General features: G+C 43.9%; 1 protein-coding gene across 1 annotated transcript; it reads left to right on the top strand.

The window, feature by feature from the left end:
* The first annotated feature begins 30841 nt into the window (after window positions 1–30841).
* UBE2E3 (ubiquitin conjugating enzyme E2 E3) lies at window positions 30842–102436 on the top strand. The gene is made up of 6 exons (XM_040440529.1): window positions 30842–31038; window positions 32339–32564; window positions 37858–37908; window positions 93167–93299; window positions 97890–98037; window positions 101819–102436. The coding sequence occupies exons 2-6, from the start codon at window positions 32371–32373 to the stop codon at window positions 101914–101916; spliced, it is 624 nt and encodes a 207-aa protein (XP_040296463.1). The 5' UTR covers window positions 30842–31038; window positions 32339–32370; the 3' UTR covers window positions 101917–102436.
* Window positions 102437–144179: the final 41743 nt, after the last annotated feature.

Genomic DNA, 144179 nt, shown 5'->3' with positions numbered 1-144179 from the left:
GCCAACCATAGTAAACCAGGTCTAAGTTGAAATCGCAATGCGATGACTTCAAGTTATATTAATTGCATTTCGATTTCAACTTAGAGCTGGGTTTCTAATGGGTCAGCTTGCTAGAATTAACAAAGTTAATGAATATGGAATATAGCAGTGCTAAGTTGAAATCGCAATTCGATTAATATAACTTGAAGTAATCGCATTGCGATTTAAACTTAGACCTGGTTTACTATGGTTGGCTTGGTAGAATTAGCGAAGATGATGAATGTATTCGTCATATTCCTCAAAACGAAGATAACGAAGTATTCTCCATCTTCGTTTTTGCTCCATATTCGTCAACTTCGATAATTCTAGCAATCAAATAGGAAAGTTGACTATAGAGACAGCTGTGTTTAATTCGCTATGCGATTATATTACTTTGCTTTTTTTTTAAAATAAATAGAATAATTATAATACTTGATAATCATTATAATTATTCTATTTATAAAAAAAAGCAAAGTAATATAATCGCATAGCGAATTAAACACAGCTGTCTCTATAGTCAACTTTCCTATTTGATTGCTAGAATTAGCGAAGTTGACGAATAGGTAGCTAAAACGAAGATGGAGAATACTTCGTTATCTTCGTTTTGAGGAATATGATTCTACCAAGCCAACCATAGTAAACCAGGTCTAAGTTGATATCGCAATGCGATTAATTCAAGTTATAATAATCGCAATGCGATTTCAACGTAATTCTCAAATCCGACAGTACATTCTAGTATGGAGACGTTCCCATGGTGATGGGGACGCTCCATGAGCACGGAAGTCAGCAGAAGCGGCAATGGGCACTGACTGGAGCAGCCAGGAAGCCAGGAATCCTAAGGACAGGTAAGAACTACTTTTGGGAAGTGGGAAAGAAAATAATATAACAATAAAAAATAAATAAAAAAAAGAATATTCGAAATAGCGAATTTATAGCACTATAGTCTAAATATTCGCGAATTAGCGAAGTGCCGATATTCGCAAAAAAAAATTGATATTCGAATATTCGCGCTCAACACTAGTGATTCTAAGAGCAACGCCTGTAATCTGCATGTCATACTGACTTACAGTATTATTTCACTACCACAGCAGACTCCCTATGCATGTTACTGCAAGGCACAGTGTTCTACACCACTATAAAGGCTCTCTGCAGCCAGGAAATAGCCGTTTTTTAAAGTGCGAATAAATTTGGATCAAACTTTTTTATTCGGCACACCGGCCGAATTTTTTAAAAATTCGCTCATCTCTAATAAATATTTCTCAAAACGTGGACCTCACTTGTGCAGCCTTCAGTCCACCTAAGTGATCCCTATACGTCATTATAGTGGTTGGGACTGTTCACAAACACCAAAGGTGAGAGCGTTACCTATAGCTCAGCCAAAACCTATTCTTCCTTGTTTTTACTGTACTACACTACGTAGCGATTGGTGCAGTTTTTATACCTCTATTTCTACTTTCACGGCCAATCAATGATTACAGTCAGTGACATTTCTTTTACTCTATAAGTAGGAGCTCATGCACACGAACGCATGGGTTTAGTTTCCGTATTGCGGACCGCATATGCGGATCCGCAATGAACGGACACCATTCCGTGTGCATTCCGCATCATGGATGTGGACCCATTCACTTGAATGGAACTGCAAATCCGGAGATGCGGGGTGGTGTGGAACGGAAGCACGGAACGGAACCCCGTACTTCCGTTCCGCAAAAATATAGAACATGTCCTATCTTTTTGCAGAACGGAGGGATGTGGACCCATTCAAGCTGAATGGGTCTGGATCCGTCTCGGAGCCTGCAAGAATGTTCTCCGTGCATTGGGGACCGAAAATTGCGGTGCCCAATGCACGGAACGGAATCCATACGTTCATGTGCATGAGCCCTAACTGAGTGGAAGACTTGGGGAGGAGGCGGTACGGAGACATCTGACTTTTCAGTTTTTGGCTGGAGACTGACTATAAATGGCTTCTGTCTATGCTCAATATTCCATGTATTTATTTGAAAGTATTTTTAATATAAAATTGTGCTCCTTGTTTACTGCTTGGGTCACATAAGGTGAAGATGTTACAAGCATTTTATTTGCAGTAGATTTATAACAGCAGTGTTTTACAGTATTTTGTGCATGCCCTCAGTTCCTTACAAGTCCTTCTTTAGAACACCACTTGTCATTAATTTTCAGTCAATGTTTGTTTCCACGACGAGCAGCACTGTCTAATACATCAGCATTAAAATAAAAATATGCCTTTGTGGAAGCAGATTACTCATATTAGGAGGCTGGATTCACTTCCTTGGCTTCCCCGACTCTTTCTGCCATTCGTCTGCTCTTGTGAGACTCACACGTCGGCTCCCACATTGATCTGTTTCAGTCTTATTTCACAGTCTGTCTGGTTTTCATCATAGCAGCACTCCCAGGCTAATGCTGTGCCCTATGGATAAATGTTAATACTTTTTCATAAATGTGCCATTATCAGGGCCAAGGTATTTAAATCATGTAACATCCCTGCTATTATTACAATACAGTAAGGAGAACATTTGTGAAAACTGACCTCATTATAAAAAAGGGTTTTATATTTTTTTTGTATTTGAATTGGAAATGTATGCAAATATGTAAAAAGAAACAAGATAAATGTTCAATTATTTTGCATAATTTCAAGTAGCACCCCTTATGATATCAATATAATCATGATTTTTTTTTCCTTTTTTTAATACTGTCAACCCAAGTTGGTATGATAATAAATATTGTATTGAAAAAATATTCAAAAAGTATTCCAATGTGTGGGTAGAAATTGGGGAAGTGAAGATGAAGGCAAATATGGGAAGATTCTAAAGACCGAGAGCTGCGAGCAAAGAGTGCTAACTACTATTCCTCTTTTAGAAGTCACAATTTTTGTAGATTTGTTCCAATGAATGGTATCTGATCTTTCTCCAACAAAATGTATTTATACAGAAATTACATTAATCCAGGATAAAAATATCAATCTGGAAAGGGTTACGCAGCCATTTCTAAGGCTCTTTGACTAAATTGAGGCACACAAAAAGCAATTACCTACAAATGGAGAAGACTTAAAAAAGTGGTAAATCTTCCACAGAATACACAGTCTGCCAAAATTACTCCAAGGGCACTGCAACAGCTAATCCAAGAGTACCGACAAAGAACTGCAAGCCACTCCAGCCCCAACTTGGTATTCACAGGAAAGTAGCAAGTAGGAAGCCACCGGGATAATACCTACGCCTTTATGGATATTTGAACAGATTAGTGAGGAGTACAGGTTATACTATCTTTGGTGAAAAGAAAATACAGCATTTCACTGTAAGGGCTCATGCACATGGCCATAGTTTTGGTCCGCATCCATTTCAATGGGGCCGCATAAGATGTGCTGTCCGCATCCATAAGTCCATTTCCCGGCCCGGCAAAAAAAATAGAACATGTCCTATTCTTGTCTGTTTTGCGCACAAGGATTGGACATTTTTACAGGAGAAAAAAAAAATGGCGGCAGGCTCTCGGATCTGCGGTTTGCAAAAGAGGATCGTGTGCAGGAGCTCTAAGACTATCACACCAACAGTTAAAATGTAACTGTACTTTAAATATTTTTTTATAATAGTAACTTATCAAAGGTTTTGATCTGTGAGGGTCCAAGTGCTGCATGGACCCTAGTGACAAGGTGCATTGGGTACATGTCACCACTGGGGCCAGTCATTGGCCACATGACCTGCATCAAACCAGATGTTGATGTGGGAGACCAGAAAGCTGCAGCAGGGAGAAAAAAGGCCGGAACTAAGCAGCAGGCAGATTCCGTCAGCAGGATCCAGCCACATTGGAGGTTCTGCCAGAAAGGCCCCGGGGAGGGAAGAACTCTTTTAAGACTCAACTGGGTTACAAATCCAAACATCTGAATGGCCACAAACATATCCATATGAGGATGTGTTTTTTGCAGGACAAGTTGTAAGTTTTATTGACACTTTTCAATGTTCCATAATACAGTATATTGAAAAAACAACACAATTCCACAATTGCAGCGCAAGGTCTGTTTGTTTACTGCTGGTGACGTAGCGGGCAACACATCACGATGCTAGGCAGAGACAGATGAGCGGTCTATAGCGCTACCCTAAGCTGTTTTGGAGGTGGGTACTATTCAAAGTAGCATAGTACCCGCCTCCAAAACAGCCTAGGGCACCGCTATCAATTTTCTGGAATCTTGTCCCATAAAATTATATCAATCTGCTCGTCTCCTTCTGTTCAATAACATGCTGCCTCCAGATTGCATTTTCATGGTTCCGTTTAAACCCCATTTCTTTCAATGGGCATGAGTTATGCTCACTTTGCATCAATTTGTCTGTTGTACTTTTTCTCCTGTCAAAAATAACTGAAACCTGACGGAACTGACACAAACTAATGCAAACTGAGCACAGCTGAAGCTCAAAATAAAGAGGATCAGTTTTTTTCCCCTCATTTTTCTTCTTCTCATGATCAGTAAGCATGTGTGAACACAGCCTGAAAAGCACATAGATATTCAGCGATACATATGTGTCCAAACATGGTTCTGTCATTTACATACTGTATGTGTATCCATTGTGCACATATGTATGTAGCTAAGAAAACATGAAGATTTATCAAAACTAGTGGAAAGGAAACTGGCTTTGTTGCCCATTGCAACCAATCAGATTTCACCTTTTTATTTTCCAAAGGCGTTCTGCAAAATGAAAGGTGGAATCTGATTGGTTGCTATAGACAACAAAGTCAGTTTTCCTTTTCACCAGTTTTGATAAATCCCCCCTTCCATATGTTTAATAATCTAGCTCTGCTGCATTCAGTCAATTGAGTGTTTGACTAATGAGGATTTAACAGAGTGGACATAATAGATCTTAGATCGACTGAGAATGTGAAATCTACACACTTTCTCATTTTCCTTTCGCCTAATGATGGACAATAGAAACAGTTAATGGACCATTTGTTGGGGGGGGGGGGGAGATAGATGTATTGATTTAGCTTGGTCTATCATTCACACTTTGGTAGTAATTTATTATAAATGCTTCATGTGGATGACTGTATGGAGAATATACAGATATAAACTGGCAATTCCAGGAGGGTTTTGCTCCAAAGGGTGGATATACTTGCTACCCTTTAGTTACATAGTTGATACGGTTGAAAATAGACATAAGTCCATCAAGTTCAACCAAGGGATAGGTGGGGACGCGAATCCTACCAAGGGATAGGTGGGGACACGTTTTCATATGCATTAATGTTTTTTACTTTTAAGAATTCATCTAAACCCTTTTTAAAACTGTCCACTGTTCCTGCTGACCACGTCCTGAGGAAGTCTATTCCACAGATTCACAGTTCTTACAGTAAAGAAGCTTTGACGCTTCTGGAGTCTGAACTTTTTCTTCTCCAGTCGTAGGCAGTGCCCTCTTGTCTTTTGAGCGCATTTTACATGGAACAGTTTTTCACCGTATTTTTTGTATGGCCCATTTTTAGGTTAATCATGTCCCCCCTTAGACGTCTCTTCTCAAGACCCTCCATTCCCCTTATCAGTTTAGTCGCTCTCCTCTGTAGTTTTTCCAGCTGCAGTGCGTCCTTTCTATAGACTGGTGCCCGGAACTGGACTGCGTATTCCAGATGAGGCCGCACCAAAGCTTTGTAAAGTGGTAATATTACATCCCTGTCCCGCGAGTCCATGCCTCTTTTAATGCATGACAATATCCTGGTGGCCTTAGAAGCAGATAATTGACATTGTATGCTGTTATTTAATCTACCATCTACAAGGACACCCAAATCCTTCTCTATAAGTGACTCCCAGTGTTACATCCCCTAGGACATATGAAGCACAGAGATTATTACTACCAAGATGCATAACTTTACATTTATCCACATTGAACTTCATTTGCCAAGGTGATGCCCAATTACTTAGAGTATCCAAGTCAGCTTGTAGTTTATGGACATCTTCCATAGACTGCACAGTTCTACACAGCTTAGTGTCATCTGCAAAAATAGAAATGTTGCTATTAATCCCATCCTCGATATCATTAATAAATAAATTAAATAATAGAGGACCCAGGAACCTCTGGGTACACCACTTATAACCCGGGACCATTCTGAATAGGAATCATTGACCACAACTCTCAGGACACGGTCCTTCAGACAGTTTTCAATCCAATTACAAACTATACTTTCCAAGCTTATAGGTCTATAATTACCTGTGGAGGACCTAGATCCTTTTTTGAATATGGGCACCACATTTGCCTTGCGCCAATTACTTGCCACTGTACCAGTGCTTAGAGAATCTTTAAAAATGAAAAACAGGAGCACAGCAATGACTGAACTGAGCTCTTTAAGCACTCTTGGGTGTAATCCATCTGGACCCGGAGCCTTGTTCACATTTACCTTATTTAACTTCTCTTGGACCATATCTACAGTTAGCCAATTGAGTATATTACTGGATGTGCTAACAGCCCCAGCGCCACAGATATCAGCTCCTTTCTCTTCTTTTGTATATACAGAGCTAAAAAAAAAAACATTTAGTAACTCTGCCTTTTCATCTTTAGTGACTACCCCCCCCCTTTACCATTATTTAGGGGACCTACTTGCTCAGACCTTGGATTTTTAGCATTTATATATTTAAATAATTTTTGGGGATTTGTTTTGCTCTCTTTTGCCACCTGCTGTTCGTTTTGTATTTTTGCTAATTTTATCTCCTTTTTACAGATTTTATTAAGCCCTTTGTAATCCTCAAACGCTACAGCTGACCCCTCAGATTAGTATTTTTTTAAATGCCCTTTTTTGTCTTTTATTGCCCTTTTTACAGTAGCTGTAAGCCATGGGGGGGTTTAATTTTAGCAGTTTATACTTGTTACCTAAAGGAATACATTTTTCCGTGCAATTACTCAATGTGGATTTGAAGCTCTCCCAATTATCCTCAGTACTATTATGTGACAGTAGCTGCTCCCAGTCTATGCCCTGAAATGCTGCCCTCAACCCAGGGAAATTAGCCTTTTTAAAATTCAGTGTCTTTGCTCTACCTGACAGAGTTTGCTTCTTATAGTTTAGGGGGAATATAATTATATTGTGGTCACTATTACCTAGTGTTTCTCGAACAGTAACATTACCAACAAGCTCTGCATCGTTAGAAATTACCAGATCCAACAGAGCATTGCCCCTAGTGGGAGCTTCTACAAACTGGCCCATAAAGTGGTCCTGCAGCAAGTTGAGGAATTTTCTCCCCTTTGCGGTTGAGGCAGAACCATGACCCCAGTCAATGTCTGGGAAGTTAAAATCTCCCATTATGACCACTGTACCAGCCTGTGCCGCCTGCTCTATTTGGTTATACAGTTGTGTTTCTATCTCCTCTGTGATGTTAGGGGGTCTATAGATTACACCAAGTATTATTTTTTCAGTGTTTATATCCCTTTGAACTTCCACCCATAGGGTTTCCTGATCCTCCCCCACAATTGCCTCTTTCACACTTGTCTTCAGATCACTCCTCACATACAGGCACACACCACCTCCTTTTCTATTGACCCTGTCTTTCCTAAATAGTGTAAAGCCCTCAATATTTACAGCCCAGTCATGTGAAGAGTCCAACCATGTCTCATCCACACCAACTACATCTATGTGTTCTTCTAGTACCAGAGTCTCCAGCTCCCCCATTTTGCTAGCTAGACTTCTGGCATTTGTGAAAATACATTTTAAATTACTTTTACCTGTAAAGTAAACATCTGGGATTTTTGGGTTACCTTGGTTGATGTTTGTATGTAACAGGATCTTGTTACCTGCAGTTCTATTTTTCATCAGTGTATAGTTCTGCCCAGTCTTCTCCCTACTTCCCTCACTAACCCCAGCCCCCACTAAATCCCCACTGTCCCCTCCTATATCCCACTCTCTATCTACACTATCTACCCCCTTATTAGTATCACCCCTCATCCTCCCCCAGATCCTAGTTTAAAAGCTCCTCCAGCCATCTAACCATTTTTTTCCCCAGGGCAGTTGCACCCTTCACATTAAGGTGCAGCCCGTCCCTACTGCAGAGCTTGTCTCATAGGTTACACACTGAACAAGACTGAGCAGCCTGCAATGTATGAGACGCTATGCAGGCTGCAGAAGACAGACGGAACACTTTCAAATTTTAATTTTTTTTTTTCCCATTACACATTCAATGCGATTTAAATAACAAATGAACCCAACGGTGACCATAGCTTTTAAATCAGCATTGGAACCCAGAGTACTGAGTAACTTATGATTTTGTGGCTGTAAGCCAGTCTGTTGTGCTGTCTAGTTTAAGCAAGTCTACAATTTTTAGAGCATTTTAATTAGATAGCCAGGCACTCAGAAGCACAGAAGAACACTAATAATACTCCTGCTTCTGAGTGTTAAAACATTACCTGATTTTCCAACGTCTAATAAATTAATGACATGTGATTGCTTTGCAATCCCACAGAATCTACAATTATAATTAGGCTTGGTCTTCTTATTTTTTTTCTTATGACTCACAGAGCTGTACACTCCATAAGTTATTAAAGAGCACCACAACATTATGGAGTAAAATAAGAATCTCTGCCCCGTAGGTGGTAAAGCCGTGAGCTCATCAGATAATCTGTGTGCAGTCATGGAGAATCAGTAAAATGCTTCTCGTTGATCTCCATTCTACTGTTCTTCTTTCCCCACAAGGTAATGCTAATAAAGTGGTTTTCCAGAATTATGGCCATTTTTAGCCAGCGCCTAACCATGTGATGCCTGTTGAAAAACTCATACCGACCAGCTGTCTGTCACTACGTTACAGCACCCTGGCTTCGTTCATCTTCTGGACCCCGGTCTGTTTGCTTCTAACCGGGGTATGGATAGCATCATGTGCACCACTGCAGCCAATGAATGGCCTCAGAGGTGATGTATGCCCAAGTATCACTGCTGGGTCATGTGTTGCTTGGTGACACATGAGCACTGGGGACAGTCACTGACTGCACGTGACCCTGTCCATACCCTGGCCAGAAATAAACAGACCAGTGACCAGAAGATGGCTGAATGGAGCCAGGGTCCTGGAACAGAGCAATGGGGGGCAGTTCAGGATGAATTTTACAAACACTATGGGAGTTGGCTAAAAACACAACATAATCTTGGAAAACCCCTTTAAAGGGGTTGTCTCACTTCAGTAAGTGGCATTTATTATGTAGAGGAAGTTAATACAAGCCACTTACTAGTGTATTGTGATTGTCCATATTGCTTCCTTTGCAGGCTGGATTCATTTTTCCATCACATTATACACTGCTCGTTTCCATGGTTACAGACCACCCTGCAATCAATCAGTGGTGGTCGTGCTTGCACAATATAGGAAAAAGCATCAGCCTCTCTGGTGGCCGGGACCATGGGAGCGCACATAGACTAGTGCTTTAATTTACAGGTATTTTACAACCACCACTGATGGATTGCCGGGTGGCCTGTAACCATGGAAACGAGCAGTGTATAATGTGATGGAAAAATGAATCCAGCCAGCGAAGGAAGCAAAATGGATAATAACAGTATATTAGTAACTGCCTTGTAGTCACTTTCTCTACATGATAAATGCCACTTACTGAAGTGGCAAATATGGCGAAAAAAGATGGGAAGGCGCTCATAGGGTAGTAAGTTTGATAAAAAATGTATGGAAGTTAGACATCAATGGTTGTGCTCACCTTATGGTGTTGTGCGTACGTAAACACAACACTCGTGAGGACAGGGGGTCGGTGCAGGCGGTATCTCTCAGACCTCGTAGGTGGAGTAGCCAATTCTCCAGAGGAATGATAAGGAACACAATGGGGAGAGTTCTGTGTACTGTATAGCAGTACACCAAATGATACCTTCTGGCGCAAGGACACGACCTCAGTAGGTAGCTATAGGATCTTTTATTAATGAGTGACAATTACTAGTTTGTATAAGGATCAGTCCGTTCAAATCACTTACAATATATATATATTTTTATATTTTTTCACATATATGTTTCCCAATCGTACAATTACTTATTTTACTTGTTCACCATCTTATGTACACCATGAGAATCATGTGCAATATATATATATATATATATATATATATATATGTGTGTCTGTCCTTTATTTATAAATTTGTGAGAATCCAGATATATTTATTCAATTATTCATTTATATTTTTATCCATTTATGTTTGTATATTAAGCCAATGAGAATCCCCATTAATTACAGTTCATCTCGTTAGCCGTCCTGTGCCCCCTCCTAACATCATGTAGTGGATGTGGACTTGTGGATGGATTATGCCATTTTACACTACTATTGACCATCCTGTGGCTTTTTATCTGATAGTATCTAATGTGGATCTGTGAATGTATAACATTATTATTATTATATATTTTTTATCATATTTGACCACATCATAGTATTTTATTTTACTGATAGCAATTTTTACTATATGTGTGTATACGTTTATATGTACATATATATATATACACTTTTTATCATTATTTAATTTCCCCTTTCATATTACGATGTATGTATGTATCTATATATATACGTGTACATTTTTAACCTCTTCTAACCACGTATTTATATAATTATATGTGTATACATATAACTTATTTTTGCACAACTTTCTTTCATTTTATTAACCTTGTGATTTTTTAGACTTGAAAAAGGAGTACATTGACTCCGAAACGCGTTGTCACTCATTAATAAAAGATCCTATAGCTATCTACTGAGGTCGTGTCCTTGCGCCAGAAGGTATCATTTGGTGTACTGCTATACAGTACACAAAACTCTCCCCACTGACCTACTGAAGTGAGACACCCCCTTTAAGGAATAACATTTTATAAAGAGGTCTGTCTTGATTTTTTTAAGATGGACTGCAAATTTTTATTTTGCCATTCACGTGCTCACACTTGCTGACTTTATTGAAAGTGATCTTATAACCCCTATGCAGCTTGGAACTATACTCCGTAATAAATACCATGTAATTGGAGCTCACAAGTATTTTATCCATAGCAGCCCCAACAAGGCTGCATTATTGCTCCGTATAACCTCCATCACATGCTACATTACAGAGCTAGACACTATTCACTGTACGGCAGAGTGGCACACTGCCAAAGTAAAGCCTCATAGTGCCGCCATACAATCACCTGCACGCAGCAGAGCCTAAAGGTGGCCATATACATTAATCTGGTCTGTTACCATCCATACATTTAAAGCTCCCCTGATAGCAGAGGCTGAGGGCTGCTGAATTATCCAGTTTTGTTCTCAGGGGAAATAGGCTGCCGCCAGATGCGTCTGGCAGTGGCTTACCCCCCTGTCCCAATTCAGAACAGATGCACACTGGATATGAGTGTGCACGTGTATGGGTGGGGGAGTAGGAGGATGGCTGTCGGCCAAATGACTTCTGCTGACAGCTACAGTATCTGAAGTCAATTGACATCCTGAGACTGGGTTAATACACTACGATTTTGAGTGCAGTGCAGTGAATTCTTACCAAATAATCTCAGTAATCAAAATAATATACAGTAGGAAATAATTGTAGTCATCATGTTAAAATTTATGTTATCAGGAAGCCTACATTGTGGTGGCTGTCACTGTAACAGGAGGGTTCCATTCTTTTATTAGGAGCAAGTGGCCTCCCAATTTCAGACTCAGTGTCATAAAGGCATTTTAGGAACAGATGTAGTAATAGTGTCGCACTTTACACTGTCTAAGAATACAAATCACAGTCTAAATATTACACAAATTTACTATTCTGATGCATGGACCTTTGTAAATTTGGAGCATAGTAAATCCTGTGCCAGATTTAGACTAGTGTTGAGTGAACTTGTGTTTTAAGTTCAGTGTCTAAAGTTCGGGTTTGAGTTATCGAAGAATCGCGTTATGGATTCCTTTATGGTCCATGGTAGCTGAATCCATAACGCAATTCTTTGATAGCCCAAACCCGAACTTTAGACACAAGTTCGCTCAACACTAATTTAGACCACACCTCATGCCCCACTAAGCCACATCTCTTGCTCACAAAGCCATGCCCATTGCCAGGCAAGACATAAAAAACTTAGAAAAGTGTGTAAAACAGTTGGTAAATGTGGTGCAAAGCATGCACACCCGTTTTTTGGTGCAAAATATGCCAAAACGATGGCACACTTCCAATAGTAAATCTATAGTAAGTCTTAATAGTAGAAACATTTATTCTGGCACGTGGACCTTTATAAAGTTCAAGTATTGTAAATCCTGCACCAGATTTTCGCTAGAATTTCGTCTGTGCGTGAAAAATGTTGCCCTTGCACAAAAAAGCTGTCTAGTCGAATTTTACATAATCTATAAGCTAGTGTAGTTTAACTCCAAAAATGCTGCAAAATTTTGGAGCACAGCCATGCCGCCTTCCCTGCAAAGTCACCCCCTTTTCTCTGCAAAGTCATGCCCCCGTGTTCAAAAAAATGCATAAAGTAGTTAGTAAATATGGAAAACTAAACGAAAACAGCCGTAAAGTAAAAAATCATGTGTGGGAACATAACTACAAAAACCACACATGTAATACAAAAATCGTCTTATTCTGTCATGTCCGAAAAGACATACAATACATAAATATTGAGAATAATGAAAAGCCGTGCAGATCAATGCTGTGAGAATGCTAGCCCCACCGAGCTCAAGGTCCGCATGTATTATATTAGTCCATCTCACTTAAAAATGTATAGTTAGTAATATTGAAAATTCAACCAATAATGTAGAGATGTAAACTAAATCACTCACTAACACTAGTGCCATATTAACTAAGAAGTAGTATTAAAATCCAATCCCCAACACTTTAGCATATTATCATAAACATTAGTGTTGAGCAAGCATGCTCCGCCGAACAGCAGTTCAGCTCGAGCATCGCTATGCTCGGCACATCGCGGTGTCCGGGCGAATACTGTGTATGGTCGAGCACAATTGAACACAATGAAAATCAATGGGAGACCCGAGCATTAAACCAGGCACCCCCTGCGCTCAAGAAGAGAGGGTGTCTAGTTCACCGAAATGGTTTGGAAGCAGCATGGGGAGGATGTCTGGATGCATCTTGGACTCCCATTACCTATGACATACAATAGACAACCACACAAAGGCTATATGCCAAAAGCCAGGTATGTGCAAGCCAACAATCTATCCATGAGACAGATAACAGCCAGCATACCTTACAATGGCAGCCTTGTGCACTATGAGACATTCAAAACCAGCTCTCATCTGACTGAGAACCAGTAAGCCTCAAAGTTGCTTCATAACTGTTGGATGGCTTGGGTGGACCTGCGCACCTAGATCATTATTATTAGGGTGACAAAAAGTTTTCTGATTGTCCTAACATAATATTCAATAACCTTTCTAAACAGTTTTGTCATATAAACTCACCAGAAAGACAATGGAAGCTTAGGGAGTTAAATAAGTGGCTCAGAAGCTGGTGCAGGAAGGAAGGGTTTGGGTTCATGGAGAACTGGGCCGACTTCTCAGTCACTTACAGGCTCTGCAGCCCCTCTCTTTGTTCTCCTGAATGCTCATAAACCTGACAACCTTTTTGATTAAAGTTTTTTTTTTATTTGGTTGTAAAGATGTCAGCTTGCTTTTCTGATATTCAGAAGTTGTTAGAAAGCCTGTCTGACGGATTTCACACTGAACGGGATTGAGCAGCCTGCAATATATAAGAATTCATGCAGGTAGTGGTGATCCCATAGAAATCAATAGGATTGCAGCGCTGCAATCGCAGTAATTTCTATGGTATCACCGCTACTCTGTTGTCCCGGCCATAACCATTGTCACTGGGTAGCCCTTGACTAATGGCACTTTCAGACTCCCATTGTGCAGAGAACTGCAGCACGGCCCCATTCACTTTATTTGCAGGGGTGTCAGAAGTCGACCCCCCAGGAAAGAATATTCTTGTGATATGCCATAATAAATAATCAATGGCTGTTAAAGGATACAGTTAGGTCCATATATAGTTGGACACAGACAACATTTTTCTCATTTCTGTTCTGTACATTACCACAATGGATTTTGAACAAAACAATTCAGATGCAGTTGAAGTTCAGACTTTCAGCTTTAATTCCGTGGGTTGAACAAAATGATTGCATAAAAATGTGAGGAACTAAAGCATTTTTTAAACTCAATCCCTTCATTTCAGGGGCCCAAAAGTAATTAGACAAATGAAATAATTGCAAATAAAATGTTAATTTCTAATACTTGGTTGAAAACCCTTTGTTGGCAGTGACTGCCTGAAGTTTTGAACTCATGGACATCATCAGACGCTGTGTTTCCTCCCTTTTAATCCTCTGCCAGGCCTTTACTGCAGCGGTTTTCAGCTGCTGTTTGTTTGTGGGCCTTTCTGTCGGTTCAGATCCGGTGACTGACTCGGCCATTCAAGCATATTCCACTTCTTTGCTTTAATATACTCCTGGGTTGCTTTGGCTTTATGTTTTGGGTCATTGTCCATCTGTATTATGAAACGTCGACCAATCAGTTTGGCTGCATTTGCCTGGATTTGAGCACACACCATGCCTTCACCATAATTTTTTCTTTCCATCATTCTGGTAGAGGTTGATCTTGGTTTCATCTGTCCAAAGAATGTTCTTCCAGAAGTGTTCTGGTTTTTTAAGATGTTTTTTAGGAAAGTCCAATCTAGCCTTCTTATTCTTGAGGCTTATGAGTGGCTTGCACCGTGCAGTGAAGCCTCTGTATTTACTTCCATGCAGTCTTCTCTTTATGGTAGATTTGGATATTGATACGCCTATATCCTGGAGAGTGTTGTCCACTTGGTCGGCTGTTGTGAAGGGGTTTCTCTTCACCATGGTAATTATACTGCGATCATCCACCACTGTTGTCTTCCGTGGGCGTCCAGGTCGTTTTGCAGTGTTGAGGTCACCAGTGCTTTCTTTCTTTCTCAGGATGTACCAAACTGTAGATTTTGCCGCTCCTAATAGTGTAGCAATTTCTCAGATGGGTTTTTTCTGTTTTCGCATATGAAGGATGGCTTGTTTCACCTGCATGGAGAGCTCCTTTGAGCATGTGTTTACTTCTCAGCAAAATCTTCAAAATGCAAGCACCACACCTCAAATAGACTCCAGGCCTTTTTATGTGCTTAATTGAGAATTAAATAATGAAGTAATTGCCCACACCTGCCCATAAAACAGCCTTTGAGTCAATTGTCCAATTACTTTTGGTGCCGCATGTAAAGGAGCTGAAACTCCTAAACCCTTCATCTAATTTTAATGTAGATGCCCTCACATGAAAGTTAAAAGTCTGGACTTTATGTCCATGTCCATTATATAACTATAACTTGAATATGTTTTAGTAAACAGGTAATAAAAACAAATATATATGGACCTAACTGTACTGAACAGCTGGTTTCCCATTACAAGCTGCAGTCAGCTTACTGTGAATACCAAGAGATCTAAAAGTTTATACAAAGGATAACATCTCATGCAGAAAGGATGTAAAGTGGATTTTAGGCTGGAGTAGACATTTTACACACAAATATCTTTTTTAGAAAAAAAAAAGGTTCTTTGTTTTTGTTTTTTGCAATAGCCTAAAAATTTAAGTACCGTAAGTTTTGCTCAGAGGCACTGAACGTGGCACGTCGTGGGCTGATTCATACGTGTGTGTGTGATGGCGGAGGAGGGGCTGGCTGGCCAGAGATGTGGGTGTCATGGGTGGTTATGCAGCAGGGGGGTATCAGGCCATGTCAGCTGAATACACAGTGTTTTCTGAACTGATCAGCCTACAATTACACAGACCCTGCTGTGACTGTATCCTCAGGGTCCCAAGGTCCAGTCCCTCCAGTTGGCCGGTTTTCTTTGTGACCCCTGTCACATACAATTAAAATGAGAACAGAACACTTTGAAATAAATTAGTTATGGGTTAAAAGGCTTGTCCAGGCAATCTCTGCCATCCCCTATAATAACCATGAGGACTACAATGTACCAGCGCTGGTGCCGTTATTGCCTCCAGATGTGGATTGTAGAAATACTGCAGAATGTTATGTCTAATAATCATTATTTCTTTTTTATTTCCTGGTTGAACAGACTATTCTATTGCTTTATGTGTTGCGGTGTTTACACTGGGCATTGCCTTCTTTGTGTATTACAGGTAAGTTCATGTATTAGGGTACTTTCACACTTGCGTTGCTGGATTCCGGCAGGCAGTTCCATCTTAAATCTGTATGCAAACGGACAGCATTTGTAGACGGATCTGGTTGCGGATCCGTCTCACAAATGTATTGCAATACCGGATCCGTTTCTACGGTTGTCATCCGGAAAAACAGATCCGGTATTTAACTTTTTCACATTTTTAAAAGTCTGCGCATGCGCAGACCACAAAACCGGATCCGTTTTTCCTAAACACTTGGGTCCGGATCCGGCATTCTGGGAAGTGTTCTGGAATTTTGGACGGAGAAAATATCGCAGCATGCTGCGATATTTTCTCCGGCCAAAAACCGTACAGTGACTGAACTGAAGACATCCTGAACAGATTACTCTCCATTCAGAATGCATTAGGATAAAACTGATCAGTTTTTTCCAATATAGAGCCCCTAGGACGGAACTCAATAGCAGAAAAGAAAAACGCTAGTGTGAAAGTACCCTTACTACACTCGGTCCATCTGGTCATGTACACAGAAGCCATACTGATGTAAATGGGGTGCAATTACACCAGTCCCCACAGCAATGTCAGACTGGGGTTCCTTGAGCCCACCAGAGGGAAATTATTCTCGAGGCCTAATCAATAAAGATTAATAGGTTTTGAATGAAAGAAATAAACCCTAGTGGCAAGTAATTAGCTCTAAAGGCAGCCAAATAGTTTTTTTTCCCTGGATCGTTGGGGCCCATTATGGTACTAGAGCCTAGACCCACCAGAGGATCCTCTAGTACTCTGGTTGGCCAGTCCAACTCTGCCCAAAGGCAACCATTATAATTCTGCATTCCTCTACATGACCCCAGCGTCCATCACACCAGGAGTCAAACCAAGTGCTTCTCAGAGAAGAACCAGCTATATGATGAGCAATATGAAGGTGGTTTTCATTGTCGTCCTCCTGCTCTGATGTAAATCAGTTTTGGCAATTTATCCAGGGGGTCATGCTTTCACAGGTAAAGGTTACCTTTACCTGTTTTTTGTGAAAACTGTCCATAATTATGCGTTAAGGGGAGTGAAACTGCCAATATCAATACCCCCAGTGTAAATCTGAATGGGGAATAGGTTTGACCGTTGCCCTCTGCAGCACCTATGATCACTCAGGTCTTTTCCCAGCCATGCAGTGATACCTTTGCAGTATACCTCCATGAGTACAGGACATGTGCATGATGAACGTAAGGGCTCCGTGCCCGTGCTGCAGTCCGCAATGCACGGGCACCAACCGTGGGGCAGCCACATGTGGATCGCAGACTCATTCACTTGAATGGGGTCCGCGATCCGTCTGTTCCGCAAAAAGATAGAACAAGTTATATCTTTTTGCAGAACGGAACACCACACAAGCACTCCGTAGTGTTTCCGAGGGGTTCCGTGCTTCGCACCGCATTTCCGGATTTGCGGACCCATTCAAGTGAATGGGTCAGCATCCGTGATGTGGAATGCACATAAGCTGGTGACTCGTGTATTGCGGAACCGCCCTATGCGATCCGCAGCACGGGCACGGAACCCTTAGGTTCGTCTGCAAGAGGCTGTTAGAGTGGAGTAGTACATTGTATTGTTGGGTTGAATATGTGCAGGTTTATCGATTCTCACGGTTTGACTTTCTATTTTAGAAAGAGGAAGAATTGCCAATTCCTGGAACCTGAAGGACAAATCACGTAATGGTAACTATTAACCAGTCATCAGGATTCAGATTTTTTCACGGTGTAGAATAGAGCAGCAGAGTCATGTTCCTCTTCTGATATTGATGACCTATCCTGAAAATAGGTCATCAATATAAAAAAAAAAAACTGAATACCCCTTTAAAGGGGTTCTCCTGGAATTAATAAAATAAAATTACTGAAAATAATTAAATATTACTTTATTATACAAATATTCCCAAATACTTTCATTAGTTATAATGGCTCATTTTGTCTAGGGAGAAATCGTTAGTAGTGATGAGCAGCATAGGCAATATTTATTTTCGGGATATTTCGCAAACTTTTGGCCGAATATTCGCCATAATTTTTCAAATTCTAGAATTTGTGATCCCCAGTCATTATTTTCTTGATTGCGAAAATTGGCAATGTAATTTGCACGTATTGCGCGCATAATACAGGCGTGGCTCACTTTTGCTACATTTTTAAAGCTGCTAGAAGTTTCCTGAGACTGGGGGAAATGGTTGGCAGCAACTTTCGTGACTGTGAGGAAGAACTCCTGATCACTGTAAGTAATTTAACATTACAGCACTGTTTTTGATTACATTTCGCATGCATGGCAGAACAATAGCTTTATATGCAGATAGAGCGCTCCAATATATTCGCAATTGTGCAAATCGGCACTAATGATGCACATATTTTTGGCGCAATACATGCAACTTCTCATTTTATCAGGTCTGAGTAGATATTACTGATTGGTGCACTAAGTATTGTTGTGACATCACAGCACTGTGTCTGTAGCAGGTATGTATGGACAGCAGAGAAATATCTCTCACATGCACATTGCACATCCATTTTACTGCCACACACTATATACCACACACAGCAATGTCCCTGCTCTCTCTCTCAGAACTGCAAAAAAAAAAAAAGAAAATGGCTGATGGGGAGTTTCCTATATAGTAAGGGGTAGGCAACTTTCCTATTGGATGTTGCTAAGCTCAGACAAAGATATTGCCGCCTTCTTATTGGCCCACAAGCAAGAAGCAGTGAAGGTACTGATGAAAAAAAATGTCGAATATTCCCGATTACGAAGATATAGCACTATATTCTAGATCTTCCCGAATTCTCGAAGTGCCGATATTTGCGATAAAAATTCGCGATTAGAATATTCGCGATCAACACCAATCGTTAGGAGAAATAAAATGGCTGCCGTCCTATTACTACACACAAAACCTGTCCTAATCACAAAGTAGGACAAGTTACTTGAGAGCACTGAGCTAAAGAGCTGCCTCATCCTCCTCTTTGTTCTGCTTGTCAGGGATTCTGATCCTGAGAACAGTTTAATATAATCTTCAGCTGAATCTCTGTAGGAATGGAGTTCATGAGGAGACATGAAGTACAGAGAGGAGATGGGGATGTGGATAATGAGCAGCAGCACTTGTATGCAGTCTTCATTACCACAGTCTGTCCTGTTCGTCTTCTCTGTACTTTATGTGTACGGTGACACAAAAACGTGACAAAACGTTAAAAAAAAAATATATAAAATTGGTATCTCTGTAATTGTACTGACCAGCAGAATAAAGCTAACATGTCATTTTTCCCGCACAGTGTTCGCCGCAATAACAAAACCCAAAAAGCAACGGCAGTGTTGCCACCTTTTCTTTATCCTGCTTCCCAAAAAGCTAAATAAAAAGTGATCAAAAAGTTGTATATGCTCCAAAATAGAACCAATGATAAAGTTCCGTTGAGTGAAAAATAAAATGTAAGGTCGTCAGAAGATCGCTGTACAGGTCTCCAGAGGCTGACCAATACCAACATGGCGCCTGTAAACCATTCCACCAAAATCTGCCCTTCAATAAACATATGGCGCTCCTCTTCTGATCTCTGCCGTGTGCCTAAACTGTGTGCTATGCAGTTTTGAGCCCCCTTAGGCCCCTTTCACACGAGCGAGTTTTCCGCACGGGTGCAATGCGTGACGTGAACGCATTGCACCCGCACTGAATCCGGACCCATTAATTTCTATGGGGCTGTGCACACGAGTGGTGATTTTCACGCATCACATGGTAAAAGATCATGTGATGGACCATGTGATGAGTGCAGTGAAGTCATCAAAGGTCCTATTCCTGTGCACAGCAAAAAAGAAGACAGAAGAGAAGCCGGGCTGCGCGATCGAGTGGATTAAGGTGAGTTACATTATTTATTTATTTTTTTAACCCCTCCAGCCCTATTGTACTATGCATTCTGTATTAAGAATGCTATTATTTTCCCTTATAACCATGTTCTTCTGTGAAGAAGTCCGGGTTCGGGTCTGGGTACCAAACATGCCGATTTTTCTCACGCGCGTGCAAAACAATGTTTTGCACCCGCGTGGAAAAAATGCAAACATGGAACGCAATCGCAGTGAAAACTGACTTGTTTTAGTGTCAAAATCGCACCATTTTCCCTGAACGCATCCGGCCCCAATCCGCAACGCCCGTGTGAAAGGGGCCCTAGTATCATATTATCACCCAGAGCAGACCTGATTTTTATGGTGTTAATTGGGAAAAAATATTTGCACAGAAAGTAAACACATGTTAGGCTGCCCCAGGCACTGGGCTAATGTGTCTGAGTATGACGAGGCGGGGGAGGATGATACAGATGCATCTCTGAACATGGGGAAAAAGTAGGTTTTACACATTGCTAATAGAAATATTATTAGGCTATTGGCAATTAGGAGGATATTAATACCATTGTGGCTTGGATATCCACAGGACTAAGGGCTCATGCACACGAACGTATTTTATTTCCGTGTCCGTTCTTTTTTTTTTTCCGGAGCGTATGCGGAACCATTCATTTCAATAGGTCCGCAAAAAAAACGGAAGGTACTCCATGTGCATTCCGGTTTCGTATGTCCGTATTTTCGTTCCGCAAAAAAATAGAACATGTCCTATTATTGTCCGCATTACGGACAAGGATAGTAATGTTCTATTAGGGGCCAGCTGTTCTGTTCTGCAAAATCCGTAATGCACACGGACGTCATCTGTATTTTTTGCCGATCCGTTTTTTGCTACTTTCACATCACATGTGTTTTTGCTGTCCGGTTCTGAGATCTGGCATGAGATCTCAGAACCACAGCAAAGCGCATCTGTACACATCCGTTCAGAACGGATCTGGCTGTATTATATTGAAAATGAAGAAACCGGATCTAGCACTAAAACTACTGTAAGTCAATGGGCGCCAAATCCATTTTTTTTTTGCGAATCCGGCACCATTGACTTACATCGTTTTTTGGTGGCGGAACCAGCTTCTTCAGTTTCCCATGCCGCATACAAAAAAAACGTTGCTTGCAGCAATTTTGTGTCCGGCATGGGAAAGCAACAAACCAGAACAGAATGTAATCTGGCGCACTCTGTTCCGTTTTGTTCCCATTGACAATGAATGGGGACAAAACTGAAGCGTTGTGCTGCGGTTTTGAGACCCTGTGCCGGATCTTAAAACCAGACAGCACAACGCAGATGTGAAAGTAACCTAAGCTATTGACTGTCAGGTATATAGAGAATTCCGGCTTCACAATATTGATGGTCTATCCTTAGAAGTCATCAATAACAGATCATTGGGGGTCCGACACATGGCACCCCCGCTGATCCGCTGCTTGGAGAGGTTGTGGAGCTTGTGCAAGAACTGCAGCACCTTCAGTGTTCACCTGCACAGAGTCTACAAAGGAAGCATGGAAACTAGAGGTGAGCGAATTTCATATTTTGAAATTCGTTCACGCTTCGTTTACTGGTAAAAGGTGGATTGCGTTATGAATTCCGTTACCACAGAATTCTATGACGGAATGCCTTTAGAGGCATTCCGTTATTCATTCCGTCATAATAGAAGTCTATGGGCTGCAAAACGGATCAGTCCCGTTTCTGTTATGCAGGAGAGTCCTCTCCCGCATAACAGAAACGGGACGGATCCGTTTTGCAACCCATAGACTTCTATTATGACGGAATGAATAACTGAATGCCTCTAAAAGCATTCCGTCATAGAATTCTGTGGTAACGGAATTCATAACGCAATCCACCTTTTACCAGTAAACGAAGCGTGAACGAATTTCATAACATGAAATTCGCTCATCTCTGATGAAAACTACTGCTTTGTCCATTCAAATGAAAAGGATGAAGCTATAAAATTACCTTGCACTGTGGCTACACCAGTAGTGTACGATCACACCGTTTTTTGGATGAGGTTTTGAGGCAGATCTGTCTGCAGGATTTTCAGCCAAAGCCATAAGTGGATCCAGCAGAAAGGAGAAGTATAAATCCTTCCTTTATATTTCTAATTCCTTTTGAATCCACTTCTGACTTTGGCAAAAAATCCTGCAGGCAAATGTGCCTCAAAACCTCATCCGTAAACTTTAATGAAGAGGTAGGCCACATCTCCACTAAACTGTATGGAGAGAGCTGCAGAAGCAAATTGGTGATCACAGGTCACTAAACTCCATTTCTCTTGTTAGGTCGGCAACTGCCCCTATGTACAAAGAAAATGATTCATATAATACTGCCCAATATATACAAGAATATAACTACTATAATACTGCCCTCTATATACAAGAATATAACTACTATAATACTGCCCTCTATATACAAGTATATAACTACTATAATACTGCCTCCTATGTACAAGAATATAACTACTATAATACTCCCCAATATATACAAGAATATAACTACTATAATTCTGCCCCCTACATGCAAGAATATAACTACTATAATACTGCCCTATGTACAAGTATATAACTACTATAATACTGCCATCTATATACAAGAATATAACTACTATAATACTGCCCTATGTACAAGTATATAACTACTATAATACTGCCATCTATATACAAGAATATAACTACTATAATACTGCCCTATGTACAAGTATATAACTACTATAATACTGCCCTATGTACAAGTATATAACTACTATAATACTGCCCTATGTACAAGTATATAACTACTATAATACTGCCCTCTATATACAAGAATATAACTACTATAATACTGCCCCCTACATGCAAGAATATAACTACTATAATACTGCCCTATGTACAAGAATATAACTACTATAATACTGCCCTATGTACAAGAATATAACTACTATAATACTGCCATATGTACAAGAATATAACTACTATAATACTCCCCTATGTACAAGAATATAACTACTATAATACTGCTTGCTATGTACAGGGTAAATCATAAATGTCCAATAGCATGAACCTTCTCTCCCCCAACTTCTACCATCGGTGCAGAGTTGGGAGGCCCCCATACACATCAGATGGCAGGCCAGTTGTGCCAAAATCAGCAGGTTCAGGTGACATATATCCGATCCGTATGAGAAGTTTAAAGGGGTATTCCCATCTGGACATGGATGGCATATCCACACGATATACCGTGAATGTCTGCTAGGAGCAGGTTCAACATCTTGGACCCGCTTCTATCTCAAGAATGTGGCCCCATTAGGCATCGCCAGGAATGGTGAGGATGCAGTGCATGTGTGACCCTCTCCATTCACTGCTATAGGACGTCCAAAAATATTTTTAGTATTATTTATGTTCAGATTTCCCAAAGCAGTGAATAAAGAAAGCCCACGTGCCTGGCCTCCTCTCCATTCAGAACTTTATGTATATCCTGTGGATAAGCCAGACATTTCCAGATGGGAATACCCTTTTAAGGGTATTTTTACATATTCAGCAGTGGATTTTGCGGGATCCAGCTGTGAATCGGCCGCTTTCCGTCATAAATGCCAGGTTGCAGCTGTACAAAAACCGTTGCATTTGTGCCAGATCAGGCATGCAGCAGATGTGAACGTAACAAAAAAAATTCTATAGGTTAATCTGTCGTCCAACTGAAGAACACAGATGGTGCCTTTTGATCGCAATATTGGAACCCTGGAAGCTGAGGTCCATTGGAACCTGGCCAGGAGCTCCCCAACAGATAACAGCAGCAAGAGCTGACACTCACATTGCAGGGATAGTAAACTCAGCCTTCATAGATACTTCTCATGGATTAAGGCAAAACAATTAAGGGTGGGTTCACACAAGCGTTAGGGATTCCGTTATGGCTTTCCGTTATAACTTGGTTATAACGGAAAATAACAGAATCCATAAGACGGAAGGACGGATCCGTTCTTCTGCCCATGGACTTGTATTATGACGGAATTCAAAACGGAAGCCTTTAAAAGGCATTCTGTTTGCTCTCCGTCCTAATAGAAGTCTATGGGAATCAAAACAGATCCGTTTGGGTCCCGTTATGTAAGACGGAAAACAAGTCGACAGGACTTTGTTTTCCGTCTTGCATAACGGGACCCAGACGGATCCGTTTATGCTTTCCTATAGACTTCTATTAGGATGGAAAGCAAACAGAATGCCTTTTAGGGCTTCCGTTTTGCATTCTGTCTGAGCATTGCGTTATTTTCCGTTATAACCATGTTATAACGGAAAGCCATAACGGAATCTCTAACGCTAGTGTGAACCCACCCTAACTAATTTTAGCTAAGATGTAAAATGACCAAATGATGTACCCTCTCCTACACCAAGCGTCATTAAAACCTAAATTGACATAGGGGTTTCCCAGGAGTGAAATCCTTTTTTAGGGGCTTCTCCAAGATAGGGCTCATGCACACGCAATTTGCACATTTTCTGCACAAGCCACATATGCACAGATATTTGCAGCTTTTTGCTGTCTTGCACTTTCTCTTTGCGGGTAGAACTTAGCAGGAGGGGCATGGCGTCTTGGGCCTTACACATTTATCATAATTTATGCCAGAAATTGGCTCAAATGATGGTACAAATCTACGTCTGCTTATAGATGACATAGATTTGCTTTTCTGATGTGGCCATGCACCTCTTAATAAATTTGGAGCATCTTACTTCAGCATACTTCATTTTAAAGAGAATCTCATCAGAACTCTACTTATTGTATCTATACAATTATATATTGTGCCTGTGAATAAAGCACAGAGAAGATCTCAGTGTGGTGAAGCTATAGTACATAGTGTATACAATACAGGATGCACATGCTAGGGCACAGCTCTGCCCTCACCATGCTGATGTTTAGCCCTTTCAATCAAGGGGAGGGGGAAGTGTGACAAAGCGGTGCTCAAAGTGTTCAGCCCTGCCTCCTGGTGCTCCAACTTCTTATTTGCATATGAATAAAAATGCAGATATCACTGCAGCTGTTTAGCATACAGACAAAACAAACATATCGTTTTAATCAGGCAGTGTGTTTAATAGGGTTGATTATGGTGACAGAGCTGCTTTAAATAAGTGTTTCTGACCTATTAGCAATTTAGAGATAAGGGTTATTAGATGACCTGGCACAAAGTAAAAGTATGATTCTCACAGTAAGGGCTCATGCACACGGCTGTTGCTGTTTTAGCGGTCCGCAAATTGATGATATGTAAAACACGGATACCAGCCATGTGTTCCGCATTTTGAAGAACGGAAAGTCCTGCTCTCTATAGAACTGTCCTATCCTTGTCCGTAAAACAGACAAGAATAGGACATGTTCTTGTCACACACACAGGGGGTGCGGTAGTGACCACTGAACTCCACCCGCACCCCTGTCCCTGCCTACTTGCCTCGCAAGTCCTAGCGACAAGGGACAACTGGTCGACAAACCCTTAGCTAGGATAGTGCAGGGAAGACAAACAACACATGTAACAGGAAAGTCAAACAAGCCGCATCAAAAACCAAGAGAGCAAAAAGGTACCGGAGGAGCAGGCAGAGAATCGTCAGGACAAGCCAAAGTCAAAACCAGGAGGGAACGGCAAGACCAGAGGATGAGATGGACGGGAAATCAGAAGTCAAGCAAGAACAATAAACCACGTGAGTATCTCGCAGAAAGGACCTCATTAACAGGCAATCTGTGGCCAGCAGATTGCCTGTTTAAGTAGGGCGCTGGTGGAGTCATGTGACGTGACCAGCGTCACATGACTCCTGAGTTCTAATGCGTGAGCTGCCCGGCGCTCAGCCCTATTGTGGTTAGCATGGGAGCGGGCTGATGACGCGAGCGCGCCCCGGACATCCCCGCTTCCACACAAAGCGTATCGTGACAGTTCTATTTTTTGCAGGGCCGTCCAGCAGACATACAGGTGTACTGTCTACATCTTTTGTGGCACCATTGAAGTGAAAGGGTCCGCATCCGACCCGCAAAAGATTTGGATCGGATGCGGACCAAAAATATGCTTGTGTGCAAAATACGCTCAGGCAGAAGTTAACTCTTTATGACAAAGCTGCTGAACATTTTTAATAAAAACCAATTGAAAAACGATTTTGAGCCCAAAAAATATTGTCCCCGAAGGTGTACGTAGCCCCTTAGGACCGATGTACAAAGTATAATGTAGAGCGCAGGGTGCAGTCACATGATGTCATTTATACGTCCATGAGTTCTAATTTGAAAAATTACAGCAACATACATTTTGGGCTAGGTTCACATCGGCAGCGGAGGTTACTGTGAAACGAAATTATGTCTGGCAGAATTCATGCTGGAAGACCAATAGACACCATTATAGTAAGGCCTCATTCACATGATCATTGATCATACTTTCGCTCCGATTTTGCAGATTGTACATTGACCCAGACATTTCCATGGAGCAGCAAAAGATGCGGACAGCAGGTGGATGTCATGTGCGCTGTCTGCGTCCGTATGTCCTTTCTGCAAAAAGGATAGACGTTCTATTCTTGTCTGATTTGCGGACAAGAAGAGACATCTTGACAAAGGGGCCTGCGAATAGTAAGGGATGCACACAGACGGTATCCGTATTTTGCAGCCCACAAAATACAAACGGTCATGTGCATGGGAATCATCAGGCGTCAGCAGTGTCCGGCATATGCTGGATCCGGTGACTCCAGACAGAATGCTGAATTCTGGGAGCATATGTGACTGCAGCCTCAGCAGACAGCGACTAGAAAAGGGTAATTACAGACAGGCGCAATCCCGCTGACTGATCTGATATTTATTCAGGGCCGATACATTTCTTTTAGCTTACATTCATACTAATGACATTTCATTCAGACTGGGGAAGATTTTGCTGTGGAATTTTTGATAAAGTGCAAGATCCGTCTCGCTGAAATGTGCCGCACCAGTTACTTCATAGCAACAGACTACAAACTATCCCATTCACTGGTCTTTAGAAGCTTTTATTCAGTTACTAAGGAGGATCGGGAGGAGCAAGTGACTGAATCTTCTTGTGTTAGGGTCCATTCACACGTCCGTGTTTTACGGACCCGCAAAACATTGACACCGGCCATGTGCACGTGGCCGGCACTATAATGGAAAATGCCTATTGCGGACAAGAATAGGACATGTTCTATTTTTTTGGCGGAGCTGCGGAACGGAAGTGCGGATGTGGGCAGCACACTGTGTGCTGTCCGCATCTTTTCCGGCCCCATTGAAAATGAATGGGTCGGCAACCGTTCCGCATAATTGCAGAACGGATCTGAACCATTCACACAGACGTCTGAATGGAGCCTTATGCTGAATCCGAGTGAGAATGAACCTACGGCAAAGACGCTCATAGGATCATACAATGAGAACAAGCAACTAAAAAAAGATCTAAAGGGCATCACAAAGCTGACTACGCAGGAGATAAAAGTTGGCTGGTATGGGCGACTGACTGGCATTTGAAAAGCTAGCGCATACAATTGTTCACGATGGCTGGCGGCAGAAAATGTGAGCGGTAACTGCATGTTGATGGCACGATCATCTGCCATTGTGCTCAAGGACCACGGAATCCGTTTTTTTTTTGCACGCTGCAATGTGGTCAACCGTTGCTTCAAGTGTACTGCCATAGACATGAGATATTTATCTGCAGATCACTGGCAGATCAGCTACCTTTGATGAGAACGGCAGATAATCTAACGTCTGGGAAGGTAATAGACATCAGACATAGATGTCGCTAAGGCTACTTTTACATCTGGTAGAGGATTTCAAAACCGGAGCAAAACGCTTCCGTTTTGTCCCCATTCATTTGTGACCGGACACAAAACTGCCGCTGCGGTTTTGTGTCTGGACTGTGAAACGGAACAAACTGGATCTGGCACTAAAAACAATGTAAGTCAATGGTGCCAGATCCGTTTTTTGTTTTTTTTAGGATCCGAAAACATTGTTTTTAGTGGTGGATCTGGTTTGTTCAGTTTCGATTTCATACAACCGCATCCGAATGGATGTATCTTGATGTATTAAATCCTCTGCCGGAACTCAATACCGCAATACAAAGCGCAGATGTGAAAGTAGCCTCAAACCTAGGCCATCTGCCAGTGAAAGAGGTGGATCCTACATCGGGCAGATTATCGCTCATTCCTGACAATCTGCCCGTCTAGCAGTGCCACGAAACGTTCGTTCATCAGGTGATCCTGTCGTTCGTACAAGCGCCACCAATTATCAGTTCTGGGCAGCAGAACGTGCCGTCTAAACAGCGATCTGATGCCCAGAAACAATGCAGCGGTATGAGGACGAGTGATCGCAATAGGGACCCCTCATCCTCATACTGTGGAGGAGATCGGTGCATGTAAATGCAGTGGTCTCCTTCACCGAACGAGCAGCCGACTGTCGAGAAGGAACGCTGACATCCGTGTGCATTCCGTATTTTGCGGAACGGAGCAGCTGGCCCTTCATAGAACAGTCCTATCCTTGTCCGTAATGCGGGCAATAATAGGACATGTTCTATTTTTTTGTGGAACGGAAACGAAATGCACACGGAGTAACTTCCGTTTTTTTTTTGGGCGAACCCATTGAAGTGAATGGTTCCGCATACAGTCCGCAAAATAAAACGGAACGGACACGTTAAGAAAATACGTTTGTGTGCAGCACGAGCCCTAACTCTATGGGACCGCTGGAGACAAGAGCTCTGCTATCTCAGGCCGTCCATGGAGCGGCAGCACGCCTGCAATCAAAAAGGGATGCACCAGCCTCCGCCCTCGTGATGGACTGCAGCCCCAGTGGTCAGACCCCTGCCAATCAGACACTTAAAGGGTTGGTCAGACCCCTGCCAATCAGACACTTAAAGGGGTTGTCTCACTTCAGCAAAACACAAAAAAACACTGTATGGGGGGGGGGGAAACACCTAAAACAGGCTGCGGAAAACTCTGAGGAAGTCAGGTGTTTTTTAAGCAAATATAAGAAAACTACCTGTGATGGCGCCATATGAGGCTGCTCTCACACATAGGTTTTTAGTGGTGCTTTCTTGCACATTCAAATTAAAAAAATATATAAGTTTGTGCGGTAAAAACGCCAGCTCCAGATGTTAGCTGAAGGTCTATGGCAGGGGTCAGCAACCACCATCACTCCAGCTGTCGTGAAACTACAACTCCCAGCATGCTCAATTCACTTCTATGGGAGTTCTGTGAACAGCCAGGTAAGCTTGCATGCTGGGAGTCGTAGTATTACCACAGCTGGAGTGCCGGAGGTTGCTGATCCCTGGTCTATGGGAAATATGAAGCGCAGGACACAGCATTCAGGACTACTGACATTTTTGTTCATTGGGGGGTATTTTTTGTTTTTCTGCCTTCTTTTTAAAAACAGAGCACGCTGGAGCTTTTGTAGTTTTTTTTCCCCCCAAGCGTTTTCTCACCACCTTCTATAAAAATATAGTGGTCAGACACAATGTGCAAAAAAACGCCAGAAAAAAAAATGTCACAAAGTACAACAAAAACCACAGATGGCAAAGAAAAATCGCTTGGGCTTATTCTGGTGTTTTTTAATGGGACTAAAACGCCAGAGGGCAGCCTCAGCGGCCGTTCACACTGCGTTTTTAAGGCGGAACTTTGCAAAATTCGGCCGATGGCTGCATTTTTTTCTTTCTTCTATTTTTTTCAATGGGAGGCAGCACTGAAGATCTTGGTGCGGTCGCAGCTTTAAACCGCAGCTCCGGAAAAAAAATGGGAGGCAGAAACGACACTGTCCGTCCCAAAATTCTACTGGAAAAGAAACGTTGTGTAAACAGCCCCTTAGGCCTCTGGCACGTGACGGTATGGCTTTTTCTGTATTTTGTGGTCCGTTTTTCACAGACCTGTTTTTTGTTTCAGTAGTGTTTCTGCTTCCGTTCCGTATCTGTTTTTTGCGAATCGCAAACGGAAGCATACAATAATGTTTAAACAGTAAGTACATAAAAAAATTGGGCTGGGCATAAAATTTTCAATAGATGTTCTGTAAAAACGGAACGGATACGTTAGACATACGGATGCATTCCGGTTTTTTTGAGGAACCATTGACTTGAATGGAGCCACGGAACGTGATTTGCGGGCAATAATAGGACAAGTTCTTTCAGCGGGAAGGGAAACGGAATGTAGAGTACATTCCGTTATTTTTTTTGCGGAACCATTGAAATGAATGGTTCCGCATACAGAATCTGCAAAAACTGAAAAAAAAGTTTTTTTTTTAAATCAGAATTTTTTATTCTTATGCATTTGAGACCCTGTCCTTTCCGATGGGACCGCGTTGTGCGGAGTCCACGTCTAGAACAGACATTTTGTCACTTTTTATTCTCACCGCGTTTTTTTTTAAACAACAAAAGTGCGCCCTGTAAATTAACTGGTGTTTTTCCCATTGAAATCAATGGAGATGATCTGTAAGCATTTTCAGCAGTTTTTTGGGGTGCTGAAGTAAAGGGCGCAGAATCCGCAGAGCCTCCGTGTGTGAACTGGCCCTGACGCCCTTCTCTCCAGCAGCATGGGGTGGGCTTTGTGTCTGCGGCACCTTGAGGCGTAAACTGGGAGCTAAGCTAGGAACGGGTGAGCTGCGGTTCATGGACGGTCCTGCTGCGGTCGGTGGAGACGGAAACCGTCCTGGTACGGCACACAATCCGTCTGCAGGTGCTGCTGAGAGCCGCGTCGTGCACGCGCCGCCACTCGCTGACTTCACCGTTCTGCGGCGGGGCAGAGCTTTTAGTCACCGGGAGAAAGCAGGAGGGGGCGGTGACTGAGGGGAACGAGTGTGGGCGTGGCTTATGCCTCCGGAAACCCCGCGCTCTCTTCATTGCAGTCGCAGCCTCTCTACCCGCCCCCCTCTCCTCTCGTTTCCCCGCCCACCCCGGGCTCGCCAGCGCCACCAGCAGACCTCAGAGGCGTACTACAGCCAGCTCCCCATTCCCTCCTCCCCCTCCTCCTCCTTCTTCTTTCTTCCGACTCTCAATGTTCGGCAGCCGGCCGGAGCCTGCTCGTTTTCCCCCCCCGGGCTCGGTGTCTCCAGGATCCCCCCTTCCCAGCACGGCATCCAGCGGGCGTGAGAGCAGCAGTGAAGGGCAGAGCTGCTGAGGTAAACGAGAAGCGGGGGATGGATCCGGGGCAGAGCCGGAGCTTTGTTCTTGTTTTCAGCCCCGGAGAAAGAGGGGAGGGGGGTGTTTACAGGGGGGAACTGACTTCACGCATCACTTGGTACATACACCGTGGAGTGCCTCCTCTCATAACACACCGGCTATACCTGCTGAACCCCCCCGCCAGTAATAATGGTTTCCCCAAGCCTGTCCTCATAGCGCCCCCCCTCCTCCAGTGGGCTCCCCCACCGTCCTCCTCACACAAGGGAATCCCTGGTGGTCACAATGTCGATGTGTAGGGCAGCCTTGTGGCTCAGCCCCCACCAGATGCCTGGTTTTTGGTTATTAAGCCTGTGCCAAGTATGTCTATCACCCTGATTCCCCCTTTCTCCAGGGTGCTGTGCCATGAAGGGGTTAAACCGTAATACATTCCAATGATCGCAGACAAGGGGCAGAGCGCACCCCCGGAGTGTAAATATTTACCAAGCGCCGGCCACTTGTCAAAACTTCTTCATTGTGGTCCGGAGTGCCCCCATATATTTACATAGCCACTGCTTATTTTTCTCCAGCACACGTGACTGTGTTTTGGTAGTGTTTTTTTTATTTTATTTATTTTTTTTATCATTTTTTTTGTTTTCCAGGATCTGAGGTCTTGTTTGATTCAGAGCCTAAAAACGGTTGGCTCCGTGATCGGGCCGTGCACCATATCCCTCAGTATACGCCATACGGCGTCTGACGCTTTGTAGCCCGCGCCGTTTCTTTGTCACAGGGTCTTCACTTTGATGCGCTCTATAGGTGACTGTGCGGCCCCTTCCCCTATGGGTAAACTTGGCACACCACCCTCGATACGCGTGCTCAGGGGGAAGGGGGTCAACGACCTGCTGTGAAACTACAACTCCCAGCGTGACAGTTTGTTCAGCTGTTCTTGCAGCTCCCATAGAAGTGAAAGGAGGATCCTGGGAGTTGTAGTTACCGTACAGCTGGAGGTTTCTGGTCACTGGCCCAGAGCCGTGACACCGGGGGGGGGGGGGGGGTCTGACGAGCACAATCTTGAGAAAAGTACAAAAGTTACATGCGGAGTTTCCTTTTTGTTTGCTTTTCGGATTAAGATTGCCTTCACACACGCCGGATTTGCTCGCAGAAAATTTTTGCAACTGAAAATCAGTTCAGTTCATTTGCACGTGGATTTCTGCAAGGTGAATGGAACGGATTTTCCGAAATTTTCGGCAACAAAATCCGCCGCGTGTGTTTCATTGCCTTTTATCTGTTGTCTGAAACGAATCCCGCTTTTATGTCCTAAAGGCTATCGCTAAGGAATAAATAAATCTGCCAAGATGTCCAGTGATCGGCAAAGGTCAGATGATGAGAGTCCTAGTACCAGCAGTGGAAGTTCAGATGCTGATCAAAGGGATCCAGCGGCCCCTGAACCCGAGGAGCAGGAGGAAAGGAAACCGTCAGCAGTCCAACAGAAGAAGAATACCAAAATATCCAGTAAAACCACTGCAAAGCTATCTACTAGTGCTAAAAGGTGAGCCGGGGAAATGGGGGGCGGCTCTCGAGGACGGGGCAGATGCAGTTTTATGTTTATGCTCCTGACCAATACCGGAATTTCTCAGTTTCTTGTGTCACGGGGGGGCAGCAGATTTGTATTAAAGGGGTTGTGGCCAACTTTCCTAAACGGCTTAGTCTCTCTGCAGGGTAAGTGATAGATGACAACCCTCAATAGCAATGTAATGGTGGATGTTTTGGTTGTCGCCCAGTTTTCCCTGGAACAGATTTAACCAAGTGATGTCTGAATTGAATAATTGGACAGAAAAGGACATCACGTTGAAGGGTTTGTCATGTCAGAGAGGACCCCCTTTCATATTGCGGGCACTCGGTCTTGGCTGGCGCTCCCAGCAACCAGTTGGTTTTGCCAGGGGATGCCATCCAGGTGTTTCTCCAGCAGTGGCAGCCATTCAGATGAATGACCATCCATGTAGTCCAAGGACTGCGTCAGTGCCCTAGGAGGCGCCCCCAGAGAGCAGCTCATTATAAAGGGGGAGACCCCCTCCCCCCCATGATGTCCCTATGCCCTAGCTTTCTCTACTTTTGTTCCCCAAAATTGTTAAAAATTAGGGACGTATATTGAGCTGAGTTTCTCTAAGCCTAGAGGAGCCCTGACCCGATCACACATTGGACCTCAATTCTGTCTTACAGTTAGGCCCAATTCACACGACAAAAAAAATGCAGATCAGATGCGGACCCGTTCATTTCTATGGGTCTGCCCCCCAAAAAACCGACAGCGCTCCATGTGCTGTCTGCATCCGTATATCCCGCAACAAACACAGAGCATGGCCTATTCTTGTCCATTTTGCGGAAAGGAATAGGCTTTTTTTTTTTAAACGGATGCCACACGGCCGTCATCCATATTTTTGGCACCCTAAGATTGTCTGTTGTTGCCCATATGGACCAATCAGAGCACAGCTTCCTTTTCTTAAACTGTGCTGAAGAAATGAAAGCTGAGCTGTGATTGGTTGGTATGGGAGACGAGGACAGTCTTATATTCAGCCTGTTATGTGTGGCCTCAGGACAGCCGGGGCCTTCTGGGTTTAGATGGGTGATTAAAGGGATTGTTTAGGGTTATAAAAAAGGATTTATTTATTTTTCCCCTCCAGAAACAGCGGTACTCTCGTCCATTGGGCATCCGTGATATTGCAGCTCATCCCCATTCAACAAATGGAAATGAGCAGCAATACCCGCAGTCAGGAGGGGCGCTGCTGCTGGGCTTAAAAAGACACTGTTTTTGTAATCTCGGCCAACCCCCTTTCACTTTCCTCCCACACAATAATTGTGGTTGGATCATACATGAGGTCAGTCATGATTCAGTAGCTGCTCCTCGATTTATTGCTGGAAAACAGGTTCCTATGGCTTTACCCTATTATACCTCGGAGGGTTTCAATTTCTCCACCCACAGAAAGTCTATTTAAAAGCTAATCCATGTCAGATTTAGAGAGCCTTCCTTTTTCCTATTGACCGGCCTAAGGTTATTGATTGCGATAAGTAAGCGATACTTCGCTGGGGGGCTCGTGTTTGCACACTGTCAGTTGCCTAATTGACGGGCTGGGAGGCAGAGGGCCCCTGGGAAAGAGGGGGGTCTTTTCCTCCTTTCCTTATGCAGGGCTACAGTCTACTTCTGGGTCCTGGGTGATCTGCTGTTTATAAGATTATTTTACTTTCCAGCCCTAATAGTAATTCTGGTCGGTTAGAAGCCCCTTTTAGGCCTCGGTAGGAGATAGATGCCACCAATGATGATTAGAGACCTGAGAATTATCCACTGAACTGACATAATGGGGGGGGGGGGGGGGGGGGGGATGCAACATTATGGCAGCAAAACCCACCTGATTGACATGTTTTATACTACATGTGCATCTCGGACAGGGGGGGGGGGAGGGGGGGCAATTTTAGAACTACTGTCATCATTTCTTTGTAATTGTAGGGCTACCACTTTTTTAATACTGCAAGTTGCTTTCTGTTTGAACGAACATGACGCGATTAACGTTTCGAAAATGATCATTCAATTCAATATTTCCAGTCTATAGGGTTATACAATGTAAGGATATCACCATGTGTGGACATGGACAAGGTTTTTAGTAATTAAAAATGGCTGCTTTCTTCCTAAAACGACACCACACCTGTCCACACAAAGTATCTTCATTACCAGGCACAACCCACGGACCCGCGTGGCATTGTTTTTTTTTTTTTGTTTTTTTTGAACGACGGCCTAATCTGGAAACCCCCTTTAATATCTAAAGAAGGACATTTGATTTCAATATGACTTGTTACCTTTCATGCCGGATAATATTTCCTTAGAACTTTACAACGTGCCGTTCCTTGTGAAATTACGTTAGCAAAAGGCCATGATTTGCTCCAATTTCTTTCCCATTTGAGACGTGTAAAAGGCTTGAGATGCGTTCTCCACAGTCTTCTAGCTCGGTCAGGAAGATGTCATTTGAGGTTAGGAGGCCTGGCTTCAGTGAAGCTCGTACATCTTGATGTTTTTGAGATTCATTAGGGTCGGCACATTCGTGTGAACGAGGGACATATAAAAAGTTTTGTGGTTGACTATGCTCCCCCCTGCATTTTCCTGCTTTGACTGGAGGTTAAAGGGTTTGTCTCACTTCAGCAAATGGCATTTTTGTAGAGAAAGTTAATACAAGTACAAGGCACTTACTAACTAATGTATTGTGATTGTCCATATTGCCTCCTTTGCTGGCTTTTTTTCCCCCATCACATTATACACTGCTTGTTTCCTTGGTTACAACCACCCTGCAATCCATCAGTGGTGGTCGTGCTTGCACACTATAGGAAAAGGCGCTGGCCTATGCGCACTCCTGTAGTCCCGGCCACCAGAGAGGCCAGTGCCTTTTCCTATAGTGTGCAAGCACGACCACCTCTGGTGGATTACAGGGTGGTCATAATAACCATGGAAACAAGCAGTGTATAATGTGATGGAAAAAGGAGTCTAGCCAGCAAAGGAGGCAATATGGACAATCACAATACATTAGTAAGTGCCTTGTGTTAACTTTCTCTACATGATCAATGCCATTTGCTGAAGTGAGAGAACCCCTTTAATTTGCAATGATTCACTCACTGGGCTCTATGGACTTATGGGTAAATGTTTGTCAGACCCTACAAAGGCATTATAGGGGTATACAGTATATTAATACTAGTGCAATGGAAAACTAAATGAGTTGCCCATTGGCTTCTTGCTTTCATTTTTCAGAGGCTTTTATATAAAATAAAAGCCACAACCTGATAGGTGGTTATAGGAAATCACTCCACTTTTCCAGTGCACCGGTCTCAATAAATTTCCCCAATGTTTTTAGGGCTTGTGCACCCCTCCATAAATGTTTTGCGGTCTGCAAATCGCTGGTCCCGGCCAAGTTCATTTATTTTCTAACTTCTGTAGAAATGTCCTATCCTATTAGTTTTTTGTGGGCCTGCGGAATGGACGTGTGGATGCGGACAGCACACAGTGTGCTATCCTCCTCTTTTGTGGCCCCTTGTAAATAAATGGGTCCACATCCGATCCGCATAAAATGCGAATTGGATGTGGACAGAAACTACGGCCGTGTGAACAAGCTTTTATGTTTTTGTTTTTTTTCCTGTGTCCTTTCCATTTTTTTATTTTTTTATTTACCGGTAATTTTGTTGTGTGACCTATATGCGGCACCATTCACTTCAATGGGTCTGCAAAAAACGGAAATGACTGTTTCCATACGTCCACAAGTGCGTTCTGCAAAAAGATAGAACATGTCCTATTCTTGTCCGTTTTGCGGACAAAGATAGTCATTGTTACAATGGATCCCCCAAAAAACGGATGTTATCTGTATTCTTTGCAGATCACAAAATACCTGCAGTCGTACGCATGAGCCATTAGTCTGGAGGGAAAAAAACCTGTTCAGTGTGAGAACCCTGCCAAACAACTCCCCATGTCCTCCGGGTGAAGAAGATTCTAGGACATGTTTGTTTTTAGTTGGCATTAAATGGGCTTTATAACTTTGTACTTTTTATACATCAGGTACTTGTAGTTCCCTGTGTTATATATCGCTCTGATAGTGTATGGACAGGGGTTTATGTCTCTATCGGGTCTGTATAAACTGTACATATAGATGTTAGTCTATAGGAAAACTGCCTCGACCATGTTGCTCAGCTGTTTAATTTTGTTTAGAAAGTTATAACATCCCATTAGTTAGGCTACTTTCACATTAGCGTTTTCATTTCTGCCATTGAGATCCGTCATAGGAACTCAATAGCGGAAGAAAACGCTTCCGTTTTGTCCCCATTCATTGTCAATGGGGACAAAACTGAACGAAACGGAATTCACCAAAATGCATTTCGTTCCATTTGGTTGCGCTCCCATCGCGGACAGAATAACTCTGCAAGCAGCGCTTTTCTGTCCACGATGTTGTGGTGCGGAGCAAGACCGATCCGTCCTGGCACACAATGTAAGTCAATGGGGACGGATCCGTTTTCTCTGACGCAATAGAAAACGGATCCGTCCCCCGTTGACTTTCAGTGGTGTTCAGGACGGATCCGTCATGGCTATAGAAGACATGATACAACCGGATCCGTTCATGACGGATGCATGCGGTTGTATTATTGTAACGGGAGCGTTTTTGCAGATCAATGACGGATCCGCAAAAAAAAGCTAGTGTGAAAGTAACCTTACCCAACATGAAATTAAAAATTTCGAGCGATGCATTATTATTGCTAGTTTGCAGGAATGTTGGAGTCTCTTTAAATAGTTGTGGAGCTTCTGATTGGATCTGTAAGTGTCCATATTAGCAGAATGCTGCAGAACCCTCGGTGCTGGAAGTTTGCTTGTTCCCCATGGCGGAGTGCTGTGTACAATAATGGTTTGTCGTGTTAGTGTTAATCGAGGCTCGCTCAGAGCACTGGTTTAAAGTCATTGTCAAAATGCTGGAGTCCCCCCCCCCCCCTCCCTTCCCTTTCAACCTCATTTGCATATTAGCTAGAAAAGGAATTCTCCCCAGTAAAAAGTGTTTGGCCCGAAAACATTTTCACTTTTCCAAGGACGCGGTGACATCTCCTTGCCCCCTCCAGGGTCTGCATCCTGCATTTCTGCTCGGATGCCCCTGGAACGGAGCTGCCGAGTTAGGATTTGGGTTATGCCTCTGAGAACAAAGAGGAAGCAGCCATGTTAGCGTTACTGAAGGCAAAGCCAATGTTGCATTTAACAACATGATGGTAGAGGGCAGTGTAATTCCCGGATTCATTCTGCAGAGTGTCTGAAACGCTTCTCATTTCACTTACAGGATTCAGAAGGAGTTAGCCGAAATAACCCTCGATCCTCCTCCAAACTGCAGGTATGTAACCATTCACGTTTTGGTAATTGCTTTGTTTCCACAAGAAATTAGCAATCTAATGGGCTCTTAGCTGAGCAGTAAAGAAGATGTTTGGGCTTTAAAACCACTTTGATGTGCAGGGGAAACATTTAAGGAAAATAAAAAAAAGGTACAGCGATGAATCGCGCTGTGCACGCTGTGTCTTCTGACTCCGTCAAGTTGATATTTTTTTTATTTATTTTTGTGAATTTGGAGGTGATGAGATCATTTTAATTTTACTGAGTGCCATTAATTTTGTACAGAACGCTTGCCCCCTGGACTCGTGTTAAAAAGGAAGCTCTATGCTGTGTATGTGTTTAGCAAGGTCGAGTTCAGCTCCCTGCAAAGAGGGTTTTGTTTTGTTTTGTTTTTTATGCAATGAAAAAAGTTCTCTGATAATGGACGAAGCTATGGGGATGTCTATTAGTAATAGTTTTGTTTCCTGTTTATGCTGATATTTAGTGATAATGTACACCATACGCGTCCGTCATATTTATATATCGGGACAGAAGGAGCTGGGGAGAGACTGCATTTCACCGGCCCATGGGTGCGTCCGTTTTAATTCCCTTCAATTTACAAGAGTCGATTTTGCCTCCTGCGTCCTAATCGCCTGCAAATTCAAAACGTAAAAATCGGGCAAAGGCATTGCTCATTTTTAACATCAGCCCAAAAAAGTAAGCAGCAGTTGCAAACTCATCAACGTGTTGGATAACAAGCTTCTTGGATTTGATGTGTGTGTGTGTGTGTGTGTGTGGTACCTAGTGGCAGCATGGTGGCTCAGTGGTTAGCACGGTGCCTTGCTGCACTGGGGTCCTGGGTTCAGATCGGAGTTTGTATGTTCTCCCCAGGGTTTCCTCCGCTGCTCTGATTTCTTCCCACGCTCCAAAGTCATCCTAATGGGGAATTTAGGTTGTGAGCTCCATTGGGGACGGCGAGAAATGATGATGTCTGTAAAGTGCTTCAGAATCTGTCAGCGATTTATATAAGCGAGTAAAATAGAATGGAAAAAGTCAGATTTCTTTTGGATTGGCTCCTCTATATGTGTGTATATGTATAATATATATATATATATATATATATATATATATATATATATATTTATTTAGTGGAGTTATTTTCTACAGAGGGAGTCCACATCCTTCAGCAGTTCAGTTGTTGTGCAACTACAGCTCCCAGCATTCTCCTCTCATTTTGGTAGGAGTCCAAAGAACAGTTCAGCAGATGAGCATACTGGGAGTTGTAGTTTCACAGCAGCTGGAGTCCTACAGAATGCAGTCAGTCATCTGCAACCTGTGACTCTTCAGCTGTTGTGATACTAAAACTCCCAGCATGCTCTGAAAGCTGCTGGCTCTCGAGGCATACTGAGACTTGTCGTTGTAAATGATTACAGACCGCTACCATTAGGCTACCTACAACCTTTGCGGGTTATGTGCGGTTTTTCTGCACGGATTCTCTAGCGGATAAACCGCAGCGTAACACAGTTGCCAGCAAAGTGGATGAGATTAGACAAATCTGATTTACGCTTTGCATCATCCACGTGGAAATCGGCCTGCTGTGTTGATTTTGAAATTCTCAGCCTATCAATTGTTTGTGCCGGTTTTTTTTTTGGTGCAGAATTAACCCTTAGATCTGAGGTAAGATTGCATCAAATCTGCAAGTAACTCATGTAGATTTGGTTTGGAAACGGACAGAAATAAGTGCAGAATTTCTGCAGGTCTCCCCCGCCACCCGTGTGTAGGTAGCATTGGAGAACCTCTGATCAGCTTGTCTGGATTTTTTATTTTAATTTTTTTTAATTTAACTTTTATCGCAGCGAAGTTGAAAGTGAATTGTTTTATTTGTAGTCTTTAAAGGTAATTGAATTCTCACTACCGGTTGTTAATCTTTAATAGGACATTATTGTCTGTATTGCGTTTCAGCAGTGCTTGATTTGTGCATATGTCGTGCTGCTCCAACCGTTAATTTATTACACAGTAGCGTAATGTGAATGATTGACTTAAGATGTAAGCTAGAGCCGGGTAAAGTTGCGGTATGTTAAACTTTACTGTAATTTTCAGGGTTTTTTTTTCACTTTGTCTATTATCTGCTTTATGTGTTTTATTCCACTCCATGAAATCCCACCTTTTTAAATACGGCACATTGGAATAAAATGTAACATGAATTTATACTGTACAACGCTGAGCTTGTGCTCTTTATTAAGTGAGGTCGTATATTGTTAGCTGCCTGCTCCCGCTCCTCCTCCAGGCCTGCGATGCTCCCTTGCTGTAAACATGCAGTTTGACATTTCCGCAGCCAATCGCCGCGCTCCAGTCCCCCACCCTTTACGCCATGACAAATAGTCACATAATGCAAGAAGATCCGATCACCGCCGCGGCTAACGCTTGGCTGCAGCCATGTCCAACTGGATGTTTCCAACGAGGGAGCCCAGCGGAGCATTGCGAGCTGGGAGGAGGAGGAGCTGGACAGCCAGCGCCGGGAAGTGGGTGAGTAACTGTCCCACTCACCCATTTTTGCACAACCCCTTTAGGTTGTAGTTTCTGCTTCTAATGCCTCATTGACACAACTGTATGTATTTTGCAGTCTGCAAATCGCGGATCTGCAAACTACAAAATATCTAAGTATTCAGACTTTTTTTCCCTCACTCCTAACCCTGGCCCCGTTTCAGAGATCCGGCCCTGTTAGTCATGGGGCTATATATATGCCAACCAAATGGGGTTTGTCGAGATGGTGTCTTCTGCATCGCTCTGACACTGTCCTGCATGGGGATTCCGGATGACACCGATCAGTCGGTGAAATATGTCAGGTTGGACAGCAGCGTGCGAGTACTTTGCATTTTAATCCCCGTGTGTTTAGGGACATCTTGGCATTAAACCTGATAAGTCTGCTGTGGATTTTTCAAAATATCCCTGGCAGAACTCCAAGGTTGAAAGTTGGATTTCTACCACCGATGTGCCAGCAGATGCTCTGCATGCATTTTTAGCTCCATTGTGGTTGAGTAGTGCTAACCCATAGCTTTCCTGTGTGAAATCTGGGGCAATGATGACCGTACTATGGTTTTTAAAATCCGCAGCGCATTTATTATTCTGCGAGTTCATGGAGCATGCGAATTAGGTATTTTATTCATGTGCGTTACCAGCCGCATCCACGCCTTATGCTTCAACTACCGTATTTTTATTTATTTTTTGCTACCCGCCCCCCAAATCAGGGCAGACAGCCCCCCCCTACCCCCCTCTCCACCACCACTATCAGATGCTTGGGTCAGCCTCCCCCCATTAGATCCTCTTGATGAGAACAACATAGTCCTACCACTTTACAAATCACTAGTCAGACCACACATGGAGTACTGTGTACAGTCCTGGGCTCCTGTGAACAAGGCAGACATAGCGGAGCTGGAGAGGGTCCAGAGGAGGGCAACTAAAGTAATAACTGGAATGGGGCAACTACAGTACCCTAAAAGATTATCAAAATTAGGGTTATTCACGTTACAAAAAAGACGACTGAGGGGAGATCTAATTACTATGTATAAATATATCAGGGGTCAGTACAGAGATCTCTCCCGTCATCTATTTATCCCCAGGACTGTGACTGTGACGAGGGAACATCCTCTGCGTCTGGAGGAAAGAAGGTTTGTACACAAACATAGAAAAGGGTTCTTTATGGTAAGAGCAGTGAGACTATGGAGCTCTCTGCCTGAGGAGGTGGTGATAGTGAGTACAATAAAGGAATTCAAGAGGGGCCTGGATGTATTTCTGGAGCGTAATAATATTACAGGCTATAGCTACTAGAGAGGGGTCGTTGATCCAGGGAGTTATTCTGATTGGAGTCTGGAAGGAATTTTTCCCCATCGCCTATGACGGCACCCATGGAGAGACCGCCGCATCCTCCTCAGGACAGGGAGCGGGAGCCAGAAACCGCTTTAAAAGAGGGACAACCCTCTCCACCCCAGTTCTGTTTCCTGTCCCTAAGGGGACAGGAGGAACTCGGAAACCATCAATAGTTGGAGCTGCGGGCGCCCTGACTGTTTGAAAGTGTGTAGGAGGGCTTACCTGTGCGGTGTAAGTCTCCTTTAGGATCTAAGTTTGGGCCTCTTTCTCCCTCCTCCCCGCTCTGCTCCTTCTCGGCCCGGGGGGGGGGGTTTACCTTCCGGACGCTGCGGACCTCTGCGGCCGTGTCGCATGTCCGGCTGTCAGCACCGCGAGTGGCGTGCACACGGACGCCACGGCCTGGACGGTGACGTACTTTCGGTGCGACAGTGGAGGGAAGCTATCCCTGTAAGCCGGAAGTGGAGGGGGAGCCGGTGTGCGCGCCCGGGTGAGAAAAGCCCAGCCAGCTCACTGCCCTGCTGGCTGAAGAAGCGTGCAGTTCCTCCATTTGGAAGATCCAGTGTCTGAACATGGAGCAGTCTTGACGCGCAGAAGCCACTGAAACTACCAATGATACGCCAGTACCGCGGTGGGGTAAGAGGGGTGATCCTCCTATGTGCATGTGGTTGTTTACTCATGAGGGTTATCTTCTGTGTCTAGGTGTCTAAGGAGTCTAGGAAGGTCTCCAGATCTCAGTACAAGGGGTGTGCTATATGTAAAAAGAAACTACCTTCTGCCTGGGCGAAGTCCCTTGGCCAGACTTGTGTGAGCAAGTTAATGGAGGAGGAAACGCCGTCTCTGATGTGCAGCATCAAGCAGATGATCCAGGAGGAGGTTAAGGAGTCGGTTAGCGGTCTGCTAAAAAGCCGCCCTAGTACCTCTACAGCTGCATCAAATCCCCTCTCCAGTGACAGTGATGTACTTTCTGGATTGGAGGAAGAAGGAGAATGCTTTTCACCAAATGACTCCTGATGAGGAAGCCGCGTTTTCATACAGAGAACATTAATTTCCTAGTAAAGGTTGTGCGAGCTACTATGGGATTAGATGACCAAAAGCTGACGCAGTATTAAAAGGTAGTTGTAGAGCAGCACATAATGGATCTCTTGACCTTTCCGGAATGCATCAGCCGTGGTGGAATCGCCAATCCAACGCCATCCCATAAGTACAGGTAGATAAAAAAAGAGTTTCACAGCAGCATGTCCGGTGTGACTTTTTTTATTTGGGGACCAAAAGTGCACACACCAAAATACATGACGTTTCGGCTACGCAGTAGCTTTTCTCAAAAGCGGACGCAGTCTGTTCAGGACTCTGTGGGTCTGGGCCCTAAAAGAAAAAAAAGTCTTTGATGTACATAAAAATATTCAGGCTGTTATTGCTAAAGAATGGAAAAAGCCTGATGGGAAGTTTTTTTTATTCCCTCCTCTGTGAAACGTAAATACCCCTTTGAAGAGGAGGTGACTGCCTCTTGGGATAGAGCCCCTAAGCTAGATTCCCCTGTGGCAAAAATAGCTAAAAAAAAACTGTGCTTCCATTTGAGGATATGGGTTCTCTAAAGGACCCAATGGATAGAAGGGCAGACATCTAGTTAAAGAACAATTGGGAAGCCTCGGCGGCGGCCTTTTAAACCAGCTATTGCCGCTACTTCGGTAGCTAGATCCCTTAGGGAACCTGTCCACCAGGATTTTGTGCATAGAGCTGAGGACATGGGTTGCTAGATGGCCGCTAGCACATCTGCAATACCCAGTCCCCATAGCTCTGTGTGCTTTTATTGTGTTAAAAAACCGTTTTGATCCATATGCAAATGAACCTTATATGAGTCCTGTGTCCGGAGATGAGTCCAATTTTTCTTTTCGTACCGTAATAAACTTAAAATGTCTGAACCGTTTTTTGGTGTACGAAAAATTTCGGATGGAATCAATCAGGTCAGCAGTGAACTACATCTTCCCAGATTGTTACATGGCCACAGTGGATCTCAGGGATGCTTATTATCATGTTCCTATCCATCCCCACCACCAAAGGTTTTTGAGAGTAGAGTTCTCTAAGGGTCCATTCACACGTCCGCAATTTCGTTCCACATTTTTCAGAACGGAATTGCGGACCCATTCATTTCTACGGGGCAGTACGATGTGCTGCCCGGATACAGAATTGCGGACCCGCACTTCCGGGTCCGCAATTCCGTTCCTAAAAAAATAGAACCTGTCATATTCTTCCCTATCTAGACGATTTTCTGCTCCTCGCCCAGTCAGATAACATCTTGGAAGTACAGATTACCTGGTTGAGAGAGGTTCTGGACAAACTAGGATGGGCGATAAACTTAGAAAAGTCCAGTTTGCAATCGAGTCAAAAGTGCACTCTTTTGGGGAGGATCTTAGATTCAAAGTCCCAGAGGTGTCTTTTGCCCTTACACAAAGCTCTACTGATCTCATCAAGGATTCAGAACCTTCTTTCTCGGCAGGTAGTTTCCCGAAGAGAAGCCATGTCTGTGCTGGGGCTGATGACTTCTGCGATTCCGGGAGTGGAATGGGCCCAGTACCACTCAAGGCCCCTTCAGATTCTGGAGGTTTGGGACACCGTACTCTCTCTCTGGATCGGGAGTTTCAGCTATCATCCTAGACATTGCTTTCTCTGGAGTGGTGGATGAATCTTCACAATCTACAAAAGGGTGTTCCCTGGCACATAGATGCAGTTCTCGATGACCACGGATGCCAGCCCCTTCGGTTGGGGAGCCCATATAGAGTCTCTGCTACTGCACTTCGGTTCCTGTACCCAGTATCAAAATTTCAGAGAACTGAATGCTATCAGGGGCAGAAATGTCAGGATCTACTCCGACAATATGACAGCAGTTGCCCAACCAGCAGGGTGGTACCAGAGCTCAAAGTCTGATGACCCTAAGCCACCAGATTTTCATGCTAGCGGAGGATTTTCTCTTATTTCTTTCTGCAGTGCATCTAAAAGGAGTAGACAACGTAGAAGCAGATTTCCTCAGCCATCATCATCTATGTCAGAGCGAGTGGTCCCTAAATCAGGGGTTTTCAACAAATTCTCGGCCTTATGGGGCGTCCCGGAAATAGACCTTTTTGCCACCAGGTCAATCAGAAAGGTGGAGGGGTTCTTTTCTGTCACCAAGGGATCAACCGAAGGCTGTAGATGCGTTGGCTCAGTCCTGAAGAAGGGGTCTTCTTTGTGCCTTACCCCCTCTAAAGCTGTTGCTAAGAATACTCAAAAAGATCAGGGAAGGTTGTGCTACAGTTATAGTGATAGCCCCCTTTTGGCCAAGGAGAGTGTGGTTTTCAGAGCTCTGCAGAATGTCAGTCGCCACCCCCTGGATTCTTCCAGTTTTCTGGGCTCTTCTAGCTCAGGGACCAATCCTTCACCCAGAAGTGGACAGTCTTCATCTGACTGCATGGATTTTGAGAGGAAAATTTTAAAAAGAAGGTGTCTCTCTGATGAGGTCATCACTATGTTGGCTAGTCGTAAGAAGGTCACTTCTGACATTTATTTGAGGATTTGGAGGGCTTTCTGCAGATTTGCCGATAAACCAGTGGATGTTCTGGAGGCTCCAGATATTCCTCTTGTCTTAAATTTCTTACAGGAAGGTTGGAGAAAAAAACTTAGACCTAGCACTTTTAAAGGTGCAGATCTCAGCCTTAAGCGCCCTATTTGAATTTAAATTAGCGTGTCATCCCTGGGTAAAAAGATTCATCACTGCAGTTTCAAAATTTATCCCCAGTTTGCAAAAAAAATAGGGTTCCTCCTTGCGATCTAAACTTAGTTCTTTCAGCCCTGACGTCAGATCCTTTTGAGCCGATAACCAGCATTTCCACTAAGATGATCTCCCTAAAGCTGGCCTTTCTCCTAGCTATTAACTCTGGTAGAAGGGTTAGTGAGATGGCTGCTCTTTCTATTGACCAGCCTTACTTAAGGATCGGGTGGTTATATCTCCTTCCTTTTTGCCAAAAGTGTCTTCCCGTACCCAAGAGAGAGTTCTTCTCTCCTTCTGTGCTTCTCCAAAAAATGAGAAGGAATCTGAGTTTCATTGTTTAGACGTGAGGAGATGTTTACTTCAATATCTGCAGGTCACGCAGCCATGGAGGTCTTCCTCCCGTCTGTTGCTTTGCTTCCAGGGTAGTAAGAGGGGCTCCGCGACATCTTCCCAGACTATCGCTAGATGGATCAGGAAGACTATTTACTTAGCATACTCTTCCAAGGGAGCTGTTCCACCATCTGGGTTTGGGGCTCACTGTCCTAGATCAGTCTCTACTACTTGGGCAGAGAGGACTTCCGCTTCCATAGAGCAGATTTGCAGGGCTGCCACATGGAGTTCCCTGCATACTTTTTTCCAAACATTATAAACTTCAGCCAACTGTTACTATGTTACTAGTATTCACTTTAAAAGACGCACTGCCATTTTCCACTCACTTTTGGGGGGGGGGAAAGTGTGTCTTATAAAGCAAAAAATACGGTAAATATCTGTGTGGAGGGATATAGGGCATTTTGAGCTTTGTAACAAAAAAATAAAAAAAAAGCTCTCAAATCCATAAAAAAAAAAAAATTCTGAAAATATTAAGCAGAGAATTTTGTACATATTTAGCAAACAATAAATAAAAATCCTCTGTAATCCTTATCATAGATTTATTCCCGTGCTTTCTTATCAGTAGAACGTTTCTGATAAGCAGTGGATTTTCTTCATCTTCCCTCCTTCCGGCACAAGTTGTGGTAGTGAACACACACTTTGCCTGTTTACACACGGTGCAAATACTTGCACAGTGTGTTTGGGAATGTATCACCTGCCTGAACCTGGAGAGGAGAGAAGATTGTGTTAACCATTCAGGTATGGTCTCCTCCTCTCCGGTGCTCTAGGTACACAGTATTCTAGTCATTTCCTCATGTTATTATCATTATCCGTCTCGAGTCTATGGTGCACCGAATGTTGTGCCAAGTTTCTTTATAGCACTAAATATTATTTTTTTTTTTTTTTTTTTTTGTGTGGGTCTTTAAAACAAGTGGTATCTGGTTTCATCAAAGACATGTAGGGGCTCGCACACAGCTCCTTTAGTACAGAACTGTACGGGCCTCGATGTCCAGAGATCTTTTCTCTGCTAGAAGCATTATTGAAATACCGGATCTGTCTCTCTGGTGTTATCCAGAAAAACGGATCCGGTATTTATTTATTTCGCTGATTTAAAGGTCTGCGCATGCGCGGACCCGGAAGAACGGATCCGTCAATGCGTCAATTTTAATGCCGGATCCTGCACTAATACATTTCAATAGAAATTAATGCCGGATCCGGCATTCCGGCAAGTGTTCAGGATTTTTGGCCGGAGAGAAAACTGCAGCACACTGCGGTATTTTCTCCGGCCAAATACTGTAAGAGGGACTGAACTGATGCATCCTGAACGAAATGCTCTCCATTCAGAATGCATTAGGATAAAACTGATCAGTTTTTTTCCGGTATTGAGCCCCTAGGATGGAACTCGATACCAGAAAAAAAAAAAATGCTAGTGTGAAAGTACCCTTACAGTCTTGTGCATGAGCCCTTTAAAGGGATTCTGTCGGCTCCAAAACACCCCCCAAACTAGAGTAAGCAGCGTACAGTGTAAGTGACGCTGAGTCCGATTTATGTAATTTTTATCTTCATACTCACTTACATTACGACACTGTGCTCCAACAAACCAGCAGTAAAATGCAGAGAGGGCTCCTCTTTGAGTCCTCTCCATTATGGGAGTCCTCTCAGTGCATCTTACTACTGGTTTGTCCGAACACCGCATCAGGATACAAGTATGAAGATAATATTTAATTTACATAATCAGACTTGGTGTCACTTACAATATACACTTCTTAGGGCTCATTCAGACGGCCGTATGCTCTCCGCAAAAATGCGGATCCGTTTTTTTGTGGATTAGATGCTATCCCATTCACTTCTATGGGGCCCTTTTCTTCCATTGCACAGCTCAGCAAAAAAATGAAACATGTCCTATACTTGTCAGTGAAAATCAGGACATGGCCCTATTGAAGTCTATTGATCAGCTAAAAAACGGAATGCAATCCTTTTTTTGCGGACATGCTGAACTGTCCGCAAAAAACGGAATCTGCATTTTTGCGGACAGCAAACCGCCGTCTGAATGAGCCCTTACTCTAATTTGGGAGATGGTTTAGAGCTAACAGAATCCCTTTAAGCCAGCAGAGAAGAGAAGCGCCTGCTGCTCCATTTTGGTTCCTGGGCTGTCTGCAGTGGACTGGTCCTCATCTATAAACACCTGCACGGACGGGGTCACGTGTGCCGCTGCAGCCACAGACTTGGCTTAGCAATGGCTTGTCCCCAAGCAACACATCCCTGCTGGATCATGCCACATTGGGGATATTTCACCTCTGAGGCCTTTCATTGGCTGCAGGGGCACACGTGACCCCATTTGTGCAGATGTTAATAAATGGGGACTAGAAGTGCAGAGCAGAACCCCAGGGAGCTGGGACTTACAGCTGGAGCAGATAAGTAGGTTTCTCTTTACCTGTCCTGCTGGCCGGGGAAGAGGAGGGGAGTTAAAAAAAAAACAAAACTGACTAACGGACGAATGGGTCCGCGTGCAATCCGCAAAAATGCCAATCGGATTCCGACCCAAAATACAGTCGTGTGCATGATGCACATCACACCAAAGCCAGTGGTGTTTTTTTTTTTCTGGGGTTTTTAGAAATAAATAAAATACGCCATACTAAAATGTTGCAGAGAAAAAAACCTGTGTTTTTTGTGGTGTATTTTAGCCCTAGAGAAGTGTTTGAAGAAGGCCTTAAAAGAGAAAAAAAAAGTATACTTTCTATGTTTCCTGTAATAAAAGCACTCGACTTTAATTTTATAAACGCAGTAATAACGATTAGGAGTAGGGCGGCTCTAGCTCTGACTGCAGGTTCAGTTACCAGAATTGAACGCGTTTGCCTGTACGCGGATGGATGAATGGCGCTCTTTAACACATTTTCTTAGATCTGCAGGTAAACAGACGTTTCATTGCTGTTAATGACTTTTATTCCGCCTTTGTTGATCACTTGTGTAGGACTGCGCTTTGTATTCAGAAGCACGAGAATCCCTTGTGCCTGTGTATCCCCCAACTAATTGGGATTTGGCAGGTGTAGGTTTAGACGAGATCGTTCACACACTCCTGACTCTTTTGTGTCTTATTTGGGTTCTCATAAAACAAGTCATTAAGCGTCAGACACCATTTAATGGCGATAGAGGTTAATATCCTAAAGCCCATCAGTTTTCACCCCCCCCCCCCCCCAACCTAGACGTCTCTGCTTGGCTTTTTATGTGCGGCATTGTGGAAATCTCCGTCCATAGTGAGATATTGCAGTTTTCTGTGACTGTACTGACCCTCAGCGACATGTTGGATATCTGACCTTTCTTAGTATCTTTACCACGTGTCCCCTGACGTGATAATCAGTTACCACGTTCTTCATCACCATGTGGCCTCTGCCATGCACAGAATATCATGTGTAGTAAAAGTCATTGCCCGCAGAGCGAAGGAGACATTGGAGCCTGCAAAAGAGGGGGAAGTAAGTGCAAAATGCAGTTGCATGTATTTTTTATTTTAATATTTTGGGGATCCCATAGAAATGAATAGGAAGAGCGCCCGACTCACAAAAAATGCGTATCAGAAGCGGATCCCGAATGCAGTCATGTGCATGAGGCCTTATAGGATACTTTAAAATAGAATCTGACATCACTGCGATCGGTCCTTGTAAATGGGGGTCTTTACCGAAAGCTGCATTAACATCGTGTGATGCTAGTGCAGGGATCGTCAGTCTTCGGGCACTCCGGCTGCTGTGAAACTACATCTCCCAGCACGCACACTTACATGGCTTCTCCATTAGAAGTGAAAGAAGGATTTTGGGAGTTGTAGTTTTAGAAAAACTGGCATGCCGGAGGTTAATGGTCCCTGTGCTAGTTCGTTTGGCGTATGCATCGGGAAAGCTCCCAACGCATAGGATGAATGTAGCAGTTGTCCCTCATTCACCCGAAGGAGGACAGTAGTGTCCTTTTAGCCTCCCTTGGGGTGGTATGTAGCAGCACTTGGCCTCCCCACTTTCCACGCATATACACTGCTGGAAAATGAAGAACACACCTGGAAAACATAATGTAATGGAGCTGCGTTTGACAAAGTATAAACCTCCTAGTGGTGCTTGGTCAATGATGACCCAACCAAGGTGGTGCACCTTTTATTTGGGGTTCTGTAGCAGGGTATATGTTGGGGCAGGGTCACATTAATGCTGGGTGGCATTTCCCCTTGCTGTGATACAGGCTGCTAGTTTGGCATGGTAATAATCATACAGATGCTGGATGTCCTCCTGTGGTGCATCATTTCAAGCTCTTTACCGCGGACCCATAGTTCAGCCAAGGTGGTCGTTGGCAGCTGTGCATGGGAGATCCGCCGCCCCATCCAGTCCCACACGTTTTCGATGGGGAGAGATCTGGTGGATACCCTGAAGAGCACAGTGTGTAACATGGGCTTGGCTATTACCATGACAAAGGCAAGGCCGCTTTTAGCCAAAATGTGGCCCTGGGCGAAATTAAAAGCAGGGCCCAAATTCTGAAGTACTGGATCAACAGTCACATTTATTCACTTGACGCAAGGGGAGAAGTCACCGCCGTGGCCCACGATTTGTTGCAGGCAGCGTCAAAATGGATGATGACATCCAGGGACCTGAGCAGAGGTCGGAGAGCCAGTGTCCGGAAGCAGGTAAAGCCCAGTTCACACTTCAGTTATTTGGTCAGTTATTTCCATCAGTTATCAGGAGCCCAAACCAGTAGTGAAGGATACTCTGAGATAAGGTATAATGGAAAGGTTTCCTCCTGTTCTGTGTTTTTGACCTGCATCTGGTTTTGGCTCACAATAATTGATGGAAATAACTGAAGTGTGAACTCGGCCGTTGCTCGTCTGCAATATATGGGCACCGACCGTGTGCTCACCACATCATGGATGCGGACTCATTGAATGGGTCCGCAATCCAGAAGGAGCAGTGTGGAACAGAGGCACAGAACCCCATAGTAGCACTACTGAGTACTTCCGTGGGGTTTCTCTCCATGCTTCTGGGTCTGGATCAGTCAGCGGCAACCGCACGGACGTTGCCCGTGCATTGGGGACCGCAAATTGCAACCCCCAACGCACGGAAAGGCCGGAACACATTTGTGTGTATGAGCATTAAGTGTACTTCCCTTAGCAAATTTGCCCAGACCTGCTTAACTCTATTAAATAATCAGAAAACACCTGAAAATAGTCACTGTTACCAGTGCTCTGTATATAGAGACAGCAGGGACATGGCGATAATTAGTTTTCTGCATTCAAAGTAAAAAAGTAAATAACGAATACAAAGAAATATGAAAAAATAAATAAAAAATGCAAGTAAAAATGAAAAAATGGCGTTGAGTGAATAAAGGAATCCACTTGTTTCACTTAAAGGGATTATCTGATTTCAGAAACATCCCCTCCATGTACCATTCCCCCCACAGGTAATATACTTACCCCGCTCCCCGCGCCGCTCCTGGTCCCCGCACCGCCGCTGCTGCTACCTGCACATGGATGAAAACATCCGGTGGGGGGGGGGGGATGTTCCTGAAATCGGATAACCGCTTTAGATAGATACTGTATATAGATAGATATGAGAGAGAGGCAGCAAATAGTAAAAAAAAACAGCTACAGTTGGGGGGGGGGGGAGTGGCGGTGCAGAGAACAGGTCCTGTATATTCTCTGCAGGCTGCCTCCCCTCCTGCACCTATCAGGTTATGTCTGCCAACAAGCAGCACAGAGAGAGGAGAGAGGGGGCTGGAAACAAATATGTCAGGTCATTAGAGGGGGACATTCTGAACTCACCAGTAAACCAGGGGAGCAGAGGAGGCCATTACATTCCCAGTGCAGGGCCTCCGGTGAGAGAGAGAGAGAGAGGAAGGGGCGGGGCTAAGGTCTGCCTGACTGCAGTGGAGCCGGAGCTATGGATGCAGCACCAGGACCCTGCGGGCTACAGTGGGCGGGAGACCAGGGACCAGCGCTCCTTGCTGTGCGGTCTGTGCTCTTCTCAGTCATCTGTCTGGGCAGCTCAGCAGGGGGCCCCATTTAGGGATTGGGTTCCTGGGCAATTTCACTGTTTTGCTTCCCCCCCCCCCTCCTAACGCCAGCCCTGTGTAAGAGGAGATGCCACCCAATCTTAATGTGACCCTGCCTCAACATGCTGCAGAACCCATAATACCATCTGTCCATCGGTGGCTCTGTAGCGGGCTTCTCCAGCTCAAACTCTCCAGTCAGCATGTCCGCTTGTACGTACGCCGCATACACGCTTTTCCCATCATTTCACAATACACTAGTTGGTTTATAAACCTTGGCCTGGCTCCTAACTTCTGGAGACATTTGTCTAGGACGGATGATTGGGTAAAATGAAATTTCTTCTGCTAATAGATGGAGCAGACAATACGCTTCCTGCTTAGCTAGAAGTTAAAGGGGTTCTCTGGGAATTAAGAAAATGAAAGTACTTAAATATTACTTCATTATAAATCTATTCCCAAATACCTTACATTAGTAATAATGGCTCGTTTTGTCTGGGAAGGGTAATGACAGGCCAGCAATAACGGAGGCCATTGTGCGTTCACCTCGGCGAATGCTCTCACCTAGTCCTTTCATCCTTTTGTCATTGTCACCGATAATGGATATTACTGAGCTGGCTTCTCGCTAACAATGACGGACTGCTGGTTAACGCGAAATAAATCACTGAATTGGTGTAAAATGTGCATTAATCTCAATTGTAAACCAATCCAAATATATTTCACCCATTTTATATTTTATATTTTATTCATTTAGAATTCCAGTTCTTAAATTTTATTTGTGGCTCTTATAAGAAAGCCAGAGATTAGGCAAACCCATGCTTTTATGTGTTCACCCCGCTTGATTTAATAGTATAGTCAATATTTATAAAAATGTTGTCAATGCAGCCGTCACAACTAGTTGATGCAGTCTTGTTTATATATAATTTTTATATTCTTAATATTATTTTCATAGTGTGGATTTAAGGGTCAGAAAGGAACCATAATAACCCAAAATAACTGGTCAGACACATTTACTTACAGCAATAAGTTAGGTTTATTGCTGTATTTTCCCCCTTTTTATATGAAATAAAGCCAATCAACAAAGTAAGACCAATACCGACCTGTTGAAATGTAGCCTATGCACTGTCATTCTTTTAAAGGGGTTGTCACCTCACACATTGGTGGCATATCGCTAGGATATGCCACCAATGTCAGATAGTTGTGGGTCCCACACCTATCTCCAGAAAGGAGCCCCCGAAGTGAACGACAGCCCACTGTGCATGCGCAGCCCCCCTCTATTCATTTCTGTGGGACTTGCTTGGCTGTTTTCGGAACTCCCATTGAAGTGAATGGTCAGCTCTCGCTCACTTTGGGGGTTCTGTTCTAAGAGATGGGTGGGACCTGCACCTATCTGACATTGGTGGCCTGTCGCTAGGATATACCACCAATGTGTGAGGTGACACAACCCCTTTCAAAAAATGTTTCTCTTGATAGTAAATAGGCTTGATTTTAAAAGGTCAGTATGTTGCCTTACTTTGTGGACTGGCTGTATTTCATAGAAAAAAGGGGAAAATACAGCAATAAATCTACAGTAACTTACAAAAGTAAAGCCCTTACTAAGTGACTGCTATGTAAATCCGGTGCTTGTCAGAGATCCTATCCCGCTCCCCATGGGCTGGAAGCGGTGTAGTTCCTCAGCCTCGCCACGCTCTGCTCATGTAGGCCTTTCCAGCAAAGCGGCGTGTGTGGTGTAAAAGGGCACACATTTGTATGTGATAGGTGCAATATGGGGCTTGCACAAACTTTGCAGTCCACAAAAAATACAGATGACGCCCGTGTGCATTCCGTATTTTGCGGAACAGAACAGCTGGCCCCTAATAGAACCGTCCTATCCTTGTCCATAACGCGGGCAATAATAGAACATGTTCTATTTAATTTTTTTGCGGACCCGTTGAATAGTTCCGCGTACGGTCTGCAAAAAAAAAAAAAACTAAGCTGACGCCGAAAGAAAATGAGTTTGTGTGCATGAGCCCTTATTGAGACATCTGTCATTTTTCCAGTAGCTGGAAAGTATCTTTCAGCCAAGTTATGTCTGTTTATCCTCGCCGCTTGCATGTAGTGTAGTCTGGTTGTATGTGTGTGTACCGCATGTGTGATTTGTATGTACACACAGATCTATAAAATGAATGAGTCTTCTCCAGATTCCTAGACGTCGAGTACAGACCACCATCCTTGTAGCTTACCTTTCCCAAACCTTGCACAAGTTGCAGTTTATTTGTATGAATGAGTAATAACGGCCTAATGGGTTGTGTGAAGGCGTTACGTGGAAAGCGCACTGTTGTGCTGGAGCGGCTCGCGCTGCTTGCAGACTGAATTCCATTAGGAATTGCATCATTTGCTCCACGTGTAAACAGCACTAATTCCATTTATAGTCTGGACATCTCCGAGAACACATTTTCGGCCGTGCTTCCCTTCATACTTTATAGATCTCCTGTGCATACAGAGCTGGTTTTAATTTTTCTGTGATGTGGAAAAATAAATCAACATCTGGAATAAATGTGAATTTTGCTCTGTGACAAAACTGAACGTTTTTTGACTTGTTCTGCGGAGGAGAAACAGATTGCCAGGGACGGGAGGCGTGCACGGTGCTCACCTGATGATTTGTTCTCTCGCTAGCGTTATAGGTCATGATATTTCTGGTCTTTACCTTGAAATCGGCAATCTGCGCAAAGACTTTAGAGCGAGCAGGTACACGCCAGCAAATCTGAGTAGGCAGAGCTGCAGTGTAAAGTAAAAAGAACAGCTTCCTAAAGGGAGGAGGGTTTCAAGGGATTGTCTGAGAGATTTTGATATTGATGGCCTATCTTCAGGATGGGTCATCAACATCAGTTCGGCGATGGTCCGACACCCGGCACCCCTGCTGATCACCTGTTTGAAGGGGTTGTGGTGCTCCGGTGAGTGCTGCGGCATCTTACTAGGCCAGTGACGTTACACTTGTTGGTCACATGGTCTAGGTACAGCTCAATGAGTGGGACTGAGCTGCAATATAAAGCACAGCCACTTTCCAATGGATGGCGCTGTGCAGAGCCCACAGCGCTCACCGGAGCGCTGAGGCCTCCTCAAATAGCAGATGGGTTTGGGTGCCGTATGTCGGACCCCTGCCGATCTGATGTTGATGACCTACCATCCATTATTAAACACCTGGAAAACCCCTTTAAGAAAATAACAGGCAATACACATCCAATTTAAAGGGGTTATGCCACAATGTAAGGGGATGATATAAAAAAAGAAAATCGGACCTATAGTAGATGACCATCTCTTTCTAACAAAGCTAGAACAGCCCTGTACTTCACATGGATCCAGGGATTTTCCCATCCCCCATTCATTGCTCCAATTGCTTTGGGAGATTTATTTCAGGCTGGCAGCTCTGGGGACGTGCCCTTTCTGCTGTAGCTCTTTCCCTGTAACTGCCACAGCTTCTAACAGTGGATATAGCTGGTGACCGTTGAAGATTTAAACTGAGCATGTGCGACCACCTCAGTGAGGTGGACGAAGATATAAGGAAAAAGAACAAACAGCAGGTGGCGCTATACGGATACATTTTATCAAATAACTCAGTGGCTATACAATTTATATATTTTTATTAAATTACAAAAGTATTCAGATCCAGGAGCTGGTTTAAAGGGGATCTTTCACTTTTATTTTTTCTTCAAACACCCCTCGGCTGCCCCGCTGTACCCCCTTTCTGTTTTTGCGCTCTGTATGCTAATGGATAGCATCGGAACAGGGAGTAGGAGACGCCAGCGCTTCTAAGTGAGCGTCTCCTTCTCCCTGATTGTGGTGCGGACCACGTCCCAGCCAGGGAGAAAATACAGCTCACCTTCTCCCCCGCTGCGATTGGACCACGCCACAGCCATGGAGAAGGAGACTCCTACTGCGAAGCGCTGGCGTCTCCTCCTCCGCGTACCGATGCTATGCATTAGCATACAGGGCGCGAAAAAAGGGGCGTTTGAAAAAAAGAAAAATTAGAGCAGCATCAGCGGAGCGTACCCTGCTTGTAAAGGTACTTTAGGTGAGGTCCATTTTAGCAATTGCTAGTACTCGTTTCACCCCCACTGTTTTTGTGATTTAATATGTCCTGATTGGAAACAAATAATATATGGTGAAAAAAGGGCTAATACTTTGTGCTTTTTGCAAGCTGAGAAGATTTATTACAACCTGTCATATTCCTGTGTCCTGGGCTCATAAAGCTACTGTTTACTGGATCTTTTATGATAGTAATATAGGGAATGTGTCATAAGAAAATGATCTGTTATTTAAATCATGCGTTTATGTTAAAGAAAGTTTTTAGAATTTTTGGTGATTTATTTTTATGTGTTCCATGTCACTATCTGTATCTAAAAAGCAAATCCTAAGTGAGAGCCGCTTTCACGCTGTCGTCAAGACTCCCTGTTCTGTACAGATCAGGTTTCAGCAGCTTGTTCATCATCCCAGGCAGGACGATGACAGGAAACGCAGGATCCCCCATTCACAATGGGTGATATCGCAGCTTATCTGCTCCCTCCTGACCTCTGCACAGGTCACAGAACATACCTAGAAAATTGGTCACTGGTCCCCCTCCAGGCCATATTTTAGGCTTAGTAGTCAGTGCAAACATTGCGTGATTTTAGGATTTTTCAAATATAGAAAAGAAAATTGAAAATTTTAAATAAAATAACCAAAATCTCTTTAAAAAAATGTTTAATTTAAAATCTGGACTTAAACAATAAGTTGTTCTCTGATAACACATTCCCATTAAATGGGTTGTATCCCGATTCAATGTTAGGTTAATACTAGCAGGATGACCCGGCTTCGCACAGGTATATTTCGACTATTTAATTTAATGTTTTTGTGTGTGGTTAAAAGATATCCACTGTGACCTCCATAGTGTCCCGTCCTCCTAAAATATGACCTCCACAGCACCCTGCCACCCTGCACAGTGTCCCAATTCCTTAAGTGACCCCTCTCAGCACCCTGCCCCCTTAACGGTGACCTCCACAGCACCACGTCTCCCTAACGGTAATCTACAACAGTGAAGAAAAATGGCTTTGTTATGGAAACCTGGTGTAAAACTGTATGTATGACGAGACTAAAAGACCTGTGAGCTTCTATTGGCTAATAAGGGTCATGTGACTGTGTAAATGGCAGTTAGGATATTGAAGCTGCAAGCTCTTATTGGCTAATACACTTATTTTATTTTTTGGGGAATATCTCAGGAACAGTACGTTCTAGACAGCTGAGACCTTTACGAAAAAATTCCCACAATCGATATACCTATGTGCCAAAATTGGTGCAGATCGGTCCAAAAATTCATTTGTACATATAGGAGATGATTTAGCGTGAACCTTTGTAATCTATGTTCTGTTACTCCAATTGTGAGAGATCATCTTTACTTCATTTATAATGGGCCCCCCTGGGGCTTAATCTGTATAGTAATTTGCATGTCCACCTATTGAGGTGGTCGCACATGGTCAGTTTTATCCTTCAACTGCCATCAGCCGTATCTACTGTTAGAATCTGGGAAAGTTACAGGGGGGGAGCTGTAGTGGAAAGCCCCCTGGGCTGTGATACAGAGAAAACTTCTGCAGAAAGGACACGCACCCTGAGCTGCCATCTTAAAATAAATCTAGAAGAGCAATTGGAACAATGAATGAGGAGATCTCTGGACCCCTGTGAGGTACAGGGCTGGTTCTAGCTTTGTTAGAAAGAGATTGTCATGAGACCTCATTTGGAGTATTGTGCGCAGTACTGGAGACCATATCTCCAGAAGGATATTGATACTTTGGAGAGAGTTCAGAGAAGAGCTACTAAACTACCGTAATTTTCGCCCTGTAAGATGCACCGGCCCATAAGACGCACCTAGGTTTTTGAGGAGGAAAATAAGAAAAAATATGTGCATGACACTATTATGGGGGATCTGTGGATGATGCACTGTTATGGGGTGCGGGAGCTGTGGATGGCACTGTTATGTGGGGGAGCTGTGGATGGCATTATGATGGGGTGGGGGAGCTGTGGATGGCATTATGATGGGGGGGGGGGGGATCTGTGGATGGCACTGCTATGTGTCATCCACAGATCCCTCCCCCCCTTCCCATAACAGTCTCATCCACAGATCCCCCCCCCCCCATCATAATGCCATCCATAGACACCCCCCCCATCATCCAATCATTATCCCATTCACAGATTCCTAGGGAGGGACTGTAGGCGGCGGGGCAGTGCAGGCACTGTACTCTGGCCCCGCAGCTCAGTATGTACTGTATTATATGTAGTGTTAATCATCAGATCTAAACTGAATAATGATGCGCTCCCCATGTGTATCGTACTTACCGGTACATGTCACGCTCCTGTAGTAAGCACTGGCAGCTAGCAGGCAGGCCGGGCAGCCGTAACTCACTGAGGTCACGTGCCTGCTCCGCCTACTTTATGAATGAAGTAGGCGGAGCAGGCACGTGACCTCAGTGAGTTACGGCTGCCCGGCCTGCCTGCTAGCTGCAAGTGCTTACTACAGGAGTGTGACATGTACCGGTAAGTACGGTACGCAGGGGGAGCGCATCATTATTCAGTTTAGATCTGATGATTAATACTACGTATAATACAGTACATACTGAGCTGCGGGGCCAGAGTACAGTGCCTGCACGGCCCCGCCGTGGATCTCACACTGTCCCTGCTGCTCTGTGCTCGGTGCACACAACAGCATGGAGCTTACCATGGCAGCCAGGGCTTCAATAGCGACCTGGCTGCCATGGTAACTGATCGGAGCCCCAGGCTTACACTGCTGGGGCTCCGATCGGAGGAGGAGGGGAGAGGGGACCCTGTGGCCACTGCCAACAATGATTAAAACTGGGGGGGCTTGGGTGGGGGGTGCACTGCGCCACCGATGATTAATACTGGGGGGCCACACTGCGCCACCAATGAACATAAATCTGTAATTTATTCATATACAGGAGGCGGGAGCTGGCTGCAGAATCACATAGCCGCCTCCCGACCTCTATGAGCGGTAGCTGCGATCCGTGGCACCTAAGGGGTTAACTACCGCAGATCGCAACTACCGCTCATAGAGGTCGGGAGCCAGCTATGTGATTCTGCAGCCAGAGCCAGCTCCCGCCTCCTGTTCAATTTGAATGAATGAGTAAGTCAACATCATTGGTGGCGCAGCGGCCACAGCCCCTCCCCTCCTCTTGTCTTCTCTCCTCTCATTGGCGGCAGCGCCAGCAGCAGCACAGGGGGAGAGAGACACTGCTTTCTTCTCCCCTGTGCTGCTGAGGGAACACGGAGAGCGCGATCTATGTTCCCCATACGTTATTGGAATATCGGCAAAATAGATGCCGATAACTGTCAAAATCCTGAATATCGGCCGATAATATTGGTAAAACCGATAATCGGTCGATCCCTAGCATGTAATTAAACATTTTGCATAGCTACTGAGTTATTCAATAAAATGTATCTGTATAGCGCCAGCTGCTGTTGTTTTTTTTTTTTTTTTTCTTATTTCTTTGACCTGCTCACTGAGAAGGCCGCACATGCTCAGTTTCATCCTTTAACTGCCTCCTGAGCTGTGATAGGTAGAGCTGAGACACGCCCCCTGAGCTGCAGCAGAAAAGACACTCCCCCTGAGCTTCCAGTTTGATATAAACCTAGCAGAGCAATGAATGGGGAGATCTCTGGATCCATGTGAGGTACAGGGCTGGTTCTAGCTTTGTTAGAAAGAGATTGTCATGTACTATATAATGTATGATTCACATTAGTCATGGGAGAACCCCTTTAACTAATGCTCAATGCTGTCAGTGATAGAACTCATAGGTAGAGTTGAGCGAACACCTGGATGTTCGGGTTCGAGAAGTTCGGCCGAACTTCCCGGAAATGTTCGGGTTCGGGATCCGAACCCGAACCGAACTTCGTCCCGAACCCGAACCCCATTGAAGTCAATGGGGACCCGAACTTTTGGGCACTAAAAAGGCTGTAAAACAGCCCAGGAAAGAGCTAGAGGGCTGCAAAAGGCAGCAACATGTAGGTAAATCCCCCCTGCAAACAAATGTGGATAGGGAAATGAATTAAAATAAAAAAAATAAAAATGACCCAATATCAATTGGACAGAGGTCCCATAGCAAAGAATCTGGCTTCATGTCAGCAGAGAATCAGTCTCTTCATGCCATAGCAGAGAATCTGGCTTCATGTCACCCACCACTGGAAGAGGCCACTGTCACATATTTAGGCCCCGGCACCCAGACAGAGGAGAGCGGTCCCGTAACAGAGAATCTGGCCTTATGTCAGCGCAGAATCTGTCTTCATGTCATAGCAGAGAATCAGGCTTCACGTCACCCACCACTGGAACAGGCCACTGTCACACATTTAGACCCAGGCAGAGGAGAGAGGTCCCGTAACAGAGAATCTGGCCTTATGTCAGCACAGAATCAGTCTTCATGTCATAGCAGAGAATCAGGCTTCACGTCACCCACCACTGGAACAGGCCACTGTCACACATTTAGGCCCCGGCACACAGACAGAGGAGAGGTTCATTCAACTTTGGGTTGCCCCGCAATATAATGGTAAAATGAAATTAAAAATAGTATTGAATGAGGGAAGTGCCCTGGAGTAGAATAATATATTGTTAAGGGGAGGTAGTTAATATCTAATCTGCACAAGGGATGGACAGGTCCTGTGGGATCCATGCCTGGTTCATTTTTATGAATGTCAGCTTGTCCACATTGGCTGTAGACAGGCGGCTGCGTTTGTCTGTAATGACGCCCCCTGCCGTGCTGAATACACGTTCAGACAAAACGCTGGCCGCCGGGCAGGCCAGCACCTCCAAGGCATAAAAGGCTAGCTCTGGCCACGTGGACAATTTGGAGACCCAGAAGTTGAATGGGGCCGAACCATCAGTCAGTACGTGGAGGGGTGTGCACAGGTACTGTTCCACCATGTTAGTGAAATGTTGCCTCCTGCCAACACGTTCCGTATCAGGTGGTGGTGCAGTTAGCTGTGGCGTGTTGACAAAACTTTTCCACATCTCTGCCATGCTAACCCTGCCCTCAGAGGAGCTGGCCGTGACACAGCTGCGTTGGCGACCTCTTGCTCCTCCTCTGCCTTCGCCTTGGGCTTCGACTGGTTCCCCTGTGACATTTGGGAATGCTCTCAGTAGCGCGTCTACCAACGTGCGCTTGTACTCGCGCATCTTCCTATCACGCTCCAGTGTAGGAAGTAAGGTGGGCACATTGTCTTTGTACCGGGGATCCAGCAGGGTGGCAACCCAGTAGTCCGCACACGTTAAAATGTGGGCAACTCTGCTGTCGTTGCGCAGGCACTGCAGCATGTTGTCGCTCATGTGTGCCAGGCTGCCCAGAGGTAAGGACAAGCTGTCCTCTGTGGGAGGCGTATCGTCATCGTCCTGTGTTTCCCCCCAGCCACGCACCAGTGATGGGCCCGAGCTGCTTTGGGTGCCACCCCGCTGTGAACATGCTTCATCCTGATCCTCCTCCTCCTCCTCATCCTCGTCCTCCAGTAGTGGGCCCTGTCTGGCCACATTTGTACCTGGCCTCTGGTGTTGCAAAAAACCTCCCTCTGAGTCACTTCGAAGAGACTTGCCTGAAAGTGCTAAAAATGACCCCTCTTCCTCCTCTTCCTCCTGGGCCACCTCCTCTTCCATCATCGCCCTAAGTGTTTTCTCAAGGAGACATAGAAGTGGTATTGTAACGCTGATAACGGCGTCATCGCCACTGGCCATGTTGGTGGAGTACTCGAAACAACGCAACAGGGCACACAGGTCTCGCATGGAGGCCCAGTCATTGGTGGTGAAGTGTGTCTGATCCGCAGTGCGACTGACCCGTGCGTGCTGCAGCTGAAACTCCACTATGGCCTGCTGCTGCTCGCACAGTCTGTCCAGCATATGCAAGGTGGAGTTCCGCCTGGTGGGTACGTCGCATATGAGGCGGTGAGCGGGAAGGCCGAAGTTACGCTGTAGCGCAGACAGGCGAGCAGCGGCAGGGTGTGAACGCCGGAAGCGCGAACAGACGGCCCGCACTTTATGCAGCAGCTCTGACATGTCGGGGTAGTTGCGAATGAACTTCTGCACCACCAAATTCAGCACATGCCCCAGGCAAGGAATGTGCGTCAAACCGGCTAGTCCCAGAGCTGCAACGAGATTTCGCCCATTATCGCACACCACCAGGCCGGGCTTAAGGCTCACCGGCAGCAACCACTCGTCGGTCTGTTGTTCTATACCCCGCCACAACTCCTGTGCGGTGTGGGGCCTGTCCCCCAAACATATGAGTTTCAGAACGGCCTGCTGACGTTTACCCCGGGCTGTGCTGAAGTTGGTGGTGAAGGTGTGTGGCTGACTGGATGAGCAGGTGGAAGAAGAGGAGGAGGAAGCTGAGTAGGAGGAGGAGGAGGAGACAGGAGGCAAAGAATGTTGCCCTGCGATCCTTGGCGGCGGAAGGACGTGCGCCAAACGGCTCTCCGCCTGGGGCCCAGCCGCCACTACATTTACCCAGTGTGCAGTTAGGGAGATATAGCGTCCCTGGCCGTGCTTACTGGTCCACATATCTGTGGTTAGGTGGACCTTGCCACAGATGGCGTTGCGCAGTGCACACTTGATTTTATCGGACACTTGTTTGTGCAGGGAAGGCACGGCTCTCTTGGAGAAGTAGTGGCGGCTGGGAACAACATACTGTGGGACAGCAAGTGACATGAGCTGTTTGAAGCTGTGTGTGTCCACCAGCCTAAATGACAGCATTTCATAGGCCAGTAGTTTAGAAATGCTGGCATTCAGGGCCAGGGATCGAGGGTTGCTAGGTGGGAATTTACGCTTTCTCTTAAAGGTTTGTGAGATGGAGAGCTGAACGCTGCCTTGTGACATGGTTGAGATGCTTGGTGACGCAGGTGGTGGTGTTGGTGGTACATCCCATGTTTGCTGGGCGGCAGGTGCCAACGTTCCTCCAGAGGCGGAGGAAGAGGCCGAGGCGGCAGCAGCAGAAGAGGCCGAGGCGGCAGCAGCAGAAGAGGTAGCAGGGGGAGCCTGAGTGACTTCCTTGTTTTTAAGGTGTTTACTCCACTGCAGTTCATGCTTTGCATGCAGGTGCCTGGTCATGCAGGTTGTGCTAAGGTTCAGAACGTTAATGCCTCGCTTCAGGCTCTGATGGCACAGCGTGCAAACCACTCAGGTCTTGTCGTCAGCACATTGTTTGAAGAAGTGCCATGCCAGGGAACTCCTTGAAGCTGCCTTTGGGGTGCTCGGTCCCAGATGGCGGCGGTCAGTAGCAGGCGGAGTCTCTTGGCGGCGGGTGTTCTGATTTTGCCCACTGCTCCCTCTTTTGCTACGCTGTTGGCTCGGTCTCACCACTGCCTCTTCCTCCGAACTGTGAAAGTCAGTGGCACGACCTTCATTCCATGTGGGGTCTAGGACCTCATCGTCCCCTGCATCGTCTTCCACCCAGTCTTGATCCCTGACCTCCTGTTCAGTCTGCACACTGCAGAAAGACGCAGCAGTTGGCACCTGTGTTTCGTCATCTTCAGAGATGTGCTGAGGTGGTATTCCCATGTCCTCATCATCAGGAAACATAAGTGGTTGTGCGTTAGTGCATTCTATCTGCCCTTGGGAAACCCTGGCAGCAGAGTCTTCAAACAGCATAAGAGACTGCTGCATAACTTGAGGCTCAGACAGTTTCCCTGATATGCATGGGGGTGATGTGACAGACCGATGGGCTTGGTTTTCATGCGCCATCTGTGCGCTTTCTGCAGAAGACTGGGTGGGAGATAATGTGAACGTGCTGGATCCACTGTCGGCCACCCAATTGACTTATGCCTGTACCTGCTCAGGCCTTACCATCCTTAGAACGGCATTGGGCCCCACCAAATATCGCTGTAAATTCTACTGGGACCTGAGGTAGTTGGTTCACTAGGACGTGTGGCTGTGGCAGAACGGCCACGTCCTCTCCCAGCACCAGAGGGTCCACTAACACCACCACGACCATGTCCACGTACGCGTCCCTTATTAGATGTTTTCCTCATTGTTCCCGTTCACCACAATTATGAGAATGGCAAATTTGGGAATGCTTTTTCAACCCAGAACAAAAAGTCTGCTTTTACGGTCACTACAAATAACTTGACCAGCTAAAACACTGCAGATTTGGTTGAATAGAGATGTGAGACCTGTTTTTTTTTTTGCGCTGTGTGACAGTTAGAGGTTTAATCTCAGAATCAGACTTCTATCAGCACGCTAGCGTGTGTCTTAGGTTTTTCTGAATGACACTATCAATACCTTCAATGTAAGATTTTCTTTTTGGGATAGATTTCAAGTAGGCCTCAAATACCAGAAACTAGTTATTTTGAGAATGGCAAATTTGGGAATGCTTTTTCAACCCAGAAAAAAAAGTCTGCTTTTACGGTCAATACAAATAACTTGACCAGCTAAAACAGTACAGATTTGGTTGAATAGAAATGTCAGGTCTATTTTTTAGGCGCTGGGTGACACAGGCTCAACTTGCCCCTGATGTAGTATATGGCCAAAAAATAATCAGACTGTTGATGGTTAAATGCACTTCGGTGACACAGGCTCAGCCTGCAGCATATGTAGGATATAGCACAAAATAACCACACTATCGATGGTTAAATACACTTGGCGATAGCTCGTGCTGGCGCACCACAAGTCACAAAATGGCCGCCGATCACCCCAGAAAAAAAGTGATCTAAAAACGCTCTGGGCAGCCTCAAAAAAGTGAGCAAGTCAATAATAGCACTTCAATGATCCACAGCTGCAGATCGATCACAGAATGAAGTCTTTTGGAGGAGTTAATCTGCCTAATCTCGCCCTAACGTCGCAGCTGCAACCTCTCCCTATACTGATCATAGCAGAGTGACGTGCGGCGCTACGTGACCCAAGCTTATATAGAGGCTGGGTCACATGCTGCACTGGCCAATCACAGCCATGCCAATAGTAGGCATGGCTGTGATGGCCCTTTGGGCCAAGTAGTATGACGCTTGTTGATTGGCTGCTTTGCAGCCTTTCAAAAAGCACCGAACACCGAACCCGAACCCGGACTTTTACGAAAATGTTCATGTTCGGGTCCGTGTCACGGACACCCCAAAATTCGGTACGAACCCGAACTATACAGTTCGGGTTCGCTCATCCCTACTCATAGGCTATTAGATATTGCAAGCATCTGCTGCTTAAACATGGAGATTTTATTTTACTTGTCTGTAATTGGCAAACCTAGATGGCACTATTACAAAACGTGCCAAGAAATGGGGTGCTGTGCCTTTTAGCTTCCCATGTGAATACTGACACCCCTATGATCACCTATGGCAGTAATCTGCGTGATTATAGGTGCAAACCAATAGCCCACAATTCGGTGTTGGATGTGTTATGGGGGTTACGGCATCCCTGTAGGGCGCTTGGTGCGAGGTTGATATAGTTGTGACTATGGAACGTCACAATTTCTTAAAATCTTTTCGGACTCCAGTGCCAGGTGTAATTCGGTTCCAGCCTGTGTATTTGTGTTGGATCTATCATTTGGGCATCTAATTAAAATAGAATTCACACCAAATATTCTTCAGCTTAACACAAGACATTTCTTTTTCCGAGAACTGAGAAAAGTGATTTTATTACGCAGCAGTTGCAGCAGCAGCAGCAGGGCCAGACGCCGACTCTTCCATTTTTCATGGTAAGCCTCTTATGGTCAGGGCTGCGTTGGTTATTTCTTGCTCGCATTACTCCCCTCGGGCAGGTACTGCACACTCAGCATCATCCTTCATTCATCGTTCGCCCTCTGCTAATATTTTAGAGGCCATATCCACTGACATGTGCAGGTTATGTATGTTTTTTTAGATTTTTATTTTTATTTTTTCAGCGCTGCTAATTCAGTTTTTTTTTTCCTTAAGAGAATATTTTCTCCTAAGTGTTTCACGCAGGTTTTAATTATTTTTATCTATCTGATTATTATGAGGCAGTTATGTGTGAGGACTAAAGTGGATCTGTTGGCGAGGAATTTATGACCATCTTTAGCCATTGCTAGGGGTTTCTGCATCTGGACCCCCGGCTTGCCTTAGAGAAATGGTATAGCAATTCTTGAGGCCTTTTCTTACAGCTTTACATTGTGCTGTTCTTCTGTTATTCCCACTAGAAATGTTTATATAAATTGATAACTGGGTGTTGACAGTTGGGGGATGTGTCCCTACACACTCTCTAGCACTGTCCATGAATTACCAATTCTTAACTTCTTTTTGTAGGATACTTTCACTCTAGCGTTATTCTTTTCCGGTATTGACTTCCGTCCTAAGGGCTCAATACCAGAAAAAAAACTGATCAGTTTTATCCCCATGCATTCTGAATGGAGAGCAATCCGTTCAGGATGCATCAGGATGTCTTCAGTTCAGTCACTCTTCTGGTATTTGGCCGGAGAAAATACTGCAGCATGCTGCGGTATTTTCTCTATCCAAAATTCTGGAACACTTGCCGGCATTATTTTCCTTTGAAATGCATTAATGCCGGATCCGATACCAAGTGTTCTGGAAAAACTGATCCATTTGCCCAGTCTGCGCATGCGCAGACCTTTAAAAATGTGAAAAAAATAAATACCGATTCCGGTATTGCAATGTATTTGTGAGACTGATCCGGATCCATCTACAAATTTTATCCGTTTGCATACGGATTTCCGGATCCGGCAGGCAGTTCCGTCCCACAACTCAAATGTGAAAGTACCCTTAGGCTACTTTCACATCAGTGTTTTTCCTTTCTGGTCTTGAGATCTGGCAGAGGATCTCAATACCGGAGATAAACTCTTCAGTTTTGTCCTCATTCATTGTCAATGGCGACAAAACTGAACGGAATGGAGTGCAGCAGAATGCGATCTGTTCCATTTGGTTGCGTTCTCCTGCCGGACATGGGATGCGGAGCAAGACAGATCCAGCATGAAACACAGTGTAAGTCGATGGTGCCTGCACATGACCATATCCGTTTTGTGGTCTGCTAGTCCTGGATTTGCAAAATGCTGTCCGTGTGCTGTATGTATATTTTATTTGTGTGCCCAATGGGTCCATGGTCTGCATTTTGCAAACATAGTCAGTTTTCCGCATCTGTATGTCCCTTCCACAAAGGGGTAGAACATGTCCTATACTTGTCCACGGACCCATTGAAGTTAATGGGTTCCCAAAAAAATTCCGGTGCAACATGGACCACATCCGCATTTTGTGGATCTGTGATTTTCAGATTTGCTAAATGGATATAGTCGTGTTTAGGAGGCCCATATACATTAAAAGTATAAAGCCAGAAAGACTGAACTGCCCTCTTTTCATAATCGCTGTAGTGTCAAATCTGAGGCATTTACAGTATTCGTGAGATTTTCTCAGATCTCATCCACCGGCTGCGGAGAGTGTTCACACCAGAATCCGCACTTTACTCGAAATGCAGTGCAGCCCGTGACTTTGTGTTATGGATATCTGCTGGGGATATCGCCATTCCCAATGTAGAGGGTGAAATCTGTGGCAAACCATCAGCAGGAACTGCAACAGGAGTTGGTGTCTCCCCCTTGTATTCTATTGGACACTCTGAAGCCTGTATAACGAGTTTTCTGTCCAGATGCGATGCGAGTTGTAAACGGACTGCATACGAACTGTATCCTGACCCATTCATTTCAGCGAGTCTGTATAGATGAGCGTCGTTTATCACCTGTGTTCAGGAAATATCACAGTATCCGGATGCTGCGATACATCCGATCACTGAGGGTTACTAGATGTTGAGTGTTCTTCAGTTTTTCTTCATGCGCGTGAAAAACACATCAAAAACTGATTGCATCCGAGCAGAAAAAAATAGCAACGCTGAAGACGTAGACGAAACAGATTAAATTTACGTGCAAAACCATCAGTTTGTCCCTGAACAGATTCTGACTCAATCCATATCGCTTCTGTGAGATGAGCGTCACAGGAATGATCCCCATTAACCCATGGAGAGGAAGTGTCACCAAAGCCTGGTTCAGACTACTACTGTGCGGTGCACTGAATATCTACAGGTATAAGGCAAGAAACAAATATGAGACTGACCAATGGGTTTTCTTTAAGTCTATGGACACCTTTGGGGCAATTATTTTTAGGATTGCGTTTTACTCATTTTGGGCTAAAAATTATTTTTTTGAATTGGTCTTTGTTAAAAAAAAATTCTGCTGTGTGTTGTTTTTTTTTTTTTTATGCAGGGGTTAAAAATCTGTCACTTCAGTCCCATCAGCTGATGTCTCATGTGAAGCCTTTGACCTCATAAACTCTTATTAAACTGATAAGAATATAGCTTAAAGAGGACCTTTCATCAGCATCAAGTATGTAAACTGAATATACATACATGGAGAGCGGCGCCCAGGGACCCCCCTGCACTTACTATTATCCCCGGGCGCCGCTCCGTTCTCCGGTTACAGGCTCCGGTAAAGTCATAGTTAGGCTCCACCCATTTGAGCCTGCCGGCGTCTCTTTCTCCTATGTTGTAGCGCTGGCCAATCGCAGCGCTCAGCTCATAGCATGGCTAAGAGCTGAGCGCTGCGATTGGCCAGCGCTACAGTATAGGAGAAGGAGACCGCGGCAGGCTCAAATGGGTGAAGCCTAACTATGACTTTACCGGAGCCTGTAACCGGAGAACGGAGCGGCGCCCGGGGATAATAGTAAGTGCAGGGGGATCCCTGGGCGCCGCTCTCCATGTATGTATATTCAGTTTACATACTTGATGCTGATGAAAGGTCCTCTTTAAATGAGAGTTTAGCTATAATGGGTGTTTGAGGTCAGGAGATCAGGCTTCACATGAGCTGTCAGCTGATGGGACTGAGAAGTGATACTCTCCAAATGGACTGATTTTTAACCCCTGCGTCGAAAAAAATACTGTTCATTTTTTTTAAAATAAAGACCATATTTAAAATATAAATATTTTTAGCCCACAATGAGTAACATGCAATCATTAAAAGAAAATTGTCCCAAAGGTGTCCTTTTAGCCTTTATGGTTACCTATCATTTTAACAAACTTCTGACATGTCATACATTTCGGCCATAGGGTCGAAGTCCTGAGACCCCCACTGATTACTAAATTGAGGTGGAAGAAACGCTTAGCTGAGTGCTGTGCCTCTTCATTTCTGTTCGGCTGAGGTGAGTTATATGCGAATTTGTAGACTTTCTATGAACCTGTACACCCGAGGAGAGCTCAACAGACGTAAAGGGGCCCCGTTAAAATAATAGGTGCCCTTGAATACAGCTTGTGGCAAACTTGTAAACGTTCATATGGCACGGTGGTCCAGCGGTGTTTGGCCATGGCAGCGTTGGGGCCACGGAGGTTAGTCTGACAGGGGTAGCATTTTCAAATTTTTTCAGTGATTGTTCAGTCTTCCTTGCAGACTCCCAAAACGCGCTAGCATAGCTGACCAGCGTGTCTCTGATACAGGCGTCAAAATAGAGAGCAGTCGGCACTCGACATAAAACTTAGTCCGCACGAGGAGGAAAAGCTTCCAGAACGTTGTATAATCTCAGCGGACGTTATCTCTTTTATCAATATGCTTGCTTTTATTCCACGGATTCCCGGATGATAGTATAAGGACGCGTTGCGGCCCGTTCATCTGATACAGGGGTGTCCGGCTACCCCTGGGAATAGTCTTATGTGCCTATTGTTATATGATTGCTCTGTACATGCTAGATAATGATTTACCGCTCGCCTTGGATGGTCCCTACAGTCTTTAGCTTTGGAATACAGTAAAACGGTGTCATCGGCGCCCATTCCTCTACACATATGTGGCGATAACCTTGTGTTCTGCTCGTCTGACTGATGGTGACAAAGCTGAGAAGACGTCTGCGTAATGTGTCTTGATAAGTAACTCGTCAATATAATTTGACAGCTTTTAATCTTTGCCTTTTGTATGTTAAATGCTATAGCTTATTAGATTGAGGACCAGATTTTTACGTATGCCAGGTTCTCCGTGTGATTAACATCGCTCTGTTATCAGGCTCAGCCGCGGCTGCCAAAATAGCTGTCTATAGTGTCTAACAGCGTGACATGGAAGGCCGTCTCTCCCCTGGCACTTCACCAGCTCTCTAATTGAAGTGCTGTTTTCTGCTCGTCACTCAGGCACGGGAAAGGGTTTTAACGGTTTTACAGAATTGAATAAAAATATGTAGATTTTTTTTTTTTTTTATAAGGGTTGATGGGAATAATTAAAACACTACAGTATTAGTAGTCCCTGAAAATGACAGCGATCCTAATGAATATGTATCCTAAAGGCGACTGTGCTGCTCAGTGCAGGAGGAATCCCACCAAAGTGCAAGCCCATTGGTGACATGTGCATCTGTATGGCATATAGTTACATACATGTCTGAAGCCTTTTTTAACATGTCCACCAAACATGGGTCCTATTAAAGGTGCCAGACATCGGAGCAGCAGGCATTGCCCAGCACAAGGAGTATTATCAAATTCTTCATTAAACAATTGCATTAAGGCTCATGCTCACATCCATATAATTTTTTTGCCATCCATTTATTTCTTTGGGGCCGTGCCCACATCCGTAATGTTTTTCAGATCTGTGTCGCAGGTCTGCAGATTATAGAGCAGGTCCCATTCTTGTCTGTATTGTGGACGAGAGTGGTCCTTTCTGTTGGGAGTGAGACAAATACAGAATGCACATGGAAGGTTTGCAGGACTTTTTCTCTTGTGTAAAATAACAGATTTTTTTTACGGAACTGACAAAGCAGATGCAAAATGACCACAACAGATGCTTAAAATAAAGGATCAGGTTTTTTTAGTTTTTTTTCTTTTTTTCTAATGGATCAGAAGAGCGGAAAGCGATGATGCGAACCGCTCAATCTCGGCAGCATCTGGAGCAGGAAAGTATTTTTGTCTGCTCTGAGCTCTGATTTTAACATGGGGGTTTGATCTGAGGTCTCAATCGGGGGGGGCTTATTCATATTGGGGGTCTGATCTGAGGTCTAATTAGGGGTCTTATGAGCATTGAGTGTCTGATTAAGATTGGAGGTCTTGTTGGTGGTCTGATCTGCAGTCTAATAAAAAATATTTTTTCTTATTTCCCTCCTCTAAAACCTAGTTGCGTCTTATTCTCAGGTGCAAAAAATACGGTAAATGCTGACTGTCTTCGTTTTGTAATCGTAAAAGTTCCCAAGAGATTTTTTATTTTTTCCCTGTGAAGTCTCAGGTGTAGATTTAATGCCTGCACACATGGAAATAACCCAAAGCAACGCTCAGAAGAGCATTTATCCTAGTTACATAACGAGTCCTGTTAAGCCAGTCTTAATAATGTGGGCCTTTGCATGTAGTGTATGCATAAAAAGTTAATGAAAAAGCTCTGAAAAACGCAGGGAAAAGCTGTGTGAATTGAGCCTAAGGTGTCGTGCATACCACCATATCTGTGTTTCGTGCTGCAAACAACGGACCCACAAAATACTAATGCCTCCCATGCACTTTTTTTTCTCACTCCCATCAATAGAAAGGGCTATTCTTGTCCATAGGGCATGTTCTATAATTTGTAGAACGGAAAAACTGATCCGCAGAAAACACGGACTTGTCAGTGGCCCCATAAAAATCAATGAGTCTTTGTGCAGTCCCCACAAAATAAAGATGGCACATGGCTGGGAAATATGGTCATAATACTGCTCTTTTCCTCCTCTCTGATCTCGAGTCCATATTAGCAGTAAGGACTCATTCAGACGGCCGTATGTTGCTTTCCGCATCTGATCCGCAATTTTGCGGATTAGATGTCAACCCATTCACTTCTGTGTGGCCCTAAAATATGTGGACAGCACACAGTGTCAGGGAGTGGCCCCATTGAAGTATGTGGGTCCTCAAAAATGCGGAATGCAATCCACAAAAAAAAGACAGCAAAAAACATACGCCCCTTCATAAGTGACCTAAAATTTTCGTTTAGGGCTCATTCAAAGTCTGTGTATGATTTGCCAATGACTTTTTCACTAAAAAGGGTGGCGAGAGCGTACTGAAACACAAGCCTATGAGGAGGCCATTCCACCTCTTCTGTGTGAAGTCAGCGGGAGGAACGACCTTGTGTTCCCCCTCAGAGGTATAACGGTAAACTGATTTGTTTTTTGACCATTACCTATATTCTGCATATTTTCTGGCAGGTTTGTGGCCTGTTGTACCCCATTAATTGGTGATTTAAAAAAATTATATATTTACTAGAGCTGAGCGGACCATTTGATATTCGGTTAGTTTCAGGTTCTCCATTTCGGTTCGGACCCGAATTGATTCTAGAGAGAGTTTAAAACCAATCACAAAAAAATCCGGTTGGTCGGAATCCAATGTTTTTGGGAAATTCGGTATGAATTTCGGTTAAAGGCTTTATCATGGCGGCTTTCTGTGATGGGTACGTTACATCTAAAGTTCAGACCCTTCAAAGCAACTGCCTGGTTAATTTTAATTAGAGGATTTCTCGAGATAGAAGCTTTGTCATAATAATGGGGATTAACTTTTGAGTGTTTCCGATATGACGGCTATAAAAGTGAATAGCGAGGGAATGATTGATATGCTTTATTTGGGGGAAATTGCTTCACGTAGGCAGCGAAGCATTAACATGGCTAATCCTTTGTGATTTTGAGCGTAATAGAAACACATAGCTTCGTCTTGCTTTTAATAACTCAAAAGGGAAACTTGTTTTATCTGGAACGGTTTGTGGATTATTCTGTCGTAGGAATGAGCCCATATTTTACATGGTAATAGGCAGCTCGGTAATATCCGTAATGTCTGTATCATTCATCTTAATGAGTTACTTAATCACTTCACAGAAGCGCAATGTCAAGGTCATTAGGAATCACTTTTTCTCAGTGGTGGTATTATCTCCGATTATTTTTAAACCTAACACTAATAGTAAAATGTAAATGCGCTGCAGAAATTGATGACTTTTTTTTGTATTATAATTTTTTATTTTTTTTATACTAACTGTACACTTTTAATCCTCGGAGTGGTTTGATGCCCCAAGAGTCTTTTATTATTTTCAAGAGTCCTGCTGTGATATGGCAACTTTCCCTGTATTTGGAAAATCAAATAATAGAGAACATAATCTAGCCTAATTAGAGGGAAGCGGCGCTTTGGAACGAAAGGCAAATAGACAATTCAATGAGCACAGTTTTAATGGCGTGAGTACATTTTTTAAGTGCAGCGTTACAGGAGTCAGGTTACTTTTTTCTAATTTTAACATGTTAATATATAATAATTCCTTTGAGACTTATAAATGCTGTGCTATTCATATATTAATTAATGGGCATCTGTCAGCAGATTTGTACCTATGACACTGGCTGACCTGTTACATGTGCACTTGGCAGCTGAAGACATCTGTGTTGGTCCCATGTCATATGTGCCCGCATTGCTGGAAAAAAATAATATTTGAATATATGCAAATGAGCATCTAGGACCAACGGGGGTGTTGCCGTTACACCTAGAGGCTCTGCTCTCTCTGCACTTGCAGCGTCCTCTCCAGTGTAACAGTCATCACTCCTGGTCCTGTCAATCAAAGTGCAGACGGCGTGACAATTGCAGAGAGAGCAGAGCCTCTAGGTGTAACGACAACACCCCTGTTGCTCCTAGGGGCTCATTTGCATATATTAAGACATTAATTTTTCTCAGTGATGCGGACACATATGAACATGGGACCAACACAGATGTCCTCAGCTGCCAAGTGCTCATGTAACAGGTCAGCCAGTGTCATAGGTACAAATCTGCTGACAGATGTCCTAATGCTTGACCCCTATTAGTTTTGTATCCATAGTTGGCCATGGAAATGTTGCACTGCAGGCCAGTTTGATCACTAAGGCTGCGTTCACATCTGCATTGTGGTTACCGCTATGAACAGAAACCATCAGGCAGTAGCGGTTCTGTTACACTGTGAACACCACTGATTTATAATGGGGTTGAGATTCTGTCGTACTGCCCAGCATTTTAATGGTAAGTATAGCGTGGGTTGCTCTATTCCTCCTATCAAATATGGTGGAATCTGCTCTTGGCGGAGACCCTGCCCCAGTTGTGAACAGAGTCCACCGTTACGGGTAAATGTCAGTTTTTAATCCCCCTATTTGTCAACCAAATGATTTGTTGAAAAAAATCCAACATAGTAGATCATCATTTCAACAGATTACCTGAAATAGCATAACCACTTAAAGGGGTTGTCCAGGCCTATCCTTTCTGCCCTATATGACGTTGAGTGCGGAGAGAAGGACCTACACATTGGGTGGTACAGGGATGGCGCACTGGTCCTGTTGTAAACAATGGCACCCATGCCCGATACTCGCTGGGAGTCAGATGTTTGCCTCGGCAACTCTCTGACCCAGCGGGAAGTTGCGTCTTTCCATGTACAATGTCCTATTATCCCCAGCTAATTAAATCTGAGACGTTGCTCATATGCTCCACTATCTCAGTGGATACATTATGATAAGTAGGTGGCCATGGTGTCCCTTGATGGGTGATCCAGGCAGCTGTTTGCAATCTTCTGAACAGTAGTTAATTGATGACCTACAGGTTGCCCCTAGGAGGCTGGATATTGGAACACAAAGCACGTTTCTTAACCAGTGTGACCTTCAGCTTCCTTCTCTGTATGATGCACATATATAATGTGATCATCTAGCACTGGGTCACCATGAAAGGTGACACAGAAGTCATGCCTTGTGGCACATAGACTCCTTTTCTCACCCCTTTTCCCCCGTTGGATGTATATCCAGGGTCTGACAGATCCGGGTTTCCTCACCTAGCTTTAGTCACGTCCGTCTACAGTTTCTATGTACCTTGCTGAATGATTTAAATGGATTGGATAACATGGGACATGTAAGACTACTTTCACACTTGCGTTGTTGTTTTCTGGTATTGAGATCCAGCAGTGGATTTCAGTACGGGAAATAATAATATAAACGTGTCCGTTTAGTCCTCATGCATTCTGAACGGAAAGAGATCCGTTCAGGATGTCTTCCGTTCCGGCAGCATTCCGTTTTGTGACCAGACACAAAGTCGCTGCAAGCTGCTGTTTTGTGTCCGGTCATAAAAAAAGAAAAAAATGGATGTAAGGGCTCGTTCACATGACCGGTCCGCAAATTGCGGATCCACAAAAAATGGATGCCGCCCGCATGCCTTCCGCAATTTGCGGAACGGAACTGGAGGCCCATTATAGAAATGCCTATTCTTGTCCGCAAAAAGGACAAGAATAGGACATGACTCATAATTTTTGCGGGGCCACGGAACTGAGCAACGGATGTGGACAGCACACAGTACTGTCCGCATCTTTTGCGGACCCATTGAAATGAATGGTTCCGTATGCGGAACAGAAAACGGCCCGTATACGGAACGCAAAATACATTCGTGTGAACGAGCCCTTAGTCAATGGTAACTGATCTGAATTTTTTTTAAGAGCCTAAAAAAATGGATCTGTCACCCATTGACTTTCAATGTAATTAGTGACATCCGTTTTTTCCCGTTTTGATTTCACAGAACCGCATCCTAACGGAACGGATGGATCCTGATGTGCAAAATCAAAACTGATCCGTTTAATTCCGGTATTGAGATCCTCTGTCGGATCTCAATACAGGAGTTAACAACGCAAGTGTGAAAGTAGGCGAAGTATAGCACCTAATTTGTCAGCTCCATAGTGGAACGGAGTCCTGTCGCCTCCAGCATAAGCATACTGCCGTCTACAGTTGTCACGATACCAGAATTTTGATTCCCAAGAAAACCATTGTGATACTAATTCAATACCATGTTAAAAAAAAATACAGCAAACACGCATTAACCCCATTATGTAAGGAGGTACTTGATGGGGTCACTTACTAACAGTGATGGCCAGTTCGCAGTGTTCGCCAGCGAACACATGCGAGCTGCCATCTTAACACACAAGTCCGGCGAGGCACAGGTAAGTCCTTACCTTTGCCTGTGCCGGGAGCCGGTCTGAAACAAATGCAGTCACCGGGAGCAGGCAGTTCCGGGAACAGCCATATGCAGGCCCCCGGCGGCTGTTCTCGGAACTGCCTGCTCCCGGTGACCGCATTTGTTTCAGACCAGCTCGCGCACAGGTAAGGACTTACCTGTGCATCGCCGGACTTGTGAGTTAAGATGGCAGCTCGCATGTGTTTGATGGCGAACACTGCGAACTGGCCATTACTGCTTACTAATAATTTGAGACACATAGAAGTCTAAATTGATAAAAATGCATCCTCTACGGCCATGATTCATCTGGTAATCTTGACTGATGCGGTCAATGGGCTATAACGGGTTAAATGTCGTTAAGAACAGGTCATAGTGGGGTAGATCCATGTGTTACAAGCTGTAATATACCTCCTCACCTGCACCGTCGGGTTGCAACCTCCAGTTGCCTTGAAGCTGTCTCATGTGGTTTCTCTTGCGTTGTGGTGAGCTGGGAAGAAACACTAAACCGCATTTAACCTTTAAACAAATTTGTAGTGGAAACTGGTGTCATTTTAACTGCTAAATTGTAACCTCGCACCCACCATTGGAAAATGTCACTTTGCGGATGGAATGATTTTGTATTATATTGTGGTCATAAACTGATAGCCCCCTTGCAGACGAGCATGTACGTATTGGGTCCAGATGCGTTTAGTGAAAAATGCACGATTTCGCAAAGAAAGTCATTCAGTTTTGTCTGCGATCGCGTTCAGTTTTTATCTCGCGGGTGCAATGCGATTTAATGCGTTTGCACACGCTCGATAAAAAACTGAAGATATACAAACAACATCTCTTAGCAACCATCAGTGAAAAATGCATCGCATCCGCACTTGTTTGCGGATGCGATTTTCACGCAGCTCTGTTGACTTCTATGGGGCCAGCGTTGCGTGAAAATCGCAGAATATAGAACATGCTGCGATTTTCACGCAACGCACAAGTGATGCGTGAAAACCAACGCACATGTACACAGCCCCATTGAAATGAATGGGTCCGGATGCCGTGCGGGCACACATTGCACCCGCGCAGAATACTCGCTCGTTTGAAAGGGACCATATGGTCTGTGAACGTGAATTTAGTTTTCGATTATTACCACATTTAGTATCGTTGAGTTTGCTAGAGCATGTTACTTGCTGGAAAGCGGTTTTACTACATACTTAGGCCTCATGCACATGGCCGTTGTTTGGGTCTGCATCTGAGCCGCCGTTTTGGCGGCTCTGATGCGGACCCATTCACTTCAATGGGGCCGCAAAAGATGCGGACAGCACTCCGGGTGCTGTCCGCATCCATTGCTCCGTTCCGCGGCCCCGCAAAAAAAATATAACATGTCCTATTCTTGTCCGCAAAACAGACAAGAATAGGCAGTTATATCAATGGCCGCCCGTTCCGTTCCGCAAATTGCGGAAGGCACACGGGCGGCTTCCATTTTTTGCGGATCTGCGGTTTGCGGACCGCAAAAAAACGGCACGGCCGTGTGCATGTAGCCTCACTAGCACAATAAAATACCATAAGTATAATGAGGATTTGTAGTTTGTGGGAAAATAAGTCCCCTGCCCAAATGTCTTACAAACTGTACGCTAAGTACTTCATACCCTGTTAGTTAGAAGGTAAGTACAATATACACCGACCAAAAATATAAAATAAATATAAACGCAACACTTTCGGTTTTGCTCCCATTTTGCATGAGCTGAACTGAAAGATCTGAAACATTTTCTACAAACACAAAAGACCCATTACTCTCAAATATTGTTCACAAATCTGTCTAAATCTGTGTTAGTGAGCACTTCTCCTTTGCCGAGATAATCCATCCCACCTCACAGGTGTGGCATATCAAGGTGCTGATTAGACAGTGTGAATATTAGACTATCTCGCGACACTTCGCGAAGCAGTAACTCCGGCTCATCTGAGCCAATACATTCTAATACTGTAGGGAGCTCCTGCTCCGTACAGTATTAGAACGAAGTCTTATGCGAATTCGCTCATCCCTAGTTACAAGCCGTCATCTCGACCATTATACATAGTGATCAAGCTGGTTTTATGCCTGATAAATCTACCTCGATTAACCTTAGACTGTGTTATTTTCTTAATATTCAGAGGCGGTCGGAATCGGAGGGGGTCGGGCCATACTGTCCCTGGATTCCGCCAAAGCCTTTGATTAGTGTTGAGTTGCAGTATCTATGGGAGGTGCTGCGAGTCATGGGATTTGGGAACACCTTTATTTCTTGGGTCCAACTATTATATTGCGGCCGTAAAGCTAGGATCAGAGCTAATGGTGGTACATCAGAAGGGTTTGAGTTGGGAAGAGGTACACGTCAGGGTTGCCCGCTGTCCCCTCTTCTATTCGCCATTGCAATTGAGTCACTTGCATGCTTACTTCGATCTTCAGATAGAATTGTGGGATTCCCCATGGGAGCAAGGGAGGAATGTGTGTCCCTGTATGCAGACGACGTGCTCATATACAGTACAGACCAAAAGTTTGGACACACCTTCTCATTCAAAGAGTTTTCTTTATTTTCATGACTATGAAGGCATCAAAACTATGAATTAACACATGTGGAATTATATTCATAACAAACAAGTGTGAAACAACTTAAAATATGTCATATTCTAGGTTCTTCAAAGTAGCCAAGTTTTGCTTTGATTACTGCTTTGCACACTCTTGGCATTCTCTTGATGAGCTTCAAGAGGTAGTCCCCTGAAATGGTTTTCACTTCACAGGTGTGCCCTGTCAGGTTTAATAAGTGGGATTTCTTGCCTTATAAATGGGGTTGGGACCATCAGTTTCGTTGAGGAGAAGTCAGGTGGATACACAGCTGATAGTCCTATTCAGACTGTTAGAATTTGTATTATGGCAAGAAAAAAGCAGCTAAGTAAAGAAAAACGAGTGGCCATCATTACTTTAAGAAATGAAGGTCAGTCAGTCAGCCGAAAAATTGGGAAAACTTTGAAAGTAAGGGCTATTTGACCATGAAGGAGAGTGATGGGGTGCTGCGCCAGATGACTTGGCCTCCAGAAGTCACCGGACCTGAACCCAATTGAGATGGTTTGGGGTGAGCTGGACCGCAGAGTGAAGGCAAAAGGGCCAACAAGTGCTAAGCATCTCTGGGAACTCCTTTAAGACTGTTGGAAGACCATTTCAGGGGACTACCTCTTGAAGCTCATCAAGAGAATGCCAAGAGTGTGCAAAGCAGTAATCAAAGCAAAAGGTGGCTACTTTGAAGAACCTAGAATATGACATATTGTTAATTCATTGTTTTGATGCCTTCATAGTCATGAAAATAAAGAAAACTCTTTGAATGAGAAGGTGTGTCCAAACTTTTGGTCTGTACTGTACGTGGGAGATGTGGAAGGATCGTTGGTCCCCATAATGTTGGAGACAGGTCTGGTCTTCGTATAAATTGGGACAAGTCCGTTGTGTTTCTGTTACGCCCGGCCCCTGCTGGCTTCTCTCTCCCATCTACTTAGCTACAAGTCGCCCACAACTTCAAGTATTTGGGAATCGTGGTTTCATCAAACATTGGGCATTACGTGAAAAACAGTATAGAGCCACCCCTGAACAACATGTCCGAAAAACTCAATGCGTGGTGTAAACTACCAATGTCTGAAATAGGTAGAAGCAATCTCCTTAAAATTATACTTATGCCGAAACTTATGTATGTCCTGTATAACTCCCTTGTGTGGATTCCACAACGGATCTTTTTTAGAATACAAAGGTTGTTTAGGAGCTTGATTTGGCGCAGAAAAAACGGGCCAGGAGCCGGCTGTATATTTTACAGAGAGGGAAAGATGCAGGGGTCTCTCTATTCCTAATTCATGGCTTTATTTTATGGCCTCACAGATGCAGCAGTTGAGCGTTTTGGGGAGGGCTCCTGGGGACAACGCATCTGCCACATTACAGAAGATGAGTCTTCTGTAGCCCTATTGGAGCACAGTGGTTCTATCTGGCAAGTTGGTGGACATCCTACACTTAATTTGATATATAAGGTTTGGCATAAGTGCCGTGACTTGCTGTCTATACGGGGCTTTACTCGGGTCACTCGTCTGTGGAGAAACCCTCAGTTGTCTGAAATATTTCGCCTGGAAGGATTCTCTCCATGGGAACGGAAGGGTGTGATGTTTTTGTATCAGCTGCAAAGAGATGGTGTGTTTAAATCATTTGAGCAATTCAGGAATGAGTTTGCTCTTCCCCATGCAGCATTTTATAAATTTTTGTAGTTACGACACGCATCCCAGGCTCAGGCAAAGTCTATGTCTTACATGTACAACAGATTCTTCGAGTGGACTAATATCATCCATATATAGGAATTTTTTGGGTGAAATCTGTGCAGCATGATCCCATGGTGGCCAAACAAAAATGGGAGGGAGAGGTTGGTTCTATTTCAGAGGATCAATGGAAAGCGGTACTGGCACTGACATCACTGTGCGAGGGCCAGCGCATGTCCAAATTATTTCTTATTCACCGGGCATATCGGACTCCATCCCTTCTGTTCAAGATCGGGGTTAGGAACGATGCTGGGGAGAGTCCTGCATCCCTGATGCACATGTTCTGGTAATGTACAGAGCTTAGGAATTTTTGGACAGGTGTGTTAACCTGTATTAAAGAGGATCTTTCACCGATTATTACACTATGAACTAACTATACAGACATGTAGAGCGGCGCCCTGTGATCTCACTGCACTTACTATAATCCCTGGGCGCCGCTCCGTTCTCCTGCTATGTCCTCCGGTATCTCCGTTCCCTAGGTTATGGTAGGCGGAGTCTGGCCTTGTTCTTCTGTAGCGCTGGCCAATCGCATTGCAGAGCTCACAGCCTGGGAGAAAATAACCTCCCAGGCTCTGAGCTCTGCGCTGCGATTGGCCAGCGCTAGAGCAGAACAAGGGCAGACTCCGCCTACCATAACTTAGTGACTGGAATCTCCGCCTACTATAACTTAGTGAGCGGAGATACCGGAGGGCATAGCGGGAGAACGGAGCGGCGCCCAGGGATAATAGTAAGTGCAGTGAGATCCCCAGGCGCCGCGTTACATGTCTGTATAGTTAGTTCATAGGGTAATAATCGGTGAAAGGTCCTCTTTAAAGAAGCATATCAAATTGTGGACCCGCCTGGTCCGAGGACGTGTGTGCTGGGAGTATTGGACATTAAAAACCGAAAATCACGCTTGGGAGTGCAGTGTCTGCTCTTCCAGGCCAGGAAATTAATTGCTAAATACTGGCCTGTCTGGGGCTGAAATTTTTAACAGAATGGCTGAGATCCTCTGCCTGGAAAAAGGTGTATATATTAAAAGGCAATGCTTGGCCAAGTTTACCAAAATATGGGACAAATGGTTAGCATATAGGACCGCTGCAACATAGCTTGGTTTATGGTTCTCTTGGCCGCGTTGGGAGGAGTGGTCTCAGAGATGCATGCGCCTTTGGAACATGCATACGCGTGGCCGGAACTGCGAAGGGAAATTCTAGTAGGTGACTTGGAGTGGAGGTGCTTACTGGACGGGATGGAGGCTGAGCTCATACTTAGAGGGTCGGCAATATCTTCCTCAGTGCTCTGATACGCTATACCTATATTAGTGGTGTGGTGCCTGTCTTATCACTGGATGGGAGATAGGTGGGAGGGATAGGCCGGTTTATTTTATACTAATATGTAATACAGTTTCCAGGGTTGTGTTTCTCTATCATTTGATTGTATTATCGAAAGTTGGACGTGATTTATGAAAATGTCTCTAACACTCTGTCCAATGGGATTGTATGTACCGACGTCTTTATCCTCTGATGGGGTCTTTTTTTATGTCTGTATATTGAAAAATTGTTAATAAAAACTATCTGATTTAAAAAAAAAATTACATTTACTTGGTGCCTCTAAAATCGGACAATGTCACTAGTCTATGAATTGAAGCTATTTTAAAAATCCCACGCTGGATGTATGTTACTGTCATCTGGTGTCTGTTATCCTCTGTGCGGTTTGCCCCAGGGAGTATATGAACGCTGAGGTAATGATAGTATTTGTTTTTTCTTCTAATCTCTTAATTATACTGTGGCAAGTCGTCGCCTCTGGTTTCATGCAGGCAGCAGTCGCATAACCTCAAGTTTTACTGCAAAGACCTTTTAATGGCCATGCTTTGTTCACGACAGGTTTGTCACCTTCCTGCTCAGCGGCATTTAAAGGAGATATCATTAGAGATGTTCACATCCTCTGACAAGGCAGTCGATTTTGTTACTGTTTTTTCTTGATGCCCCTCACAGCAGCTCCACCAGGACCAGAGGGCTGGAGTCCTGGACTTCATGAGCGGCTGCTCCCCTTGCCCTCACGCGCTTTATTGATGGCTTTTTATTTCATATATTGTGTATAAGAAGAAAGCTGGGACTGCCGGGAGCTCATGAATACGAGGACTCCACAGAGCACGTACAGCATTGACCCTAAAGCGTATTTACGCTGCACAATTATCTGGCGGATTACTACAAACACATGTTCATTATACATAGGCCTGTGTAAATTTGTTGATGATCACCTGATGTTCGTTCATCGGGTGAAATGATCTTTCATGCAGCACATCAAATCATCGTCCCTGGGCAGCAGATCGTGCGGTGTAAACGGCAATCCACGGCCCAGAAACCATGAATGTGTATGAGCACGAGTAATGGCACAGTGGAGCTGCGTCGTTTTACATGCAGCTCTTTACCTCCCCAGGCAATTTTTGGGAAGAAATGATCCCTTCCCAACAGAGCAGGCAGTTATTGGGCGGTGTAAATCTGCCTTTACTCCAGTGCTTGGGATCCACTGGATCTGCTCAACTCTGAGTCCCTTCAATTTCATTTAATAGAGAATGGTATAAATGCGCACATTTCCTAATCATTTCATTTAAAACCTACTCCTGCATCCAGCTGAAGAAAGCGGTTAACTCATAGCCACAAAGTCTCACTTCCACCTTATGTGCAGTCCAGAAGACAGAAGAGTGGATCTGCAGAACGCGAATTCTGGCTGGGTGCATTCCGCATTTTACAGAATGGAATTTCCTGCCCTCTATAGAACAGACATACTGATGCAGACCGTACACGGTGTGCTGGCTGCGTCTTTTGCAGCCCCATTGAAGTGAATGCGTCCTCATCTGATCCAGAAAAAATATACGGTTGTGTGCATGAGCCCTAAGTGTCATTTCCCCTTCTTATCAGTACTGAGAGCTCCAGAGCTGAAAACAAACATAGTGGGAAGTAAGGGAAAGGACGTCACAGCAGTACAGTGCTCCCAGATTCCACAGAAGGGAGACACCCCTGCTTGTGAGAGAAATGCATATAACTATGCAGCTGAAGAGGGGAATAACTGATCTGAAAAAGACATTGGGGAAGGCCAAAATGGACCTATTCCTTCAGTTCGGTTTGCTCAAAGAAGCATAGCCATTATGCAGTTTTTTGAAAAGTTATGTATGCTTTAAACAAAAAGGGGAAAAAAGTGCCCCTGAATCAAGGTCTCTGTTACCAGTTCCTGCTGCTCTCAGACACAGCAGTATAGACCTGTTGACTGATTCCTATTAAAGGGATGCATCACCAGGAGATCACTGTTAAACCAGGCACAATGTCTTGTGGGGTAGCTCAGCTAAATGTAATAACACCTTTCACTTAGCAATCAGTTGCTATATTCTCAGAAAAATTTGGTACTATTTTAATCGATGGGCAAATGAGTAGGTACGGTAAGTGCACCAAGTGCAGGTCCTAGCCACTCCGCATCCTTGCTTCGTTTGCTTCCTCTGCCAGCCCCTTCCTATCCTTCTTGATAGATGGGGCCAGATGAGATAGCTATGCAGGAATGTGAACCTGTCAATCAAAGAGAGGAAGGGGCTGGCAAAGAAAGTGGGAGGAGCAAGAATGCACAGAGTAGCTTGGCCCACCCTCAGTGCACTTTACTGATCATTTGCTTGTAGATTAAAAGTACTTATCGATAATCGATCACTAAGGGCTCATGCACACGACCGTATGCCCTCCGAGACATACGGTCCGTGAGCGGGCCATATGTCTCGGAGCGGCATAAATCATGCGCACAGCATCATAAGTTACTGGGAGCGCACAGCATCATAAGTTACTATGATGGAGTGCGCATCAGGCCGCCCGCGGGACTATTGTCCCTCAGTCATATGATATTATGAGTGCGGGACAATAGCCCCCCCGCAGGCGGCCCGATGCGCACAGCATCATAGTAACCTAGGATTCCGTGCGCTCCCGTACACTCGATGTATCCCGCTCCGGGACATATGGCCCGCTCACGGACCGTATGTCTCGGAGGGCATACGGTCGTGTGCAAGGGCCCTAAGTGACAGGTATCATTACCTTCAGTTGATCTAGTCCTACACAGTTGTGCCTGGTTTAATGGGGAATTTCCTGGTGGCGGTTTCCCTTTAACACCAAACCATGAAATGTAGGAGACGGTTATTTATGGGAGTCTCTTATCAGATCTGAAGGTGTACAGCCATTTTCCAAGACCACGTATATAATTGAAACCAACTAGAAACCACATTTATATTTACTCGTCCCTGTCAATCAACATGCGGAGGGGGCGTCATTACTATTGGAGGATGCGGCTGCTACCAGCAAGTAGCCGCCCTACTTGCTGGTAGCAAGGTAATTTACATATTATAAAAATAGGGTTTTAGCAAATTCTACTGAACCAAAATTATTATTTTACTTATGTATGGATAAATCGCAGTGTAGGGGTTATTATTAAGCAAAAAAAAAAAAAAAAAAACGGTTTAGTGGGCTGACAGAAGCCCTTTAATTTTCTGCTGATTTCTTTCCCTCTGTGGAAAAAAGGCAGCCTCTAGATTGTTACATGAAAATGAACAAGTGAAAAAGAAAGCAGCCCCCGCTAGCATTAGATCTGTGTTTATATGGCTGATGTCAGGGGGAGATGAGGATCGGGCATGTTGGATTTCAGCTATCTGATCCTTTTGCTTTTGGAAGGTGCCTGGCAGCAGCTTTCCCCCCTCTCCCATTTCACTACACGCTGAGCACGGATACACACGGGGGGATCGGGAGGGATGGCATGTGTAGGACCAGCTTTATTTTAGCAGCACAGACCTTGTCAGCAGATGGCACTAAATTTAGCTGGATCACTTGTTAAATCTCTCAGGTCAGATTTATTCTGGTTTGATCACATTTTCTAGGGTTTGCCGTGTGGTTTTGTTTTTCCGTTCGGTGTAGTAAGCCCTGCTGTCTGGTCTGTTGTTTTTTTATACTGTTTCTATTTGATTGCTTACAGTGGAGATAACCTCCGCTATCTCGTGTGACTCCAATTCCTAGAATTACATAAATGTTTACTGCTGCAGTGAAAATAAGCCTAAACGACTGATACTGAATCCATGCGGCTACATTTCCTGAGATAGACCTTGAAAGGGGATGTCAAATACCCCGGATACAGATATATACCAAAGTAGGGACTTCAATCTGCTTCATTCCATAAACTATCTATTGCTCAGATTATATTGTTGTGTGACGTCATTATCTGGTCACTCCAGAGCTGGAATCTAAGTAAATTGTTTATTTGTATTGACTGTACCACATTGTGTTGTTATAGCTTCATCTGCTTAGTTCCTGGTTTTTACGTGGTGTTTACATTGGTTTGCTCAATATCGTCCGGGTCCGGGTCTCTGTATATCCATGCCTATGTATTCTCTCTTGTTGCATATCCATCCTGGGTAAAGGAGATACCGAAATTGCAACACAAAGGAAATTCAAGTTTAGTAGGTCGTATTAAAGAAGGTCTGGCAGCAGTTTTGACCATGCTTAAAGGGGTTATTTTGGAAAAGATAATGATGACTTGTCCCCAGGATAGGTCCTCATTATCACATCAGCAGGGGTCCAAGTCCTAGTATCCCCGCCGAGCATTGGTTTAGGGAGCCGCTGCGCTCGCCTAAGCTCTGGTGAGCGAGGCAGGCTTCCGACAGCTTTCCAAGGACAGCGCCATACATCGTATAGTGGCAGTGCTTGGTATTGCAGCTCAGCCCCATTGACTGGAATGTGCCTGAGCTGCCTAAAACTAGGCCTTGTCACCAATGTACAGCGATGTCTCCGGCCTAGGAAGAGGCTGCAGCGCTCAAGGCCTCGTCTAACAGCTGATCGCAAAGTTGCGCGAGACTTTGGTGAATTACTACGGTATTCCTATTTGCGTATTTAAAAACATTTTAAAATAGGAATCCAAAGTGGGCTTCGGTACCAAGGTACAAGCCAGTACCAAAGCCCATTTCAGGTTCCTATTTTAAAATGCTTTTAAATACGCAGATTGGAATGCCGTAGTAATTCACCAAAGTCTCGCACAACTTCGGGTGAGACTCGGTTTGCCTACACAGAGCCAATACATTTTAATGCTGTACGGAAACGGCATTAACAACGACGTTTTTGAACAAATCTACTTCGGATGTATGATCTGAAGCTGGATTCGCTCAAGCCTACTCCTAATAATTAAAGCTCCACAAAATGTATGTTTATACTGCTTTTCCCAGCCTCTTCCTAGTGCCCTCAGCAGTTTAGCTTGGTCAAAACTGCTGACAGATTCCCTTAAAAATGCTTATACATATAGACTTCGTCTTCACTGGCAGGTTGGGTTGTGCAGTTGTGTCCTTTTCGTTTGGACAGCAGATCTGTTTGACAGGTAATTTCTGTCGCCAGTCTATGGTAATTACCGCAGCACATCCTAAATGTAGCGGTGATAACGGCGTTACAAGTGACTTCCAATCTGAGCGCTATATAAATGGCTCACACGTGACAATAATCTATCTGTAAGCTCGGGTAAATGTCACCGGTGCCACGTGCACTAGACGCCATTACTGTGATTTATTAGACATAATGTACCTCCCTCCAGCCGTAAAAATAAACACATTACAGGAAATAATATCTCTCATATGATGTGTGGTTTTCAGAGCTGATCTTCTTAAATGGAGGGAGACTGTAAGTAAATAACATTCCATCAATGACCAGGGCGATAATCCATCCCATCATTTTATGTATGGAGTCATTATCACGTTGTTATAGTAACATAGTAACATAGTACATAAGGCCGAAAAAATACATCTGTCCATCCAGTTCGGCCTGTTATCCTGCAAGTTGATCCAGTGAAAGGCAAAAAAAAAACCTGTGAGGTAGAAGCTAATTTTCCCCACTTAAGCGGAAAAAAATTCCTTCCCGACTCCAATCAGGCAATCAGAATAACTCCCTGGATCAACGACCCCTCTCTAGTAGCCATAGCCTGTAATATTATTACACTCCAGAAATACATCCAGGCCCCTCTTGAATTCCTTTATTGTTCTCACCATCACCACCTCCTCAGGCAGAGAGCTCCATAGTCTCACTGCTCTTACCATAAATAATCCTCTTCTATCTTTGTGTACAAACCTTCTTTCCTCCAGACGCAGAGGATGTCCCCTCGTCACAGTCCTGGGGATAAATAGATGATGGGATAGATCTCTGTACTGACCCCTGATATATTTATACATAGTAATTAGATCTCCCCTCAGTCGTCTTTTTTCTAAAGTGAATAACCCTAATGCTGATAGTCTTTCAGGGTACTGTAGTTGCCCCATTCCAGTTATTACTTTAGTTGCCCTCCTGCTGATTTTTTATTTAATTTTTTTCCTCAATAGTTCATTCATTCTTTTGCTTTACTTCTTGTTGCTTTGGTTTTCTTTCTGTACTGCTGTGGTGTTTTATAGCTAGGCCTGCTTCTGCCATATTACTTAAAGGGGTTGTTTCACTTCAGCAAATGACGTTTATCATGTCAGCAAAGTTAACACAAGGCACTTACTAATGTATTGTGATCGTCCATATTGCCTCCTTTGCTGGCTTGATTAATTTTTTCCATCGCACTATACACTGCTTGTATCCTGGTATTACGGGCAGCGCTGCAGCGCAGATACCATTCCCAAAAAAATGAATCCAGCCAGCAAAGGAGGCAATATGGACAATCGCAATACATTATCTTTCTCTACATGATAAATGTAATTTACTGAGACAACCTCTTTAAGATGCAGGGTTATTAGTTTAATACAGTGGTCCCTCAAGATACAATGTCCTCGGGATACAATTTTTTCAATTTACAGTGGTCTTTCCTGGACCATCATATCATGAAACTAGACTCAACATGGTGATAGCAGTTCTTCTTTACAGTACAGTGCGGTACTACATGACCAGGATGATCGGCTCCTTTTTGGATGTCGGGTGAAGACGGCTCCTTTTTATTTTCCTGGTACACTGTTTGCTATGCAAGACCCTGAAGAAACTCCAGGCCTCCTCCTAGAAAGTGATTTTACAGCTTCCAGCATCTACTCCTGACTATAATTTGGAAGGATTTTATTTCTCTCTTAGTTATCTGCTATCGACTCAAGTTAAAATGTTTTAACATATAATGGTTGTCCTGGAACCAATTACTGTATTTTTGGACTAGAGGATGCATTTTTTTAGCAAGAAAAATCTTTCTAAAAAAGTTCCCTGAGTCTTATAGTGTGCAGTCAGGGTGGTCCAGCAGTGCCAGACCTCCCTGACAGCTCCGTAATGATCCAGCACAATGCTCATACAGCGCCGCGCCCGATCAGTGAGGAAGGTGTGCACGCTTCTCTCTCTCCTTGCCCGACACCAGTCTGTGATCAGTGCAGGCAGGAGAGGAGGCTGAATGTTCAGCGGAGAGGACACAGCCGCCTCCACACTGCACAGAGGAGATGAAAACTCCTATTAAGTGCAGCTGAAGGACCTTTGATGATGAGTGGGAAGGGCCAAACCAGGAAGACTATACGGTCGGCACTAGTGTACAGAAATGTCAGCTTTTATTAAAGGTTTGTATATACCGGTACATGCATATGCAGCAGAGCTGTGTGTGTGCAGCAAAACTGTGTGTTTAACAGAGCTGTGTGCACATATGTATGCAACAGAGATCCGTGTCTGTATAATATGCTTACTGCAGAGTTGTGTGTATAATGTGCGTACTTCAGAGCTGTGTGTGTATTATGTGTGCGCCTGAGAGCTGTGTGTGACCAAAACTATTAACCCCCTCTACGTTAGACCCCAAAGTTAGGGACCTTGACCCCTCAACTTCATTAAAGGGATTCTGTCACCAGGATTATGCCTATAGAGGCGTTTATACGCTCTGATAGTTCTCCCAGAGCAATGCGCCTTTGTTTTTATCATAATTGATTTTGTTGATTCAGAAAAACTATTTTATACAGTGTATCGGTATGTATTTTTCGCCCTATAAGACGCACCGGCCCATAAGACGCACCTAGGTTTTTGAGGAGGAAAATAAGAAAAAAAATTTTTTTTACCAAAAGGTGTGCTTTTGGTGGGTTTGAACTAATGGCAGTCTGTGCATGACACTATTATGGGGGATTTGTGGATGGCACTGTTATGGGGGGAGCTGTGGATGGCATTATGATGGTGGGGGGGATCTGTGGATGGCACTGTTATGGGGTAGTGGATCTGTGGATGACACTTCTATATGTGTCATCCACAGATCCCCCCCCCCCCCCATCATAATGCCATCCACAGACCCCACCCATCATAATGCCATCCAAAGACCCCCCCACCATCATAATGCCATCCACAGATCCCCCCCCCCCCCCCCCCATCATTATCCCATCCATAGATCCCTAAGGAGGGGCTGTAGGCGGCAGGGCAGTGCAGGCACTGTACTCTGGCCCCACCGCTCAGTATGTACTGTATTATACCTAGTGTTAATCATAATATCTAAACTGCGCTCCCCCTGCTCCCCATCTGTACCGTACTTACCGTACATGTCACACTCCGTCTCCTGTAGTAAGCGCTAGCAGGCAGGCCGGGCTGCAGGCAGCCGTAACTCACTGAGGTCACGTGCCTGCTCCGCCTACTTTATGAATGAAGCAGGCACGTGACCTCAGTGAGTTACGGCTGCCTGCAGCCTGGCCTGCCTGCTAGCGCTTACTACAGGAGACGAAGTGTGACATGTACCGGTAAGTACGGTACAGATGGGGAGCAGGGGGAGCGCAGTTTAGATATTATGATTAACACTAGGTATAATACAGTACATACTGAGCGGTGGGGCCGGAGTACAGTACCTGCACTGCCCGCCGCTCTCCCCGCCTACTACAGCCCCTCCTCCCTCCTCACGAATACGTCGCAGTCTGCGATGCAAATTGCCAGCATTCGTCCCATAAGACGCAGGGGCACTTTTCCCCCACTTTTGGGGGGGGGGGGGGGGGAAGTGCGTCTTATGGGGCGAAAAATACGTGACCAGGATGATCGGCTCCAGGATGAACGTATGCAGATTACCTCCAAAAAGAGCCCAAGGGGCTGTCCTCTCCGTCTTTGGAGCCAAGCCATGCCCATTCCTATGTAGCCCAGCACCGCCTCGCGTCCCAAACTGCCATCCTTGCAGCCCCAACGTTACTGAAAAGAAGCGTGGTAATCTCAGCGCAGTCCATTCCCTGAGGTCTGTGGTAACTTATGATCCGTGGTCTTAGATGACCCGAACCTTGTACGCCGAACTTGAAAACACAAGTTCGCTCATCCCTAAACATGTTTTATTTTTTTTAGCGGTGCGGACTGAATCTTGCGGATCACGGACCCACTCGAGTGAATGAGTCCGCAAACTGTGGCCACACGGCTGGTGCCCACGCGTTGCGGCCTGCTATTTGTGGGCACAGGGCGCACACGTTCATGTGCATGAGTCCTTCTTATGGTCACTGCAAAAACCTGTAAAAGCAGCAGATGGTGTACATTAAACCACGTGTATTTCTAGCAGGGAAATGGTTAATACAGAATAACTGTAGTGTACGCTGGAGGGAGATGTGGATATTCTTTGATTTCCTGGAACACTTGTCTGAAACATTACATCTACTTTTGACCATCAGAAGATAATGATTTCTGTGGTTGCACTGTACAGGTACTTGAAGAGATATTTCTTACGTTCTTTAGCAGCAGAAGGACTTGGGAGTCATTAATGCAGGCGGTTGTCCTGCCTGTACTGTCCTATTACAGGGTAGACCGTGCGGTTACAGCTCTCGTTATCTTATTATCTTATCCAATTTATGTGACGGATTTAGGTTTATAAAACTTGGGCGTATTGTCTTTTTATTTTTTTATTTTATTTTATTGAGCATAATATTTTTATTGTTTGCTTCTTTTATTGAATAGGTGGAAAAAAAAACGGCTGGTTAGTACAGCAGCAGTACCACGTAACGTGGTCGATCTCCAGCCTCACTTCTTTTTCTCTGCACGCCCACACAATGGCGGTATAGCTATGAGCTATTGTTGTCCGGACATGTATCCCCATCAGTCACAGTGTTAGTCTTTTCTAATAGGTTTGTCAGACAGTGCACCCCTAAAACTAAAAAATGGTAACATGGTGTCTGGTCATTAAAACCAAAAACACCTGCACAGGAGCCGTAACTTAGCTTAGGCTCTGTTTACATCTGTGACGGTGGCTCCATCAGAAACCTCCATTGCAGAATACAAACAACACACAACGACGCCCACTGGACCGCGTTAATTTATGGGGTCTGCCGGATTCCGTTAGGCGCCATTGTGTGATGGATCCAGGTGTCCATCATTTTCTGTTTTCTCCTCCGACGATGGAACAGAGCGCCATAAATGACAACACAGGTGGGAACATAACCTTAAACTGACCCTCAAGTCCAAACCTAAAACTGTCCAAACCTAAGATTTTATAGTCAGTATACCTGGTGCACTCAGGGGGAGATCTATCTAGATTGGTGTTTTCTACACCTGTGCACTGGAATGGGAAGCACCTAATTTATTAAGAGGCGTGCCGTAGATTTCAGCTATGATTTATGCCTGTTTCTGACGTAAATTATGGAAAATCCAACCGTGGAGGCTTCGTCCCCTTTTTGCGCCACATAGAAAAGTGCTTTCATATACCATAAAAGTGGCATCAAAGCCCAAATAAATCCCCCCCCCCCCCATGCAGAGTGCTATAGGAAGTCGAAGACACTCCTTTCCCCCTTCCTCTGCTCTTGGACAAACCAGCTGTGATGATCTAGGTGCTGAATCCAACAGGGCAATAGACCTGGGAAATAAAGGAAATCGGGGATGTTGCCCATACTTGATTCGGGTATAGCCAAATTATAGATTTTGACTGAAGGGTCGCTTTAACAGTATGTGATTCATGTGTCCTCTACCATTCATAATGTTCTAGACTGACTTCATCAGTAAGTTTTGCAGCTACTGTTCATCAGTACAAGACACTTGGACTCGTTTCTAGCTCTACATAGTTGATTAAATTAACCCAAGCTCCACTGACTCTATATTATACATTTCTTTTGGTTTTTATTGTGTTTTTAGTAGGCAGAGGGACACAGAAAGTGATGTATATTACAAAGGGGCTCTAAACTTTTAGCATAAAACTAGAAACCTCTCAAGGCTCATTCACACGAGTGTAGGTTGTCCGCCATATACGAACATCGGCCGTGTGAATCACAGATGTGAACAATCGGCAAGATGCGGTGCGGAGCAGAGGCATGGTTTAGAAGCACTACAAAGAGCTTCTGTGGGCTCGTGAGTCCGTGCTTCTGCACCACAAAAGGTAGCAAATGTCCTATCTTTTGGCATATATTGCGGATCGCGGACCCATTCAAGTGTGCTCCACAATACGGGGTTCACACACCTGGTGCCCATGCAACACGGGGCACACACAGTCATGTAGATGAGCTCTTATGATTCTGAGAACTGGTGTTCTTTATAGTCTCAAGAAGCCCGTTTCATGGGGATGAGCGTTATGTTTTGCCTCTAATCAGTTTTTTCATTATTTTAACAAACGAGAACATGTCATCAGATAATGACGGGAATAGAGGGGCAGTGTGCATGTCTGACCTCCCGCTCCATCAGGACCCCCGTTCTCATGATTGGTGGAGTTCCCAGCAGTTGGACCCCTAGCGATCAGCTAGTTATCCCCCTAGTTTTTGTGATTTTTTTTATTTTTTTTTGCATGTGAATTGCGCGTGACTTATGACGTCAACGGAGTGAATGTCCAGCATGTCTGGATTTTTTGTGACCGTCACGTCGCAGATTATTGCTTTGCGACCCCTTAGCCTTGCATTACATAAAATTTTGCGGTGTAGCCCTAGCCTTATCCTAAAGTTATGTTCACACTTTGCTGTCATGTTGCAGTTTATGTAGCTGTTTTTCTAAAATTATGGGATAACTGTAGCATCTTGCCGTGATTTGAGAAAAATAGTGCCAAAAATTAGCCTCTGAATAAGCCTTCACAAAAGTTTGGAAAGTGACTAGTTTTAATTTACCGTTCTAGCTTAATTATATTTAGTCATAGTCATTTAATAATTTTTGTGGTTAACCATTGCTTTTTGTGTTGGGTACAACTGAATAACTTTTTATTTTTCCTTTCTTATAGTGCTGGCCCAAAGGGAGACAACATATATGAATGGAGGTCGACTATTCTGGGACCACCAGGATCTGTATACGAAGGAGGAGTATTTTTTTTGGACATCACCTTTTCATCAGATTATCCTTTCAAGCCACCAAAGGTGAGTAAAGACGTTAAATTGTTTATGCCAAGAATAAAAGATATCCCCAATCCTAAGTGTCTGAGTGGTGGGGGGGGGGTCGACCTCTGTAAGCCCCACCAGTCACAAGAACATGGGTCCTGTGTCCCTCTGTATGAATGGAGGGGCTGTGTAGCATGCATGCTGCCCCTCCATTCAGCTCTATGGGACGGTAGAAGATAACTGAGCGCTGTTCTATTCTGTGTCTGGAAGTCCCATAGAGCTTGGCCATTTCTCAATTCATGTGGGGTACACAGCACCCCCCTGAGCTTATGGTCGGTGGGGGTACCAGTGGTCACACCCCCTCCAGTCAGATATTTATGCCCTATCCTGTCAATAGGGGATAATGTTTAATCTTAACGCAAAAGGGTCTATAGGTCATCAGTTCAATAGGTCATCAGTATCTGATCTGTGGGAGTCTGACACCCGGGGCCCCTGCCGATCAGCAGTTTGAGAAGGCACCGGCACTAGCAGTAGCAAAGCGTCATCTATTTGATAGCTTGGTATCGCAACTCAGCCCCGTTCAGTGGAGTAAGCTGCACCTAGGGCTGTGATGGTCAACCTCCGGCACTCCAGCTGTGGTAAAATTACGACTCCCAACGTTTACATTTGCTTGGCTGTTCTCAGAACTCCATGGAAATGAATGGAGCATGCTGGGAGTGGTAGTTTCACCACGGCTGGAGTGCCGGAGGTTAGCCATCACTGACCTAGGGCATGTGACCAGTAAACCTGATGCCACATGTCCTTGAGAATGCACCGCTGCTTGCAGCTTTCCCTATCAGTTGATCAGCTGGGGTATGGGGTGTCGAACCCCCAAAGATCAGATGCTGATGACCTATCCAAGCATTTGAGTAGAGCCTCATTCACACGTCCGTGTTTGTGCTCAAATCCGTTAGCAGGTGGTCAGTGATGCATCCGTGAGGCTGTCCGTGTGTCCGTTTTTTGCTGTCCGTGTTGCATCCGTGTTTCACTGACACTGAACAGCTTAAAAATTAAATTTTCAAAGCATCTCTTCTTAATCATCTGTGAAACACGGATGGCATCTGTGGTTTTCACGGACCCATAGACTATAGTGGACGTGATGGATCCGTGAACACGGACAAAATAGAGCATGCATCCGTGCTAAAAACACTGACCCAAGGACCGTGCTAAAACACTGATGTGTGAATACACACCTTAAAATGAATGGGGACGTGTGCTGTCCGTGGAGAACACGTACAGCACATGTCCGTGAAACACTTGACGTGTGAGTGAGGCTTAAATCTGACCCAGTTTACGTAGAATTGAGCAGATCTGGTATGGCGGTGGGTTTCAGCTTCTCTAGAACTGTTATCTCTTGGAGCTTCTGCTGTGACACAGCTTTGGAGACCGCGTCCTTTAATTGTCCTGTTTGATGCATGAGGCTTTGGTTTGAGAAGCTAACTTGGCTGTCGCCTGTGAGAACTGGCCAGAAGTCGGAGTAGTGCAGATCAGTAACCTGGAAGCATGAGAATGTAATAGGACTATTGACAGCAATAGTAAATCTGACTCCGAGAAGACAAATATAAAATAGCAAGACAAGTGCAGCCGTTTCAAATCCAGCACGGCCAGAAATAAAATGGCGTTTACTCTAGCTCTCTGTTAAAGAAGAAATGTATTACTACTGTGTATGGTAGTTTATTGTCAGTATGCCCAGATTTTATTACAGGGTGCATTTTTTTGGACGCCACAAGAGAAATATAATTTTTATAAGGGGAAAACTAGGGATTAAGTTATGTTAGGTCATTCTCGCATAATTTTTTATTTTGTGTCATAAGAAGTGTTGGCCTATTTGATTTTCCGGCACTTCAGTAAAGCTCTGTTCACATCTGTGTTAGGTATTCTATTTTTTTGTTTTGTCATAAGAGCAGAGAATGAAAATCAAGCTGTAATGGATCAGTTTTATGATGAGCGGCTACAGCAAGCTGCTGCGGGTGCCGGCTGTATCATACAGCAGACACCCAGCCGCAATGATGGGTCATTTAACCCCTCAGTTGCCATGATCAACACCGTTCATGGCATCTGTGATGTAAAGCAGAGGGATGCGGCTCCCTCTGCCTTCTAATCAGAGCCCCTGCTGTGTAATCGCGGGAGTAGCCCTGCAAGCCTGGACGCTTCTGAAGCTTACCAGGCCTGCTATGGTAAGCGCCATGCTGCGCTGGGCATGAGGCACAGCTCAGCAGGGAGCGCGGTATAATGCCATTCATCCTAATAGGTCTATATTAGGGTGAATAGGACAAGGTGTCAAAATATCCCAGGTTCTAGACCCCTAAGGAGGCAAATAGTTATTAAATAAAAAGAAAAAAGGTTTTCAAAAGGTTTTTATTTTTTTAAATTAAACAAAATAAAAACTATACAAGTTTGGTATCACTGTAATCATGGTCAGGTTATTTTTAGCACCCAGTGAACGCTGTTATGTCAAAACTCCAAAACCTTTAATAGAATTTTTTATTTTTCAATGTTACCCTGCAAACAATTTTTTTCTCCCGTTTTCCAATACAAGTAAATTAAATGGTGGCATTAAAAAGGGCATTTTGTCCCGTAAAAAAATAAGCCCTCATGTGGCTATGTGAATGGAAAAGTAAAAAAGTTATGGTTATTGGAACGTGGAGTGAAAAATGAAAATAGACCCGGTCTTTAAGGGGTTAAAGGGTTTCTCCACTTTAGACAATCCCTAATTGTTAGAAGGGTCCATTGACCATAAGCTGATCACAAAGCGCCTCCCTGCTATCTTCCATAGTGCTTTGGCATTATCTGTAGGGAAACCTACTAGTAAGTGTTTAGTTTCCTGCCGTGCCTCAATAGCGGGATGAAGAATTACACAGTGCCCATTCACATCAGTGGGTTGTGTGTAATACAGGACAGCACTGGTCCTCCAGAGTGATAGACTCTTCATAACCCTCCACTCTGGCCATGAGATAAGGATCCTGAACAGAGGACCCTCCTCTATTAAAGAGGACCTTTCATGGGATTATTTGTTCTAAAAAACAGCTCACCTTCTCCCTGTACCGTTACTCTAAATTAACATATGAGGCACCAAAAACCGCGACAGCGGGGGACACAGTGCCAGAACGGAGGGCTATTTTAGAAAAAAATTAAGTGCTGGCATCTGTAGGGGCCGCCCTATCTGGTAAGCATACCAGTTTCTAACAAATAATCCATGAAAGGTCCTCTTTAACTCACAACTCCATAATATAGAAGTATAATAATCATGAAGTCCGTCATGTGACTAAACATGTCTCTCTTAAAGGGAATGTGTCACCATTTTTTTTTTTTTTTTTTTGCCAGTTAAAACCAGATAGCAGCACATATAATTTTTTTTAAATCGGTTTTTACTTGCAGATTTTTTTTTTAATTCTTTTTACTGAACATGATTATGGGGGCGGCCATTTTGCCTGAGCTGTTCTTAAAGTGTAACTGTTACATTATTCTATTTGTAATGTATAGGGGCAGTGATACTGACCATTTTTGAAATATACTTAAATTACTGAAATCGTACATTTCCATTAGAAAAATAGCTCTAAAGTCACCCATTTTGAGCCTTAGCAGCGCTCCTCTGTCTTGTTTACATAACACGGTCAGTGTTGAGCAAGTCTCCACTGTTATGTAAACAGAAGACAGAGGAGCGCTGCTAAGGCTCAAAATGGGTGACTTTAGAGCTATTTTTCTAATGGAAATGTACGATTTCAGTAATTAAAGTATATTACAAAAATGGTCAGTATCACTGCCCCTATGCATTACAAAAATAAAAAAAAGAATGACAGTTACACTTTAACAGCATTTAGAGATATGCTTTGCAGCAGCCATCATGGGCACAGGCACAATGGACAGGAGGGAACCTTATTGACTTCTTCTATGGGAGTCAGTCATAGGGTCTCAATACCGGAAAAAAATGCTTCAGTTTTGTCCCCATTCATTGTCAATTCCGTTCCATTTGGTTGCGTTCTCATACCGGAGAGCAAACCGCAGCATGCTGCGGTTTTGTTTTCATCCTGGGATGCGGAGCAAGACACAATAGAAAACTGATCTGTCCCCCATTGACTTTGAATGAATGAAGTTCATGACCTGTTTCGTTGATAACGGATGCAGATGGTTGTATTATCAGTAACGGAATCCAGCAAAAATGCTAGTGTGAAAGTAGACTAAGCTGTGTTATCACCTTTTGTTTGACTGGATTCCGCAGTGGCGCGCTGCTTGTGGGCATGCCACTGCCAAGACCGGTCATTGGCTGCAGTGGAGAATGTGACAATGTCCATTGTCCATGCTAAGCCGGAAGTCAACAGTGCGGAGACTAGAACATGGACACACTGGAGGCAGCACGGATGACCTGAGTGGCAGGGAGCAGGTAAGTATGAATCTACAGCTTAGGGAGGCAGGCTGTGGGCATTTACTAAAATGTCCTTATTCACGGAAAACCCCTTTAAAGGTGAGGTATGATATCATTGTGAGAGGGGAAAAATAATTGTACCCCAAATGAGCTCTTTGTTTTTTAATATATCAGGCACCTGAGCATACCTACACTCAATGCACCTTTTTACTTTCCTTGAATTTCAGGTCACATTCAGAACCAGAATCTATCACTGTAATATCAACAGCCAAGGAGTCATCTGCTTGGATATTCTGAAAGACAACTGGAGTCCAGCACTGACTATATCAAAAGTTTTGCTATCTATTTGTTCTCTCTTGACAGACTGCAACCCTGGTAAGTCAATGTATGGGAAGCAATTATGGAAGTGGTCCGATAATATGTACATCCAAGGCTAGATAAATGACAAGTGGTTGGAGAAACTTATGTCCACTGTAACAATGCCTTGTGGCTCTTTTATTTGCTGCACTTTTTGGTCCCTCACGTTCAGGCAGCAGGAAGAACTAATTAATCAAATTAGCTACTCATGGATATTAAAGTTGTCCAGAATTCGAAAAACTCGGCTGCTTTATTCTAAACAGTCCAACACCTATCCGTGGGTTGCAACTCCACTGAAGTGATCATAGATGAGCGGTAATACCACACACAACCTGTTGACAGGTGTAATGCTGTTTTTGGTCCGGGACAACCCCTTCCATTGTATACGTTTTTAGTATACATAATTTAGTAGCTTTTTAGTATACCTATCGTATTTTACGCCCTATAAGACACACTTTTTTTTCCTGCCAAAAGTGGACAAAAAAATGTAATTGCGTCTTACAACGTGAGGACGTTGGCCCACTCTGCAACCTCATACTGTGCTACATCAGGTCACAGCGCGGCAAGAAGAGGGTGGCAGCTTTGTCTGGAGCAGGAGACATGAGTTTTTTTTGTTTTTTTTTGTCCAATTTGAGGTCTGAGAATCACTGGGCGTCTGATTGGGGGGCCTAATCGGATGTCTGAAACACACTGGGGGTCTGATCTGAGCTCTGAGAAACACTGGGGTCTGAGAATCACTGTGGGTCTGATATGATGTCTGAGAATCACTGGGGTCTGATCTGAGGTCTGAGAATCACTGGGGGTCTCATCAACACTGTGGGTCTGATATGAGATCTGATCTAATGTCTGAGAAAATTGTTCCTCCGATTTTCCTCCTGTAAAGCCGAGGTGCATCTTATGGCCAGGTGTGTCTTATAGGGTGAAAAATCAAGGTCGTTTAGTAGCTTTTTAGTACACCTACTTTAGTAGCTTTCTCCACAGCAGACTAGCCTTCTTTGTGGTCCCAGTAATAGTCGGTTTGAATAGTCAGAGCTCTCACTAAAGTTCTACCCTACGGTAGAGCAGTGAGCAGATCGACCTGTATGCTATACTAATCACTATTTGAAGTGACTAGTCCCACCCAAGGATATGCTATATTCAATGTCGTTTACTGCTGACTAGATCATTACTACCCCTGTGATATGAGCTGGTACGCACAGCGTCTGCAGATCGCGGTGCTGCAGCTCAAACTATCCCTGCCATAATCTTTAAAATGTTGTGAGAGGCAGCTCCCCCGACATGTTTCAGCTACAGACAACGGTTGTCTGTAGCTCCATTCCCCTGAAGACGCCGCCTTGAGCGGTGAAACATGTCGGGGGAGCTGCCTCTCACAACATTTTAAAGATTATGGCAGGGATAGTTTGAGCTGCAGCACCGCGATCTGCAGACGCTGTGCGTACCAGCTCATATCACAGGGGTAGTAATGATCTAGTCAGCAGTAAACGACATTGAATATAGCATATCCTTGGGTGGGACTAGTCACTTCAAATAGTGATTAGTATAGCATACAGGTCGATCTGCTCACTGAGTGAGTGATAGTTTAAATAGTCTTGACTGTTTGGTGCCAGAAGACACCAGTAGACAATTGAGTTTACAACTCAATGCCAGGTGGCAAGTTTAACAAATCAGTCAGTAATCACATTAGACTACTATATACCACTCATAGAAGGATATAATTATATCCCCCCACTCTGATAGTATATGGTGACAGGGTGTCACATACTCCTACCTCCTGTTAAATACCCCTCCACCCTCCATATGTATTTTTAAAGCTCTCAACAGAGTCCTTTTTGTTTTGGTTTTGTTTTGGTTTTTGTGTATGTGAATAAGAAATAAAAGTTATGTTTTAATAAAAAGACCACAAACAGGAATTTATAGTCTTAGGACTTTTGAACTATATTAATTACTTGTAAGTAGCAGGTGCATTGACAAGGAGCAGCGATAGCGCCGCCCCCGTCATTGTACCCCTCAGATGCCGGGTTCATACATAATCCCAGCATCTGAGTGTAAAATTAACAATAAAAAATAAATAAAAATTATTCAAACTTACCGCCTCCACTTGTTCACGATGGGCCGGCCGCCGCCATCTTGCTTGAAGGTCTCGGCCAAAATCCTGTGCGGCGCAAGATTACGTCATCATGCCGGCCGGCGTGATGATGTAATCTCGCGCCGCACAGGATTTCGGACGAGATCTTCAAGCAAGAGGGTGCCTGGTGGTCCATCGCGAGCAAATGGTGGAGGTAAGTTAGAATTTTTTTGTTTTTTATACTATTTCAGGTTAAATCTATTCGCTGACACGAAGCACGAGGAAATTCTGCTTCTAGGCGAATCTAATTTATCCTGAAATTCGCATCGAATTCCACTTCGTGGGATTCGGTTCGCTCATCTCGAATTGTAACATAAAAGAAGATTGCTTAAAGTCATGATCGCTTCTGGAGCAGCAGCTCTACTCCATCGAGTGCTCTTACACATTTGAATTGCATATCACCGTGTCTGCTGTAAATTATGTTCTTACATCTGTAATTTCAGGGCAGAACAGATGGCGAAGGTTTAATACAAAGTAAAGTGTCTATTAAAATAACCAATGTGCATCCAAGTGCACGTGGAGGACAATTTCTTTCCACAGCAAAAATAAAACATTTGGGGGGAGCTTTTTGTAAAAAGTAGGGTTAAAAAAAAAAAATTTGCTGCTTAGAGGCGTATGAAGGAACGTGACAAGTTTAATTTATAGAACAATCGCTGCTCCCAACATCACAAGGATGTGTAATGCCAGCTGTGAACCACAGTGGGTTCGCTCATGGTTTAGCTCCATTCAGTGGGGGTGAAAAACTGTGACCGAGACCAGAGTCAGGGGCAAACTTCAGTGTGAACTAGGCCTTACACTTCCCCAGCAGTTAGCGGTGTACAGCCACTTGAAGGGCATGCGTTTAATACTTTATAGGAATCTTTTCAATGTTTAAAGGGGTTGTCTGAGTTATTTATTTTAAAAAGGCAGGTAACGTACTAAAAATTATATTTTTTAAAAATTCAACTAAAATCACACTTTGCCAAATCCACTCCATTCCAATGCCACTGTTGCAGCCATGACATGTTTTAGCTACAATGATGTGCCCATATTTCACATATGGCCGCTGCAGCCAATCCCTGACCTCAGCTGGATAGGGCAGGACACCTCTGAGGCCCATTGATTGGCTGCAGTTGTCACACATGGTATACGGGCACACTTGCACATGTTATTGCTGCCATCGCGAAAGCAAATCTTGGCATGGAGGAAGGAGCACCACCTCTTAGAGGTTAGCATAACATTGTTTTTATTCTGCCGTAAAAAAGAATAATCGGACAACCCCTTTTAAAAGGCATCTGTCAGCAGATTTGTACCTGTGAAAGTGGCTGACCTGTTGCATGTGTGTTTGGCAGCTGAAGGCATCTGTGTTGGTACAAATAGGTACAAATCTGCTTCACCTTGAACACTGGACACTATTGAAGAATGTTGACAAGAAATGGATGTTGTGACCGTTCCCCTAATTTATTAATTCATGTATTGTTTATATCTGGTACAATAAACTGTAGATGTAATGTTTCATGTGGTGTCCTATAAAGGTCTACAATCTATCGTGTGAAATCACAATTTCACGAATGCTTTACAGGTTTCCGCATCTGCACTTGTCTGTTTTGCACGTGTTGAACATATTTGTAACGGTAAAATTTTTTTTGCTGAAATAACATGTTTGTTTGTTTTTTTTTCTTTCTCTTTTTGTAGCTGATCCTCTGGTTGGAAGCATAGCCACTCAGTATTTGACCAACAGAGCAGAGCATGACAGGATAGCCAGGCAGTGGACCAAGAGATACGCTACATAAATTGTACAGCGTGAAGAAGCACAAGGCATCTGTACAATGTGCGAGGAATCTTTATAGCCTTTACAATACGGACTTCTGTGTATATGTTAAACTGATTCTACTCTCTGCTTTTATCCTATATGGTTATCCTGCCCCGAAAGGTAAATGCTATCAAGAGTAGAACTTTGTAGCTGTAGATTAGTAATGTTAAAATGCCTACTTGCAAGTCTTGCTTCTTTGGGATATCAAAATGTATTTTGTGATGTACTAAGGATACCGTTCCAAACCAAATATTATTATAGTGCATTTTAGCCTAATTCATTATCTGTATGACGACGTTATTAAAGTTTAGCTGTAGATTACTAGAAAAAATGTCATTTGTATTAAACCCAGAAATATTTCCAATTATGTGGTACACGCTGTTGTGAATACTGTTTTGCCTTTGTCAGTTTGTACTGAAAGGATTTCCTTTATCCCTTTGTAGCTCAGAGAGCACCCAATGTATTACCCCAAACACAATAAACATGTTCCCTAAGGTGTAGTTTCTTTGCTTCCACGTGCCAACGTACTATTGGGTGACACCATGCTGGGTTATTTTGTCTTCCACTCATTGATCTGTTCCAGTTCACTTTCTGATCATCTGTCATTTTGCTTTGCAGTGTAGTTTTGGCTACTTTCACACTTAGGGTCCATTCACATGTCCGCAAAATGGGTCCGCATCCGTTCCGCAATTTTACGGAACAGGTGCGAACCCGTTCATTTTCAATGTGGCCGGAATGTGCTGTCCGCATTTGTGGATCCGCACTTCCGTTCCGCAAAAAAATAGAGAACATCTCCTATTCTTGTCCGCAATTGCGGACAAGAAAAGGCATTTTCTATAAGAGTGCCGTTGATGTGCGGTCCGCAAAATGTGGAACGCACATTTCCGGTGTCTGTGTTTTGCGCATCTGCAAAACACATACGGACGTGTGAATGGACCCTTACTCGTTGTTTTCCGGTATTGATATCTGGCAGAGGATCTTAATACCGGGAATAAAAACGTTTCCATTTAGTCCTTATGCGTTCTGAATGGAAAGAGATCCGTTCAGGATGTCTTTCGTTTCGTCAACATTCCGTTTTGTGCCCGGTCATAAAAACAGGAAAAAATGGGTCCAGCACAGAAAACAATGTAACTCAATGGCGACGTTTTATTTCACGCAACTGCATCCTAATGCAATGGGTGCATTCTGATGTGCAAAATCAAAACAGATCCATTTAATTCCGGTATTGAGATTCTCTGTTTGATTTCAATACCTGAATTAACGCAAGTGTGAAAGTAGTCTTATAGCTGATTCTATAGAAGTGCCGCTTGTCAATTGCGTCCTTTTGTTAAAGAATTGATATGCATACATTTTATATGGTTCTATAGCGGAGAGGAGTGTTTAATATCATTAAAGGGAACCTGTCCAGTTATACATGGAGACCTATCTGCAGGCAGCATGTTATAGAGAAGGTGGAGCTGAGCAGATTATTATAGTTTTTGTAGGAAAAGAATCAATATAGCTTGTGTACAACTTATTAATTTATATCACTACTCTTTTTAGGAGTCCAGTGGGCAGTCCTGCTTAAAGAGACTCTCCAGGACTGTCACCAGGATCAACCCTATTAAACCAGGCATGTAGCCTGGTAGGGTTGATCTAGCTGAGTAAAGAGATACCTATCTTTTCTCTCTAGATGCTGACGTTGTGGAGAAATTAAGAAACTTATTTGTATGCAAATGAGCCATTGGAGCATTAAGAGGAGTGCGGTTTGAGCACCGGTCCAGCGACACCCCTGGTGCTCCAAACCCGCCCCCTTCCTCTTCGATTGACAGCGCTAGACTTCACATCTAGCGCTGAGTTCTTGCACCTGCGCACTTGTTCACAAGCACGGCGAGTGGACACCAGTCTTCTGCTGCATGTCGAACAGCGAAGATGATTAGTGCTTACCTGCCATTGATGTCATTCCACCCAGAAATTGTATATTTTTTGACTGCTGCCACCTTTGTGCCTAAGGCACACAAGCAGGTCTCCTTTGGATGAGTTGAAGGTGATCCAGATGCTTTCCTACAGCCTTAAGGGCTATAGGCACCTTTTGGGGATTTTTTTTATTATTGCATTCTACTCCTTTTCAACAGTTTTTCTTCTACAGCTTTCTGTTTCATTGTTGAATTTACAGAATAGCACTTCTTCACACTGAATATGTCAGAGAACTGCTTTGCCCCCTTTCTTCTAAACTCCTGACAGCTCATAAACTTTCATTTATGTTAAGTTCTTATCAAACCTGTAAGAATTTAGCTAGAATGAGTGTTTATGAGCAGTTTGGAAAGGTCAGCTAAGGCTACTTTCACACCTGCGTTCAGGTGTCCGCTCGTGAGCTCCGTTTTGAAGGGGCTCACAAGCGGCCCCGAACGCAGCCGTCCAGCCCTGATGCATTCTCAGTGGAGGCGGATCCACTGAGAATGCATCCGTCTGGCGGCGTTCAGCCTCCGCTCCGCTCAGTGAGCGGACACCTGAACGCTGCTTGCAGCGTTCGGGTGTCCGCCTGGCCGTGCGGAGGCGAGCGGATCCGTCCAGACTTACAATGGAAGTCAATGGGGACGGATCCGCTTGAAGATGACACTATATGGCTCAATCTTCAAGCGGATCCGTCCCCCATTGACTTTCAATGTAAAGTCTGGACGGATCCGCTCAGGCTACTTTCACACTTAGAAATTTTTCTAAGTTATAATGCAGACGGATCCGTTGTGAACGGATGCAAACGTCTGCATTATAGGAGCGGATCCGTCTGATGAAACATCAGACGGATCCGCTCTGAACGCTAGTGTGAAAGTAGCCTAAGGTCTACAGATTAAGCCAACAGAGAAGTTCTCTGGAATATTCAGTGTGAAGCAGTGCTAGTCTGAAAGCTGTAGAATACTGTTGCAAATGTGAAGATGTTTTAATAAAGACCAATTGAAGAAACCTTTTTAAAATCGTTTAAATGAAAATGAGGGTAAGGCAGTAATAAAAAAAATAATTGCCCCCCCAAATGTGTCCATAGCCTTTAAAGGGGTTGTCTCACTTAAGCAAGTGGCATTTATCATGTAGAGAAAGTTAAAGGGGTTGTCCGGGTTAATTTTTTTTGTTCTTTCTACGTTCCTAACTAGGCAAATTTAACAACTTTACAATTAACTCACTTTATCTGCAGTGCCTGGTTTATCAGATTTGACTGAGGGTCACATGACCTGTGATGTCAGCTTTTCTCCCTGCTCTGATAAAGTTAGTTGCACAAGCCTGTAAATGAGAGGTCACTGTGCTGGCCATGCCCCCCCCCCCCCCTGCCCCCCTTCACTGCCGGGCTGTCTGCTCTCTCCTAGGATTCTTAACCCCTTCAGCTGCACAGACTGGGTAGCTGCAGGCAGTGACAATTCTGGGCACAGGAGCTGACAGACTAGAGAGAGCATTGCACAAGAAGGTAGGGGGAAGATCCTGTTTGTATTAGCAGTGTCATTATACAGCTGGGACTTGTAGTTCTGCACATACAACATGCTGCCGATTCTCCCAGCAGGCAGACCTGTCCCTCAGGGCAGCTCTTGTAGCCACTTCCTTAGCAGTGCAGGGGAAGGGGCAGAGATTGTTATATAATTTATTTATTTATTTTTTCTTGCATAAAACTTGCTTAGGGCTCTTTCACACTTGCGTTCTTGTCTTCCGGCATAGAGTTCCGTCGTCGGGGCTCTATGCCGGAAGAATCCTGATCAGGATTATCCTAATGCATTCTGAATGGAGTGAAATCCGTTCAGGATGCATCAGGATGTCTTCAGTTCCGGAACGGAACGTTTTTTGGCCGGAGAAAATACCGCAGCATGCTGCGCTTTTTGCTCCGGCCAAAAATCCGGAACACTTGCCGCAAGGCCGGATCCGGAATTAATGCCCATTGAAAGGCATTGATCCGGATCCGGCCTTAAGCTAAACGTCGTTTCGGCGCATTGCCGGAGCCGACATTTAGCTTTTTCAGAGTGGTTACCATGGCTGCCAAGACGCTAAAGTCCTGACAGCCATGGTAAAGGGGAGCGGGGGAGCAGCATACTTACCGTCCGTGCGGCTCCCCGGGCGCTCCAGAGTGACGTCAGGGCGCCCCAAGCGCATGGATCATGTGATCACATGGATCACGTCATCCATGCGCATGGGGCGCTCTGACGTCACTCTGGAGCGCCCCGGGAGCCGCACGGACGGTAAGTATACCGCTCCCCCGCTCCCCACTACTACTATGGCAACCAGGACTTTAATAGCGTCCTGGGTGCCATAGTAACACTGAACGCATTTGGAAGACGGTTCCGTCTTCAAATGCTTTCAGTACACTTGCGTTTTTCCGGATCCGGCGTGTAATTCCGGCAAGTGGAGTACACGCCGGATCCGGACAACGCAAGTGTGAAAGAGGCCTTAGCTTAGTTATATATTTCTGCCCCTCAGATTTTCAGTGCTATATACAGTACAGACCAAAAGTTTGGGCACACCTTCTCATTCAAAGAGTTTTCTTTATTTTCATGACTATGAAGGCATCAAAACTATGAATTAACACATGTGGAATTATATACATAACAAACAAGTGTGAAACAACTGAAAATATGTCATATTCTAGGTTCTTCAAAGTAGCCACCTTTTGCTTTGATTACTGCTTTGCACACTCTTGGCATTCTCTTGATGAGCTTCAAGAGGTAGTCCCCTGAAATGGTCTTCCAACAGTCTTGAAGGAGTTCCCAGAGATGCTTAGCACTTGTTGGCCCTTTTGCCTTCACTCTGCGGTCCAGCTCACCCCAAACCATCTCGATTGGGTTCAGGTCCGGTAACTGTGGAGGCCAGGTCATCTGGCGCAGCACCCCATCACTCTCCTTCATGGTCAAATAGCCCTTACTTTCAAAGTTTTCCCAATTTTTCGGCTGACTGACTGACCTTCATTTCTTAAAGTAATGATGGCCACTCGTTTTTCTTTACTTAGCTGCTTTTTTCTTGCCAGAATACAAATTCTAACAGTCTATTCAGTAGGACTATCAGCTGTGTATCCACCTGACTTCTCCTCAACGCAACTGATGGTCCCAACCCTATTTATAAGGCAAGAAATCCCACTTATTAAACCTGACAGGGCACACCTGTGAAGTGAAAACCATTTCAGGTGACTACCTCTTGAAGCTCATCAAGAGAATGCCAAGAGTGTGCAAAGCAGTAATCAAAGCAAAAGGTGGCTACTTTGAAGAACCTAGAATATGACATATTTTCAGTTGTTTTACACTTGTGTGTTATGTATATAATTCCACATGTGTTAATTCATAGTTTTGATGCCTTCAGTGTGAATCTACAGTTTTCATAGTCATGAAAATAAAGAAAACTCTTTGAATGAGAACATGTGTCCAAACTTTTGGTCTGTACTGTATATATTTGTACTGTATACATGCAGGGTGGCAGCATCAGCAAGGGGGTACCCCGCAAGGAAAGGCATTTATCTAGAATAAAAAATAAAAAAACAGGTTTCCAGAAAGAGCCATTCATGAGCTATCTATAAGATATCTGATTGGAAGGATAGGCAGTCAGTAGATATTCCCATATTATCCCATTGTGAATCATGTTTTATTACAGGTTTAAGTGTAGCATCACTAACTCTATGTACTACATTTTAAGTTTCTGCGGATGCCGGCTCATTATAAAGAGCTCCGTTTGTGAAACAGAATATTTTTATTAATAGAAAAATTGAAGCTGTACTTTAAAGTACCTGTTCACCATTTTACAGGTTATGTAATCTACACTTTATTATATTGTATTGATCCGCTGTTTATTGTTGGAGCTAATCAACACTCTTTTTTTGACAGATCATGACTGAAAACCATGGACACCCTTTTGGATCATTTCATCTTTTTATTAAATTGCATGTATTCTGGGTTAAAGATCATTTTTTAGTATTGTTTTTTTGTTACAAAATTTTGAACCATTTGATCATAATTCAGCTTAGATTATTCAGAAGGGCTGGAGAGAGCTTTTCTGACTGGTTTAGCATAGAATGGCATCAGGCAGCTTGCTCTGTCTTGTAGTAACGCAAGATACATTGACCAAAAGGGTTAACATAGGGTGTGTTTTTTTCCCCCATTTAATAAATGCAGTTCAGTTTACAAAAAATTGAACCAAAGGTGTCCATAACCTTTTTAAAAGGAGGTGTCTCAAGGTTTCAACATATCCTCTATCCACAAGATGGGAAATAAACGACTGGTGGGGTTGCGACCACTGGGACCTCCACCGATCATTGGAACAAGGGTCCTGAGAGAAGCCATATGTTGGAGATAGCTGAGTGCTATACTATTGGGACAACCCTGTCTGTTAGCTCCCGTAATAGGATGCTGTGTTTCATTTAATGTTTCCTACATCAGAGTTCAGTGTGGTGTTTAGTGTAGCTGTAAAGACAACATTACCCAGAATACTAGAAAAAGCTCTGCAATCATTGAGCTGGCAAGGAATGCTGGGAGAATTTCAGCTCTGTAACCTGCAGAATTCCTCCTTGATCCAGGGCGTTATTCTGATTGGAGTCGGGAAGGAATTTTTTTTTTCCCCTAAAGTGGGGAAAATTGGCTTCTACCTCCAGTTTTTTTTTTGCCTTCCTCTGGATCAACTTGCAGGATAAAATAATAAGGATGGACAGATGTCTCTTTTCGGCCTTATAAACGATGTTACTATCACCATCTGTCTTGCCACTGCACCCAGCCCTTGACAGGTAAGTTACACTGTTCCCATAACTCCCATTCATTTATATGGTAGCTACTATTATATGAGAATCTCGGCACCCCTGCCGATGAGCTGTTACATTAAGCCACCGCACTCACCAGGGCTCTGGTGAGCGTAGGCAGCTCCCGACAGCTCTCCAAGCACAGTGCTGTACCTTGTACATCGTCTGTGCTTGGTATTGCAGCTTAGCCCCATTCACTTCAATAGGGCTGAGCTGCTACTAGGCCATGCAACCGATGTACAGTGACGTCACGCACTGCATACACGGTGGTGGCTGTATGCAGCAGGCACCTGGCTGCAATGACGCCGAAACTGGTAATTTAACCCCTCAGATGCCGTATTCAAGAGCGATCATGGCATCTGTGAGGTTGGGCAGAGGGCTGTGGCTATCTCTACCTTCCAATCGAAGCCACTGCAGAGCTCTGATTGGTTACTATGACAGCCTGGGGCTTGCTGAAGCTTCCGATACCTGTCATGTTAAGCTGTCTGCTAAGCTGTGCACGAGGCACAGCTCAGCAGGCAGAACGGAAGAATCCCAATCACCCCCTTCCCAATTTTACATATAAAACTATTTGGGATTGGTGTATTCAAAAACGCCTGAACTATTGAAATAAAAAATGTCCTGCATGAAGAACACTGTAATAGAAAAAAAAATGAGATTTACCTTTTTTTTTTTTAGTCCTTGACCCCCCCAAAAAAGGTGAATGAAGTTGTATGTACCCCCAAAATTGTACCAATAAAAACTACAGTTCATCCTGCAAAAAAAATTATGGCTATCAGAAAATGGTGATGCAAAGAAAATTTTAGTTTTTTCAAGTTATTTTTTTTTAAGTAATAAAAGAAAATCTGGCTTATAGGGTTAAGTGATTGGAAAAACCCCAAAACTCATGGCTTTTTAAACGTGAGCAGGAAAAAAAATGCTAAATTGAAAATGGGCCTAGCCCTCAAGGGGTTAAACAGCATAGCCTGTGGCTTAGTTCACAGTGAATTGATCAGTGATTTCCATCAGTGATTGTGAGCCTAAACCAGGTGTGGGTACAGGCGGATATCTTTCCATTATATCTTATCTCTGTGTAGCCGCTACTTCTGGTTTTGGCTCACAATCACTGATGTAAATCACTAATCAAATAACTAAAGTGTGAACTGGACCTGAATGCAGCAGGATGAGGTCAGGGAACCTCTGTTCTGGAGATTGACGCCGGTCCCAGAGATAGGACCCCCATCTATTACACTTTTATGGCGTGTCCTGTGCATATGCCATAAATGCTGCAATCTGGCTGCTCAGCTTTCAGCTACTCATCTTTATTTTTTTATCCAAATGTAGGAAGAAGCAACTAAAAAAGGAATCAAATCCCTGACAGCATTTACTGTATTATGTGCAGGGGCAGCAGAGCAAGAAGTCTGTCGTGTCAGTCAACAGCAGCAGAGCGCTGAGTGATACCAGAGGGGGCATTTTCTGTACAGGCAGGTAGCATACAGCAGTAGTTATTGCTTCTCGTGCCTACAACCTATAGTGAACAGAGCAGCTTGGAAAAGTGACCATCTGCTGTTATGGTTGCTTTTCTGTGGACATTAAAGTGAAGGCTTAGGGCCCCATACCTACCTGACAATTGCCTGCTCGGAAGTGGAGGGGACCTCTGCATTTACCGATCCATGCCCCCCCCCCCCTCCTCCGCAAATGATACAACATGTCCTATCTTTGAAATTAATTGGACAGCTTAAGTGTAATTACATCTGCTTACCACTGCGGTTACAATGGCGAGCAGGTAAACAATGAAGAAAAGGCAGCGCTCGCACGAATGCGGCCTTCTCTTCAAACAGCTGATCGATGGAGGTGCCGGGTGTCAGACCCCTGCCAATCTCATATTGATGACCTATCCAGAAAAATAGGTCATCAATATGAATAAAACAGACAACCCATTTAGGTTTTTAGTTTTACATCCAGCGTATTTCTCTGTATATCATCGAATTGCGATTTTACATAGTGTCTGCAATTTTGCAACTCCTCTTGATCTGGGTTGAAATTTCTTTCTGGTTTCCATCCAGAAGCAGCATGACAGATTTCTTGGTAATGTCCCTGTAGTCAATAGTCTTTAAGGCTAACTTTTCCTGGTCAATAATCATTAAAGTCATTCCAAGCACAGATGTCCTGATTTTACTTCCAGACGTCTGCTTAGAAACATTCCACAGAGAAAATTGGCATGTGTGTTTACGTTGGGTTAACATTGATGCATGCCAGGAACACGTCAACAGGATTGACAGGGGGAGACTTGCTGTAGGGCTTCAAAAAGGCTTGGCTTATCTAAAAATATAGACTAACATGTATTGTCTGATTCAACTGTCTTGCAATGTTTCCTTACCAGTCTTTCGCTAAACACTTTTATTAGTAACAGAACATGGGAGAATCAAGGTACTTCATGGGAACAGTATAGACAAAGGGGAGAATTTATCATGAGGGTAATATTTGAAGTCCGTTTTGATTGAGTCTGCTTTGGAGTGCTTTGCAACAAATTTATCGGATGTTATACGTTGATAAATTTGGCTTGTGTTTAAACCTTGTGTTGTGTTGCTGGTCCAATTTTCGACACCACCCTTCTGGAGTGGATAGGACTGTTATAAAAAAAGTCCTAATGATAAATCTTGACTGAAACTAATTGACATAGCTACTTACATCCACTTTCCCACCCACTTTTCAGAACTGGAGTGGATGGTGTAAAAATGCAAAAAGTAAAAAAGTTTGCGCAAGTTTTTATAAACTTTTTGGTGCAGATTAGGGTTGGGCAATATACCGATATCACGGTATACCGCGGTATTAAAAAAAAAACGGCGATATGGCGATATTGCTGTTTCCTAATTACCACGGTATTTTGTGACGTCATCTGCATCATTACACACCAATTGCCAACCAGGCTCCTCCTCGCTTGCTCCCATGGTGAGGTCTCCGCCCACCGACGCCCAGGCTGAGCAGCGCAGTAGCAGCGAGCGAGTGGCGGGAATTATATGTCTTCTGTCCGACCTTGGCCTACTCAGTCGTCAGTCCTTCATGCCTGCCTGCAATGCAACTAGCTGCATGCTCCACACTGCACATTGAAATAGCAGCCAGCAGGCAGGCAGGGAATGAGCCATCACGAGTCCCTCCCTCCCCCATGACCAACAAGAATGAATTACTGTATGGTGGTGGCAGGCAGGTCACACAGTTGGCCATAAGACGGGGGGGGGGGGGGGGCAGCACCTTGTGGCTGCTGCCCCCACTTTAATGTCTCCTTTTGTGGCTGCTGCTCCCATACTGTAATGTCTCCTTGTGGCTGCTGCCCCTGATACTGTAATGTCTCCTTGTGGCTGCTGCCCCGGCGAACACTGCCATACAGTGTGACAATTAATTTCTCCAAGTTGTGGCTGCCCCCCTAAGCCAATGTCTCCTTGTGGCCCCTATTATCCCCATAAAGTATAATGTCTCCTTGTGGCTGCCCTCATATGTCTCCTTGTGGCCCCCATACAGTATAACGTCTCCTTGTGGCCACCCATACAGTATAATGTCTCCTGCTGGCTGCCCCATAAAGTATAACGTCTCCTTGTGGCCACCCATACAGTATAATGTCTCCTGCTGGCTGCCCCATACAGTATAATGTCTCCTTGTAGCTGCCCCCATACAGTATAACGTCTCCTTGTGGCGGCCCCCATACAGTATAACGTCTCCTTGTGGCTGCCCCCATACAGTATAACGTCTCCTTATGGCCCCCCCGTACAGTATAACGTCTCCTTGTGGCCCCCCGTACAGTATAACATCTCCTTGTGGCCCCCCGTACAGTATAACATCTCCTTGTGGCCCCCATACAGTATAATGTCCCCTTGTGGCCCCCCATACAGTATAATGTCCTCTTGTGGCCCCCCATACAGTATAATGTCCCCTTGTGGCCCCCCATACAGTAGAACGTCTCCTTGTGGCTGCTCCCATACAGTATATTGTCTCCTTGTGGCTGCCCCATACATTTTAACATCTCCTTATGGCTGCCCCCATACAGTATAACGTCTCCTTGTGGCCCCCCGTACAGTATAACGTCTCCTTGTGGGCCCCCATACAGTATAATGTCCCCTTGTGGCCCCCCATACAGTAGAACGTCTCCTTGTGGCTGCTCCCATACAGTATATTGTCTCCTTGTGGCTGCCCCATACATTTTAACATCTCCTTATGGCTGCCCCCATACAGTATAACGTCTCCTTGTGGCCCCCCGTACAGTATAACGTCTCCTTGTGGGCCCCCATACAGTATAATGTCCCCTTGTGGCCCCCCATACAGTAGAACGTCTCCTTGTGGCTGCTCCCATACAGTATATTGTCTCCTGGTGGCTGCCCCATACATTCTAACGTCTCCTTATGGCTGCCCCCATACAGTATAACGTCTCCTTGTGGCTGCCCCCATACAGTATAACGTCTCCTTGTGGCTGCCCCCATACAGTATAACGTCTCCTTGTGGCTGCCCCATACAGTATAACGTCTCCTTGTAGCTGCCCTATACAGTATAACGTCTCCTTGTGGCTGCCCCATACAGTATAACGTCCCCTTGTGGCTGCCCCCATACAGTATAACATCTCCTTGTGTTTTTTTCTTTTAAACGGGTATTTATTGCGATATATCGTTATCGCGATAAATTTCTTAATATCGTTATCGTCTGAATATTTTTGATATCGCCCAACCCTAGTGCAGATTAAGATGTAACCTTCAGTTGATGCAAAAAAAATAGTAGCTCTCTCTTTACTTTTTACTGCTTTTTATTTCTCTTCTGGGTTTGACAAAAATAAAATATTGCATTAAAAAACACATACTTGAGTCCAGCTTTAGTATACAAAAGCAGTATCGAAGTGTCGAAAAAAGTAATAGGAATGCTTCAGCAAGTGTTAACCCCCACCTAGTTAGAAATCAAAAACTTTTGCTTTGGTATTTGGACCAATTAATATGATGGACCAATTATATTTGCTTTCTCTTCTTTAACCCCTTAATGAATGGGAAATTTTCCATTTTTATTTAAATTTTTTACTACCAACCTTCCCAGCCGTAACTTTTTCCTTTTTTTTTTTTCCATTCACATAGCCATATGAGGGCTTTTTTTTGCAGACAAGTTGTACTTTCCAATGGCACCATTTACAGTTACATACACTTTAGTGGGAAGCGGGGGGAAAATAAAAACATTGGATAAAAAATAATTTTTTCTTTGCATCACCATATTCTTACCCCCATAACTTTTTTTTATTTTTATGTGTACAGATCTGTGTGAGGGCTCATTTTTTGCGGGGAATAAAGTTACTTGTACATACTAAATGGTAAAACACTGGGTAACACTGACAAGGAAAAGGAATTTTAGTGGACAGCAAACTACTAAACTGTAGAAACCAGTGGTGCCAAGGCCAATAAGATTATGGGGTACATCAAAAGGGGCATAGTGATGAGAACATAATCCTACCACTTTACAAATCAGTAGTCAAACAGAGTATTGTGCACAGTCCTGGGCTCCTGTGAACAAGGCAGACATAGCAGAGCTGGAGAAGGTTCAGAGGAGGGCAACTAAAGTAATAACTGGAATGGGTGGACTACAGTACCCTGAAAGATTATCAAAATTAGGGTTATTCAGTTTAGAAAAAAGAGCACTGAGGGGAGATCTAATAACTATGTATAAATATATCAGGGGTCATTACAGAGATCTCTCCCATCATCTATTTATGCCCAGGACTGTGACGAGGGAACATCCTCTGTGTCTGGAGGAAAAGATGGTTTGTACACAAACATAGAAGATTCTTTATGGTAAGAGCAGTGAGATGTGGTGATGGTGAATTCCCTAAAAGAGTTCAAGAGGGGCCTGGATGTATTTCTGGAGAGTAATAATATTACAGGCTATAGTTACTAGAGAGGGGTTTTTGATCCAGGGAGTTATTCTGATTAGAGTCAGGAAGGATTTTTTTTTCTCCTAAAATAGGGAAAATTGGCTGAACCAGATGTCTTTTTTCAGCCTTACAAACTATGTTACTATGTCAGGCCTTAGTGATTCATTTCTGTTAATTTCTTTCTCCACATGATTGGAATTTAATATTTTTGGGGGGATTGTTCAATTTAATTAAACCAGGCAATTAACCAAAACACTGGGAAGTGCACAAAATTATCTTTGAGTGATAATTTGATATTAAGCATCAGGCCTGTCATCCATTTCCATAATTTTTTTCTCCACATGGTTGGAATTAATTTTTTTGGGGGGGGTTGGTCAATTTAATGAAACCAGCATATAGGTGACCAGCCAAAACACTTGGTAGTGCACTAAGTTATCTGAGTTAACTGTTAGTGATAATATGATATTAAGCGTCAGGTCTGTTTCTTTCTACACACTGGGGGGGGGGATTTATTCAAATCAGCATACATGTGATTACTACACCAATACACAGGGTAGTGCACAAAAATATCTGAATGATAATGAATTTAGGCTTAAATCCGTTTAAATTTATTTCTCTATCCACACAGTCCCAATCAAATTTTTTTTTTTGGTGTGTTGAAATTATTTACACCAGCATATATGTGATTACTACACAAATATACATAGTAGCCCACAACATTATTTGTGAGACCCAGAAATGTCAGGGCCACATCTGCTTCGGGATCTGGTGATGCCGCTGACACTGTGGGTGGGTTAGGCTCCAAACGTGCCAGAGCTAAGCCCAAGCTCAGCTGCCTGGAGCTCTGTGCGAGCAACTCCTATATGGATATTTTTTTCCTCCACAAGGCGGGCATGCAAAACCACAGCCATGTGCAGGATAAATACAAGCCATGGCCGTTCAAACACAGCCATAAGTACCAGAGGTCTATTGGAGCACATGAGTTGGCATCACCGGATCCTTTGGAAAAATACAGCTGGCCAGCACTCCCAATCAGAACAAGTCTGTCTTCTTTTTTCTGGTCCTCTTTGTGGCAGCCAACCCGTATCCCCAAGCAGCAGAGTATCTTTGTAATCATCATGACCTCCTTCTTCTTCTGCTAAGACTCCTTCTTGTCCTCGACTCCATCATGAGGCATCTATAATGGAATATTTGGCCATGAAAAAGCTTGCAGACAGCAATAAGCTTCTCTACAAGCTGAACTCCCACCTGGCCACATTGCTAGCAGTGCAGTCGCTGCAGTACCATTGTAGAGGTGCCTAGTACTTTCAAGTGTTGAACGGGAGCCACTCCATGCGATTCTCGCTTTGCGGCATGCTGCACTCCATGGGGGACACCTGGAGCAGCTGTTATGGACAGAAACAGTACATGTCTTTCACGGCCCACTAGGTCAATGTGCAACCGAAAGGCAGCACCCCAGCAACATGGCCAGGTCCTTTTGACCCCCTTCCCACCATATCATCAGGCTGGCTCCGAAAGCAGGCACTTATTTGCCTCCTCCACCTCCTCTTCCATGGACACAGTCCTGTGCACAACAGCAGAAGAGAACAGCATCGCTCACACTACCCCTCCTTACTATCACATTTGACAATTCAAGCGTTGCCATGCAGTGTTGGAGCTGTTCGGCCTGGGCGAGAGAAGCCACACAGGCGAGCAGTTGCTAAAGTACATCTGGCTGTCACCCCACTGACTCCAATTAGACATAGTAGTGACCGGCAACATCCTGGCCACCCTGAACACATGCTCCCTGCATGGCCTTTTTAAAAAATGCACTGGCTTGCGCAAGGTGCTGGCAATGTTCAGGAGACTGTCCCATTTTTCAGCTATTCTAACTTGGTGAGGAACGCTCTCCTGAACTTGCAGCATCAGAATGGTCTGCAGCTACACCACTTTAAAGGGCTTCTACCACCAGAAATACTGTTATGTAGCTGACTGACATTAGCGATTCGCTAATGTCAGCACTACATAACAGTATGTTTCTAACATTAGTCCCTGCAGCCGTTTTTGTTTAAAAAAAGCACTTTTATTATATGCTAATGAGCCTCTAGGTGCTATGTGGGCGTAAAATCAGCACCTAGAGGCTCCGTCTACTCACCCATTATCCCGCCCAGGTCCCCTGTTCTGCCCGCCCAGCTCCTCTTGATTGATGCCACTGTTCACTGCATCTTGGTGAAATCCCGCGCCTGCGCCGTTCACTTCTGTCTTCGGCGCAGGCGCAGTGAGTGAAGGCCGCTCTCCTGATGCCGGCTTCCTCACTGTGACGTAGTCGGCGCAGGCGCAGTGAGGAATCCGGCACCAGGATCGCATCATTCACTCACTGCGCCGAAGACAGAAGTGAATGGCGCAGGCACGGGATTTCGTCAACGATGCGGTGGACCGTGCCATCAATCAAGAGGAGCTGGGCGGGCAGGACAGGGGACCTGGGCGGGATACAGCGTGAGTGGACGGAGCCTCTAGGTGCTGATTTTACGCCCACATAGCACCTAGAGGCTCATTAGCATATAATAAAAGTGCTTTTTTTTACAAAAACAGCTGCAGGGAGAAATGTTAGAAGCATCGCTAATGTCAGTCAGCTACATAACAGTATTTCTGGTGGTAGAAACCCTTTAATCTGTGACATTCCAATCACTGAAATTCAACATTACACATGCTCGGGCATCAGAAAGCTGTGAACGATTCTGCCATGCGCCAGACCACCTCAGCAGGGAGCATGTGTTGCTTCCAGGTTGGGCAGTGGCAGCTCATGCCGTTCATGCTGCAGTTGTCCCTCATATGTATGCTTGAAGAGACGCTGACGCTTATGCAACAGGTGGCAATGAAACAGGAAGAAGAAGAACAGCAAACGCCTCTTGCTGTAGCTGTTCAGGACGCACAAACTTCCATAGGGGAGGAGGAGGAAGAATATGATGACCGTGATAGTGGCCACGACACCCAATCGTCTCAGTAGGGGGCAGAGTTTGAAAGAACTGGCTCCTTGGGCACGCTGGCCAGAATGGTGACCTGTAGACTCGCTTATGCAGTGACATCAAGCAGTCTGATGATTACTGGATACTGATTGCTTTTTGACACATGCTAGTAAAGCAAAATGGAGGAATGTTTTCCTGCCAAAGAAAGGAAGGCCAAATTATGTTATTACCAGGAAACACTGTGTACGCAGCTTGCCACAGCTTGCGTCGCGCAAACGCCTGCTGCCAGAGTGTCTGAAAGAGAGGCCTCTCTCCAACACCCCCCTCCTGCCTCCAAAAGCAGCAGAAGCCAGTCAGCAAATCAACAGCTCCCTCCTCAACGCCCAAGTTCAGGCCTACCTACACCCTGGCCAGCCTCTGATGAATGCTCTGTTCCCTGACATTATGGATTTTTGGGTAGACATACAGGAACAGTGTCCAGAACTGGCATAGCACGCTTTCTTTCTTCTTTCTCGCCCAGCCTCCAATCTCATCTTGGAGAGTGTTTTCAGTGCAACTCAGACAGCATTTACTATTGCTGTCATTGAGTTCCAGAGCCCAGGGAGGGGGGGGAGGGAAAAAGAATCATAAAAAAAGATAACTGGTTTTCCTAGAAATTCCTAGTTCTAGGAGACTAGAGGGTGTTATAAACCAATTTTCAGGACAATTGGAGCTACTTCCTTTGGTCCGAATCGAACTTTTTCAAAAATTCAGCTAACCTGAAGCAAACCAAATCTCGAGTGATTCGCTCTTTTATATCTAGCAGCTCATGCACCAACTATTTGGCCTGGCACATAACGCTGCATACTGTATTAGGCCAGGCAGCTGCTGCATCTTCTGTTTTTTTCCAAGTGACCTGGCTGAGGTTGTGCCTTCCCCCTCCATACAGCTACTTTGATAAATTTGGCAAATTTAAACTTCCTGTGCTAAGTTAACGCTATCTGAATATTAGATAGGGTTAAAAAAAATCTGCCCCAACATATATCAGTTTTGCACTGAGTGACTTATTAAAGCTAACATGGCATATATTGAGCTGCAAAATTGTTTACCAGGAAAAAATACTAAATTCTTGTATGAAAAGATGATCATATTGACCTACAAGTCATTTCTGCCAGAACACGTTTAACTCATTGCCTCTCTATTTGAGTTTTATATTCTCTACACATCGTTATCTGACATGATTGAAGTTGGTTAAAAAATTATTTCTCGCTTTCTTGGCTTTTACAGTTACGCTTGTTGCTTCTGCCAAAAATATTTCTCTGCAAAAGTGCTGACAGCATTAAATTGTATTTAATATATTTGTAATTATGCTAATATACCATAGAGCATTCTTCTTACGCTTTATGAAGGGGCCCTAAAAAGTGATATATTTGGTATAAACTCCCAGTTTATGTTGCATTTGTCATATAATGCTGGAGGAGATAGGATACTTGTCATTAGTGTAAAATAAGGCTGAAAACAAAACAATAAAGAACATCATAAAACCACCTCCAGAAGGTGAGTTAAAGGGACACTGTCACCTGGATTCCACTTACTGAGCTATTAACATCACCTCTGCTAATTAGGCCTTTGGTGCAATGAGGGAGTGACATTGTTCTTGTTGCACCCAAGCTCCGTTCCTATCTGTAGCTAGCTTCTTCCTGGATGCTTTGCCACTGCCTGGTCCTGTCAACCAAAGCAGAGAGGGAGGGGCTGGCCACAGAAATGAGTTAAGCTTCAGTGCATAAAGAGCAACAGTAATGCCCTCATTGCACCAAAGGAATAATTTGCATATTAAGAAAAAGTATCATAACTCAGGAACGGAGCCTCAGATCAACAAAAGAAAAAGTGTTTTAGGCTTCAAGCATATAACTGTGTCCTTATTATGGTGCGCAAACCGCTTATATGCAAAATATGGACACCTTCCATGTGCAATCCATATTTTTCTCACCCCCATTACTAGAAATGAATATTCTTATCCACAATACAGACAAGAATAGGACGTGTTCTATGTGGAAATGACACACAGATGCTGACTGATTATTTTTGCAAACCCATAGAAATGAATGGGTCTGTGTAATGCATAATGGCCATGGATACAAAATACAGTCATGTGCATGAGGCCTTAATCAGGTGAACTATAGCTATGTGTTTGCAAACAGTTGGATAGGGAGGTTGCTTGTGACAGATTCCCTTTAAGCTTGAAACATGGGAACGCACTCTTCGGAAGTCAGAAAGTTACTATGGTTGTGCAACACTCTGCAAATTAACTTCTTCCCGACCACCATAGGGCTATTTATGTTGGCGGTTGGGATTTTAAAGATGGCGCCTGTCCTGAGTGATGCAGGCGCCATAGCCACAGTATGCCTGCTGTTTTATATAGCAGGCACCCGTGGCTAATGTCTGCGACTGGCGATAATGCCGATCGCGGACATTTAACGCTTTAGATGCTGTGGTTAGGATAGCTAAATGCTGGAAACCCGGAAGCGCCCACTTCAGGGTGTGCTCCGGCTCCCCCTGGCGAGGATCGGGGAGCCGGAGCTTTTCAACAGCAGCCCCTGTCGTCCTGTGTGTAAGGAGGCTGCTACTTAGTAATTTCTATGGAGCCCCTGCCTGTAGCAGGGCTCCATAGAAATAAGGTAACATCCTCATAGACTCCTCATAGATAATGCTAATGCATTGGAGTCTATGAGAAAAGCAATACAACTATAAAGATCAGGGAACTATAAAGATCAGTGTAAAATAACAAAAAATGTTTTTATGAATTAAAAAAAAATTCAAATCACCCCCATGCAAAAATGCCTATACTATTAAAATATAGATTCATTGTTTTTTGGTTGCTTCTCCTCCCACAAAAAAAAATGTCATAAAAAATCAAAAAGTCATACACACCCCAAAATAGTATAACTAAAAAGTGCAGATCACCCTACAAAAAATTAGTTTGCACACATAAATGCAAAAAAGTTAAAGGGGTCAGAATATAAAATAAGTTTTTTATTATTTTCCATATAAAAATGCAATAAAAAATAAATATGTGGTATTGCTGGATCCATACTGATCTGTAGAATGAAAGTAACTGGTCACTTTTATGATATAGAGAACGCCGTAAAAACAAAACCCAAAAGAACTGTTGTGGAATTGCGTTTTTTTTCAAATTTCACTCCATTTATAATTTTTTTCCTGCTTACTATGCAACTGTCAATAGTGCCATTAGAAAAGCCATCTTGTCCTGCAAAAAACAAGCCATTATACAGCTATGTAAACAGAAAAATAAAAAACGTATGGCTTTGGGAGGGCTGGGAGTAAAAAGCGAAAACAAAAAAAAAAATGGAAAATTGTCCAGTCATGAAAGGATTAAGATTATACATGAGAGGAGTATAGAATGCTTTACAGCTCAAATCATGAAGCTTTTAACAAAAAACAGGTCAAAAACTGGACTCAGTTTTCAATGTATGGATTTGGGCTGGATAAGATGCGGGTGCGTCGCGGGAAAATGCGCGATTTTTCCGCGCAAGTGCAAAACATTTTATTCCGTTTTGCACGTGCATGAGAAAAATCAGCATGTTTGGTACCCAAACCGAACTTCTTCACAGAAGTTCGTGTTTGGGTTAGCTGTTGTGTAGATTTTATTATTTTCCCTTATAACATGGTTGTAAGGGAAAATAATAGCATTCTTAATATAGAATGCTTAGTAAAATAGGGCTGGAGGGGTTAAAAAAAAATGTTGATGGATCATGTGATGGGCCATGTGATGAGCGCAGTGACGTCACCACAGGTCCTTTTCCTCTTGCACAGCAAAGAAGAAGAAAGGCCGGGCTGCGCAAATGAGTGGATTAAGGTGAGTTACATTTTTTTTTTTTTAAATGTAACCCCTCCAGCGCTATTTTACTATGCATTCTGTATTAAGAATGCTATTATTTTCCCTTATAATCATGTTATAAGGGAAAATAATAATATTCGGGTCCCCATCCAGATCATCTCCTAGCAACCATGCGTGAAAATCGCACCGCATCCACACTTGCTTGCGGATGCTTGCGATTTTCACGCAGCCCCATTCACTTCTATGGGGCCTGCGTTGTGTGAAAAACGCACAATATAGAGCATGCTGCGATTTTCACGCAACGCGCAAGTAATGCGTTAAAATCACCGCTCATGTGCACAGCCCCATAGAAATGAATGGGTCCGGATTCAGTGCGGGTGCAATGCGTTCACCTCACGCTTTGCTCCCGCGCGAAAATCTCGCCCGTGTGAAAGAGGCCTTAGATTTTTGGTCGCAAGTCACATACGACTTTGTTCTCATAGACCACATGAGACATGCAACTTTTCTGTAACTAAGTTATGTTTCGTTATACAAATCACTGCTCTAAACTAGTCATGCATCAGCAAGTTGCACAAATCACACAAATGTTTTTGATTGCGTGATTTGGTGACGCAGGACATGTGTCGCCATTAAGTTCCAGCCTTATGCCTGTAGGTTCAAGCAAACTCTGCAGACTTGGCCGTTTTGTACTTAAATATATCCTCTGTGCCCTTTGAAAGGAACTGCTGGTAGTAGATGCAGAAAAAAAGTTGTTATAAACCATAGTAACATTTAGGTTATATCTTTCAAAAAGGATCTCCTGCAATAGATAATTAGTGGTGGAATGATGATGACAAAAAATCTGATTCCTCAGTGGTTGATATCTTTTAATGGCTAACTGAAATGAAGATGACTACTTAGGCCTCTTCCCCAAGCATCTTTTAAGGCAGTAACTGAAGGTTCACATATTTCTACAACAAAGTATAGAGGAATAATGAGGTAGATGGCACAAGTGATGTAAAGCAGATCAATATGAGTGGAGAAGGTAAACTGTTGTAGCAATTATAGATAAGGAGTGTGAAAATGTTATTGTCCTCTAATAAATAGATATCCAGTCCATGAATGTGATGAACTCAACTTGGTGGAATAATGGTAAACTAAGAATAAATGTAAACAATGGATAAAAGTTCTGTGTAGGGTGGTTTAGATTTTAGATAACGGCGCTCCCACTAACAATTTGAAGAACAATATAGAATTTGAGAGAGCTTAAAATATAACTTTTACTGTTAGATTTTATAAAAGATAGAGCGCCACAAACAAATAATTGAGGTATGGCTAAAATTATGGAACAGTCTTACCATTCCGACGCACCCTGGTAGGGATCAGCCTAGCGTGGTGGAAATAATACCGCGTCTGGGCCGATGATTAGATGTGGTCGTAGGTTGTTGCAAGATGTAGACTGGTACAGGGAACCAATGTCCCTAATAAGCCCTGATTGGGGAGGGGGGCATTGCTAATGTTCACCTGCCTATCTACACAGAGTTTCTACCCCGCAAGGGGCGGCCCTGTCCGGATACCTTACCCTAAATTAGGGAGGTATCCCTGTTTATGCCCTATAGGATGGTTCCCACCCCCATACCCCAATTGCAGCTGGGAGCTACATCTTTGGCATGTATAATTCTTGATCATTAGATGCCTCTGCAGTTTGGGGACACTATGGCTAATTAGTTGTAGTCCCCGTAGTAATATAAAATGGGAGGGGACATATATGGCCAGTGGCAATATCAATGCACCAAAAGTTTAAAGTCTGATCTGTGACTTAGTTTATAGTGATGAAACAACCTTTCCATGCTCTCAAAGGGGTTTTTCCGCTTCTTCATTAACTTCACGGTGTAAGCTAAAGTAAAACAACTTTAATTCCTCCTTAAAACTTGGCGGCGTTACCCTTTTGTAGTCTTTTAACATTCATTAATAAAGATTCTAACAGGTTGGGATAATTGTATTCAGTTCGCAAGTGCAGCATCTGTTTTCTTACATTTTATTACCTTATTACTTCACTTTGCTGGCGCATGTTCATTTTACCAAGATCTTCAATGTAAATCAAAGCTGTACAAGCGCGAGCATGACCCTACAGAGCCTGTGTCGTGACCTGCACATACTTCATGCTGATAGCCAAGCAGTTTAGAGAGGTAATGAATTTTAGTACACTAATGTTAAGCATTTGAAGTAGAAGCTATTAACTGCTTCATAGACACTGTTCACATCTTTGCGGTGGATTGTAATATAAACGGAAACCGCAACGCAGTGCCGGATTTGTCACACAACATACTCCCATGGCACATTTTAAATCCCATTGACTTGTCATATAAACTCTATTTACGGTAATGCACTTTTAAAAATATTTCAACTGTGATTCCACATAAAGGGTATGTTCAAACATTGTGGTGGAAAATCCTGCACCAAATTGTGCGGGTTCCGTTGCAGATTTGCTGCAAATTTACATCCATGTCCTGTGGACATCCATAAATGTCTGAGATGGGAATACCCCTTTAATAATAGCTATACATTTTTATAAAAGGACCATAGGCTGAAAAGATTATCAGATTCAGTGATGGGTTGCAGATAGCACAGCGGACCCACCTGATAGCAGCCCTGTGGTCACCTATATTTCATGCAGTCTTGATTCCTCCATGCTCTTTAGATGGGGCAGATATGGGTAGGAGCTGGTCATTAACCTTCTGTATCCTATTACCGCTTTTACTTGACAAGTATGTTTTCAGTTGTATTATTATTTTGCACATTTTATATCACATTATTTTTGCCATGAGATATATAAATAAATAATGGTGACAAATAAATATTATAATAATGTAATTTTCTCATTTGAATAGGGAAGCCGGGTCCCAACCGCCATCTTCTTTTTTCCCCTAGTGTCTAGTATTGGTGGTGCATATGGATATAGGCTATCAGCACATATACACTCCGAGAGCATGGCGATACAACACTTGCTTTGGAAACCCTTGATTACATAAAAGATGAGGAACAGATCAAGGTAGGGGTGACTGCAAGGACTTCGCATTCAGCTTTTTTGATCAGGGGACTCTCATATTACTTTATACCATTGATTTGTTTTGACTGATTATGTAGTATCTTGTTAGGTCACTCAAGTTTAAAGAGGAACTGTCATCTGCACTCACTGAGGGCAGAATAATGTAGTGAGAGACTGATTTTAGCGGTCTGTCTCTTCTGTGATGTAAAGAAGAAGAGATCGGCACTCCATGGTGTAAACCCTCCTCAAATGGTCATGCTACCTAAGAAGTGCTCACCAGATCAAAGAAGAAACATGCACATCATAGAAACGTGGAGATATCTGTTCAATATTGGCATCCCATGTGTAGTATAGGACCACAGCTGCTGCTCCCTCGGTGTGGATCTGGGCTGCGGTAACCACAATGAAAAGTTGAGAAGAACAGTAAAAACAGATTACGAGAAGCTGCCAATCCAGTAGTATAAAAAGTTTATTAAAAAAATAAAATAAATAAATAAAGAATACTGACATGTTTCGCCAGCGATCTACTGGCTTCTTCATATATAATAATGCAAGTGAACAGACCAGTTTATACAGACAGGAACAGGAAGTGTCATCAAAGGGGCGGGAATACAATCGGAAAGGTCACCGAATTAACTGGGGTTATAATCAGATGAAGATAAACTTTCATCTGATTTAACTCTAGTAATCTGTTTTTACTGTTCTTAACTCCTATGATGGCAGTCAGTACTTTTAGAGTGCTAACATGCCGAAACATGCATGGCACGCTAGCCCTGTGAGGAAGGTGAGCAGGGTTGCCAATTCAAATTTTTCTTTTTTAAACCAAAATCACTGACAATTTGGGAAACCATAATGAATGATAAAGCTTATAAGAAATATATATATATATATATATATATATATATATATATATATATACACATACAGTGGATATAAAAAGTCTACACACCCCTGTTAAAATGTCAGGTTTCTGTGATGTAAACAAAATGAGACAAAGATAAATCATTTCAGAACTTTTTCCATCTTTAATGTGACCTATAAACTGTACAACTCAATTGAAAAACAAACTGAAATCTTTTAGGTGGAGGGAAGAAAAATATATAAAAATAAAATAATATGGTTGCATAAGTGTGCACACCCTTAAACTAATACTTTGTTGAAGAACTTTTTTTCTCTCTGCCTTTCAAGGGGCAGAATTTTTTTATTTTTTCGTTCACATAGCTGTATCTGCCATATAATTATTATTATTATTATTATTATTATTATTATTGGTAAACTGTAAAAAAAAAAAAAGGTAGGCATGGGAAAAACTGTGATCCTGCCATTGTTTTTTGGGTTTCGTTCACTATGTGTTAAAGGGTTTCTGTCACTTGAAAAATGGGTATTAAGCCGGCTGACATTAGCGATGTGCTAATGTCAGCTGAACATAACTATTTTGGTGCCATCTCACTGCCTAAAGCCTTTATTGAGGAAAAACTAACTTTTATAATATGCTAATTAGGCTTTAGGAGCAAGAGGGGTAGGGGTGTTGCACCTACTCCTAGAGGCCGTGTCTACTTCCCGCCGGCCGTGTCTACTAAGAAAATCTTGCGCCTGCGCCGTCCTGTTCAGTATCCTTGACTACAAACCAGTATTCAGTGCAGGAGCAGTGAGAGAAGGACGTTCTCCGGCTGCCAGCTTCCTCACTGTGACATATTCAGCGCAGGCGCAGTGAGGAAGCCGAGCGTCCTTCCCTCACTGCACCTGCGCCGAATAATGAATGGGACGGCGCAGGTGCGAGATTTTCTTAGTAGACACGGCCGGCGGGAGGAGAGCAGCGCTGCCCTGGCCCTGTGAATCAAGAGAAGAAGAGCAATGCCCCCCTCCCTGCTCCTAGAGGCTAATTATATTATAAAAAGTTCGTTTTTCTCAATAAAGGCTTCAGGCAGTGAGATGGCACTAATATAGTTATGTTCAGCTGACATTAGCACATCGCTAATGTCAGCCAGCTTAATACCCATTTTTCAGGTGACAGAAACCCTTTAAAAATGACATGATAACCTTATTCTGTGGGTCAGCATGATTATGCAGATACCAAACTTGCATAGTTTTACTACCTTAATTAAAACCCTTTTTCTTGTTAAAACAATTGCATAGTGTCACCCAAAGTTTTTTTTTTTTTATGTATTCCATTGATAAAGCTGTGTAATAGCTCTTTTTTTGTGGGATGAACTGTAGTTTTTATTGGCACCATTTTGGAGTTCACACAACTTTTTGATCATTTTTATTTGAACTTGATTTGGAAAGCAGTAAGTCCAGTGATGACATTTATGGATGCAGCCATAACAATTACGTTTCATATTAATTTTTTTGTATGATAAAACGGAAAAGGGGATGTTTTACTTTTTTATACAGTATATATGTTTTACATATTTTTTAAAACATTATTAACACTATTAGTATTTTTTTTTTAAATGCAGTCATTTGATTACCTGTACTATGCACAGCAATAATTGTGTATTGCACTGTATGATATTTTTCTCTAACATCCTTTCGCACCCAGCCATAATTATTGTCCACCCCTATTACAGGCTTTGCAACATAATGAAGGATATTAGGCAAGCCAAGAGCTTTCCCCTAAAGGAAAATCATCTGCAGCCAGTTCTTTTGGGTTTTTAGACCCTCTTCAGTACAGAACAAGGCGCTGGAGTGCCTACATGAGATGAACCCTTCTCGTGCAATGCCGCTATAAGGTAGCTACCTCCACCAGGTGGCACTACAGAGACAGCTTTTTTTCTCTTGAAGGAGAGCTGATCTACACATCCCAGGAAGCTTTGTCTGGCCTATAAGGCTTCCTTTGCCAGTCATTTTGAGAGAGAAATAAATGTGTTGATTAAACTGTTCTTTGATTGTGGGCCTCAAAGGGGAAAGTGACTGATGTGAGTGTTGAGAATCCCTGTACCGCTCTGCAGAATATATAAGTGCTATATAAATTAATAAAATAGAAATAAAGTCATAGCATGTCAACGAGAATGAAATGAATGCTGAACTAACACTCGTATCTACACCGCAAGTGATGATCACAAATGTACTTGAGAGAATACATTTTCAGGTCTCAGTCCTTGCAGTAATATTCGACTGCCCCAGATGTTCTCAGCCTCTAAGGAATGAAGATAGAAAATAAATGACCTCTTGCAGTTTCTATAACTTTAGAATAGCTTTTGGGATAGTGAATTTCCTAAGAGAATTGTGAAACACTTATTGACCTTTCTAATCTTCACCACCGTCCCTACTGGTCTCTTCATAATGTTTCATAAAAAGGTACAATCACTTTTATCTACCAGATTGAAAAGGTGTGAAAGATTTTGTTATTAGAAATGTATTTAGCAATGCAATCATAGTTAGTGAGAAATGTTCTTTATTTTATCAGTCAAGAAAATTAAGACTATGTTTGTCATAGCCGCAAAGGATTTCTTAAAAAAGCAGGATATCATTTGACATTTTCATATTCCATTTATCCAAGGTAAAGTTCAGAGAATGCGTTCCTTTCTAAAAATGGTCCAGCTTTCATAACTGTTCGTTGGTTTAGTGGCTAGTGTGTGGTCTCTGCTTGTTTTCAGGTGGCCTCTGGTTTAGTTCCCAAAACCCTTGTGTTCTACTGCGTCATAAAAGAACCATTATAAACTGTAGTAAACATATCTTGCTGGGGTGGGACAAGCTTTCTTGGCAATCAACAAGAGACCCTCATTCCCTGAAGTAGCTGACGGATGGATATTCAGAAATTTACTTGACCCCATTCCAACCATCCTTCCCCACCAATCCGTAATATTTTTAGTTATATGATCCATACTTTGCATTTTGGACCTTAGCACCTACAACTTTAAAGCACACTTCAGTTTTACCCTAAATGGCTACCTATCCTTTGAATGTTGGGTTCCACCAACCTTACCCTGCGAGTCAACTGTTGAGTAACCAACATGCATGGGCCACCAAAGCACCAAGACCATAACCAAAAAATGTCCTAGAGGTCAAATTTGCAAGTTAGTAGGTTTAAATATTCTATTAGATATAAGGAAACCAATATCCAGCTTATTGGTGTAAACCAGTTCTATTTCTTCTTCCACAGACGTGGTTTTGGCCTTTTATGAAACAACTACCCTCATCAGACTAATCATGTGAAGCTTTCCATTGACATCATTCTCCGGATTAGAGATCTGGGCAGGAGAAAAAGGAAACAAATAGCTGTATCCAGATGTATGAAGTATTACTGTGTTTTGGGTGCATTGCACTATTCATCAGACGTGGGGGTCATCATCAGTATACAGGGTGGGCCATTTATATGAATACACCTTAATAAAATGGGAATGGTTGGTGATATTAACTTCCTGTTTGTGGCACATTAGTATATGTGAGGGGGGAAACTTTTCAATATGGGTGGTGACCATGGCGGCCATTTTGAAGTCGGCCATTTTGAATCCAACTTTTGTTTTTTCAATAGGAAGAGGGTCATGTGACACATCAAACTTATTGGGAATTTCACACGAAAAACAATGGTGTGCTTGGTTTTAACGTAACTTTATTCTTTCATGAGTTATTTACAAGTTCCTCTTTGTTTACAGCCATTGACATGTCGCCGAGGTTAACACTTGAGGAGCGGATAGAAATTGTGTTGATGTCTGGTGAACGCAGTAACTGGGTCATTGCAGCAGATTTCAATGCAAGACACCCTACGAGACCACCCATCTCCCATGCTACAGTTAGCAAAATGCTTGCTAAGTTTCGTGAAACTGGTTCAGTGTTGGATTTGCCAAAATGTGGACGCATGAAATCTGTCTCTAATGAAGAAACATCAGTGGCTGTCCTAGCTTCAGTCAGCAAGAGCCCACAGCGTAGTACTCGCCGCATGTCACTGGAGAGTGGCATTAGTCGAACATCTCTTTGGCGGATATTAGCTACTCACAAATGGCACCCTTACAAACTCAAGCTACTGCAGCATCTCAACGAGGATGACCCAGATCGGCGCACTGAATTTGCAGAATGGGCAAAACAAAAATTGGAACAAGACCCTCAGTTTTACGCAGAAGATTTTGTTCAGTGATGAGGCAAACTTTTATCTGAATGGTGAAGTTAACAAACAAAACCACCGCTATTGGTCTGACACTAACCCACATTGGATAGATCCCTCCAAGACTGTTGGAACAAAAAAATTGATGGTATGGTGTGGTATATGGGGTACAAAGATAGTGGGGCCATTCTTCATCAATGGAAACCTCAAGGCCACTGGATATGCGAAATTGCTACATGATGATGTGTTTCCCTCTTTATGCACTGAAGCTGGCACGTTCCCTGAGTTTTTCCAGCAAGATGGTGCACCGCCACATTATGGGTGTCAGGTCCGAGCATTCCTAGATGAACAGTTTCCTGGAAAGTGGATTGGTCGTCGTGGGCCAGTTGAATGACCCCCAAGGTCTCCCGATCTGACCCCCTTAGACTTTTATCTTTGGGGTCATCTGAGGGCAATTGTCTATGCTGTGAACATACGAGATGTGCAGCACCTGAAACTACGGATACTGGAAGCCTGTGCTAGCATTTCTCCTGCGGTGTTGCTATCAGTGTGTGAAGAGTGGGAGAAGAGGGTTGCATTGACAATACAACACAATGGGCAGCACATTGAACACATTTTATAAGTGGTCAGAAACGTGTAAATAACTCATGAAAGAATAAAGTTACGTTAAAACCAAGCACACCATTGTTTTTCTTGTGAAATTCCCAATAAGTTTGATGTGTCACATGACCCTCTTCCTATTGAAAAAACAAAAGTTGGATTCAAAATGGCCGACTTCAAAATGGCCACCATGGTCACCACCCATCTTGAAAAGTTTCCCCCCTCACATATACTAATGTGCCACAAACAGGAAGTTAATATCACCAACCATTCCCATTTTATTAAGGTGTATCCATATAAATGGCCTACCCTGTACATTGGTCTCCTAGAAGATTTGTATATATTTATTTTTCGTTTTGCTCACATCACATAAAATCTGGTATACAGCTCAAATTATTATCGTAATTGTTTGTGGGAAAAGCTCATGTTGCCGTGTTTTTCAAAGCATGAAGATTGCTATCAAGGATAAGAGTCTTTGAGTACAAAAGACATTTTTACTTTTTTTTGTAGCCATTGATTAACTTTGTTGTGTAAGTGTACAGACAGAGGCTTCACACATATCGAATATAAATTTAGCTTTTACAGTCATGCCTAAGGAAGCTTTGAAGCCTTCATTATTGAAATCAGGCAGCATAGCTGGTGAAATAAAACCCATGTTTGCGGGGCTGCTATATCCATTATAATGTATATTGCTGGATATTATAGGCAGTATCAACAAAACAAACAATTAGTAATGTCACTTGGTCCGGGCTGCCATTCAGACAGTACGCCTGACTTCAGATTATATATCCATTTGAGTTCTTTTTTTCTCAAAATCTTGTTCTTGTTCCCTCCCCTTCGGAGATATCCTACCCCATCTATTGCACCAAACCGTAATTGATTTATGGAATGTCCACATTCAATAAAGTGCTTTGCTACAGGTTTGTCAATCATTCCTTTCCTTATTGTGCTCTTATGCTTATTAATCCGCTCCCTTAGTTCCATTGTCGTCTCACCAACATATATAAAACTGCATGGGCACTGTATGATATAAATGACATCTCTAGATCTGCATGTATAGTATCCCTTCAACTTAAATATTTTGCCACTGTATGGATGTGGGAAGCTATCACCTCTCATGATGCCACTACAGTTGCAGCATGAGAGACAAGGGAAATTCCCATATTTTTTGGGGGCAAGGAGTAGTTGTCTATCTAGATTTTTTTCCTCCAACATCTGCCTTGACGACTCGATCACGAATGTTGTTGAGACGACAATGGAACTATGGGAGCGAATCAATAAGCATAAGAGCACAATAAGGAAAGGGATGATTGACAAACCTGTAGCAAAGCACTTTATTGAATGTGGACATTCCATAAATCAATTACGGTTTCGTGCAATAGATGGGGTAGGATATCTCCGAAGGGGAGGGGACAAGAACAAGATTTTGAGAAAAAAAGAACTCAAATGGATATATAATCTGAAGTCACTCCAAACCTATGGATTAAACATTGAGTTCAATGTTGCCACAATAGATCTCTTTGTGGGTGTACAATGCTAGTATTGTTTTTACATACAGTGGCCCTTTCCCCATCCGTGATTATCTGAGGGAGTGTATTTGGCAATTCTGTCCTTTGACCATGGCGGAGCAGGATATGCTGCTGCCCGCTTTAGTTGCTGGGGGGACAGAATTAGGTTATGAGGAGTGTGTATAGTGACATCAGATTAGGCCTCTGTAGATTAAAACATATAGGGGTTACCCTGATCATATGCATATCTGACTTTATTATAATATGTAGATTCATCATCCAGACAGTCTGGGGGCATTATCCCATAATCCATACCTGTATGGATTGGGATCATTGATCATCTAGTTCCCCTTACGCATGTGATTTATCACGGTTTGCAGGTATGGGACCCCTATGGATCCCTGGATACCTTCAGTGTTTTTGTATGTTGCCGCGGTAATACTGGGACGCCCTTTGTGAGGTCAGAAAGTTGCGCGTCGACGCCAGGATGATGTAATCGGGACCGATTGTCGCGAACAGATGACGTCGGCAGTAGAGGACGGGGCAACATGACGCTTAGAGGCGGACCGACGGACGTAGTACGTAGACCATCAATGATGATGTGAATGATTAGACAGCTGGGTATACATGCGCACTGAGCGGTAAGGAACGCCGGACATGGCAAGTGTTATTTTGCTTTATATTTGAGATTTAGCAATTATAGACGTTATGCGATGATGGGGTTAACCTTTAGGAGGATTGTTGGAGACTCAGGTGAGGCATATAGGTGAATTAGACGAAGTGAACACACATTCTCATTGGTGTATTTGTGCCATTGCCTGCACTTGGATAATCTGGATGGGGTGGCGCACTTGTTTTTTATTATAAATTGATGTATGTAACACAATGTGAATAGGCTTGACAAACGTTGCCATTTGTATTACCGCTTTGAAGTCTGAATAAAGTAGATGATGTGAGATGCTGCTGGTACCGTCTGCATTTTTCTATCCTCAGGATAGGTCATCAATATCAGATCAGAAGGGGTCTAACTCTTAGCTGTATGCAGAGGTGATGGAGCTTGTGCGAGCTCTGGGTCCTCTCCAATAGTGATGGACGAACATCTGCCAGGACGGTTCGCAAACGCGATCGCGCGAACACGATCAAATGTTCACGAACCGCAAGTTCGCGGTGGGTCCCATTCATTTTAATGGTAGGCCAACCTAAAAAACCTTCAGCTCATATTTTCAGCCAAGAAATAATTACTAGAAGTGCAAAAATAGTCCCACAACATGGACAGTGACATACCAGATGTATTATTCGAATTTGCGATCTCCATTCATTATTTTTTTCGATGCAAAATATTGGCAATATAATTTTCGCGTACGCGCATGCGCAAATGCCCTATACAGTACCCAAATGCACTATAAAGAAAATATATTGGTATATAACACCCCGCTTCAATCAGTTTTTTTGGGGGGGGCGACTGGTATATCACACCAGTAGAAATTATTTGTTCCAATAACGCTTGTCCCTCTATATACCTGCAGTATCGCAGCAGAACTGCACACAACTGCCGCACAATACAAATGCACTATAATATACTTTTGTAACGGGGCGCCGAAGGCGCACTCGGTCTCCCATCAGCCGCAGACCTGCTGCTTAGCTTCAGGAGAGAGGATCTGTGTTTGGCCTCGTTCCCAGGGCGGCTTTGCTAGCTGGGAGGCTCCCTGCTCCTAGGTCTGCCTTGAGCGCCGAGCTGATCACTCGGTGCTCGACTTGTCTGTCTATCGGTCATGTGACGCTGGCCATGTCACATGACCCTCACTCCCCACTCTAAATACAGGCGGCCTGCTGGCTACAGGTTGCCTGTGATTTTCGTCTCTAGGGCTGTGTGTACTATTATTATTGCTTCCTACTTGACCTCTGGTATTGACCTTGTTTGTTTCCTGACCTCGCCTTGCCCGCTCCCTTGGTACCTACGCTATCTCTCGGATCTGACCTCGGCTCGTTCTCGGATTTCGTCTCCTGCCTCATCCCTTGTATTGACGTGACCTCCCGGACCGACCTCGGCTAGTTGACCCGCCATTGCCTTTCCCATCACTGGGTACTGTTGTCTTATCTACCTCCCTGTCTATCCATTTGCCTTAGTCTTGTGTACCGCCTTCTGCCTTGGCTGTCTGTTCCTCTCTTTCTCTGTTCGCTCTGCTCTACACTTACGTAGGTCAGGCACCATCGCCCAGTTGCGCCCCATCACCTAGGGCGGGTCGTGCAAGTAGGCAGGGACAGGGTTGAGGGTGGCAGTTTAGGGGGTGCACATCCTCTCTACCTTCCTTACCCGTGACAACTTTCTAACATAGAAAGTATATTATAACATTGTACACGGAAGGCAATCCATTAGAATATACATGAAGATAAAACATAACCTTTAATAATGTTACTATGAGGGTCCATTCACACGTCCGTAAGTGTTTTGCGGATCCGCAAAACACGGACACCGGCAATGTGCATTCCGCAATTTGCGGACCGCACATCGCCGACTCTATAATAGAAAATGCCTAATCTTGTCTGCAATTGCGGACAAGAATAGGACATGTTCTATTTTTTTGCGAAAACAGAAGCACGGATGCGAAAGTGCGGATCCGCAAATGCGGTTGCGGACAGCACATTCCGGCCCCATTGAAAATGAATGGGGCTGCACCCGTTCCGCAAAATTGCGGAACGGATGCGGACCCATTTTACAGACGTGTGAATGGAAAAGATATCCCTCAAAATGAAAATAAATTAAATTATTAGTTAAGCAAAAAGCATAGATGTGGTAGGCAATAACAAGTGCTCGGCGGCACTAAATCAGGAATCCGGGGGGTTCCAGTGCACATCCATGAATCCCGGAGGGAAAGCAAAAAATATCTATCCTGGGCTAAATGATGATGTGGTATTGAAGGACAGGTTGGGCAAAGAACTGTCCCTGATATTGCTCTACAGGGGGGTGCTATTCTGGCCCTGATAGCCCAACCACAGACCACCCGCCCTGATAAGAGCGACCCCGTCTGGAACCTTACCCTATATAAAAATGGCCCTAGTAAGCCCCTAGCCCCTAGGCCCCTGACTTCCAGGTGATCACTATATAGATCTATGTGTTTTTGACTCATTATAAAAGTATAGTATAAGTATATCGCACCCCTCTGTGTATCACACCTATTGATAGCACATCTATACCAGTCCTTAAAATGACTTTTGTGGCCCTATTAGCTAGCGTTTGGTGTCCCTAACAGCCTGTCCCTGCTCTACACAGCAAACTCTCCCTACACTGGCAAAACACTGAATGTAAAATGGCGGCCAGATCAGGTTTATTTATAAGGTAGGGGGTATGTCCATGTGCTGAAACGTCTCAATTGGCTGTCCTGTACCACCTGATGGATGTGTCATGGGTCAAAGTTCTTCACAATGTAAAAGAATATGGCGGGCGCAAATATCTCCATATGTTCGCATGTTTTGCGAATAGCGAACACGCAAAGTCCGCCATCTCTACTCTCCAATGATTACCTGCATGCTGTCTAGCTTGTAGCAGTGGTGCAGTATAACTACAACTGCTCATCCCGTTCACTTGATTGGGAGAGAAAGCTGTAATCACACTGAACCGCTGCTATAAGGTAGGTGGTGTGCAGTGAAACAGTGAAGAGACTGCAGTGCTCACAAAAAGCACAGTGGCTCCTTCAAACAGCTGATGGGCAGGGCTGCCCGAGTCAGACCACCTGAGATCTGATAAAGATGACCTATCCTGAGGATGAAAACAAATTAAATAAAGTACATGGTGTTAGACAGGCAGGAAGTGCTCAAACCCATATGCAGTTGTGCATATATAAACAGGGGAGCAAATCCTGCACTTGTGGTCCGTTGCTAATGGAGATCCCCAGCAAAAATGCATACAGTGGAGGATGCCCGCAGCGGACCACAAGTACTACAATAGACATCCTACACAAGATAGCAATTATGTGGATGTGATAATCAATATAACAATATAATAATAGCAAAGACAGGTGCACTCTGCAGACTTACTAAACCCTCAAACTGATGATAAAATTGAGAGATTAGCCAACATGTCCTACTAGGAGGACATGTCTGAGCCAGAGCACCGCGCCAAGGTTTCTCAAGTAGCTCGGGTCCTAACACTCACCTACCTGAGCTGTATGGGCAATACCAGGAGCCAGTGGGCAAATTACAGGAGCGTAAAGGTCCGACTCACAGACAACTCACCAGTTACCTCCAGCATGAAACCATGCTAGCAATGGGAGGAGGGAGGAGTCTGCCAATCCCACTCAAGTCTGGCTGATATGTCCCAGGCCTCGCAGGTGCACCTAAATGTAACCTGTGGATGGAAAACAGGCTCATTAAAATTGGAGTTTGTTTGCATATAGAGATACCTGGAGGTGTATAAACTCCAATATAAATGTGCCTGTTTTCCATCCACAGGCTACATTTAGGTGCACCTGCGAGGTCTGGGCCATATCAGCCAGTCTTGAGTGGGACTCGCAGACTCCTCCCTCCTTCCATTGCTAGCATGGTTTCATTCTGTAGGTAACTGGTGAGTTGTCTGTGAGTCAGACCTTTAAGAGCCTGTAATTTGCCCACTGGCTCCTGGTATTGCCCATACGGCTCAGGTAGGTGAGTGTTAGGACCTAAGCTACTTGAGAAACCTTGGCGCGGTGCTAGGGCTCAGACATGTCCTCCTATCCTGAAGATGGGTCTTCAATATCATCACACTGTACAACCCCCTTAACAAAGCCAAAATATAGAGAGCAACATGCCGTACTATTTTGTCCAATACGGGACCACTGTAGTCAATAGGACTGTCCGGCGCTGTTTGTTTTAATCATTTGTTGGAAGTGGCATTTCTATTATTTTTGTTTTCATGCTCCAAAAATTGAGCAAAACCAACAGGTATAAATAGGCTGATGTGAACGGATCCTAAGGTTCTGAATACAAGCTTCGAAATCCTCCATGACTTCTGTGTGGCAGAAACATATTACAGAGCCATCTGTTGTTTGTAAGGTAGTCCTCTATCAACCTGAATTTTTATTTCGTAGATCTTGTAAATAGGTTCAGCTCAACATCTTGCTCTACTTAACCTTGTGGTTTTAAAAAAATTATAATTTCAATCAAGTTCACCAATGGAAATTAAAATGTTTCCAGCTTCTGTGAGTTTGTGGAAGTATGCAAACAGAACTGTGCTCCATATGTCTATCTCTCTCCCTGAGATATGGTACTAATCTGTCTAACTGCACACCATTTCATGTCATGTGCCAAATGTAATCTAAGACGAGTAGCTGATCTAAGCGCGTTTACCCTCTGCCTTTTATTTCTTCAGTGTTAAATTGTCTCCCAGCCACAACATTTATATCAGGTTTTACATACATTATATTTTATATCATATTTAGTGTTGAGCGAAGCAAAGGATTCCAAGTGGAATTTGGTCCATAGCTTAGAAAAACTTTGATTCGAAACAAACCCGAATTTTCTCGCACTCATGGTAACGAATCAGGTTTTCTTAAAATGGCGGCTGCATGTGTTACAAAGTGAAACCAAGTAAAGAGGATACCAGCCTGGGAACACAAGATCCCCCATAATGCCGTTCAGTCAGTCAATCCGCAGATAGTCATCCCCTGTGATGTCACACCCTATAAAACCCTCTTCCCGCGCTGTCTCCCCCATTTTCCTGTGAGCTGAACATAGAGAGCGATGTGGCAAGTGCTCCTGTGCTAGGGACAGAAGAATATTGGAGAGGGAGACTGTAGGGAGAATGCAGGGACAGTGCAGGGAGACTTATTCTTATGTCTGTTTTATTTATTTATTCCTACATTTACTTATTCCTATATCAGCTGTAAATTAAGATATGTAATTCAAAAACAATAAGCCGAAAACCTTTATTATTCCACTGCCAGCGTGCCAACCAATACCATCCAGTCTGCACCCCTTAGGGGGGCTAGGTCCTAATGATGACTATCCTCATCTTTTTCTGGCTTTACTTCAAAATCATCCTTAAAAGTCTCCATGTCCTAGAAAAGTCCGCAAGATACAAAGAGAGGAGGATCTGGATATTCCTGATGACATTATCATGGATATTAGATTGTCACGGCCTTTGGTGTGCGCTGTGACACTTGGCCACGCTTGCTGTTGCCTGCGGCAACGTGTTGTGTGTCTGCATGCGGGACAGTGTCACGGCCTTTGTGGTGTGTGCCGTGACATGGTTGCCTTGCATGTTGTTGCCTCCAGCAACGTGTATTTGTTATGGTGTTTTCCCTGCTTTGGTGTGCTTGGTAGGTGTGGTGGGTGTGACCTCAGGCCTCCTTATATGTTGGCGTAGTGGAGCCGGAGGTCAGTTTGTATTTTGTTGTCAGCTTGGTGTGGAGCTCTGCTCCTGGGCTGTTGTGATTTTGTCTGTGTGACCCACCGTTATTTGTTATAATGTCATGGTGGGGCGTGGGGGAAACCCCCCGCCGTGCAATGGCGGTGGCTGCTAGCCAGGTAGCAGGGAACAGGGAGCAAGTCACCTCCTAATGCAACTATAGGTTCTCCCTAGACTCCTAGCGCATGAGCCGCTTCAGATGGTAAGGGGCTCATGCTCACCGACCTAGGACCCTGGGAATCCCTGCTGTGCCCTAATCCTGAAGACAGGGCAGAGACCACCCATTCATCTTTCACCACGGATGAATGGTGTCTCCTGAAGCCCAGCAACTGACCACCAACTAGACAGGGCCACAGCCGAACGACAGGTAAGTACATAAGACAACAGACGACAAATGTTATCAGGACTTACCTGTCGCCGACGAGATGGACCGGAAACTCACAGTCTAGCTGTTTGCTTAAACCCCTCCAGGAAAGCAAGCCCCATTAGGAGCACACACACCAGCAAACAAGGCCCACACCATACAACATACACCACAGGTGGGGAAGGGTAAACAGAAGCAAGCAGGAGGGAAAGCAAGGGAAACAAATATAACAAATAACGGTGGCTCACATAGACATAATCACAACAGCCCACGAGCAGAGCTCCACACCAAGCTGACAACAAAATACAAACTAACCTCAGGCTCCACCACGCCAACATATAAGGAGGCCTGAAGTCACACCCACCACACCTACCAAACACACCTTAACCCCGTGCACACCAAAGCAGGGAAAACACCATAACAAATACACGTTGCCGGAGGCAACAACATGCAAGGCAACCATGTCACGGCACACACCACAAAGGCCGTGACACTGCCCCCGCATGAAGACACACTGCCCCCGCATGAAGACACACTGCCCCCGCAGGCAACAGCAAGCGTGGCCAAGTGTCACAGCGCACACCAAAAGCCGTGACATAGATGATGTGGAAAAGGAGGAAAAGCAGATGGCAGAAGAAGGGCTTCCACCTGTAGGGCAGGAGAGTGCTGGGGTTGGAGAAGTGGGTATGCCAGAGCTGATTCATTTTCAGTGTTTACTTTTAAGTAACCTGCAGGAGATTGCAGGCAAGAACAGCAATAATATGCATATTGTCCCCCCACCTAATCAGCCAAAGCCTATACCAGCAACAGCCCCTGTTTAAAGGTGCCATGCGGCCATTAAAAATAAAGACCAAGTATACAGTGCAGTCTTCATTATTAAATAAAAAACAGCTGTTGGCTAAGTGGCCACACGGTTCTTCTTTGCCGCATGGCCGCAAACCACCAGCAGCAGGGATGCTCCGTGTTGCTGTACCCTAAGGCAGAGTGGCCTGGGTATACCTGATTTATAGCGATTTGTGACTAATTAATTCTGAACAAATCAAATTTCTTGCCGAACTGATTTTTTCAAAACTTCGCTCATTTCTAATCATATCAAAAGCCCTGTTTACGTTCTTCCTTTAGCATACATTGCATTAGGGTGATTGGATTTTGTACTGATGACCTATCTTTAGTATGGGCCATCAAATGTATCATTGGTGGGGGACAACGGACAGTCCAGATTCAGAGTAGTAGCCATTCATGTGGCTATACCAGGCTCTGCAGCACAGCCCAATTCCAATCCCTACTCATGACATAAATAATGCCTACACTTTAAAAGAGTTGTGCCATAAAATACTTTTCACTCACTTTATTTTCATCAAGTGCTCTAGCCCTCATTCCAGGACAGGACATGTGACAATAACCAGTTCATTTTCTACCTCCACATATTCAAAATGCTACATTTGACTGGATTTATAACACTCAACTTGCGCCCATCTCCATCATTTGTTAAAGCAAAATCCATCTTTATGTTTACTTATCTGTTTATCTGTCTATTATCTATCTGTATATTGTCTGTCTATTTACCTGACATGAAAATGACCTGCACATAGAGGAGTCGTTACAGAAGGGAAGAAAAAGAAGCGATGTGAGCATGTGTGTCCTGTATTACAAGGCTCCACTACTGGACATAACCAACAGCAACACACCATAGTGCGGCAGAGTCTGCAACTTCTTCCCCGCTCACGCCAGGTCTAAAGAGTGGGCATGGCGTGGACGGGGAAGGGGACAGGCCGGCAGACCTGTCTCTTTCATAATTTTCTACGCCTGGTTACGTGTAGAAAATGGTCTAAAAGTGATACAAGGAAGCCGTCTTACATCTAGAATTGGCACTGGATGTGCCAAAGTTATGTAGAGGCTGGCGCCTGTACATAACTTTGTCAATCCACCGCCAGCTATAGGGCTTATTAAGACTGGCGTCTAAAACGCTGTTCTTAATAAATGTGCCCCCATGTGTTTTACTGAATCTTTTCTCCTAAAACTATCTATCAATCTGCTCAGCATCTCCTGTTCTATGACATGCTGCCAGGTAACAGGTTCCCTTTAAAGTGGAGATTAAATCAGTGGCTCAACCAACCTGGGAAACTGTGGGTTGGTGCACGCCCCGCGACTCACCCCAATGTCGTGTGAAAAGGATTAGAAGATATGCTTGGTTTGGGGGGCACTCTGCGATATATCTAGTGCTATATGGACTAGTTTGGATCAACTTGGTGTATAACAATATGTTTATTTAACCAATACACATATCTAAAAACTTATATACCATATGTGGATGTACGGCACCCACAATGTGCACAGGATCAGAAATTACAAGTAATAGAAACGGTTGATCAACCTCTTGTGATAATAAAGGTAAAAAATGAAATAAAGAGAAAAAAAGATACAGTAATTTTAAAAATTAAGTAATAATAATATAAAAGATAAAGCAAAAATAGGAGCAAATTGGTTGAATATAAAAGTGTATATATAGAGATAATTGGTGGTCACTCGTGATAATTTTAATAATGTCCTCTAGATGTTGAGAAAAAATATATTATGGTGATAATAACAGTTTTATTGTCACATAAATGACTTGGATATCTGTTCGTGGTAGCAGTGCTGGTATGCTTTCAACTATATCAGTCACTATATACCATTGATATAAAGAAAATTGTCTCATATATATACTGCTAGTTTGTGGTAACGATGCTGGTATTCTTTCAACTGTGTCAATCGCTATATGCCATTGTTATAAAGAGAGTTGTCTCTCATAATTAGATAAGTAAGATATCGTTATGTTGGGGGCTATATAGCCATTACATTACCAGTCCTTCCGTAGCACGATGTAGAAGTCCAAATTACCAGTTGCCCGCTGTTTCTTCTGCTGCGCTCACCGACTCATAGCGTGGCGTTGTCATGACCGGCGTCACGCAAAGGGAGGGAAATGGGAAGACCCTGTCCAAGGGAGAGGGAAAGGTGGTGACCCCTGACTCACCTTGAGGCTGGCACCTGACTGCCCTGACGTCCCTAGACGGGTTCCTCACCCGTACGCCGATCACGTGCCTAAACCCTGGCTTTCCCTAAGATGTGCATCCTCACCACTGACACTAAAGGAAAACACCAAGGAGAGGACAGACAATACAGACAAAACATATAATCCCAGGTGGGCGAAGACAGCAGACAACAAAAGCCCGACAGGGATCCGGAGGGTAACGCTCTGGAACAACAACCAGGGATCACAGCGACTCAGCTCCAGTGGGTCAGTATAGAAGTCCAGGCAGGAAGCTCTATATCTGGCAACCAGAGAAGTGGGAGAGGGGAATATAAGGAGGTTGGGAGTGCTGGACAAGAAACAGCTGAGGAGAAGAAGCTACGGATCCCTGAGTGAGCCAAAAAGGGTTGCAAGGCAAACCCAGAAAGCTACCATTAAGAAACAGCACTATCTTTATACATAGAGTGCGCAGCCACCCGCTGCGACTTCCTGACCCCGGGTATAACGGAGTCAGACGTGGCTCTTGACACCCTCGTGACAGGCGTTCCACGTGATTGGGAGCTGCAGCGCTGTTCCTTCTCAAATGTGATGTGTGTAAGCCGGGTATTCTGATGCTTTTTGGTGTGTTTCGTCGCGCTGGAGGGATACTGGACCAGGCAATTGACTTTTTATGGAATTAGAAGAGATGTTGGAACTTGCTCCTTTCACTGCTAGGTTACCATACTCGTTTCGGAGCTTAGCGCTCCTTCCTCAGTGGGCTTTTTAAAGAGGTGCTACATCATCTGGGGGTGGTCCCCCCTTAAAAAAAATGTTATAGCAAAAAGGTGGACTGGATTGTGCCACTTTCTGTGTATGGTATCAAACTATATACAGTATATAATAATATGATAATGTTTATCATATATGTAAACCTAGAAAAGTAAAAAGGTTAAAAAGGTTGTGATAATTAAATAGGCAAAAATGCCGCACTAGCGTTAGTGGTGCGTTTATGACATGTGTTGGATTGTTTTATGAATTATAGAAAAAATAGAGATGTGGAGGGAGGAAATGTTTCATAGACCTGCATGGGTATCCCTTTATGATTGTATATCTAGAATACGCTCAATTGAAAATATTGTACAGTATTTCTCAGTATTGTGGGTCTAGCTCATCTTCCTAGTAATTGTGGAATCCAGGAAATAGGGATTATTACAAGTAGGATGTTTAGCTAAAAAATATACCTATATTAATAGTGCATCTCTGAAGCGATGTTACAGTACTTTTTTCATTTTTTATTTTGAGTTTTTTTTTTTTTTTTGTTTCTGATGACGAATGACTGAAGTGAAAAAGGGGTAACTGAAGAAAAGGGGGGTGGAGGCCTACCTAGGAGAGGAGATCGAGGTGCTGGTAGACAGCCAGACCTCGATGTCCCGTCTCAGATTGGCACTCATCCTGGATCTACAGGAAACCGAAAATTTCCATTTCAGTGTTTAGTCCTGTCTCAGTCTCAGTCTCAGTCTTTTTTTTTTTTTTGGGCAGAGTTTAGTGTTGAAAGGTGTTAGAGACCCAAAAGTCCTTTTAAGGACTATTGTTTTATCTGGCTGCAGTATATATTATTAGCGAAACCTGAGCTAAATTGCACGCAATTGTTTGGTTGCTGCTGACAGTGACACAACCTCTGCTACATCTGTTGTGATACATTTGTGCATCCTAAATATCTGTGACATTCAGCGCAATTGTTTGGCCGCTGCTGACAGCGACATTACCTGCGCTACATCTCCTGTATAACATTTGCACATCCTAAATATCTGTGACAATCAGTGTAATTTTTACTTAGCTGCTGTTGACAGCGACATTACCTGCGCTACATCTCCTGTATAGCGTTTGCGCATCCTAAATATCTGTGACATTCAGTGTAATTTATTTGTGCATACACTTACAAAACCTGCGCAACTGTACGTGTGACATACTTGCAAGCATATATAGCATTTAATATGATCAAGGCGATCAGTAAGGGACGGGGAAGTGGCCGTGCTGCTGATGGTACACGCAGAGGCGGTGGCCCTGGGTGCAGTGAAACTGTGCCTGCTGCCAGAGCACAAGAAATACACTCATCCACGATATGTAGTTTCATGTCCCAGTTTGCAGGGCAGCACAGGACACCACTCTCGAAGTCACACCAGTGTGACCAGGTGGTCGGTTGGATTGCAGCAGATAATGCTTCCAGTCGGTTAAGCACCACCCTGTCTTCCACAAAGTCCAGTCTCGGTGGCAAAGAGTCTGGTCAACAGAATTCTCACCCTGATCCTCCTTCCTCCCACCATGGAGAGTCTTGGCAAACAAGTAATGCCACACTCGGATCTTCCGAGGAGCTCTTTTCATCGCCATTCCTTGATTTGGGCCTCTACCCAAGCCTGTTTGAAGAGGGACATGAGGAGATCTTGAGCACTGATTCCCAAACTCTTGAGCATCCACAGTCAGAAGAAGATGACGGTGGGGAACGGCAATTAGTGTTTCACGAGGTGGATGATGATGATGAAACACAGTTGTCAATAAGTGAGGTTCTTGTTAGGTCAACAAGTCAGGAGGATGACCAGAGTGAAGAAGTGGAAGAGGAGGTGGTGGACGATGAAATCACTGACCCAACCTGGGAAGGTGGCAAGCTGAGCGAGGACAGCAGTACAGAGGGGGAGGGATCCACAGCACCGAAAAAGGCTGAAAGAGGCAGTGGGGTGGCAAAAGGCAGAAGGCGGGCCATACCAAACAGGCGCGCAACTGTTCCCCGGAGCACCCCCTTGCGGGAATCTCCCTTGCCATGGGGTAGGTGTTCCGCAGTCTGGCGCTTTTTTGAGGACAGTGCGGATGATAAAAGAATTGTCATTTGCAACCTGTGCCGTACCAAAATGAGCAAGGGTGTGAACACTAAAAACCTCACAACCACCA

This window comes from Bufo bufo, chromosome 7 (genome assembly GCF_905171765.1).
Source record: "Bufo bufo chromosome 7, aBufBuf1.1, whole genome shotgun sequence".
Taxonomy (NCBI): Eukaryota; Metazoa; Chordata; class Amphibia; order Anura; family Bufonidae; genus Bufo; species Bufo bufo.
This window is presented reverse-complemented; position numbering and strand designations above follow the sequence as displayed.

Excerpts from the sequence above, each read along its gene's own strand:
- UBE2E3 (XM_040440529.1), top strand. The coding sequence starts at position 32,371 with ATGTCCAGTGATCGGCAAAGGTCAGATGATGAGAGTCCTAGTACCAGC. Across the intron at positions 37,909-93,166 it reads GATCCTCCTCCAAACTGCAG|TGCTGGCCCAAAGGGAGACA; the intron begins GTATGTAACCAT and ends CCTTTCTTATAG. Across the intron at positions 93,300-97,889 it reads ATCCTTTCAAGCCACCAAAG|GTCACATTCAGAACCAGAAT; the intron begins GTGAGTAAAGAC and ends CTTGAATTTCAG.